This window comes from Anolis carolinensis, chromosome 4 (assembly GCF_035594765.1).
Source record: "Anolis carolinensis isolate JA03-04 chromosome 4, rAnoCar3.1.pri, whole genome shotgun sequence".
Taxonomy (NCBI): Eukaryota; Metazoa; Chordata; class Lepidosauria; order Squamata; family Dactyloidae; genus Anolis; species Anolis carolinensis.
The window spans coordinates 240,159,543-240,303,721 of NC_085844.1; the positions used below are offsets into that span (position 1 = coordinate 240,159,543).

The 144,179-nt window shown below is 39.9% G+C and overlaps 1 protein-coding gene and 1 non-coding gene across 5 annotated transcripts; both read right to left on the reverse strand.

Moving 5' to 3' along the window:
- Positions 1 to 30,288: 30,288 nt before the first annotated feature.
- On the reverse strand, positions 30,289 to 117,703 carry taf4 (TATA-box binding protein associated factor 4). Of its 4 annotated transcripts, none has more exons than XM_008110153.3 (16): positions 117,470 to 117,703; positions 112,785 to 113,849; positions 64,164 to 64,348; positions 61,073 to 61,192; positions 59,419 to 59,538; positions 57,056 to 57,178; positions 55,875 to 55,964; positions 53,796 to 54,038; positions 52,516 to 52,663; positions 51,288 to 51,402; positions 49,665 to 49,834; positions 46,811 to 46,941; positions 44,357 to 44,482; positions 42,707 to 42,763; positions 42,454 to 42,573; positions 30,289 to 32,067 (listed from the first exon to the last, which is right to left on the reverse strand). In XM_008110153.3, the coding sequence occupies exons 1-16, from the start codon at positions 117,480 to 117,482 to the stop codon at positions 31,900 to 31,902; spliced, it is 2,994 nt and encodes a 997-aa protein (XP_008108360.2). In that variant the 5' UTR covers positions 117,483 to 117,703; the 3' UTR covers positions 30,289 to 31,899. The 4 variants fall into 4 exon arrangements, with proteins under 4 accessions (XP_008108360.2, XP_062835084.1, XP_008108359.1 ...); XM_062979014.1 differs by having other exon boundaries at positions 117,485 to 117,505; XM_008110152.3 differs by lacking the exon at positions 117,470 to 117,703 and adding an exon at positions 116,967 to 117,402 and having other exon boundaries at positions 64,182 to 64,348.
- On the reverse strand, positions 70,456 to 70,543 carry mir5437 (microRNA mir-5437). Its single transcript, NR_130037.1, has one exon. It is a non-coding gene; the product is annotated as a microRNA mir-5437 (primary transcript).
- Positions 117,704 to 144,179: the final 26,476 nt, after the last annotated feature.

A 144,179-nucleotide genomic window follows, 5' to 3' on the forward strand; every position in this document is an offset into this window, starting at 1 on the left:
TGTTTTGTTCATAATTTGTTGAATCGCTCTTTGTGCTTGATTGTAGAATTACTTCTTTTATTGCAATGTCTTGCAGACAAATGCAGGGCGTAACGCCTTTTGTTTTCAGGATATGGCAGAAGAATGAAGGGCTACGGTTAAGGGAGAAAGATGCAGGCCAAAGGAGAAGGAGGTGGTGCAAGTTCTGGGGTGGCCTTACTGGTTGAGAGGATTCTGGGAATTGTAATCCTAAGCAGGAACCTTTCAAAGCCCTGCTAAATATCCACACAGGCAGCTGAACTCACAAAAGTGTCCTGCATGCTTTTCAAGACTGTGAAAATGTTGTGTTCACAGACCGGGAGAAGATTGCACAATGAGGCGAAGAGTATCTATCACTCTTACAAGAACGCAGCTGCACTTTCCTGAGGAAGCCCTAAGGCTCTTGTCCCTTAGGGGTCTGGCAGCTTGTTGTGCATGAAGGAACATGGACACCACCGTGCTGAGGAGCAGGGGGAATTCCCTTTTCTTCCCATTTGTTTAATTAAACATGTTTAGGAAATACTCGGGGGAGAAGCTGAATGAATGTTCCTCTCCCCACTGCCCTCTCTCATAATAGACACACACACAGCCCTGTTGCTCATGGACTCCATCTCATTAATACATAAAGCACAAGCATTTGGATGGAAATGTGAATCCCAACCAAGTACTTCTTTATATAATAAAACCTGCTTTGGTTTCTCTTCCTTATTTTACTTCTTCTGCAAATTAATACAAGTTATTACTTTTACCCTTGGAGAGAGTATATTGAGGACAGGGCACAGAGACATACGAGGGTCACTCCAAACGTAATGCACAGAAAGTTTTTATTCTACATCTTTGCTATTTATGCAGTACATTGATACATGCTTTGGGAAAATAAATGTCACTTTTCCACATAAACTCCATCCCCTTCAACAGCCTTACACCAACTTAGAACTAGGGCCTGTCTGCTTGCATGGTAAAATTCTGGATCTGGGGCCAGGCTGTGGTGAAGGCTGGTTAGCAGCCAGCTGCAATAAATCACTCTGACCAAGAGGTCATGAGTTCGAGGCCAGCCCGTGTCGGAGTGAACACCTGACAATTAAAAATAAAATATAGCCCCTGCTCATTGCTGACCTAAGCGACCCGAAACGTAATTGCATCTATCAAGTAGGAAATTTAGGTACCACTTATATATGGGGAGGCTAATTTACGACACCATAAACATCACCCAGCCACCGTTGGAATGAGGAAGTGCCGTTGCAGTGGATGATGAAGCAGCTGCTCCCCCTGTGGCCGGAATCAAGCATACCCTCAGGAAGCTGGAAGCTGGAGAAGGTTTAAATTGCCTCTGCGTCTGTCTCTGTCTCTGTTTTATGTTATATAGCATTGAATGTTTGCCTTATATGTTTACAATGTGATCCACCCTGAGTCCCCTTCGGGGTGAGAAGGGCGGAATATAAATACTGAAAATAAATAAATAAATAAATAAATAAATAAATAAATAAATAAATCTGAGCCACTGTTTTGCAGCTGCCACGAGGGAATCATAATCTTCAAATCTTGTTCCACACAAGAAGTCCTTCCATTTGCCAAATAGGTGGTAGTCTGAGGGCGCGAGATCGGGGCTATAAGGTAAGTGTGGCAACTGTGTCCATCCAAGTTTTTCAACCTCATACCGGGTTTGCCAATTGACATGTAGCCAGGTGTTGTCGTTATGTAACAGCAAAACATCTTGTTTCTGCCTGTGTTGACAAACACAAAGCAGGCAAGCTTGAAGTTTCTCAAGAAGTTTCACATATGCTTCCAAATTCATGGTGGTCCCTTTATCAAGACTCCTTCTGAATCCCAGAAGACAGTTGCTGTGGCTTTTCCTGCTGAAGGTGCAGCTTTGAATTCACATGTGGGAGAATTCACATGATGCCACTCCATTTGATTAACTGTTCGCCTCTGGTTCAAAATGTAACCATGTTTCATCTCCCATCATGATTCTTGGAAGAAATTCATTTCCATCGTTCTCATATGCTCCAAAGATTTGCTGCATACAGATTTGTGGGTTTCTTTGTGTGCATTTGTCAACTTACTTGGGACCTACCTTGCACAGACCTTCAAACCCCAGAACTTCATAAAATGCAACTATGACAGTTAAAATGGTATCAAAGTGCTGCAACTGTGGTATAAAAGAGTCCAGTGTTTGGAGCTGCATCTGAAAATAACATATTAGCTGCCGGAGAGAGGGTCCTGAATGATATTAGATGGCTCATATAGCTGTATCTCTTTCATGCCCCTACTAGCTTGCCATCTAATCTGAGTCCCTTACCTACATTTAATTGTAAAATGGCATTGCTACCAACTTATTATTACAGTAGAGTCCCACTTATCCAACACTCACTTATCCAACGTTCTGGATTATCCAACGCATTTTTGTAGTCAATGATTTCGAAACATCAAGATATTTTGGTGCTAAATTAGTAAATACAGTAATTACTACATAGCATTACTGCGTATTGAACTACTTTTTCTGTCAAATTTGTTGTATAACATGATGTTTGGGTGCTTAATTTGTCAAATCATAACCTAATTTGATGTTTAATAGGCTTTTCCTTAATCCCTCCTTATTATCCAACATATTCACTTATCCAACGTTCTGCCGGCCCGTTTATGTTGGATAAGTGAGACTCTACTGTATTATTGTATATGTTTATGTTTATTTATACCCTGCTTTTTCTCTCCGCAAGGAGACTCAAAGCAGCTTACATTCAAAGCATCTCAATACAGTTTAAAAGATACAAATATACAAACATTAAAACAGAATTAAATATCACTGATTTTTTTAATTTGTTAAAATCCATACAAACATGTTCCAAACTAAAGACCACAGCACCCCTGACTTGATCTTAAAAACTTTCTTGTTTAAAAACCTGCCTGAATAAAAAGATTTTTGTAATCTGTCTAAGTAATTTACACAACTCTTCTGGACACAGTGAGAACACTAAATTCCATGTGCTCCATTGTAGTATTCAAAATGCAGAGTTGCATTAAACCAGAGGTAGAAATCCCATAGCCGTTGGACTACAGCTCTTAGCATCCCTCACCATTGGCTATGCCAGATAACATTGCTCGAAGTTATTGTTTTGACACAATCTGAAGAGCTACACAATCTCATTCCTGCCCTAAACAAGGTCCCTTCCTGCATTCTGTTGCATAGATGACTGTGGAATGGGACAGGTTAGTATTTCACTGCATAAAGGAGCTTTGGGATATGTAACTATTTTACAAGCGATATAGAGCCTGTGCTTCAAGATAGAAGCCAGCCACTAACGGCTGGGGTCAAGAGGAAACGTTCCCCTTGGGTATGTTAGTGCATAATTGTCCATTACAGTCGCTTTAAACCTCCCTCCCAAAATAGCAAACACACAAGCTACGAGGTCCTGCAGCAGACATTAGGCAATCCCTCGCTGCAATAGCCATTACACCACCTCTTTTGGAATGAAGGATTTTCTGTGTATAACCTACCTTAACAATTACTGCCCCAGGTGTGTGTTCGTGCTGTACATCATCAGTAAAGAAGGTGAATAATATTGTAACCTACTTTAATGCAACCATACTTTCCAAGTCGAGGAAAGTAATCCTCTCACTTTGTTCTGCACTGGTCAGAACCTTTGTGAAGGACTACATTCAGTTCTAGGTGCCTTATTGCATTTGCCCACTGTATTCTGCAAAAGCCGCGGTGCCAGCTGAACTGCTGACTTGAAGGTTGGGTTGCTAACCTGAAGGTTGCCAGTGTGAATTTGCGAGATGGGATGAGCTCCTGTCTGTCAGCTCTAGCTTGCGGGGACATGAGAGAAGCCTCACTGCCCATTGAGATTAGGCAAGCCCCCACATTAGTAGCCTTCAAGAAAGACTTGAAAACATGGCTCTTCTGTTGTGCTTTTGGAGAATAACTATGTTATATTTCTTTTCCGTTGCTCCCTCTAATATCTATCCTCTAGACTACACCACTTCCTTATGACCCTGTTCGCTATGGTTTTTATTCTTATGTCTTTCTCACCCCGAGTTTTAACTTAATGTTCATTGTTTCCTTCATTTGTATTGTGGAGCCCCCAGATGGCGTAGTGGACTAAGTGACTTGAAGGTTGGGTTGCTGATCTGAAAGCTGCCAGGTTCGAATCCCACTTGGGGAGAGTGTGGATGAGCTCCCTCTATCAGCTCCAGCTCCATGCGGGGACATGAGAGAAGCCTCCCACAAGGATGGTAAAAACATCAAAACATCCGGCGTCCCCTGGGCAACGTCCTTGCAGACGGCCAATTCTCTCACTCCAGAAGCAACTCAAGTTGCTCCTGACACGGAAAAAAAAATTGTATTGTAATGGATATTATGATTTATTGTATTGTTCACTGTATTGTGATGTGTTGTTCTTTGATATGCTGTTTATATTGTATTGTTCTGGGCATGGCCCCATGTAAGCCGCCCCAAGTCCCCGTTGGGGAGATGGTGGAGGGGTATAAATAAAGTTTTATTATTATTATTATTAGAAGCCTCCCAGCAAGGTGGTAACACATCCAGGCATCCACTGGGCAACGTCTCTGTAGATGGCCAATTCTTTCACCAGAAGTGACTTGCAATATGGTCTCAAGTCGCTTCTGTCACAATTTAAAAAAACTGTATTCTGCAAGCAAGAATACAAAATATATCTTGATATGCTCCAGCCTCTGGATTAGTCCAGCTAGGAATCTCCTAAAACATTTTTTTCTGCTGCTGACTATTGACTAGACCAGGCTTATCCTGCTAGGGAAATAGGAGGAAGAATTTAATTCCAATAAAATGGAATTGTTCAATACAAGATGATCTTGTATCCAAAGAACTGGTATCTGTGGTTCCATTTGCACATGTCTGATAAAATATGTCCTCTCTGTGCATATTCATATGCTTATTCTATACAATATTCTTGGGCCTCTTCTCAGTAACGTTCACTATTATCTGTAATTTCAAATATTCATGTGATGTATCCTGCGTAGATATGAGGTTCATACTGTATACTGCACTTACTCTTCCATTAGGAATTCATGTCACCCATTCACTTTACAGCAGTGATTTCCAAACTTTTTTTGACCAGGGACCACTTGACCGAGGATCACTTTGACCAAGGACCACTTTGACCAGGGACCACTCTCCAACATTAGTACCAAAAGGGTTACGGTCAGTTTTTAGTCTACTTTAGATTTGGCATGGTAATTTGTGGTGCTGATTCAAAAAATTGCATTGGACAGACCACATCAGCTCTAGTTTCTGATACAGAACATATGCCATCCAGTAGTCACCATCTGCTTGCCCACAGAAAACCATATTTAATAATCTAGAGCAGTTATGGTCTATCCAATGCAATTTTCTCAATCAGCACCCCAAATAACCCCAGGTACAAGCATTAAAACGAAGACATCAAGAAAAAAAATTGGTTGGGCTTAAGATTTTATAGTCAGGACCATCACCAAGGCTCACCTCCTGTGTCACCCCCAGTGCAAATTTTCCCCGCATGTCTCACAGACTTTATTTTAAGTCTTGTAGCCCACCGGTTGGGAACCACTGCTTTATAGGATACTAGCTGTGCCCGGCCACGCATTGCTGTGGTAAAGTGGTGGTGGTATTGGTTAAAAATTGTTGTGTAATTTTTATTTGACTTTATTTGCATTTTTTAATTAATTTTATTGTAAGTTATATTTTTATTTATTATATTTTATTATTTTCTTGTATTATTTTTAGTTATTTTCTGTTATTATAGTATTTTATTGTATTAAATTTTTTTAGTGTTTTTTATTATTTTTTATTGGGTTGCTAGGAGACCAAGTTGGAGGAGCTTAGCCTTCTAACTGGCAGCAATTGGATAAAAGCAATTATTCCTCTCTCTCTAATTAGGACTTTATTTTTCTTTTCTTTTTGTTGTATCAACCTAGAGGCGTGGATGATGGGTTGTGTTGTCAAATTTCGAGGTTGGGGGGCCTGTAGTTTTGTTGTTTTGTGGGTCGTCGTGATGCCATCACTCTTTTATATATAGAGATAAATTGAGGGCATCAAGCAAAATATATCTCAAGACAGCAAAATCTGTTCCATTCATCCACATTTCTCCAGCACAGACCTTAGACAATCTCTCCAGCAGAGTTTGGAAAAGTTATTTGTTTGGACTCCTCCTCCCAAAACTCTCCAGCCAACAGGCCATTCTGCTAGAGATTTGGTGAAATATAGTCCAAACACTTTTAAAGCTCTGTTGTACCCAAGCCAGGGAGGAGGTCATGAAATCATATTATGCCTGAATAAAGAAAAGGGAAGAAAGATGTGGTAAGGTTTCTTTCAGTAAGAGACAAACAGTCACCTTCAAACTTTTCACAACTCACTTCCCTGATATGTTAGAGCCAGCAAAAAAGAAAACCAGCAGTGTTTCTGAAAGTGCATACCGTTGGGCTTTTCAGAGATAAGGCAGCAGGGGAGGTGGTAGCTGCTGTCTCTATCGCCTTCCTGTCACTTTCTGCCTTGTAGGAAGGAATCCGTAGCTCCAACACCATCATATCTGGACTGACATTATGACAAAGCTGTCACTCTTCATCATACTGGAGTCCGTTTGTCAAACCTTCCAGGATTCACCGGTCTTCTTGAGACTTAATGCTGACCAGGCAAAGGATCCCAACAGAAAGAAACAGGCATGTTTTCTTTCAGGCTTGCAGCAATTCTTCCTGTGTTGGCGGAGTATCCTCAGGTTAAACTGGATTAGATTGTCTTCATGTTTAATACATTTCATCCACACTTTCATAACCACTCCAACTGTGCCAATTTGGCAGGAGCATTAAACCTGATTAATCCTCACCCTTTGAGCTGTATTTAAAAAGTCCAAATTTCACTCTCTTCCTCCCACTTTTTCTCTTTGTCTTCAGCTTTGTTGCAAATTGAGTTAAAAATGAATTAAAATTATAAATGTTGCAAATGAACACTGGCTTCCAGAGTTCATCATTCAAAGCTCAAACCACTACATCATATAATTGTTTTGTTTTTCCAAAAAAATCAGGAGGTAAAATATTATTGAGTATTTTTATTAATTTTATAATAATTCTAATGTTCAGTCACAAGAGCACTACAATTTATGGATTGGTATAAATAGGTGATATCAAGGTACCATACTGTGTTTGCTCATATATTAAATAGAGAAGTATCTGCACATCTGTGAGTATACACACAGATGCAAGCACACACTTCTAGTCCTGGCTGTTGATGGTTTTCAGCTACACAACATGCTAAATCCTATTCCCCAAAAATAGGTGTAGCCGTAGTGGAGGACTGCGGCTAGCACAGAGGGTTAACCACCAGCTACAGAAGATGTTGCTGATTGGAAGATTGACAGTTCAAGGCACGGGCAGGGTCAGCTCCCACTGTCAGCCTGCCTAGCAGTTCAAAAACAGCAATGTGAGTAGATAAATAGGTACCACTTTAGCGGGGCAGTAAAAGATGCCCCTGAAAAACATGCCAGCAGTTCAATCGACAGGCTCCTTGGCGTGATGAAAGGAACAACATCACCTTCCCATGGCCAAGTTGAGGACATCCCCCCCCCCCCAGATGCCAGAAATGAAAGAGGGAAGCCTGCCTGTGTTTATACATTGTCTGTTTCTGTCAATTGTCTAATGACATTGAATGTGTGCCATATATATGTAGCTGTAATCTGCTCTGAGTCCCCTTGGAGTGATGGAGGGGAATATAATAAAGTATGTTGTTGTTGTTGTTGTTGTTGTTGTTGTTGTTGTTCCTTTAGAGTTTGGATAAAAACCCAGAACAGATTACCTGCCCCGTTGGCAAGGAAAACCACCACTCACTATTGATTCCTAATAAGTTTCTACAAAAATTTGCATCAGATTAGTGGAAAAAACAGGGAGCCTTTGTTCTGGTTAATCATTATTACGCATTTAAATGATGTGTCATAAATTGTGCTTTGTGTCCTTGCAGATGGCATGCTTTTTGTGTTCCAGCTGATTTGTCAATTTTTTCCTTCAATGCAATCGACCATCATTTGGTTTCCTTTGTTGTAAAAAACGTCAGGTACTCATTCTTCCAGTTCATAGCAATTTCTAGTGTCACTGTTACCTCTCGATTATTATTCACAACAAAGAGCTTCCCTCCACCTAGAGTAAAAACCTCTAGTCTTCACCGCTGGATGAATTTTCCCCTTTATCTTTACATGCTTTTCTCCCTCCTTCCAGAAGGTAATCTAATTGATAACTTCTCAAGAACCAGGAAACTTTCCATTTTTTGCAACGTTAAGCATTCAGCAGAGATTTCCTCTAAATGCACCCCAAACTGACAATTTTCCCATCTCTAGAAAATTTTCATCTGCACATTCTCTTCTCGGTGCCCTTAAACATTGCTCTGAAAACTCCACACCACGAAATGTGAAAGTGTGCTTCGGGGACTTTTCATGCAAAGCTATCTGTTCTCTGAAGGGCCAATTCTCCTTCAAAAGACAGGCTTCTCTTGCAAGCAACTCCTGTCATCTTGGTGGTCTGCTCTGCCCTCCTCATGCCAACCAATGTTAGTCTTTAGCTTCTACAAGGATGATGTCCATCATCCAAGAGGTTCAGTCATTGTTTACCTCTATCTCTAATTCAGTTTGGCTTTACTCTAGAAAACTTCTCTTTATCTGCATGCAGAACACTTTTGGATAATGAATACCATTTTGGATTTTCTTAAATTTGTAATCTTCTGCAGTTAAGTGAGTCCAGTCATCAGAGGACTGTCCCTTCCAAATCAGGACAGTCGGAAGAGATGGGTTTGTAAACTGGAGCAAGGGACTGGAATGGCCCTGGAAGGCTGCAACTTCCAATATTTGGAGACCAGATGATATCAGAGTGCCAGGACTTTGCCTTTAGCAATAGCCTCTCCTCTGATATCGTTTGGCTCCTACCCAATTGCTATTCCATCATTTCTGTGCTCTTTTCCCCAAGAGAATTCCCCTTATCTTCAGTCATTGATAACTATCACTGAAATTTGGATAGGTCTCTATAGCTTTCAATATGATAAGCCCTAGTCATGTAGGATTTTAAATATTTGTGTCACTGATTAAATTAAGATCAGAAATGCAGTTAAACTGGACTAGTATCTGGTGACTCAGTGTGTTAAAGCACTGAGCTGCTGAACTTGCAAACCGAAAGGTCCCAGGTTCAAACCCGGGGAGCGGAGTGACCGCCCACTGTTAGCTCCAGCTTCTGCCAACCTAGCAGTTCGAAAACATGAAAATGTGAGTAGATCAATAGGTACCGCTCTGGTGGGAAAGTAATGGTGTTCCATGCAGTCATGCCGGCCACATGACTTGGAGGTATCTACTGACAATGCCAGCTCTTCAGCTTAGAAATGGAGATGAGCACCAACCCCCAGAGTCGGACACGACTGGACTTAACATCAGGGGAAATCTTTACCTTACCTTACTAGTATTTGTGGAGCATGTTATTGTTGCCTAGGTATATCAGGAATATGGGAGTTTACACATTCCTGAACTCTTTTTAATGGCAGCCCAATACAGAGAGCATTGCAGTATCTTAGTCTAAATCAGGCATGGGCAAACTTCAGCCCTCCAGGTGTTTTGGACTTCAACAGCCAGTAGACTGTTAGGAATTGTGGGAGTTGAAGTCCAAAACACCTGGAGAGCGCACGTTTGCCCATGCCTGGTCTAGATATTACAAGCAACTAGATCCCGGTGTCTATGAGCTTACTGGAAGAATAGATGTTTGCAGAGCTTAGAATAATTACCTTTTGTTTTAACTTCAAATCCCAGAATCCAGTGACCCTGCTGGCAGGAGGTTTCTCATGCAAAATATTTTTCCCAAAGTCAGTTATTATTATTACAGACGAAAGATGGAAAGGCTGCCCTCTGCTGCATTCCTTAGGATTCAAGCCCTGGGATCTGGCTTCATCTTTCAAGTAAAAATATTCAGAATTTAGGCATTAAGGACATGGACATTTGTCTTGCCTAACTTTGTATGATATTAGAGAATCTGGGAAACTTTTATTCATTTGGACCATCTTATTACTCCTCTGAAATTTAAGAGATAAATCCCCATTAAGGGCGAACCCATAAATAAATAAATTCTACCCAGTCTCTAAATAATTATACATATGACTTTTACCTTTAAGGTGAAAAATGATGATTTAAAATTTTATAGCTTTCTTCAGCCTGGATTCCTTTGAATCTTATATCAAGATACTATCTCAGGACGGCATAAAACTTTTGCTAAGCCTGATAACATTTTTCATTGTTGGCAGAGGTGGGATAGTTTGTTCTTATTCTGCATACTAATTTGGAATTTCTTTTATCCAACACACGGACTTGTTTTCCAAGTCATTAAAAAAGATTTCCTTAGCCAACAGTGTATTATATCTAAACAATTAATGGTTGCTCTGAAATCAGAGCTTGGGGGAGAAGCTACACCAGTAAAGCATACCAGTTGGGGAATGCTAGGAGTCGTCATCACCAAAAGGAACTTCTTATTTGAAAGGATGCTATATTGAATGTGGAGCAGCCTTGTTTTCTCCTGCTCCAGAGACAAAGACCTGGACCAACTGATTCGAACTAAAGGAAAAGAGATTCCTCCTGAACATCGGGAAGGTCTTCCTAATGGTAAGAGACGGTGGGATACACTGCCCCAGAGTGTGGTGGAGTCTCTTTTTTGGGTGTTTAGGAATGCTTCAATAGTGTGTTCCTGTGTGGCAGAATGGGGTTGAACTGGATGGTCCTTATGGTCTCTTTCAATTGTATGATTAGCCTGCAGAAGAGAAGGTTGAGAGGAGACATGCTAGCCATGCATAAATATGTGAAAGGGTGTCCCAAGTATGAGATGGGCATGCTTGTTTTCTGCTGCCCTGAAATCTAGGACTTGAAGCATAGAATCATAGAATCATAGAATAGTAGAGTTGGAAGAGACCTCATGGGCCATCCAGTCCAACCCCCTGCCAAGAAGCAGGAAATCGCATTCAAAACACCCTCGACAGATGGCCATCCAGACTCTGCTTAAAAGCCTCCAAAGAAGGAGCTTCCACCACAGTCTGGGGCAAAGAGTTCCACTGCCAAACAGCTCTCACAGTGAGGAAGTTCTTCCTGATATTCAGGTGGAATCTCTTTTCCTATAGGTTGAAGTAGTTGTTGCGCATCCTAGTCTGCAGGGCAGCAGAAAACAAGCTTGCTCCCTCCTCCCTATGACTTCCCCTCGCATATTTGTACATGGCTATCATGTCTCCTCTCAGCCTTCTCTTCTGCAGGCTAAACATGCCCAGTTCTTTAAGCCTCTCCCCATAGGGCTTGTTCTCCAGACCTTTGATCATTTTAGTTGCCCTCCTCTGGACACTTTCCAGTTTGTCAACATCTCCCTTCAACTGTGGTGCCCAGAATTGGACGCAGTATTCCAGATGTGGTCTGACCAAGGCAGAATAGAGGGGGAGCATGACTTTCCTGGATCTAGACGCTATACCCCTATTGATGCAGGCCAGAATCCCATTGGCTTTCTTAGCAGCCGCATCACATTGCTGGCTCATGTTTAACTTGTTGTCCACAAGGACTCCAAGATCTTTTCCACATGTACTGCTGTCTAGCCAGGCGTCCCCCATTCTGTATCTTTGCATTTCATTTTTTCTGCCGAAGTGAAGTATCTTGCATTTATCCCTGTTGAACTTCATTTTGTTAGTTTCGGCCCATCTCTCTAGTCTGTCAAGATCGTTTTGAATTCTGCTCCTGTCTTCTGGAGTGTTAGCTATCCCTCCCAGTTTTGTGTCGTCTGCAAACTTGATGATCGTGCCTTCTAACCCTTCGTCTAAGTCGTTAATAAAGATGTTGAACAGAACCGGGCCCAGGACGGAGCCCTGCGGCACTCCACTCGTGACTTCTTTCCAAGATGAAGACGATGCATTGGTGAGCACCCTTTGGGTTCGTTCGCTCAGCCAATTACAGATCCACCTAACCGTAGTTTTGTCTAGCCCACATTTTACTAGTTTGTTTGCCAGAAGGTCGTGAGGGACTTTGTCGAAGGCCTTACTGAAATCTAGGGTTCAAATTACAGGAATTGAGATTCCACTTGAATGTTAGGAAGAACTTCCTAACTGTAAGATCTGTTCAGCAGTGGAATTCTCTGCCCCAGAGTCTTGTGGACGCTCCTTTTTTTGGAAGCTTTTAAACCAGCCTTTCTCAACCTGGGGGTCAGGATCTGGGGAGGTCATGAGGGGTCACCAAAAAACCATCAGAAAACACATATTTCTGATGGTCTTAGGAACCCCTTTGGCAGAGAAGGCTGGATGTAGGTGAACTACAACTCCCAAACTCAAGGTCAATGCCCACCAAACCCTTCCAGTATTTTCTGTTGGTCATGGGAGTTCTGTGTGCCAAGTTTGGTTCAATTCCATCGTTGGTGGAGTTCAGAATGCTCTTTGATTGTTGGTGAATTATAAATCCCAGTAACTACAACTTCCAAATGACAAAATCAATATTCCCCCCTCAACCCCACCAGTATTCAAATTTCAGCATATCAGATATTTGTGCCAAATTTGGTCCAGTGAATGAAAATATATTCAGATATCAGATATTTACATTGCAATTCATAACAGTAGCAAAATTACAGTTATGAAGTAGCAACAAAAATAATTTTATGGTTGGGGGGTCAGAGACTGGATGGCCATCTGTTGGGGGTACTTTGATTGTGTTTTTCTTGCATGTCAGCAAGTTGGACTGGATGGCCCATGAGGTCTCTTCCATCTCTAGGATTCTATTCTGCCTGAAATGTCTGTGTGGCAACTCCACCAGAACTCACTTTTCAATCTTTATTATTCAGCCAAATGTAGAACAATAACAAAAAGCACTGTCAAGTTAAGAAGAGAATTAGGAACTGGCTTACTTGTTGTTGACCTTCCATTGGCAGATGAAGGCCTTTTATTCCAGCAAGATTTTTTCTTAGTGCCGCTTTCATCCTTTGCTTTTAAACGGAAATGTTTTAAACGGTTTCAACTCTGTAAACAGTCTGTATGTCTTGTCTCCGTGTGTTTTGAACTTGGTTGTTTTTTTATCATGTAAGCTACCTTGAATCTCAGCTTTGGGGGGAAATGCGGGACATGAATAAGTCAGTACACTACAACGTAATCTTTATTATGTCTTTTTAGGTGGCACTTGAGACGAACTCTTGTCAACCCTGCTTGGAAGTAGCCTAACAACATTTTGAGCTACTATTACTAACTATCAAATTTTCCACTGCTTTAAAATTCAGTGCAGAACAGGAGGAAGACATGAGATGCCGACAACCCCCTGAATCCATGACATTCTGACTGGCAGTTTTAAGTTACCCCCTAACTTCCGTGCCCACTTGCCCCCTGGCACGAGCTCCACTGCACTTCCTCCTCTCGCTCCCAAGAGAAGGAAATGTCATGTTCCATGTTTGCTGGGAGTGATTTATGTATGCAGATGGCAATGCACCTCCACTTACTGCTAATGATGTTCCTTCTCCCTCTAATACCCTTCCTCTCCGAAACACTGGATGTGATCAGCCAGCTTAATAAACCTCTCTTCCACTGTCAGACTTGATAAAACCGTAGCTGGGGTTTTTTTTTTTCTATTAGCAAATCCAGTCAGCTAATACCTTTACATTCCGAAGCGTGGCTTCTATTTTGGAGTATGTCACATCTCCTAAGTGTCTTAAAGTAATGCTTGATGATATTTCCCCAACCAGTAAACAGACTGATTATATTACAAATAAGATTAGCTTTCAACAGAACTCTTCAAATGAGAGTATGACAAGAGGAAGGTGAATCTCTGTGTGTGGGTTCTGGTCACTTTCTTCCAAAACGAGAAAGAGAGAGAGGCTCGAGTCAATCAGTTAAGTACAATGTTGAGATTTCCAATTTAAGATGATTCGGTGTTTCCAAGTAAGTGAGGGTCACTTTGTAAAATAGTGGGCTGTATGAATTAATTCAGAGGGGAAAACTGCAAGGATCTAATAACTGGAAAATTAAATGAACCTTTTGTTTTGAATCAAAAATATTGTTCTACTGGTAATATAGGTCTAAATTAGTACAGTAGAGTCTTACTTATCCAACATAAACGGGCCGGCAGAACGTTTGATAAGTGAATATGAATTAGGCCCGGGCTGTGGCGCAGGCTGGAGAGAAAGCCAGCTGCAACCAGCAGCAATGAATCACTCTGATCAGGAGGTCATGAGTTCGAGGCCCGCTCGGAGCCTGTGTTTGTCTTGTCTTTGTTCTATGTTAAAAGGCTTGAATGTTTGCCTATATGTGTAATGTGATCCGCCCTGAGTCCCCTTTGGGGTGAGAAGGGCGGAATATAAATGCTGTAAATAAATAAATAATTAATATGTTGGATAATAAGGAGAGATTAAGGAGAAGCCTATTAAACATCAAATTAGGTTATGATTTTACAAATTAAGCACCAAAACATCATGTTAGACAACAAATTTGACAGAAAAAGTAGTTCAATATGCAATAATGCTATGTACTAATTACTGTATTTATGAATTTAGCACCAAAAAATCACAATATATTGAAAACATTGACTACAAAAATGCATTGGATAATCCAGAATGTTGGATAAGCGAATGTTGGATAAGTGAGACTCTACTGTACTACTAAAAGAGGTGGTCTGCAAACCATTCGTTTCAAATCCCTCAAGATATTCTAGGAAAGAAAGAAAGAAAGAATTATAACCAGGGGGCATAAATATGATACAGGTCTCTGGCAAATAAAGAGGTGCAATGCTGGTCCCCACATCAGATAGTATAGAAGCATCACCCAACACTCGGGGCAACTGCTGGTTTCTATGTTATTGGGAGGAAAATTCACTGTGTGCTTTAGTCTTTAAGAGAACTATACAAGTTGCTGAATGCTATCCTCAAAATATCTTCAACCCTTTTGATAGCTCTTTTAAATGGGAGTGCTGCAGTGTGTGCACATCCATTGATTAATCATAGAAGCTTGAATGGCCATTGCAACCTTCCCTCAAATGGGTGTTACAAGGCACATTTTGGCATTGGGTAAAGGTTTCCCCTGACGTTAAGTCCAGTCATGTCTGACTCTGGGGGTTGGTGCTCATCTCCATTTCTAAGCCGAAGAGACGGTGTTGTCCGTAGACATCTCCAGGTCATGTGGCCGGCATGACTACATGGACCATCGTTACCTTCCTGCCGGAGCGGTACTTATTAATCAACTCACATTCGCATGTTATCGAACTGCTAGGTTGGCAGGAGCTGGGCATTTGTAGAATTGATTATCCAAACTCAAGAGTGACAAGTAGAAATGCACCACATACACCCAATGATGGAGCCCCAGTGGCAAAGTGTGTTAAAGCACTGAGCTGCTGAACCTGCAGACCAAAAGGTCCCAGGTTCAAATTCCGGGAGCGGCGTGAGCGCCCGCTGTTAGCTCCAGCTTCTGCCAACCTAGCAGTTTGAAAACATGCCAATGTGAGTAGATCAATAGGTACCACTCCAGCAGGAAGGTAACGGGGCTCCATTCAGTCATGCCGGCCACATGACCTTATAGGTGTCTATGGACAATGCTGGCTCTTTGGCTTAGAAATGGAGATGAGCACCAACCCCCAGAGTCAGACATGACTGGACTTAACATCAGGGGAAACCTTTACCTTTACTACACCCAATGATGTAGTTTTTTTATAATGTCACAAGCGAATTGAGAACACACTACAAATCGCTTTTAGTGTGAGAGAATTGGCCGTCAACAAAGACATTGCCCAGGATGTGCCTGGAGGTGTTACTATCCTGCTGGGAGACTTCTCTAATGTACCTGCATGGGAAGCTAGGGCTGACCGATGGAAGCTCACCCCGTCTCACAGATTTGAACCTTCAGTCTTCAGGTCAGCAGTTCAACTGGCACAAGGGTTTAAGCCATAGCGCCACTGTAGCACAATGGGTTAAATGATGTAGTGGTCTCCCAAGTATCAATGTATAAATATATATAGAAGAAAAACTTGCACACATGCAATTGTATACCTATTGGTGTTTGTACACATCAGAAGTCTGTGTCATAACTCACCCTCTACAACTGGGGTGAACAAGTCAAATGGAGAGGAGGCAAATTGCTATGAATCTGAGTGTGATTTTTCTGAGACCAAGGAGCTGGGAGTAGGCAGAGGGAGCCATGTTCCTCAGCAGGAGGCTACAGATAGGACCCAATCCATGGATTTAAGCATGTCTCATTTCAGTGTTGTCATGTCCTCTTGAAAGGTCGTCATCCAAGAACCAAGTAGACTAACCCAACCAGATATCAGGTAGGTGGCCCAGTCCTCCCAGTTCAGCCAACTTCCTCTCCAGAGCAACAGTATTCACAGAAACAGCAGGAGGAATTGAAAGTGCAAGCAGAAGGCTGGCATAAACCCTCCCGCATAGACATAGCAAGAGAGCTTTGCACTCACAGCTTTAAGACACATGTTTTAAACACAATTTCATATTACGTAAACTTACTATCCTTAAAAGCAGCAGTCATGTGTTAGTCACTGGAAGCAACTTTCAGTCCACATCATGATGGCTTTACGAACTGACCCTGCTACATATTGTATTCCTAGGATTTATGTCCTTGGTTTGCTTACTGACTTCTCTCCTTGGACTTTGTTCTGATTTATAACTTCTTGACCTCAGACTGCTTGTTATCCAATACCTTTCCTGCTTCGGCTTCTGAGCAGGACAACTGTAGTCTGCATAAGTGTATGGTACCCAACTCTTTTCTCTTCAAATTAGGAGTGCAGCTCAAATATAAATAACTGAAATCCTCCTTCATTTCAATGAAAGACATGGGCAGAGTAGTGATGGTAGCTGAGTCTTGACATGCTGCCCATGTGAGGCTACCAACAGAGATTCACTAACCAACATAACTCACCAAGATCTCTGTTATTTGACATCCTCTGGTTTTTAAAAACTCAGCTTGAGTGAAAGGGATACACTCTATTTCCCTCTTGGAAACTGAAACTTAGTATTGTTTAATATTTTTACTACCCTGCATTGTGCCTGTAGTTGATGGTGGTTGGCGTCATGCCTAGTAGTTGGTGATGGGTAAAACAGGATGATGACTAGCAGGGTGGTGATGCTGCAAAAGGTATGGAAGGGGTGAATTTCAGTCCTGGGTTCTAAAGGTCAGAGTAATCTATCTGTAAGAACCCATAGGAAGCTGCAATTCAGGGAGGATGCTTTGAAGATAGGATGCAGCTGTGATTAACTGCATAAAAAGAGCTAGCCTAGAGATTGCTCTTTGGGAGAAAAGTATCTGTCATAACAGACCGTGGAAGCTGGTGGTCCCTTCCTTCTTGGTGGATTGTTAGTATTCACATCTGAACAGTGAATTCTTGTGCCTTGTAGAACCTTGAAGACTTTTGTGTTGATGAACTATGACTATGCTTTAGACTGGTGATTCCCAAAGTGGGCGCTACCGCCCCCTGGTGGGTGCTGCAGTGATCCAGGGGGGTGGTGATGACACCTATTAGGAGATGGGGCGGGGTCAGGGGAGGGGCAGGGCCTCTTCCCAAGAGCCCGAGACAGGGCTGAGAATCTATCTATATCTCTCCTGAGGAGCCTGTTAGGACACAGAGGGTGTTAGGACTAAAGGGTGGAGCTAGGGGTGGGGGGCGGGACCTCTTCCCAAGAGCACGAGACAGGGCTGAGCCTCTGTGTACCTCCCCTGAGGCGCTTGTTAGAACACGGGGCGGGGTATAGAGGTTCAGCCCCATCAGGCATGTGGGAAGATGCCCTGCCCCCTCCTCTAGCCCTGCCCCCTGTGTCCTGGCAGGCGCTGCAGGACAGGGCTCAGCCCTGCCTCAGAGCTTGTAACTCCACCCATCCCAGTCCTGGCCGCCCATTTGTGGCCCCGCCCACCTTCCCCTCCCCCTCCAAGCCCTGCATCTTGGACTAGGGGAAAGGCTCAGGCCCGCCCTCTTGAGCAGGAGCCACACCCACCCCTTTAAGCCACGCCCCCCTTTCCAGGGGGCACTGAGTAATACTTTTTCTGGAAAGGGGGCGGTAGGCCAAATAAGTTTGGGAACCACTGCTTTAGACTCTTGCTCCTTGGAACATTCATTTGTAAAATATTGGCATTTGACTCTTGGACTGAATTGTTTGACTACTATATACTCCTGAATACTGTAGTACGCTCAAAGTTCATGAGACTTTACTTTATATCTTGCAGCAGTGAGTTATCTTTATGTTTGAACTCAGATCTTGAAAACAGTCAAGTAATGTATGTATGTGTTTAAAATAAAATAGTTTGGGACACAAACTGGGTGTTGTTCTTGGTTCACCTCTGTTCACCAGCAGAGACCAGGATCCTGACAACACCTTTGTATCAGAGTAATGCCACTTTTGCAATCATGGTCCTGGAATGTATACCCTAAGAAAAGGGACTGAGGATTCCACCAGGGTACCTTGGCATCTGCAGCATAACCGAACACTGAAGCAAACATTCTCAGTTTTAGCTAGCTAAACTAAAAATCCTAAAGTTATTTAGCCTAGAGCCATGACAGTTAAAGTGTTATCAAACTGATAAAGAATCATATACTTTCTGTAGAGTTTGAAGGTTTTTGTTTGATTCTGCATTTCCTTGGATCTTTTGCAATGTGACAAAAGTGTTTATTATCTCAGTTGTTACATTGATTTCCTTTGGATATCTTCTCTTCTTTCAACACCAAGGCTCTGTATGTTTTATTCACTGGCTTTACTTCCCCAAACATGTAACCTCATTATTTTCTTTAAAGTCTCTTATTGCTTTCACAAGTCAACGAAACCTGCTAAATCATCATTTATCAGACCTTTATTTGCGGCTTCCCGTTTTATTTTGGATGTTATAATATTATCACATTACAGTGATAATTAGCCTATAGTTCCTTTTGCTGCCACTTCATTATTCTCTGAGTTTATTCTATACTGCTATTTTAATGGTTCATTGTAAGCCATTTCGATTTCTTTTAAAAAACATATTGAAAAACTTTTCACAGATGAAGAAAATAAGTGGCGGGGGGCACTTAGGGCAGGGTCAGCATGGCTAGGGAAAAATACATAACCCAATGACCAATGAATGCTGAAACAACTTTTCCAAGCTATGAAAATGAGAGGGAAATAACATATTGCAGAACTCATAATATGCCACTGATTTTCCCTAGCAATGGCTTTACTAGATTGTTTTCCCATGTGTTTGTAAGCCTTCAAATCACCTGTTGACATCATGACCTCTAAGAAAACCCTATGAATTTCATAATGTTTTCTTAGGTAAGCAGTGCTCAGATGTTCCTTCCCTTGAAATAGAGCCCACAACACTAGAGATTAATTGGCTGTCATAGACTTGCTAGAGACTCCAATGACCATCCACAGTCCAACTCCCTTCTACCAGGAACACACAATCAAAGCACTTCCAACAAATGGCCATCAAGCCTCTGCTTAAAAACTTCGAGAAAAGAAGACTTCACCACACTCTGAAGCAGCAAATTCCACTGTTGAACAGTTCTTTTGTGCGAAAAAGACCTTGGAGTCCTCGTGGACAAGAAGTTAAACATGAGCCCACAATGTGATGCGGCAGCTAAAAAAGCCAACGGGATTCTGGCCTGCATCAATAGGGGTATAGTGTCTAGATCCAGGGAAGTCATGCTCCCCCTCTATTCTGCCTTGGTCAGACCACACCTGGAATACTGTGTCCAATCCTGGGCACCGCAGTTGAAGGGAGATGTTGACAAGCTGGAAAGCCCAGAGGAGGGCAACTAAAATGATCAAAGGTCTGGAGAACAAGCCCTATGAGGAGCAGCTTAAAGAGCTGGGCATGTTTAGCCTGCAGAAGAGAAGGCTGAGAGGAGACATGATAGCCATGTACAAATATGTGAGGGGAAGTCATAGGGAGGAGGAAGCAAGCTTGTTTTCTGTTGTCCTGGAGACTAGGACGCAGAACAATGGCTTCAAACTACAGGAAAGGAGATTCCACCTGAACATCAGGAAGAACTTCCTCACTGTGAGGGCTGTTCAACAGTGGAACTCTCTGCCCCGCACTGTGGTGGAGGCTCCTTCTTTGGAGGCTTTTAAGCAGAGGCTGGATGGCCATCTGTTGGGGGTGCTTTGAATGCGATTTCCTGCTTCTTGGCAGGGGGTTGGACTGGATGGCCCATGAGGTCTCTTCCAACTCTACTATTCTATTATTCTTATAGTCAGGAAGTTCTTCCTAATATAATCTCTTTTCCTGCAATTTGAATCCACTGTTCGGTGTGCTAATCTCTGGTCTCCGAGCAGCAGCAAACAAGCTTGCCTCCTCCTCAACATGACATCCTTTGAAATACTTATAACTATCATGTTCCTTCTCAGCCTTCTCTTCTCCAAACTAAACACATCCAGCTCCCAAAGCCCCTCCTTCCACAACTTTGACCACTTTGGTTGCCCTTGTCTGGACATTTTTGAATTTGTTGATATATCCTTCTTGAGTTACTTTGCCCAAAACTGGACACAGTATTATTCTGGGTGAGGTCTGACCGAAGCACAAAAGAGTGAGACCATGACGTCCCTCAGTCTAAACCAGGCATGGGCAAACTTTGGCCCTCCAAGTGTTTCGGACTTCAACTCCCACAATTCCCAACAGCCTACCGCTGTTACGAATTGTGGGAGTTTGAGTCCAAAACACCTGAAGAGCCGAAGTTTGCCCATGCCTGGTCTAAACACTATACTCCTTTTGAAGTAGCCAAGAATCACATTGGCTCTTTAGCTGCCACATCACTGTTGATGCGGCAGCACATCCAAGTACTAACCAGGATTGACCTTGCTTAGCTTCCAAGGTCAGGCAGGATCTGGTTTTGCCATGATGCCTATCCTGCATCGCCAAAAAGAGCCTGATACTCTCAGGGGTGATGGAAAACATTATCACCTTGCCAATGCAAGATTGAAAGGCCCATCTAGTTAGTATCTCTATATCCAGTTGGGAAGCACCATCTTGTCCTTTCACTCAAATTGTTCTGAAGTGGACCCATGGAGAAATCAATTTTTCCCCTTTTCAAAAGTTTATGAACAGTGTAGTAACTTTAGCTATTTTCCCCCCTGCAAGAAGTTTTTATATACAGGATAGCACAAAAAATGCATGCACCCTTCAATGGCTAATAATAGCTTTGCTGTATTTGAAGACTAAATAAATACATTTATTGTGAAGAATGACTTAATCAGAGCTACAAATCCCATCCTGATTTGCAATTGTACATAAAGAGTTCAAATTGTCATCCCTGTGCAGCAATGTGCTCTCGCATTGTCAAAGCATGGAGTTGTAAACCTCATGGAAATTTTCTCATGCATTTTCAGGACACTTCTGTACCACTGGAATGTTTAACCTTGTTAAAGGTATTTATACTTTTGTCAGCTCACCACAGCCGCTCCTGAATGAACACACAAGACTCTCTGTGATATCACCAGAAACTTTTACTGTAGGAAACATGAACATCAGAAAAGCCAAGAATGGGAGGCTCCGGCCAACCCTCCTTTATATACCCTCCCCCTCATTTGAACAGTCTCTTCCCGCTCAGTAAAACCCCGCGCAAATTCCCCGCCAAGTCCATCAGCCGTTTCTCCTCCGAGTCCTGGGACGCAGGTGTCTTATCAATGTCAGTGACCCTGAAACTCAGAGCCACATCCAGGCTCTAGTAGCAGGGTTCTGACATGGCGTCCTCCTCCCCTTCGTCCTGGAAGGAAAAGATTAAACACAACTATTGTTCTCCGCTGTCCAGAGTTCCTTTATACTTTTTTAACAGGCTGCAATGGAACACCGGGTGTACCTTTCCTAGGTCCTTTGGTAGCCTCAGCTCATAGGTCACTTCGTTTATTCTTTTTGCTACCCTGAATGGCCCTATATAGCGTGGAGCCAATTTCTTGGATGGGAACCCCAATTTCAGGTTTTTTGTGCTCAGCCAAACCAGATCTCCTTCGCCCAATTTGTCCCCCTCTCGGCGCCTACGATCCGCAAAGAGCTTGTACTTCTTTTGTGTTTCCCGCAATGCCTCTACCACGGTTCGCCACCCTTGCTTGATTTTGGCCGGCCATTCCTCGTCGGTCTGGCCCTCCCCTTCCTTCCACTCGGGTAGCCTGGGGAAAGGTGCCACCTCCTGTCCGTATACTATTTCGAATGGGGCACGACCTGTGGCCGAATGTACGGCCCCGTTAAAAGCCATCTCAGCAAACGGAAGAAGGTCCGCCCAATCATCCTGTCTATAATTGGTGTACATCCTTAAGAATTGGCACAGTGTCTGTTGGGTACGTTCGACCCCCCCGTTGGTCGCGGGATGAAAGGCCGAGCTCAGGTTCCTTTCTGCTCCTAACAGCTGTAAGAATTTTCCCCAAAATTTTGCAGTAAATTGGACTCCCCGGTCACTAATTATCTTGTCGGGACACCCATGTAGGCGATATACGTGCTTCACATACAAATCAGCAAGTTTTTCAGCTGAAGGAAGTTTTGGCAGAGCCACAAAGTGTGCCTGTTTTGAGAATAAGTCCAATATTGTCCAAATGTATCTGTGGCCTCTGCTGGGGGGTAGTTCGCCTACAAAATCCATGGCTACGCATTCCCATGGCCTCATGGGCTCTACCACCTTCTGCAATAGCCCCTGGGGCTTCCCCGGTGGTGTTTTCCCCTCTGCGCATAATTCACACTGCGTGACGTACCCCCTGGCGTCTTTCCTCATTCCGGGCCACCAGCATTGTTTGGCCAACAGTTTAATAGTCCTGGTGGGGCCTAGATGACCCGCACCCTTGTTATCATGGTACTTCCTTAACATTTCTCGTCTTAAACATTCAGGAATATACAATTTCTTATTTACAAACACCAAATCCCCACACAATTCTCCTTTTTCTTTGTTTGTTTGTAACCATTTGTCCATTCCATACGCTCGCTTCAACTCTTCCTCCCATATTTCTCCTCCCCCCGTGGAAATGGCAGTACGTTTGTTTTCTTTGGCCGCTTGTGCTCGAGTTAGTACTGCCAGGCCCCATTGCTTATCAAGAAAAATACTCCCTTCAGATTCCTGAATTCCTCCCCCGTGCTGAGGCATCCGAGAGAGAGCGTCAGCGAGTATATTATGTTTCCCCTGGAAGAATCTGAGTCTGAAATCAAAACGGCTGAAATATTGGGCCCATCTAATTTGCTTCGCTGATAGTTTACGAGGGGATCTTAGATACTGTAAATTTCTATGGTCAGTCCACACCTCAAACGGTGTTCCACTTCCTTCCAGGAAGTGTCTCCAGCACTCTAGTGCTTTTAGAATCGCTAAGGCTTCTCTCTCCCAAATCGGCCAGTTTTTTTCTGTATCACTAAACTTTTTTGACAGATAGCCACATGGCTTCAGGTTCCCCCCCTCGTCTTTCTGTAGCAGAACTGCCCCATATGCCCGGTCTGACGCATCGCAATGTAATACAAAGGCTTTAGACATATCAGGGTGCTGTAGGACAGGCTCCTCCGTAAAACGCTTTTTAAGGGCTTCGAAAGCTTCCTGGCATTCTATTGTCCATGTCAGTTTGGCCCCTGGGGCCTTCACTTTGGCTGTTTCTCCCCTGCCTTTAGTCTTTAACAAATCCGTTAATGGCAAAGTGAGGCGCGCAAAGTCCTTGATAAATGTTCTATAGAAGTTTGCGAACCCTAGGAAGGATTGCAGCTGCTTCCGTGTTTTGGGGGCTTCCCACCCCCTCACGTCTTCTACCTTCGCAGGGTCCATCGCCACTCCCTGGGAGGAAATCCTATACCCCAGAAAGTCTATCTGGTCTTTATTGAACTCGCACTTGGCAAGCTTCGCATACAGTTTTGCTTCTCTCAACTTTTGCAGGACTTCCCTGACTAGTTCTACGTGTTGCTCCTTAGTCCGAGATACTAACAATATGTCATCTAAAAAAACAAAGACTCCCTTGTACAACAATGGATGCAACACTTCGTTGATTAATTGCATGAACGCGGCGCCTCCGCCGCACAAACCGAAAGGGAGCACACGATAATTGAATAATCCGAATGCACAGGAGAAGGCCGTCTTCCACCTGTCCTCTGGTTTAATCTGCAATTTATGGTATGCTTCAATTAAGTCCAATTTAGTGAATATCTGTCCCTCCGATAACTGGGCGATCAAGTCCTTCACTAAAGGTAGGGGGTATTTATTTCCAGAACTGATTGCATTCAGGCCCCTGTAGTCAATGCAGAGCCTCAGCGTTTGGTCCTTTTTGCGCCTGAACAACACAGGCGCCCCTAGAGGGGAATTGGAAGGCTCTATGAAACCCCTCGCTAGGTTTTTATCAATGTATTTTCTCAGTTCCTCCTTTTCCCTAGCCGACATTGGGTATATTTTTGCCTTAGGAAGCTCTGCTCCTGGGACTAGCTCTATCTTCACTTCAACTCTCCGCTTCGGTGGGAAACTGTCTGCTTCCTTCTCATCAAATACGTCCACAAAATCCCGATACTCTGGGGGTAATTTATCTGCCAGTTCTGCTATCCTGATAGAGTCTTCCTCCCCCCTTTTCCCCTGCTCTCTCTCCACTTCCTGGCTCCCTTCTTCCAACTTCATCCTGAAGATCATGCTCTTATCCTCCCAGTTGATTTGCGGGTTGGCCTGCCCCAGCCATGGCATGCCTAGTATAACATTATAGCTGGCTATTTGTGATATCACAAATGACACCTTTCCTTCCCAACTCCCTATCTTACACTTTACATCTTCGGCACTGTACTTAGCTAATGATCCCGATGCTGTGGATCCGTCCAACTGCGAAAAAGCTATTGGGGATTCTAGGTTCGTTCTTTCGCATCCCAATCCCTCGGCTAATTCAGGGGAGATGATGTTCCTGGAACATCCACAATCCACAAATGCTTTGCAGGTTGCTTGTTTGCTGCCACTTTCCAGCTGAATGGGGACCACTATCATGGCTTTGTCCTGACTTACCAACCCCCCCGAGTGGTGCCTCATCGGTGGTTCTTCCTCGGCGCGTTTCCCTGCCACGGCTCTTGGTTTGGGCGGGCCTCCGCCTTCCCCTTTTCTCTGCCAGCACTCGGCAGCCCTGTGGCCCAAACGGCCGCACACGAAGCAGCCCCTCCTGCTGGTGCTCACGTTCCCTGGCGGCTCCGTTCTCCTCCCGGCTGGGGTTGATCCCTCCTTCCGGCTCCCCTCTTTCATCTGCGGCCGCTGCTGTAGCCCTCCTCGGTGCCTCCTCGCCTGGGCCAGCGATGTCTCGACGCGCCCCGCCAGCTGAATCCATCCGCGCAGTGTGTCAGGCTCATCACGATGCACCGCCCAGGAGAGGATCTCCCGCCTGAGCCCCTCTTTGAAGAGTTCTATCTTTGTCACTGCAGACCATTCCGGCACCTTTTCAGCGAGGCATTGGAACTCCTCCGCATACTCAGATACCGACCTCTGCCCTTGGGAGACGGTCTTCAACTCCTCCCTCGCCCGGATCTGCTCCAGTGGATCTCGGAAACGGGTCTCCAGGGCCCCCATAAAGCGTCGGAGTGACCCCAGACATGGGTCGCGCCGCGCGTGTAGTTGAACGTACCAGCTGGCCGCTCCCCTCTTCAACACTGCACCAATGGCCCGTACCCGGCTGGATTCCGTTCTGAAAGTGTGGGCATTGTCCTCCATATAGCCCCTCACCGTGGTCAGGAAAAAATCCAGTTCAGAGGACTCTCCCCCAAACTCGATCCTTAGTTCCTCTCGTCTCGGTAGGGGTCCCTGTGGTGGCAATCCCCAATCCTCCGCCCGTCGCAAGCCCCCTTGCGGGCCAGTGGGCCCCGCTGCTGCTTCCCTTTGTCCTGTGCCACGCCCGGCATTCGCCAGGGGCACCAGGGTCTCAGTTGGGAGTGTAGCCGGGATTCTCGGAGGCTTTTCCCCTTCGTCGTCACTCTCCTCCACCCGCGTCAGGCTCGTTTGGATCTTGGGCCGGGCACCGGGCTCCTTTCGCATTTCCCTTCCCTTCGGTGCTGGGAGGTCTGCAAAGCCCTGGCTGCTTCCCATGCTCACGTCCCACATTGAGCTAGCCCGGAGTTCCCTTCCTCGCTCCGGCTCCGCCAAAACCGCCAGGCGCTCCATCGCCCTCGACATCACTGCCAGGGTGGTCTCCATCGCCGACATCCTCTCCTCCAGAAACACCATCTTTTGCGGGCCTGGGGAAGGTGAACCTTCCTCTCCTCCGGTGCTGTCTCCCCGCACCACTCCACGCCTCTGGGTTACCCCATTTGGCTGGGCATAAGCGGTGGAGGACGCCAGGGCCGCCAGCTGGTGGAACTCAGCGTCCGTCTCGGGAGTGGCCCTTTCCGACCTTCCCCCTCCGGCGCCCAAGAGCTCTTCATCCTCCACTTGCATGTTACACCTCACCGCTACAGCGGGATGGTGTCCGTATTCTTGGCTTAGTGTCAGCTCACCACAGCCGCTCCTGAATGAACACACAAGACTCTCTGTGATATCACCAGAAACTTTTACTGTAGGAAACATGAACATCAGAAAAGCCAAGAATGGGAGGCTCCGGCCAACCCTCCTTTATATACCCTCCCCCTCATTTGAACAGTCTCTTCCCGCTCAGTAAAACCCCGCGCAAATTCCCCGCCAAGTCCATCAGCCGTTTCTCCTCCGAGTCCTGGGACGCAGGTGTCTTATCAATGTCAGTGACCCTGAAACTCAGAGCCACATCCAGGCTCTAGTAGCAGGGTTCTGACACTTTTTGGAGAAAGAAATGCAAAAAAATTAACAATCCAGAATTGTAAACTATTATGGGTGATTGTAAACTGGGAATTGTAAACTGCTGTGGGGAACATCCTCCATAATTCCTTGCTAGATATACTTTTCTCTCTTTAACAACCTGTGTTCCTTAACAAATGGGGAACTGAAAAAGAAAATTCATTCCACAGTTTGGACGATGCTCATTTCTGTTATATGGGCTCAGAGCACCATCTGCTGTTCCAAAAAAGAAATACTAGTGGCAAATCAAATCTCTTCTTGTGCGATAAAGAGGATGTGTTACACTCTGGGACCTTATTACTCTAATGTAATATAGAACCTTATATACACTCTAGAAGTAATGCAGTTTGACACCACTTTAATTGGTATGGCTCAATAGCATGGAATCCCAGGAGCTGTAGTTTGGTGAGGCACACTCAGTCTCAGAGGAAGGCCATGACATATCCTCTCTGAACAAAGAATAACCACAGTTAAAATCATCTTGAAGGAGCATAATGACAATGACAATAACAAGAAGCCTCTCTGGCTGAGCATTCTGAATAACTGCGGTGTTGTGTGGTTTCCGTGCTGTATGGCCGTATTCTAGCAGCATTTTCTCATAACATTTTGCCTGTATCTGTGGCTGGCATCTTCAGAGGATCTGATGGTAATAAAGCAAGTGGATTTATACATACCTGTGGAATGTCCAGGGTGAGAGGAAAGAACTATAGTCTGTTGAACAAGTATAAAGGGTGCATTTAACAAGCTAGGTTTGTATGTGTTGAGTGGGATACATCAATGTTTCTTTTCTTCCACCCTAGACATTCCACATATATATTTTATTTTATTTATTTATTACAATATTTATATCCCGCCCTTCTCACCCAACAGGGGACTCAGGGCGGCTTACAATAAAACACATATATAAAAATTGTACAATGCACTATAAAACAGTTAAAAATTATTACCTTACATCGAACATTCATAAAACACATTCTAAAATACATATGTATACACACACACACACACACACACACACACACACACACACATACTCCACTTGCTTTACTACCATCAGATCCTCTGAAGGTGCCAGTAACAGATGCAGGCAAAGCATCAGGAGAAAATGCTGCTAGGACACTGCCATACAGTCCGGAAACCGCACATCACAATCATTCCGGTTGTGAAAAACCTTAACAACACATTCTGAATATCCCTTCCTAAATCTCAAATCCTAAGATTCCATAGAATGTCTTCATGGCAGTTATAGTATAGTCATAGTGCTATCATTGATTCAGTTTGAATAACCCTTCTGTGAAATATTTGGGGGGAAAGTGTTTGGGATATCAGATGTTTTAGGATTCTGGAATATTTGCTTAAACATGAGATAGTTTGGACGTGGGACGTAAGTCTAAACACAAAATTGAAGTCTGCGTTACATATACTTAACACACATAACATGAAGATAATTGTATTGTATTGCCAATAATGTTGTGTATGAAACAAAGTTTTGGTACACTGAACAATCTAGAAAGCAAAAGTGTCACTATCTCAACCACTGATGTGGACAATTTTGGAGTAATAGTCAAATTCTGGAAGCCCAGATAGGGGGTATTCAACCTCTAGTGTGAAAGAGAACTTGCTATAGCATTACATTATGCAGATGTTAGGTGATAGCTGATTTCATGTCAGTTAGGAGGAAAACATTTTTAATATTTAACATGATAAACAGAAATAAAAGTGATGTTTGCTTTCACTTACCTTCCCATCGCCTGCAAGTTCAGAAATGACTGGAAGGTCCTTACTTTTATTAGACAATCTTGGCAAGTAAGTGAAGATGAAATTCTTCTTTAAACTAAACATTTTATAATACTGTGATACAATCTTAACTGTCATGGCTGCATCTTATGCTGGCATTGTAGTGTGATGAGGCCCTGGACTTCTCCGGCAGGGGATTCTAAATATCCCTCCCAGGGTTACATAGGATGTTGTTATGGCAATTAACATGGGGTAACTATAATTGTGTAGTTATAATTGTTTAATGATGGTGCTATAATACTATGCAACAAAATTTGAAAAAAAATGTTACTGGTTTGAAAGTGCTATTTCCTGCTTAATTGTGCAATACTGACATTGACAGTTATACTCCAGAAATTTTGTTCTTGTGGCTGCCACAAACTATGTTGAATTGGTTGAGACTCTATGAGATACTCATTGAAAAACAATAGCAAAATGTGCTACAGGGTGTCTCGCAAAAACAAAAGTTTTTGCAGCTTAATAAACTTTTTCCATGTTTTTATGATGGAACCAATTAAGAAATGACATTTCTAATCCAGGAACAAAAATCGTGTTACACAGTGTAATTGTTGGATCTCATCAGATGAAGTCATCAGTTTGCATTGGGTTACAGAAACATAGCCGGATACTTCTCCAGTTGCCATTTCACTCTCAACCAACCACTGAATGGCTGCGGAGAAGGGTACCGAAGCAGCTAAATTGGAGGGATTGAGACATGGTATAGTTCATCTGTGAAATATTTATGCCATACTGTGGACGGTATTGCATCATGCAAAAGTTAAAACTACAGTATAACTAAACTATCAATAAATCTTTTTAAAGAATAGCACATATAAATGACAGAACACATCAAAGGTCCTGTCCTTGAGCAGTTAGTCCTCAAAGGATTCCTGAAATAGAAAGGTCTGCACATGCCTATTGAAGGATAGCAAGGAGAGCGACAGTCTAATTTATCTAGGAAGGGAGCTCCATAGCTTGGGGGGAGCAAATAAAAAAGGCCCTCTCCAATGTACCCACTAAACTTACCTATGAGAGGGTTCTCAAGGTAGATCTCAAGACACCAGTAGGATCATTAGAGAGATAATCTTTCAGATACGCAGACCTTAGGGCGTTGTAGTTTGTCACCAGCACTTTGAACTGTGCCTGGGAACAGACTGGGAGCCAGTTGAATTGTTGCAACAAGGGAGCTGTATGCATTACAGGATCTTGGCTCACATTTTAGCCTAAAGGCATTATTGACAATTGCTGTTAAACATGTTTGAGATTAGCTTGGAGGGAGGACTATCAAAAGTTGGGCATCCACTAATATTGTCATGGGGAGGGTAACATGGTAAATATTCTCAGCCCTCTTCTTGTCAAGAAGTGGGTGGAAGCCTGAGATATACAGCTAATCAGAAAATTATTGAAAACTGGATTGTATCGATGTCTCAAAATTGTAATTGCCAAATTCTCATCACCAGTCCCTCCACACACACACTTTTGTGCAATACAGATGGCTGTTTTCCAACCATTTTCCCCTTCCTCACATTTCCTTACCCTTTTAAACAATATTTCTGAAATTAAGTAAAAAAAAAGTTGCCCCTTAGGATCACATCTACCTCTCTTCCCGCTTGCAAAAGATAGAAGTGACATATCCTGACAATTTAACCTCCTCATGTAGTGTCTACAAAATGAAGAGAGCCTTCCATAGATGTTTGTTTTGGTTGCAGTGCAAGAGGAATTAGGAGGATTAAATCAATCTAGAGGTGGATAGATTATTTTTATAGACCAAAAATACATACGCAGGTACAGATAAATTTGTTTTTAATAAAGGAGTTAATTTTCTTTCAATCCTATATAAAACAATAGCAATTAAAAACTTCATTTTTGAAAGTAAAATATTTACATATGAACAAGGAACTGTGCAAAATTTACATGAAAAAAAATGGAAAGACAGGATTTCTTTTTTTCTTCCCTAAAAGACAAAATAAAAAGGTGTAACAGTTTGTTGGGTGTTGATAAAAATACTGATCAGCATTCAGTTTACACACAAAAAGAGTTAAGGTGCAATCCACCAGAAACGCTTCTTGCCCAAGGCTCCCTTGAAATCAATGCCAAGTCCAAGTACAGCTCCCTTCATCGCAATAGGATTTGCACAGGAAACGTTCAGGGTGGTTCATGCCCTTAAAGTCTAACATGAGAGAGTTCACACAAAGAAAGCCGACATATTTACAGTCATAAAAGTACTATCAATAGACAATTTAATACAATAACCTCTGAAAATATAAAGAACCAATTAGTATATTTGTAATAAAAAAATAGGTACAAAGAGGGGAATTTTGCTCTGGACGTCTTTAAAGTAAAGCCCATAGCTTGCATACAGTCTTTTAGCAAAATAATTATAGTTTACATAGCCATTTTTTAATGTTATGTGCCAAAAGATTATGTACAATTACTGACAAAATACACCAACCATTTTTTTCAACACTTGATTTCACACTGAGAAACTGTCTTTTTGATGATTCCTCTTAACTTTGATTTTTAATTAATCTAAGCTTTCACTTTCGCTAAAAACACAGTGCAAGTAAAATATAATTATGCTGAAAAGATTTCTTTTTTTCTTTTTTCATTTTTTCTGTTTTAAACTTTACAGCTTTACAAACTATAGCAAATAAAATGTATTTCTTTTTTTTCTTTTTCATATTTTTTTACAGATGCTGATAAAACATTCAGAAGTAACCCTCCTTTGTGGGGCCCTTCAGAGTTGGGCGGGGTGCCTCTAATAAGCGATAATAACAAGATTAAAAGAATTGAGGTTACGCTTAAAATTAAGTGTAATCTAGAATTTGAACAATTTTGGGCAGGAAAAGATAAATATTTCTTTAAAAAATCAGTTTGCTTTGCTAACCGACTCCTTTTAAAAGCTAAAATAAAATGAGGTCATCTGCTGTAGACATATACTTAATATTGATTTCGTTAAGTGAAACTGAACTAAAATGCACAATTGAAATTGCTACAGGATCTGACACAGAGTAGCTGGTTATTTGCTAAACGGTTCCATCCAGTCTCTATAATATGGCTTGTTTGGCAAGAAGGCCACTCAATCAAAGAGATGAGTTAAACTTTAAATTGTCCTCTTATTGTCTTCTCTGGCCTTTGCAAGTCTCCTTACTGTCAAAGAAAGGGATCGCTCTTACACCAAAGAGTTTATAACAAATGGGAATAGAAAACATTTCCATTTCAAGAGGTGGTCGTCTCAGAGTGGTGTGGTGGTGGTGGTTGCTCTTGATGGGGTGCGTGTTTCTGAAAACAATATTCCCATATGCTCGTTACAAAAAGGCGCAATCTGCAAATATATATTAAAAAAAAGTGTCCCGGGTGTCTTCTTTTGCCAAAAATACCTTGATCTTCTCCGCTTTTATTTAAGGAATGCTTTGTATAGCAATAATGAATGGCTTGTCTCTCGCTCATTTTCTAAACAAAATATGAGGTCCCTGAGGTTCACCCGCGTTATCCTTTGCCGTGTAAACTGCCTCGTTGTTCCGACTCCAGAGCTGCCTGGGACTGCTATGCTTGTACTGGACCCCTGCGGACAGAAACAGAAGAAGTTACGGCTTCAGACCTCCAGAGAGTCTCCATTACAATGATAACATAAGCTCTGTGTAATATGGAATCAGATAACTGGGAATACAGTGTCTTCCTGCTGGTTGAATAAGGAACACAGTACTTCTTAAATGTCTCTCTGTGAATATATGAAGTTGCCTTATCCTGAATAAATTCATCTAAGACTAGTTTCTAGAACAATAGAATGTCTTAACACAGGGGTCCTCAAACTTTTTTAGCAGAGGGTCGGTTCATGGTCCTCCAGACTGTTTTTTTTTTGTTTTTTTTGGGGGGGGGGAGCTATAACTGGAAAAAATGAACAAATTTCTATGCACACTGCACATATCGTATTTGTAGTGCAAAACAATAAAAGAACAATACAATATTTAAAATGGAGAACAATTTTAACCAACATAGACTTACCAGTATTTCAATGGGAAGTGTGGCCTGGTTTTGGTTAATGAGACAGTCAGATTAATTAAGATTGTTGTTGCTGTTGTGTGCCTTCAAGTTGTTTCACATATAGGGCAACCCTAAGTTTAAGTTTAGGGCAAGAGCTGGGTAAATGACCTTGGCGGGCCACATCTGAGCCACGGGCCATAGTTTGGAGACCCTTGGCTTAAGAACTAGACTAGGACACTGAGAAACTAGGGTTCAAATCCCTGCTCGGCCATGGAAATCCACTTGATGACTTCGGGGAAGTTACAGCCTCAGAAGATGACAGGCAACCATTCTCTGAACAAATATTGGCCAAGAAATCCCTATGATATCTTGACATTAGAGACACCATAAATCTGAAATGACTTGAAGGAACACAACAACAAGACTATTTTATGTGCTCTAACGATATTTAACCTGGTATCCCCCAAGTCAATTTTTCCAGTACTCAAGGTTGGTGGGAACTGGAGTCCAAAACGCCTTGGAGGATGCCAGATTGGGAAAATATGATATACACGAACTAGCTTTCCAGGATCTCCAGTGAACATTTTTCTAAGCTCTGCTAACTGAGCTCTTTTTAAAGTAGTTTTTTTTTTACTGATGACATATATGACCTTCCTTTCAGCTTCTTCTTTAAAAAAAATGCTTTCATTAAGAAATTATTCCAAAATTTAAGAGATTTTTGGGACTTTCAGTTTAACAAATGCATTGATCCTTATTTTAGAAGATGCTTACACCAAAATGTCACATGCATCTGTGGTGAGCCCAAATATAAAATATAAATGAGTATCATGTTTCCATTGCTACTCCTCTCTTTGCCATTCAATGATCAGCTGCTTCCTGGACCTGGTTCAAAAAACACCCTCTACCATGGCATAGAAGATATAGCTCCAATGTTTATGGGCCCTAAAAGCATAGTCCTGGAAAAGCTTCAGCTTCTCCCACTTAAAATAATTGAGAAGACAGTAATATCACACCTCAGGAATATTCCTAATATACCAACTAAGTATCTGTTGTTAGACATTCTAACCCAAATCCCAAGATTTTACTATTACATACCCTACTCCTAGGCTTCACAAACATTCTTAACTATCTTACAAATAGAGTAACAGGGTGTTTACTGTATTAGCTCTTGGCCCACGGCAGCTTAAAATGAAAATCTTATCAAGACCTTTGTCTTATTCCAGGTCATTTTATTCATTTACAAGTACAGTAGAGTCTCACTTATCCAACGTTCTGGATTATCCAACGCATTTTTGCAGTCAATGTTTTCCAAACATCTTGATATTTTGGTGCTAAATTCATAAATACAGTAATTACTACATAGCATTACTGCGTATTGAACTACTTTTTCTGTCAAATTTGTTGTATAACATGATGTTTTGGTGCTTAATTTGTAAAATCATAACCTAATTTGATGTTTAATAGGCTTTTCCTTAATACCTCCTTATTATCCAACATATTCACTTATCCAACGTTCTGCCGGCCCGGATAAGTGAGACTCTACTGTACTTATAAACTGCTTAGATTCAAAAACATCAAAGGAATGCACAACAAATCTATATATATATATGTGTGTGTGTGTGTGTGTGTGTGTGTGTGTGTGTGTGTGTGCTATACCAATTAAGACATGTTTATGTGATCCATGCATTAGATATTTGGTTAAACTATATAGGGGAGATTGGATATAATAGGTATATATTTAATTTTAAATGTTGTAGCATGCTGAATTTCAAAGAGAATGGCATTCTATTGTTCTGAATGACTGCAGAATAGACCTCAGCACACCATTAACAAGAGAGTGCTTATAGAACAATGGATTTATAAGGCCCAAAGTGGACCCCCATGTAACCAAGTCTCAAGATGTTTAGGGCTTCATAAACATGGTCTCCTGTCAAGTAGGAAACCAATGCAGTCTTTTTATTTGAGATTTTTTGTGCTGCCAGGAGTCTACCTCACCCAACTGCTTATTTGAGGGTGTTCTTCATAAGCTGCTGTTTCTGGAGCTGCCATTAGAGATAGTCCTACATTGAGCACTTTGGAAGCCTTGAAGTTGCCAGTATCTGAACCACCACAGTGAACCAGCCCAAAAAGGGATGTAACTTGATAAATGAAGATTGTGGGACTTCCAGAGACAAAAATGGAACCAGACGCACCCTAGGCTGGCTTGATTATTTATTAATATAAATTTGCAATCCTGCACCTTCCATTTCAAAGGGAACATTGAAAGCAGCTTAAAAATAATGAGTAACTTAAAGTAAGAAAACATATAGTACAACCATATGTTTATCTCCTCAACATTAAACTTCACTGAGTTCAAAGGGACTTACTCCCAGGGGAGAGTGTACAGAACTGCAACCCAGATTCAATAAAACATATTTAAATGAAGACTGCAAGTAATACAATTTTACAAAACGCTGAGAAGGTATTTTAAAACTTAGAAGAAGAAAAAGCCTACTGAAGGACTCCATGGGGTGCTGATTGATGCTGACTGCTTCATAAAGGTGTAAAGAGATCTCATAGCACCTTTGAGACTAACGGAATGAAAGAAGTTCTTAACATAAGCTTTCATAGATTTAAGTCAGATGCACCTGATGAAGCAAGCTTGAGTCTATACAAACTAATCCTACACAACTTCTTTCTCTCAGTTGGTCTGAAAGGTATTACGAGATCCCTTTGCATATTGTTCCAGACTAAGATGGACATGTCTTTGAATTCTGGTTCAGAAGAAGTTATAATGGTACACCTTTGGGATCAGTACTATTTCAACAAGCTCCTTTCATCCCAGGTACAAAAAATCATCAGTGGAACAGTATTCACACAGGTGCTGAAAGAGGTTTTAAATTTCAGTGTCTGGGATACATTCTGGGATATCAGATCTTCCATGGTGGACTGACCCATCTTGTTGCCCTTCACATGATGCCCAGTTTGGAGAATTTGGCACTTATTTAATCTGGAGTGTGTATTTAACATGCATGGAGGATTTAGGTTTGCAGCACTTCAAGATAAATGGTAATACATAGCAAACCCCATGTCTATAGGAGAATGTGGCATTTTTGTATGGTTTCTGCAACTACTGAATAATTTTGTTATCCTTGGTAGTGAGAATGATTTATAATGTTCTCACAACAGTAGTTTGCCTATGAGTGCAACCAAAGGGTTTCTAAAAAGATCGAACCTATTTTAACCCATTGCAAAACTCTTAGCTTTTACCAAAAATGATTTTTAATTTAAGATTTAACAATGGAATATCACAATAATTACCTCACATGGATCCCGAGATGTTGTTGAACTTGAATTCCCAGAAGCCCCACCTAGAATGGCCAGTAGACAGGGATTCTGGGTATTCTAATCCATTAACATCTGAAAACCCAACTCGGTGACCCTTATTTGGGAACCACTAGGCTAAGAAAATGTAGTAACAATATAAACCTAAGACTGGAAAATCTAAAAATAGTAGGAGAGAGCTAACTGGCTGCTGAGGACATGGATTTTAAGGGCGGTGCGGTTGGTTACTACACTTTTTTATTCCTCCCGATGTTTTAGATTGTTTTCAATTTAGTTGTTTTAATACAATAATCCATTTAATTGTTTTTTTCCCCTAAATATTACAACTTAATTTGTTTTTAATCCCTCTATCAGGTCCCTTTGCATTCCAATAATGGAACAGCAGCAAGATTAAAATAAAAATAAGTGTCTTAATGAGGTAAGTCTGGGGAACTAAGAAACAAAAATTAAGAGACAACATTCGATTATCACTGGGTATTGCTAAACTGAATGCACCCAGTCCTCCATTCCCACCGAGTCAACATTCACAGACTTGAAAATATTCCAAAAAACCAATTCCAAAAAGCAAACCTTGATTTTGCCATTTTATGTAAGTGTCACAATTTTACTAAACCGCTATATATAATGTGACTGGAGCATTACATATAGTATATACAGGGGCTCCTGAAACCAATCCCAGGAGATACCAAGAGTCCAGTGTATATTAAAGTAACAACCACATTAAATTTGCTCTATAAGATTCCAGCTCGTCTGCGGCTGGTATCAGTTTAAGGTTGCCTTTAAATCACAAACTTTCTTTCCAAAAGAGTGAACTCTGCCACTTTTGCTTCATCTAGATAGGTCTCCCCTCTTTCAGTCTCTTGTACTGACAGTCGAGTGTTAAGTGATACTCTGTTGGCTCACAACTGTCATTTTGTCTCTACCCCCTATTGCTTTTAAGTATACAGTGAGCGAATTTAATCTTCATTTCTCTTTGAGATGCAGCAGGGTCTGAAGAATAGCCTTTTTACTCTGTGAGACTTCAGATTCAATCTACTCCATTGTGTGCATTCAGTGAACTGGGACTGTTTCATGTTATACTATTATAGTGTGATGATTCCACTTTAACTGCTACAGGTATATCAAAGAGAAATTCTGGGATTTGTGCAGTAGTTGGGTGAAGCACTAGTTTCCTTGGTTGAAAAATTCTAAATACTCTTCTTAAAACCGCAACTCCCAGAATTCCTCAAGATGTTGCCATGACAGTTAAAGCAGAATATAACACTATAGTTGTGTCCTATGAAAAGACCCTGACAAAAAGGATTCAGAAGTATTATATGGTATAGGGCTCCTTATTTATTTAAATGTGTATCCTTACCTTTTCCTCAAATGGAGTCAAGGTGGCTCACAATATAAAAATGGTATGTGAGCAAAAATGTCACTATCCCCCATCATGTTTAAAAATTAATGAACTACCATATTAAATTTACCATATTAAATTACAAAAATGTAAGTGCATACATACATACATACACCATCAAAGACCATTATAGACAACTGCATAGTTGCCAAATGCTCATTCAAATAAAAAGGTCTTCAACTTCTGTCAGAAAAAAGAACAGAGAGAGGCCTAAAACTGCAAGAGCAGGTTCCACGCTATCTCAAAACCCCTAAATTGGAATGCTTGTTCAAGCTAGGTTTGAATCAAGACAACTACTCAAACATGTGCAAAGCATGCACCCTTTGAAGGAATATATAATACAAACTTTCCTAGTTTGAGAATTCAGCATTTTTGGAAAATTAAATGCTCTATGGGCGAGAGATACTGCCACATGGGCTGTCCAAGTAAAAATAGAGAATGTCTAGTGGGATTACGGTATATCTGGCCAATGTCAACCTTTAAGAGATGAATACCACAATGGCACCGCCACTGGAAACAGATCCTACATTCAGGTAAAGCCGAGGCAAAGGGCTTTTAAAAATTGTATTACACAACTGAAGTAACAAAAGAACTTTGCTATATTAATGATGAGTAAACTTAAAATCACTTTTACGTTAAGAAATAACAAAAATATGACAATAAAGGGAAATTATTGTGTCAATGCTGATAATGGCCTTTATTCTCCTGGAGAAGCAATAATAAATTGCAACCAGCAGGTGGCACAAACAGACTGGATAATACATTTTGATTTCAAAGAGCCAAGAGAAAGCTCTTGACGAATCACTTTCTCTTGAAAGATTATTAATTGGTGTGCAAACTAAAGCTACTTATTTAGACAAGTGAATATCACTACTTTGGTAGTATTTGTTCTAGCAGGGTCATCCCTTCAAAATGACAAAAAAGAAGATTCAGGAAATTACAGGGCAATCAACCTGACCTCAACACCAGCAAAATATTAGAACAGAATTTTTAATAGCCTCTCTGCAAGTATCTTGAAGACAGTGCATGGATTGGTAAAAGCCAGCAGGGAGGAAATCCAATCGAACTAATATTATATATTTTTGTTTATTTGCTTTGAGGTGGGGGTGTCACTGGTTTGGTAGATGGTAGGAATACAGTGAATGACATTTATCTGAATTTCAGCAAAACATGTAATAAGGTCCCCCATAATATTATTAGCAAACTGATGAGACATGGATTCAGGCCTGCACAACTTGTGACCCTCCCCCCAGGTGTTAGGGACTCCAATTCCCAGAAGCCCGAGCAATGGTCAGGAATCCTGGGAGCTGACACCCAAAACACCTGGAAGGCCACAAATTGTGCAGACCTGAATTAGATGAAAACACCATCACATTGATCCATAATTGATTGGAAAACTACACTATAAGTGATATTCAATGGCTATGCTTCAAACTACTTCAAATTGTGCAGAAATTATTAAGATTAAATTTAACAAAAAGAAATGTACAATTTGACATTTAGGACACAAAGGCTAGAACAAGGGATGTTAGTCTTTACATGTAGTACTACTAGTACTACATGTGAAAAAAGACCTTGCAATTATTGTTGATCCAAGCTGGACATAACCCAGCAATGTGATGCTGCAGAAAAGGCGGCAACTTCTACTTTAGCTTACATTAATAGATCCATAGTTTCCAAGTCAAGGGAAATAATAGTCCTAGGATACTACTTTAGGGTACTACCTAGGATACTAATAATAGTCCTAGGATACTAGTTTAGGTGAAGCCTAAACTGCATTCTGTTCTGGACATCTTGTTTTAAGAAGGATATGGACAAGTTGGAGCAGGTTCAAAAACACTGAAGGAACTAGGCACATTCAGCTTGGAAAAGAGAAGACTGAGGGGTGACATGATGCACCCCTTTACATGCCACAAGAGCTCTCACAGAGAGGAGGGTACATGCTTGTTCTTTATTGCCACAGAGGGTTAAACTAGGTCTAATGATTTGAAAGTACAGGAAAGTAGATTTCAACTAAACTTTTGAAAAACCCTAGACAGTAAGAGCGTTTCGGCAATGGAACTAACTGCCTAGAGAAATGGCGAGGTCTCCTTATCTGGATATCTTCAAAGAGACTGAACAGCTACCTGCTAGGGATGCTTTAACTGGAGATCCTGTATAGAGCAGTTTAATTTAATATCTCATTAGTACCTTTGTGTCGGTTTTCCCCACTGCCTGGGAAGTTGAATTAAGCAGAACCTGAGAAGCTACAGAAGGACTGTCAGGTATGAAAAGCTATGAAAGCATCCCAAACCATACCTTTTCCTTTTTTATAATTAGCTATATAGTGGATTGTCTTCATCTTTGGTTCTGGCTCTTTTTGTGAATTTTCCACCTCAGAGAATCTAGTTTAAAATCTATTGCTCATCCACCCCCACCCAACTTGGACATCAAAGTATCTGCCACTGTAAACTAGTCAAAATAGTTCTACTGACATGTGTTCCTCCTGTATACCTAGAACATTACATATACCTCTTGATTCTACATCAAAAGTTTTCAGACTATGAAATAGGCCAAGAAATGAGAATGGAGCTTCAGAAAGGGACACAATGTTGAATGCAGCATTTTCTGAAAGTCGTCTCCTTTGAATCTGTGCATGCCTTAAGAAGAAAGTCAGATGTCCTGCTCTGTCCCCCAACATCAGGACAATACTTCACCCACACTGTGTCTACTACATATACATATGCAACTGCATACAAGGATGTGTGCAAGGCACATGTTGAGCCAAATGGGTGGTGCTACGCTGATAGATTGTTCAGATATTAAGGAATTCGAAGCATTTTGAAAAACTCTGCAATATACACAAAGAAAATAGAAGACTAGATAAAAAGAGCATACTCTTATTATAAACCTAATCCCTCTCTAAGAACTACCTACTCCATGTGAGCTGAAAAACGAGGAAAAGCATTCTGTTTTGTTGCCATTTATAATGTGCAAAGTGGGAAGAATATTGAGAGAGAAACTGCAGTAGTATGAAGACTTCTTAATCATTCATGGGGTCAACCATAGCCTAGAATGCAATCATTTCCTAAGAAAACGCTACGAAGTACATGGTGTTGCCATACATCAGCAGGTGACTTGAAAGTGCATGCACACACTGTCTAGTCAGGAAGTCTTCTCATAATATAGGAAGACCTTTCCTGGAAATGTTTTAGCAATCAAATTTGCCCAAGAATAACTACAAATTTATTTTCCAAGATTAAACGCCTGGTGTTTACAGCTTCCTCTGATATATAACATTATGAAGTTGCACAAAGAGAGTAAGTTCATTAGCTTTCTTCCCCCTTGTTGCATTTACTGTCAACATTCGCTTAGTAGCTAAGCACATACTAAACCGTTTAACTCAAAGGTGACTTTTACATATTCTTAGGACCTCAGATTCCTCAAACATTAACACACCAATTTAAACAAATCTTTTTGGTAATAGGCTTTAACTGCAAAAATAAAATAGGCATGTACACACATACACAAACACAGACAAGGAAAGCTCAGTTTAGAAATGTCAACTGGAACAGCAGTCGCACAGCTGTCGAGTCAATTAGATCCAAAGCAGCTGGCTCTTAATTAAGCAAACAAAAGCTTCAATTCAGGAAGCCTGCAGTTGATTTGGCTATCCAGTAACTGATTAATCTAAGGTAACTAAATTAATCAGAGTTTGCTGGAGTACAAACAAGACTTTCTGAAGAAAATGAAACAGATTCCATATATTAAACGTAATTTTAAGCTGAAATGTAAACAGAAAGGTACATACGCATCATAGAAACACACAACACATACACAGAGCTTCAATCCTAAGAGTTCACAAAGTATTTTAAGTCAGGCTTGATTAAATATGTGGCAACATTTATTTTAAATGAAAGCTCCTTCAGTCATTGTGCAAGGAAAAAGAGCTATGTGGGCTCACTTAATGGTCCATGAACCACAGCTGGAAAATAATACTGATGGTGTAGCCTTGTAAGATGTAAGAAGAGGGAAAATGACTATTAAGGAAAGAAAGCTTTTCTAACACAGACACTACTCAGTGGCAACATGGAGGAGTACAAATTTCCAAGATCACCCAGAGGTCCCTGTTTTTAGGCCACATACATTGAATCACTGCAGATTTCCTGGAAAAGAAAGTTGCTATTTCCCCTCCAACATGGAAAAGTATGTGTTGCATTAAAAATCCAAAAAGAAAAGAAAAAACATATTCTACACCGCTTTTCTCTTTCTTAGAGAAAAGGCCAAAAAGTTCAAAACCACATTATTTCATGCAGCAATCTCAAACACACTTAGGGAGGATGCCTCAGTGAAAACAATAAGACTTATTCCTGAATAGCTATGCTTTACACATCACAGTGTTATAAGCATGAACTCTTTTTTTTAATCCCTGATCCAGTTTATGGTCAAAATTATGTTACTGGATTTGACTCTATTTGTTACTTTTAAAACAAACACATTGGGTGCCAGCGTTTCTAGGAATGCAACCATTACCTTTTAGAAGTAAATAATAATAAAGTCTGAAGCCCTATCTTAATCCAATTTCATTGTCTTCATGAAAGCAATGGCCACAGATTTCATATGGACCATCTTTATAACTACATTTGACCCTAGCCCAAAGGATGAGAAGCAAATAATGTGCAAGTAATTATTTTTTACCTTGAATAGCATTAAACCTCCCTTGCTACTACATAGATTCAAACAATCTATATTGAATTTACCAATAACAATACATTTACCTAGTTTTTTCATAATTCTGTTATACATATTTGCATCTGCTACTGAAGAGTATTTGCTGAGGCATTTTTATATAAGACTGCCGCCTTAGAAGTTTTACACCTACAACTAAGCAGCATTCAGCATATCTTACTAATAACCACTGATTCCTAGACAAAAACATTTGTTTGCTGAATTTCTATCTTTCACTAAGACCTCCACCTAATCATAATTTCATTTTAAAGTGCTGCTGAAATGTTATTCTTGTGGAGAAAAAACAGACAAAGAGCAATTTCTTCAGAATCTGAATATGTAGAAGCAGATGAACTCTGAGGACCAAATATGGCAGCGGGTTCCAATGAATTTTCAAGTTCTTAACAAATGAAACCTATTTGGAGCAAATGTGAAGTGTACTTCCAATTTTAATTCAGGGTGGGAAGTGTAAGTCAGAGCAATGAGAAGTCTGGATTACAATGGTGCATATTCTCACACACACACAAAGACATGTACCTCTGTCCCTGATCCAGCACCTGGGGATTCCACTTTCCTCTTCTTTCTGGGCCCTATTGCAGCCAGTGCAGTTAAGTTGGCATCCCTCTGTCTCATTTGTGCTAATTCTTGCTGCTGCATCTGTGTTTTGCAAAAACAGAAAATGACAGTTACCCTTTGAGTTTTACGATTTTCAGAATTCAGTTCAAATTATAACATTGTTCTGTAATGATAAATATAAGTTGAAAACAAGTATTTTTATTTTAAAAAGTACCTCCTTGGCCTTCTGCTTCAACCTTAGCTGCTCTGGATCTTCTTGTCTAGATCGAGACTGTATTGGTAAAAAAAAATACATGGGAAAGTGGGAGAGAGAATGAAGAAGATATGAGAGAACAATAAAGTAGAACTTCTTTAAGAATGTTTTGTAATTTTATATTTTAATAGTATTCAAAACAATACATTCTCGTATTATTGCCAAATACCATGAACAACCATGAGCTTCAAGAACAGACTGAGCAATTATATCAGCTGTATGCAAGGCAATCTGAAGGTGAAATACCCTTGTATCTCTGATTACTAAATCAGAGGAAAGAGAAAGGGCAGCTTTTTGGACAATCCACGTGGAGAAGATAAACGTGAGGATAAACTTCCTGACAGTAAGAATTTTTTGACAATGGAATATGCTGCCTTGGTGAGGTCTCCTTCTCTGGAGGTTTTTAAACAGAGGTTGGATGGCCATTTGTTGGGAGTGCTCTGATTGGGTTTTCCTCCATGGCAGCCCTTAAGGTCTCTTCCAACTCTCTGGTTCCATGATTCTACCCAAGTCAGTTCTCACTTATGGCAATTCCAGCACAGAATTTTCTTGGCAAAATTTATTTGGAGGCAATCACTTTCCTCTTAACCTGAAAGAGTGTGACTTGCCCATGGTCATGCTGTGGGCTGAGCAACCATGGTCTTTTAGAGTCTATGTATTTTGTGGGTGATGTGTTTTAACAAAGTTGTGTCCTGCCTCAAGCCGTGAGAAGAGGAGGGTAACAAATACATTATTATTATTATTATTATTATTATTATTATTATTATTATTATTATTATTTCTTCAACTACTGTATATGTGCTTCATTCTATATCACATACTATCTCCAAACCTACTAGCTACATAATTACTTGCACACAGAAAAGTGAGAACACCATGACAATTCCAAAGAGAGTGCTATTGGAAGCATTTACAGTTCCATAATGTATGATTAAAGGTCTCAAATCTGACTATAAACAGACATTAGATGGACAGGCGGTTAAACAAAGAAAACTAAAAGATTGATAAAGGACTAATTGGATATCCAGTTTTAACAGGCTCCACTTTCATCTGGATATTATGTTAAATAAAAACTAGTAAAAGAATCCAAGTAGGAAAAAATTTTCAATAGAGATTGAGAGATTGAACTATGAAAATAGAATAAAAAGCATCTTAAACTTAACTCTGCCTGAGAACAAAAGGATTCAGGAAGCATGAAGGTAATTATACAAAGTTACATTTATGGAGTAGCATTCCAAAGACCTCCCTTAGACATGGAAAAATCTTTCCATATAAGCCAGGGTTTTCCAGCCCAACTTCCCACGCTGCTGAAAGGCATCCCCAAAGGTTTTAGGAGTGGCTGCCAAGTTACAAAGAACTTTCACAAGTTTCACAATTGGGAGTGGGGATGCTGAAGCTCTGTGTTTTTGCAACACCTTCTCTAACCATTTAATGGCGTTGAATTGTGGCTAGCATCAAAAAGAAGCAAGATCACACTGCGTCCATGTCTAAGGTTAGGGACAGAGCCTCCTGCCTCATTCCATGGCCTCCAGAACAAAAGAACCATTATTCTTTCAACGTCAAATAGGGCATTTTGTTAATATATTAGGGCCAAAACCCCAAAGCACTTGCCTTTGCTGCACGCATTAAAATTTCCCTTTCTTGTTCATCTTTCCGCTGTTTTTCTATTTGATCAAGTTGTTCAAAGAACTTCAGCTGCGCTCGAACATCACTTGCTTGGTCGTATCTTTCATCATCCTTAAAAAATGTAATAAATAACTTTCATTAGAAATCAGAAAGGGGAGGAATGAAAAACTTGCTAATTTGTACGATACAGTCCAAAAAGGAGAACTATACACTCACTTAAGCCATCTTCAAATAGCAAATTAATCTTTTAACCCACATAGCCAACTAGATATTTTTTTCTATATCCCACATCCTCTTCTATGATCCCATCAGAGTACATTTAAGAAATATTTTCTACCAGCCCCTTTTTTTTTACCCCAAAACATTTTTGAAGCGCAGATCTTTCACACATAGGATTCTGGCAAGTCATCTTAAGTCTATCCAACATTTATCTTTTCCCCTTATCATATATCCAAACCTGGTGTTAGGAAACAAATAGACAGGCATTCTGGATTAGGCTTTGTTCATCAAGTCCTCTCTTTTGTGTCTGACAAAGGCCAGAGATATGTACTTAAGAATGTGTACGACAGAAGATATTAAAAGAACAGTCTCTCAATTCCCTGTGACTTCCAGGCTGGAACAGTTTCAAGTTTAGGGATTCTCTAATCCCGCCTAGATCACTTCAGTTTAATATTCCAATCTAATTTCAGACAGTCTTTCCCATACACACTCTGCTGAGGAGGATGCTGGCCAACAGTAACTCCAATGAGAATAAATTAGAATCATAGAGCTGAACAGGCAACAGAGGCATCCTAGTGCAATCCCTCCGCCATGCAGGAGTCCACAGCTAAGGCACTCTTGGGAGTTCGGCAGTCCAGTCTGAATGTATTTGGGGAGGGATTATTCTACTGTAGTCTGAGATGTTCCTTGAAATGTGAAGGGACCCTATTGAGATACATTCACTCTGATAAGTATTACTTTTGTCCACTAAACATCATCTCATATCTGAGCAAATGAGTATATTATACGGTGGGATATTAAGGGAAGCTGTAGGAATCTTCCATAGACATCAAATAACCCATGGATGAAAAACTGTTTGAAAGTGATTGCATGCTTGGATGAATGTAGTGGGTTTTAATATCCACTAGAGTTAAGCTCCAGGAACCCAAATCTGTGAATGCTCAGGTTCCATTATATACAATGGTGTAGTGAAATGCTGTCCCTTATATAAAACAGCAAAATCAAGGTTTGCATTTTGGATTTTTTTTTTAATTCAAGTCGTGCATTGCTGAGTCTATGGATGGGAAATCTATTGATATAAAGAGTTGACTCTATAATGTTATGTTTGCAGTAATGACTACAAAGCACCTATTGTACTGACTCTATGAGTCATATTTCATGAGGTAATGACATTTCAAAAACAGTGCCGTATGATCCCCTGCAACTACAGTACTCTGTGGGGATGTAAAATTAGCTCAATGAACTCACCTGTCAAATTCATCAATCAATGGAAATTTTAACATGAACCCATCATATTTGGCTTCTGGTTGGTCAGTTAAGCAGGGATCTACATAGCAGATCATTGGTTTGACCCAGACATAACAGCAAACCATGGTTTCAGCATTATGGATCTCCACTGTGTTATTCCGCTCTCTTTTTCTTCCCTTTCTCACATACAAAGGGAGAATATCAGAAACAAGCGGTTTTGGCTGATGCATGAGAATACAGTTTGCTCTCATACGATGGTGTGAAATTATATTCTCCCTTAAAATATGTAGTAGATGAAAATTCACACTGTAATCACCTTACCCATTTTTTTTCTTCAATTCACATTTTCTTGATGTTCTGAATAAATATATCTGGCTTATTAGCATACCTGCCTGCAGGTGGTTTTATTCTGAAATGTAAGAAGCTGCCAAAAAATGGGCCCCACGGAGACTAAACCTAGTCAGTATCTATTTAAATCTATTCTTATTATTTGCAAATGCATGACATTTTTTTAGATGTAATAAAGACATACAGCTTTCAAAAGATGCTGAGAATTTAATTTGGTAGATTTCAAAAACCAATACAGGCAGTCCTGGGTTTTGCCTGCTGAACTGCTCTGCACATTTCACATTTGAGAAGAAGTTCTGGTGTAATTACTAAATAAAAATGCTCTTGTTCCTCAAGCTATTTTTAAAAATAATTACTGTTTAATTTTTTTTTGGTTTCTATTGGGAATTATTTATTTGTCATCCTGCTGCCACCTTCATAGCAAGGATTGTGCCTGCAAAGCACATATAATTATTTTAGACCAAGATGCCTTTGTTCATCACTACAAGGTTCCCTTACTAGGAAGATTACAAATATGGTTAACCACTGCCCAAGAGAAAAATATCTGGGACTGCATTACACCTTTGACTGAAGAGCAAATGAACACACACTACTGAACAATCTCACAACAGAGAAGACAGTTACCTTGTAAGAAAGATTCTTTTGCTGAGCAGTTTCTGATACTTTCTCAACTAGCGTTTGTAACCTTTGCTGCGTTGCATGCGATACATAGCTAACTACATCAGGATGGATTTCCGTTATTCCGTGTTTTTTACCTATGTATTCCAAGAAAAACAAAGGGGTTTTTAAAACAAATACAAGTAACCATTGCTAATTTAGCGCAGGGGCAATGTATGTAATTACAAATAAAAGCTATATCTGTTTTACTAAAGGGTGATCAGTCATTGAAGCAATGAGCTCACTTGCAGAAACTGGCCCTAGAAATATATTACAGCATTGCAATTTTGAGGTCACAGCTTAGGTAATGTATGTTTTACTTAGATACAGATGAGCAGTTTCCATATACCAACACATCAGATATTCAAGGGCCTGTACACATACTGATGGATGTGAGATACTTGGCAGTCACGTTATTTTAGATTTTTTATATTGCTCTTTTTCTGTGTGAAATGTTTTATTGTCTAATCTTTATAGCTTAGCCAAAGATAATAATCAGTCATTCAAGACAGCAATAAAAGGGTATGATGTACCATTCAGAATTTAAAAGAATATAACTTAATAAATTTACCAATTGCTATATCCAAGTGTTTACAATAAAAAAACCTATAGGGTATGACTAAAATAGGATCTTATTTATAATTGACAGTCTCTTGTCACATGATATCATTTGTCCTCAACAGTCAATCATACAAAACACTATAGTAGCAAGATAAAAATGCTTTTTGATCCCCATTGCATTCTTCTCCCCTACCCCAAAATAACCAAATAGGTTATTTATTTATTTATTTATTTGTAGTATTTATATTCCACCCTTCTCACCCCGAAGGGGACTCAGGGTGGATCACATTGCACATATAAGGAAAACGTTCAATGCCATAACATAGAACAGTGACAGAGACAGAGACAGACGCAGGCACAGGAATCCCATAAATTTGGCTATACTGGAGGATCAGGGGCTATGCCAACAAGTAAAAATCCATTCCAATCATTGCATGACCACTTGGCCAAGTTTTGAAAGATGCAGTATTTGCCATTTGCTTATTAAAATCAATTGCTTTTGTCAGAGACAGACACCAAAGTAGACCAAAATAGTTATTTGTCACTGTAGCCTGATCAGCACTGGCATAACTGAAGTAGCCTACAGTGTAGAGGCTGGTATATGTTTGTGTATTGACAAATAAATCCATCCCTTTTTACAATGTGTACTGTACAGTATTCTAACTGCCCTGCCTAATATCTATGTTGTAACTGTGTAAGTTGTGAAATCGTTTATGTGTTATGTTATTGTTTAATTTTTGATAATGCGTTACTATTTCTGATGCAGATATGGTTGCGTTTTGGGTCTGGGTGGCTTGGGTTACTTTGTCCTGGTCTAGTTTTTATGGCATTAAATGTTTGCCGATATTTGTTGTTAACTGCCGTGAATCCCCTCGAGGAGATAGGGAAGGATATGAATAAAGTTTATTATTATTATTATTATTATTATTATTATTATTATTATTTTACATTATTATAATTTTTCTGTGTGAGATATGTATGGTAAGACTGAATCCAAATATTACAGTCCTATGCAGATATTGCACATAGAAAGCTGTTAAGTACAGAAGGCTTGCATCAATGCTGCCCAAGCTTTGTAAAACGTGTTTTAAAAAAGTTACAGTTTTGGCATGCACAATACTGATATGCAGACATCCGACTTGCAAACAACTCATAGTTAAGAATGAGGTGAGACAACAGGAAGTTAGAGAAATCTACCCCTCGAAAGGGAAATTCACTTCCAAAAGAATTATCATCGGGAAAAGGTGTCTCCACTGAAGTTTACACTAATCCCTGTTTCCACAACAAGCCATTTTTTTCAAAATCCAATTACAGGGACAGAAAGTGAGGTGAAATCTACTGAACAGGGGCACAGACAGCAAAACAATCACCACAAGGGTGTTAATCCTTCCCAATGCTATCCAAAGCTTGCAGTATCTAGCTATCTCTTGAGTTACATTTTTAAAAATGTGCTTGTTCCGACTTTATATACAAATTGAACTTAAGAACAAACCTAAATAATCTATTTTGTTTGTAACTTGGGGACTGCCTGCATGCTAAAAATGTAATACATCAAAAGGGTAACTGCAATAAAAAAGTATGGGTGATTATCGCAGGGGCTAAATGGCTTTTAGGGTGCCATGTAGATTTATCTTGCTTCTTCTCACAACATGTTTCATTCTCAGACCATTTCTACTTCAGATAATGGCTTCACATGCCACCTCTAACCTGCATCTGATAATGGTTACAGTACCTGATGGAGGAGTATTGTCATGTGCAACAACAACAACAAGACAAAGCCCTGGATCACCTTATACCACCAATCAGACCAATGCATTAGCAGAGATATTCCTCTAGTGAAAATTGTCAGGTTATATGCTGACATGACAACTCAACGCTATAGATTTTAACACAGGAACAAAACACACAAAGGGTGCAAGGTTGTTTCAGCAGGGCTACTACTGAACTGTTTAACAGCTGTTTCACCTACTATATTTTTAGGTGTTCTAGAATTTTTCAGCTGTATATTTAAAAGTCAATTGTGTTAATGATATAAAAGCACATCTGGAAATACTACTGTGTTGTTCAAATACATATATCACAGACAGCAAAGACTGGCTGCAATTACACATAAGGCAGAGATTTGTTGGCAAGCCTAGATTTGCTAGAACATAACGTGTAGACGACCCACAAAAGTAAACAATTTATATTGAACTTAAATAACCTTCTGCAAGTATAGTGACTGCACTTATGTCTAAGGAAGATTATAGCAATAACTCACCTATTTCTAATATCCTTCTTTGCAAAGGTGCTGGGAGAAGGAACGTTTCGTCTTTACACGACCGTGTTAATGTACCAACCAATTCAGAATTGGTGGCCAATATACGTGCACTCTCTTCTGATAGGTTAACTCCTGCCATCGATGCAACGTCATTAATATCATCGTCATCCCTTGAAAAGAAAAGAAAAACAAATTAAATAATTTTTTGTCATTTGGGCTAAAGAGAGGCCAAAATTCACAAAACAATTTTACAAAACCAAACTAAAACAGTTGCCTCTTTCTATTCAAACCACATTCAATGCAGGATGATAAGCAAAAAGGTTAACAGTAAAAGAAAGAATACTGTAGTGAAAACCTGTTCAAATTCAAGGTAATTAAACTTGATAGCAAAATATTAAGCCAAGCAGAAAGATAGAGTCAAGCCACCTAAGTAACCAAGTGCTGTTGTTTCCAAATATGGAACTACACAAATAAGGGATCAAGAGATCTGCAGATCTTTCAGTGAAAACTTACTGGATTTGAAATGAACAATTAGAGACAAATTAATGAGAAGTTCAACCCAAAAGAGCATATGGAGAGCAGCGTTTGGTCCAGTAAACAATCCTTCCAGTCAGCTATTCCAAGAATTGCATCTCAGTAAGAAAACATGAGGAAGAGAAATACTCTCCATCATGTTGGAGTATGCAGGGGTATGATCCTCTATCCAGCTTAGATAAGTGGACTAGAGCTTGGAACAATTACTATTTTAGACTACAACTCCTTGTGGTTAGGCTAGCAGCAGGATTTTGGGAGATGTAGTCCAAAATAGTACCTATTTCCATTTCTGATTAAGATATGACTGTAAATGGATGAGAAAATAAACGTTTAGTGATTTTCAACTGAAGTAAACTGAGTATATTATTTAAGGTTTTTTATTTTAAAAATCATATTGTTAATTATTCATACTTTTAGAATATTAAAAAAATAATTGAATGAAAAGTTTATCTGGCTTACTGCCCTGGTCCATAATTCCTACTATTTCTCTATTCAGAAAATGATTCAGAAATGTTCAGGAAAGAACCCTATGGAGACCATGCCACCAATACACAACTAAGTTCAGCAGTCACTTTTGAGAAAAGTCAGGTTCAGTTGAGGGTTTTCAAAAGATGAGAACCAGTAGGGGGAGCTCTGACCCAATAAAACAAAAATACAATGACAAACAGGCTTACTCCGACACCTGTAATATATACCTAGTGGCATTGCACCTCCCAGACCACATAGAGGGAGAATGAGCATGGTGTACTCGCTAGTTCCTGGGATGAATCCTGTGAGTAAATTATGCAAATCTATTTTGATGTGAGAGCTGGGGGAATGCTCTGCTGTTCTGAACTAATGGGGAGGGGGGTTCAACGTGACTACGGGGGCGACAGGAATTGAAACTCATTCTCACCACTTCAGGAGCCTTAGCAGGCTAAGTGGTGGTAACAAAAGGCCATAAATAAGTGAATAATTGGCATTCCCATGTTGTTGAAAGATAAAACGGGGGGGGGGGGGGATCAACTATATCATATTGCAGTGACAGGTGTCATCTCTAGTATATCCTGCCAATATTAGACAGACACACATACACATAGGATTACTTACCTAAAAGAACCTCCCCCAGGTTCTTTGAGTTTATTTTTTTGAGCAGCAGCTGCTTGACTTGAAAGAGTAGAAAGAGCTTTGGTTCCAGGTAATACTGTTTGTTTCACCACAGGGACTGTACAAAAGAAAGAAAGAAAGAAAGAAAGAAAGAAAGAAAGAAAGAAAGAAAGAAAGAAAGAAAGAAAGAAGGAAAGAAAGAAGAAAAAGAAAGAAAGGAAATCAAGACGGATGCTCCACAAACAACATTAGCCCACCACAAACTATAGAATAAACAAGGCAAAACAAGGGCAGTTAAATCAATCTTCTCCCTAGGCATAATTGATATGAAGCATAACTTGGAACAGACTTTAAAGGACGGGAATAGAGTTCCCACTGTTCTGCTTAGGGAACAATTACTAGTTATCTGCTCCCTTGAAAAGCTTACTCCAAAAGTTTCTGGTAAATGACCACAAGTGTAGAGAATTATCTTTAATAATTTTCTATAAATAATCCAGCTGAAAACATCGCTTTTCCAACCGTTAGTTAAGTCAGTTAGTTAGAGTGTTAGCCGCCTTGAGTCCCCAAGGGAAGAAGGGCGGGATATAAAGATAACAACAACAACAACAACAACAACCCAGAAATACACCAACATGTTTTTTTTTTTTTCATTTTCAAACATCTTCCAACTGCAATTTTATAGTAAGACAACAGATGGAGCTTTAGTATTTCTAAAAAATCCATCATGCCAACCATAGCTTGGATGTAATGTGATCAAAGTAACAGTACCGGTTATCTTTGTTTTCATCAACAACTGTCTACACAGTTACGTTTAAAAGACTATAAAACCAACAATGTCGTAATGTAATTTTTTAATTGACAAGCTGATCATCATTTGAAGCTGTTATCTGAAGATGTACTTAACTATTTTTTTTTTACTTCTAAAATGGATTTTAAAATATAATTTGAAATTTCAAAGTAATGCCTTAGAGACACATTACATTATTTCTCACCAGACAATAATGGATAAGAAAAGCAAATTACTACCTTTAAAGCAGACCTCTTCAACATGCAGCCCACCAGGTGTTTTGGACTTCAGTTCCCAGAATTCCTGACCATTAGACAAGCTGGCTAGGGCTTCTGGGAGTTAAGAGGCACAAATACCTGAAGGGTTGCAGTTGAAGAGGCCTGCTTTAAAGAAAAGCAACTTAGTGCATTAGCTCTGGTCATAACGTGACTGCTTTCCTCTTACCTGTCTGAAGTGGGTTCAGCTGAATTTGTTGAGGAGCAGTAAGCATAATACGGTTGTGTGGCGGCCTCAAGGCAACCATGGGAGTTTGTGTCAACGTCACCTGTGGAGGCCGAATCAATGTGCCTGGTTTTTGAGACTGCTGGATAACCTGTGAATATTTAGAGAGACAACATTCAGGTTGGTAAACTAGGATAGGACAAACATTTCTTTAAAACTCATTTTGCTTCTGGGAAACATCAAACATGCAATGAGTGAACATCGCTGGAGGCAACAAATTTCAAATTAATGGGCAACAAAGAGTATGAAAACAAGGTGGGCTTACAAACTGCAAACTGAGTGCCCCTGTTCTTATGAGACCAGTAGAAGCTGCTGTTTTTGAATGCCAGTGATGGTCACAAGGATCGTATTGAAAGAGTGACCCTGCTGTTTCAAGGCCTGACCATCCAACCCAGGTTCAATATATGAATTGAAACAGGTTTACTTTTCAAATAACGAAAAACAGTAATGTGACAGTTATTCACAGTAATCAAAACATAATCAGATGTCAATTTTAAGACCATTTACCATCAAATTAAAGAGAGCAGAAGGTGCCCTACAACCACCTTTCAATTAATTGAGTCCAAAATTCTGTCTCCACAATTGGACAGCCAAGTACTCCTGAAAACTCACAATCAAGATATGATGGACATGGCAATTACTTTCTGCCTTATTCTAGCATTTGTCATTAAATAATACTGTTTCCTAACATGGAGTTTCTATTTATTAATTCTCTTAGTGCATACACACTGGTTGGCATAGGCTCCGTTTTTCAAAAACCCATTTAAGCTAGTGGTCATCTCATGACAATTAACCCAAACAGTTAATTTTGTACTATAGGAAATACGTCTTTCTTTAATTTATGGATCTACTTCCAATAAAATTCATCTTCAGGAGCTGTAATGATACACAAAAGAATGGGCATAACAGCATTATTAGCTGAGTAATCTAGAGCAATAAATGGGCAAGGAAAGGTTTAGCATATGCACATTTATCTTACTCTTAGCTTCACATGGAGCCATCCTAGAGATGTTTTTGTATGGATGACTCTAATATATTTGTAAGGTTTAAAACTGATGTGTGACTTGCATACTATTATAACATCTTATTTAGTTCAGAACACCCATGAAACACTAGCAAGATTTTACATGCACTAACAAACACTGCTAGCTAGTTCTGAGAAGTAAAATGATCAATTTCCTGGGAGACCAATGGTAGCACAAATTCATTTTTGGTTTACGTACCACCTGTGTGGGCTGCCCTTGCTTGCCAACCCCAACTTGCGTTGGTTGCGTTAGACTGATGACCGGCTGTTGCAAGGTACTCGTTACGGTGGCGGTGGTCTTCCCGGCTGTCCGCTGAACCGAGCCGCTCAGCATCACAGCCGTGAGAGCAGTTGTGGGCTGCGTCGTGGGCTGCTGATGCTGGCTTTGCTGAATGAACGCTGCTGAGTCTGGAGTCAGCTGTCTCAAGGCAGGCAAGCTCCGCTATAAGAATAGAAAGGAAATTAGTGTTATACTTCACTTTAGCAAATGTTAACATCCAAAACATTTGCTCAAACTACATATGTATCAAGTTTCAGTCACTTCAATAAGACTATGCACATCCAAAAGGCACAGTTATAGACCCAAGTGAATGGGAGCTCTGTGCAATAGGGGACACAAATGGGTCTTATGTCATCTCAAATTTATTAAGCAGAGATTTTTTTTAAAATCCTATCCTATCAACAGAAAATCCCAGGATGTATCTGCCACACTTCCTTCCACTGTTGAATAATTCACAAGTGACAATGTTTTGCTCTGTGGAAAACTCTCTCTAATCAGATGACAAATTTAACAGAAGTGCAGCAATATCCCTGATTGAGCTAGAGATGTTTTTAAACTTGTTCAGTTAGCAATTCACAACAAAAGAACAAGTGTAGTGTCACAGCTTAACAATGTTATATCTAAGCAAGGTGGACACTAAGCCTGTATTTTCTCAGTCTGATACATAGGAATACATATGTTAATTACGTACTCCTACATGATAAATAATTCCTCTAAAATGAGAAGTGGACTGGAGTAACACAATCAGCCTTCCCACCCAAACAAAGTGATTTCTGCACCCATCACCCTATGATGAGAATCAAAAGAAACTCTCCTATACGCATCCCAATAGCATGACCAAAATCAACATCACACAGAGTAGAAAAAAACTATGGTATATAAAATTGCATCAAGAGTTTTTCAAATAAATTAATGTAGTACGGACACTATTTCAAGATCTATTTATTCACCCAAAAGTTTTACAGTGACTGGATAGTCCTTTCCCATATGTACCTATAAAGTTTGATATAGTATCTGATTAGATTATTATATATAATAAGAGGTTAGGATACTGGAACAGTATTCGCAGTAGCTTGACAAAAATGTTATCCCCATTGAGAAATGGTTAGCTTTCACAGCACACATGTTTCAATTATCTCCTTTTAGAAGAATGTACATATAAAGGGGCATAATGGCAATTCCCTACTTTGTTGCATATCTCTTATTTACAGCACTTTACTTCTATTCTTTGTTCCCCTGTCTAAACTATATACATTACATTATACTGCTAAAATTTCAAAGTTACATAACTCTTAACATTTCCAAACTACGGAGAGTACTTGCAAACCTATTTCAAACTAAAGAAAAAAACCTATCCCTGAAGGGAGAAAATCTACATTCTGTAATCCTTGACTGCACAGATCTGACAGGAATGCTCAAGACACTGACTTCTGACAAAAAGTGCCTTATGAGCGTAAGCTTTGGCATTTCATTGTGGATCCCACAGGATAGTCCAGAAAGACTGCAGAGTTTAACACATTAGCAGCTCGAATTAAACAAAATCAGACATGAATATATTTTGCACCATAATCAGATCTAACAGAACCTTGCTATTATAACAAAGTCCTAGGATCGGTTAACAGAAAACCATCTGGAAGTCAATCCTAGCCATCAAGCTTCTATTTGTTTCTGTGTTATGTGATATTCTATGTTATGTGACTTAGCATGACAAATACAGCACTTCTAATTTAAAAAAAGGAGAGTGTGGGGAGTGAGTAGATATATGCATACATCACACATTACCATCACTCATAACACAGATTCTACAATTTTATCTGGTGAAAAACATTTCCAAACAGAAATTGTTAAAACATACAAATCTTCACAAGAGTTAGTATTGTGGTTTAAGGTCACAATCAGACATGTAATATTGTAACTTGCTTGTAATGTCATTATTAAGAAGGACTGGGCCTATTACTCTGAGATATGACACAAGGAAGAAAGAACTGCTTTTATTACCTTTAAGAAAGGCACAAGGTAAGGTTGAGGTGAAGAATTAAGTTCCCGGTATAACCTGCTGGTGAAATCTTCTGCTTCTATTTTTCCATCCTGTAGAACAAATTTCACACTTAGATACAGATAATGAATATTGATATCAAGTTCTCATCTGTTCAAATTAATAGTGGAGTACATGCAGCCCTCCACATGCTGCTGGACTAAAATTCCTATACAATTTAGTCAGTATAGATGAGAGATAGTGAGAACTGTATCCACATAACACGGATCACATCTTCCTTGCTGATAAACACCACAAGAAGATAATTTAACTTGGAATTTTACTAAGTATGTTGGAAGATTAAAATTTAAGATATTCTTTAAAAATTCAATAATTTAAAAATTAAGCACACATTCATATTTATCCTCTCTGCTAGTTTCAGAAACTAGTAATCCATAACTGGTAAAACATTTGTCTGTATCAAGTAGGTTGAAATTCTTCTCTTTTCAAACTGGTTTTTTAAATTTTGATTTCATATTTGTTAACAAATGGTCCTTTTTAATAAAGAAATTAAATATCAAAACACAAGCATTGCCCAATTAGCAGACAGACACTCACCAAAAATAGGTGAATTACTACTACTATTGTTACAATTACCTTACTACCAACACTGAATAAATATGTTAGAAACATTATGAATTCAACTTTTCATAGAATAAGCTACCATTTCATATTATGTGTAGACTTGATGAAGTGTAGTCAATTTGGAAGGAACTTATTACAAACAAATCAGATTTAAAACTGGGGGATTCAATTCCTAACTAACTTGAATGCAAACTAGCTACTGCTTCCTTGAGTTTGGATGTAAGTTGCATCTGTGGTTTGATCTAAAACAAAGTTGAAGTGTTATTCAGCTTTGCAAAGTTGAATAAAACTTCACATGTAAAGGAGGACTCAGGGAAGGGGGATCACCACTGGTCATTCCAAATCACCTAAGCCATGATTTAGGTCACCACATGTACCATGACGCTCCATGCAGTCATGCCAGCCACATGACCTTGGAGGTGTCTACGGACAACGCCAGCTCTTCAGCTTGGAAATGGAGATGAGCACCAACCCCCAGAGTTGGACACGACTGGACGTAACGTCAGGGGAAACCTTTACCTTTACCTTTACTATGTACCAATCCAGTGTGTTATCTTACCAGTAGGTTCTGAACTAGTTCTTTCACATTAGCTGCAGTCTCTGTAGACTGCTTTCCAGAAGAGGCCAGTTTTATTAACGTAGAGAGGAAATTCTTGCATTTCTTCACATTTTCCATGGTTTCCTGTTGGAGGGAAAGATGGAGAATCAAAGTAAAAAAGAAGAGAAGTTTTAAATATGCCTCCTGAGCATTCTAGAGTCCAGGTCAAGTCCATCTTTTATCAACAATGAGAATCCAAAGTATTTTTATTCATTGTGTATAAGCAGTAAACCCCCCCTGCTCCCCCTCCCCCCCACACACACAAAATCTGGCTTTCAAAAACCTCTGCATTCACTCTTTAAAAATGGAAACCATTTTCTTTCTACAAAGAAAAAATTTAAAAAGCAATTTGAATAAGCTTTCTAGTACTTGCAGAAGGAGTAGCATTTCAGTGCCCTCCAAAATTATTTACTCTCTCACACCAAGACTAGGAACAGAATGAACTATGTAATACATGCAACGTGCATTTTTACAAATTTATCATGTATTAGTGTGACCAAAATATGCATATATGATATGTGGTATGAATGAGAGGAATGAATGAGTTAGTACATTTGAAGACATCAGTCTGTAGACTAAGGCCTGGAAAACTACCTGCTCAGGAACTGTAATTAAAACCTGCTAATGAGACCTGAAATAGTTGATCTGCCCAGCAAACTGTGATAAGAACTGCGACTGATAAGAGAAATGTTTACATCTGTTAACATCTGTCAACATTTGCTGACTTGATGAACTTTGGGGCAGAGTACTTGTGTTTGCTAACACCAATCAAGAGGAATCAACATCTAGTCCAGGAAACTGAGGATATTCCAGGATGGAAGACGTCTATCACTCATTTACAACTTTGGGACAACATCATCAGCAAAATATTGCTATATAAGTAACCAGGGCCGGCCCAACACGGAGGCCACGTGAGGCTGCCGCCTCGGGCGCAGGCCCGGGGGGGGGGGGGGGGTGCCGTCAGGCGCCCTGGCCCCGCCTCCCACGCTGCGTGAGAGGCGGGGTCAGGGTGAGCTGCACGGGAGGCTCCCGCGCAGCTCAGCCTCGCCGGCCTGGCCTTTTCCAGGGGGCCAGACTGCAGCAAAGGTCCTTGCAGGCCGCGATCGTGGCCTGCAAGGACCTTTGCTGCAGTCTGGCCCCCTGGAAAAGGCCAGACTGGCAAGCTGAGCTGCGCGGGAGGCGGGGCCAACCCTGGCCCCGCCCCCCACACCCTGGCCCCGCCTCTCATGCAGCGTGAGAGGCGGGGCCAGGGCGACCTGCGTGGGAGGCGGGGCCAACCCTGGCCCCGCCTCCCACGCAGCTCACCCTGGCCCCGCCTCTCACGCTGCGTGAGAGGCGGGGCCAGGGCGCGGGAGGCGGGGCCCGCCGGCGGGGCGCAGGAGGCGGGGGGGCGCAATTTCCCCTCCCCGCTTTATATAAAAAAATATGTCCGGCCGGCCCTGTAAGTAACCTTATGACAGTCCAGAAGGTGTGACAGACAGCGACGCTGTTCACCCGCCATACTCAGTGGAGATGGTGTACTTGGGAGTGGCAGATCTGCTATGGGAAAGCAGGATTCTGTTCACTTTTTGGGGCCTCTTTTTCTCATGGGAAGAGAAAAGAGTGCGTTTTGGAGTCATGGTCTTTTTGAAGTTTTGGCGTTTGGCTTTTTGGAACTATGTCTTGGCAGGCAGCAGTGGAAGCTGGGTCTGGCCTAAGCAGGTGCTTCTCCAAGGAGGGAGAAAGAATATGGTAATATTTGTGTGCATGAAGATGGATGCATGTTGTGTGTGAATGAAGAATGAAAATGTAAACCCCCCCCCTTGTTTGTTTCTTAGCCAATGTAACTGTAGGTTGTTTGTGAATCCAATGTAGTTGCATAGAATCTGTATGTCTGTATGTCTAAATGTTGTTCTTTGTTGTTCTGTAAAAATTCTGCTATACCTCTCAGACTGAAATTGCAATAAAAAGAACCTATGCTTTAAAGTTATTGAAAAGTTATTCATAACATTTTTGGTGTCAGAAGTGGGATATTCTGTTCAGTCTGAGCAGGATATTTAAACTTTTGTTTTAAAAGTCTTTATGACATAATTATGGAAATTAAAATTATTTGGAGGGTTTTTTATTTTTGTATATCACTTGTACATTGTAGTAATCTTCATCTTCATTTTGTGTTTTGTGTCAACTCACTTAGTTTCCTACTCATAAAGTTTATCACGGACCATTCACTGTGTTAATGTAGTCATTAGTATGCCCCAAACTGAACATAGAAAAAAATGCATTTTTGTTAGAAAGCCGATAAGAGCTGGCTTTTGCCTTGCAGCAAACAGTTATTGTGATCTTACTGTGGCCACAGTTGAGGTTGCTGTGGCTCCTTGCACCGTCCTCTGAGGAGTTCCAGTCTGCACCGCAGATGCTGTTCCTAATGTTGTCGTTTGTGCCGGACTACCCAGAACAATCTGAGGCTGCAACGTAAAACAGACATTAGCCAATTATACAGCAAGGTCATAAACAAAAAGAGAATGAATCATGATCACAGTGTCTGCCACAACAGTCATAAAACCTGCTTCCAGATAACAAGACCTGCTTAGATATCTATCTGATTCAGTTTAAGAAGTGGCCGCCAGATGGCACAAAGTTTACAAATCTGAAAACTCTGGAAGTTGATTAAAGGCATGTGTGCAACTTGCTGTAGGGACAGTCACATGCACCTGTTTCATCTATGCTTCTTAAGAATCATTCAAAATTCTTTCAAGGGGTGCTGTGTATGCCAACAGAATAGACAATGGATGTTCATGTTACATCAGTAATATAACAGTTAGCATCCAATCATTACATGTGAAAAGGAAAGTCTCAATGGAAATGTCTTAAAATAAACTACTGTCTAACGCTGTTTTTAAAGGCGAAAACACTAAAGAAAATTCCTGTCCACTAGGGGCCCTTCCAGACAGGCTTTATATCCCAGGATCTGATCCCAGGTTTTCTGCTTTTAACTGGATTATATGAGTCCGCACTGCCAGATAATCTGGGATAAACAGAAAACCTGTGATCAGACCCTGGGATATAGGGCTTGTCTGGCAAAGTCCTAGGTCTACTTACAACTAAAAGGCTAAAGCAGTTGTGAGTAGCCATTCACAAGAATTATTCTGAATCATCAGCAGCATAAGAAGCTTGACACTAATGGAAGGTGTGCCTAAGTGGAAGGTGTGCAAGTATAGTTTGATTGCAGTTCAGGACAAATCACCTTAAGAAAATGTTTGTGGCTTAAATTTAATTTCTTAAAATAGATCCACTGAATCAAGGCGAAGTTGGTATGTCACTACTGATGTCATTCCCTGATTCACAAGTTTATTCTAGATAGAATAATCAAAATTAGACCAGATAAGAGAAAGGCCAAATTAAATATTATTTTGTTTATATTAATTCCTGGCTTATAGGGAGCAATTTTCACACAGACTTATCTGTCATACACAATGTCAATATACTCAAAACACATGTACACCTGTCTGGGATTAGTGGTACTAGAAGTAGTGGTTGGTGGACCAGTTCCATCAGAGAGTTTCCTATGGTAATTTAGTAATAATATGGTACATTCGTAAAAAATATCAGTTAGTCATATCTAATAGAAAGCCAGAGTGACATAGAAGTTTGAGTGCTGGACTAGAACATTAGGAAACTAGGCATCAAATTCATGTTTCGCCATGGAAATCTACTGGGTGATATGGGGAAGTCACACTATCTCAGCCTCACAGGATGGCAAAGGTAAACCTCCTCTCAACAAATTCTGCCAAAACCACCTTGTGATAAGTTTGTCTTTGAATTGGCATGAGACTTGAAGGCACACAAGAACAACATATTTGATAAATCTGTGAAGCAACGTACTAGGATGCAGTCTCAGTTTGAATGAGATGATAGCCAGAACTGGAAGGCATAATCCTGATTCTTGAAGCATATTTAATTGTTCACTTAAGATATAAGGGACTATTTTGACCAATGTACCTGAACTACGGGCGGCCTCTGTAATGTTGTTGTGGGCTGTACAGTTGTCTGTGCCTGAGACACTTGCTTGATTATAGTGGTCGGGGCCACCTGCCGTGCAATTATAGGTGTTCCAGGAGCCTGCAAAAAGAATCCCAAGTACATTCAAAGAGAGGCAGCTACATATATATAAATCGATCCATTTGAACACAGCTGTCTAAGAAAGACATATGTATAAAGTAGGCAAAAACTTTGTCTCAGGAAATTCAGTTTAAATTTAATCTTCTGTGCTGTCTTCAGGTAACTTGCACATTTAAATGGCTTACACTGCTTGACAGGCACATCTCACAGAGTCAAATCTATTGCTTATTCTTCATGTATGTAAACCCATAAAATTATGCAGAACATTAAATATACACAAAAACAGCAGATTAAAAATGTAAAGATTTTAAACAGACATTATAGTAGTCAGGTAATGGGAGCCCCGTTATAGTTTTGAGGGTGGAAGATTAAAAATCATTTCTTCATCAAATTATACTATGATGTTTGAACTGAATAAAATAATTTAAAACAATAATAACTGTTCATAAAATAATGCACACGTTCCTATCCAGATGCCTTTCTCTAAAACCATGAAATAAAAATCTACTTTTTATTGGAAATGTTCTCTCCTAACTAATATTTGAGACAAATCAATTTCAATCCCAATTTTAAAAACATACAATTACAGGGTTGTTGTATGTTTTCCGGGCTATATGGCCATGTTCCAGAAGTATTCTCTCCTGATGTTTCACCCACATCTATGGCAGGCATCCTCAGAAGTTGGGGTGCCATAGTTGTGATCTCAGCCATGAAAGCCTTCGACAACACAGTTACACCTATCAATTTAAGTCTGATTTTTATATGGATGAGCTGCAAGTCATTTAAAGCCATAATCCTAAACAAAACTTCTCTATAGATGTTCTCAAGAGGAACCACCAAAGCAACTCCGGTTGCTCCTGACACGTAAAAAAATCAATATTCCCATATAACATGGGGAATTTGGAGAATGTTGTACCAAACACATTTCGATAGTTACATTGTACTAATAATTCGCTGGGAGGGGGTTCTTTATTATACTGGCTTGTACTATAGGAGATGCTCTTGTATTATAAATCTGACAGGCTCCAAGTATTCTGAGTTTTCAAGACATGTTATAAAAAGACTTATTTTAGAAATCCTTCAACTTGACCTCTATTTCTTCAACCTCATAAACAATACATGACATAATAATTTTATGTTATGTTGATGTCTATCACTTCAAAATTCTTGGATGCAAACATTTTACAAAAATTGTAATTGTAAATAAGTAAATAAAAATCCTGGAAATTTCCTAAGCACAGAATATGGAATTTTAATAATAGAAACAAGAGGAGACATACAGCTCCAAGAAGGAATTACTGTGCAGGGCAGGGATCCTGAAACTGCGTAATTACAATTTGTCTCCAAATATTTGACATGGCACTCAGTGCAAAATTCAATTTTCCATGGAGAAATGAGCTATCAACAGGGAGTTTCCAACTGGTTTTTAAAATTTTATCTGTACTGAAAAACTACCATGGGAGGATATAATCAGAGCGACAATCAGACAGTCTCATTTATTTGTTTGCGGAACTTATGACCTGCTTTTTCATGGCTATTTGACATTCCCAAAAGAACTGACAAACAATACAAACATCAAAACTATAAAACATCTGGACAATCAACTAACAAGAGAACAGTGAAATGCAAGATAAATCTCCAACCAATTTCTAAAAAGAAACAGCTTAAGGGGGAGGTAAACCCTGTAAAAGTGAGCAACATTAAAAGGGTTTGGAAAACAGGAATTATCTGTGTCTGGCTACAAAAACGCCATGACATTTTTGCATTCATCCTAAACTGCTTTTTAAACCTCCTTGCCGAAGGACTATTACTTCCTACACCCAGAAAAAAGCACCCTGAGACACTGCTTTAGAGAAGGTGCTTACCAGCTCCTCCCTCCCTCAATTCTTCATTCACTCCTAAATACAAATAACACTAAATACAAATAACTAAATGACACTGATAGAATTTTGTGTGTGTCACCAACATAATGGTCCAGTCTGAGCCTAAGTCAGCGTTCTGAAATTTCCTGTTGAGCTTATTCCCTTCTAAAACCACAATTGCTCATTAGAAACATGTTAATTTCAGAGGTTTTACTTATAACTATCACATTTCTATCACAAAGACTGGGGCCGAAACAGAGATGTTGTATCACTGAAGTAGGTATCCAAATAGATATTGGCAGTGACCACTCTAATTTAAGAAGAAAAAAAGAGAAGAAAAGCAGTATTTCTATTACATATAGTTTTAGATGTAAATATGTGTTGGGATTATCTGCCATATACATAAATCTGTACAAGTATATATCCAACCCACAGCTATTAATAGGAATTGTAGTGACTAGTGACTGAGATTCCTCCCATCACAACTATCAACCTCTCCACTTAGACCAGATTGGGAAACCTTCTTTGGCCCAAAAGTGCCAATCTGAGACAACAGCTGAAGATGTCCCATGGACTGGTGGTTTCTCATCCCAAGCATAAACTTCAAAAATATGTCCCTTTTTCCAGTCTCCCTCTCTCATATTCTGTGTCCCCTTCTTTTGCAATTCCTTACAGTATGGAAAACTGAATGCTATATCAAATTATGCAGCAAATTAAGAAAATATTTGCAAACTTGCATATTTGAACCACTTATTTCAGCCAGAGATTTGATATTGTGTGTGTTTTTTTTTCTCTAGATATTTTTGGAAATTGAGGTTCTATATGTACATCAATGGGTTCTGATTTAGAGCCAGGCAATGAGATCCTTTGATGAGGAAGAAAAGCTTACCTCAATACTTGAGGAAGCTCTGGTAAAAGTATAGCACCATAATCTTGAAGAAACAGAAGGCAGTATCTTGCGAAGTCTGCCAACATATCATCAGAACAGGAAAATATTTGGTAGACATTCAGAATACACTTCAAGGCACATCATGATAGCTTGAGCCTCTGGAGGAGGCCAACTCAGATACCTTCAAATATAAGAAAATTTAAGGTTGTCTTCTACTTACATTTCTCAGTGAACTGACCTGCACAGTCGAGAGCTGGACTGGAGAAGCACTGGTAGGTGTGGCAGGGCGAGGAGTCATGGTCGCTTGAGACTGGGACTGTGCATGTGCTTGGGCCTGCATCTGTGCCAAAGCATGTTGAGGGATCATCAATAACTGGCCATTCTCGCTACGCACCAGGACCATGCCTAAAATGGAAGGAAGAAAGCACCCATAAGAATAGACTTAGGAAACAGAAAGTTGTTCCAGGTCCTGAAGTAATGTAGAAGCAACTTTATGAGTAAAAAGATGTAACGGAATCCTGTAACACCTTTGAAACTATGGTAACTCAAGCATAAACTTTTGGGGGCTCTACAGTGCTCGTATCTTTGGAAGTGGACTGGAAGCTTGTTAGACTTTTTTTTTTTCACCTAGACTAAATAATTTTGCATAATTACTTTTCTATCTTTTTATGGTGTCTTTGAATGCAACTATACTGATAAAGTAAACAAATGTCTCAACAGGGACTATACTGGGAAAGCACATGGCTTGCAAGCAGAAAGGTACAAATTCAAACCCCAGCACTGCTACCGTAACAGAGCCTGAGGCTTTGAACAGCCACTATGAGCTGAAATAGTAGTAAGTAAGTGAACTGGTTCATCATAAGATAGTTTCATATAAAATAAGAGATTTGTTTAAAGCAAGAGAGAAAGTTATTTTTAGTCCCTATAGTTCTATTGCTGTTGTTGTTGTTGTATTTATTTATGTCCCGCTTTATCTCTTCCAAAGGAGACTCAAAGTGGCTAAATCTAATTGTCCTTTCCCCCTCATTTTGCATTTTGAGAAGTAAGTAGTACTTAGATTATTAAATATAAAGCTGCCACATCTTGAAAACTCTGAATAGGTAACACAGGAATTCAAGCATATAGAACTCATTAACATTGAGTAAGGTGCACTCAACGTCAAGAACACAAAACTATATTAAAATTCACCCCAAAGACCACCTTGAGCAATTCTGTTGGACAAATCTTGCAATAGCAGGAGAGATTTCTTCAGTAAGGCAATTACCAACTTGTCAAGATGTCATTTTGTCAACTTGCTATTCCACACACCATTCTCATAAACCACTGCAAGTCCCTAATAGCCTTTGTCATGAATGTCCCTCTCTCACTCTAAGTTAGATTATGGGAGAAGAATCTTCTCAACAAGCTTCACCTATCTGCTTACACTGGAGGGCTTACATGAATGTCACTTGAAGCAGAGGAAGAGAGCAGAAATGGCAACAGATGACTACTGATCTTGCAAAACAAAGTAAAGGATCAAAGCTGGGAAGTTTGTAAGCTACTCACATCTAAAGTATCCTCCTAGCTTGTCCTTCCCCACACTTTCCAAGGCACAGAAAGAAATCCGAAGGACCATGAATATTCGCTTAATAGCAGTGTCATGCACAAACATATTATGTGTTGCCAAATCCCTTTTTATAGAATGTTAAAATCAGAACCATATGACCAATTAAGACTAATAAATAGCTCAAATATCTCACAGGGAGTTTTGGGGGATTTCAATTCAGATCTCCACTATCCAATTTTAAGTCACCACATTGCCTGCTTTCACAGAATTACTTATCTTGAAAAATCACCCACCTTTCCACATTACTTGCTTCTGAATACAATAGGTTATTTTGGGGGGGGGGGGGGGGGAATCTATTGCGTGTACAAGTCCATTCAAACACATCTAAAAGCCACCAACCAATTAAATGCCTGTTTCATCAGAAATGGGAAAACAAATTATCTAACTTCCAAATTAATTTTCCATAACAGATTTAGTCACAAAAGTGGTTATAAAAATTGTAACTGCCCTCCAATGCATCTGTAATAGACGGCACAGCGTAGAATTACATCCCCAAAGAAAAATAAAATGACGGCAAGTAAGGCAGCTATTCACTGCACAGTCACACATATCTACACTCTTAACCTGGTATAATGGCTATGGTGGGGGTTAGGATTTAAAAAAACCCAAACCTGCAAGTAGTGGCCTCAAGTCTTATGAGCAAAACTAAGATACAGGCAACGTAGCACTTAGTCAAGTATTATTCGCCCACATACATTGTCAGTACTGATTTGATTGTTCTTCCCCTGTTCACACTATCTGCACCAACCCATTCCTCAAACACACTTGCTGTCCTGATCTTAATGTCCTAAAGGCACCAGATCCCATCTGAACTTATGACACGGTTAGTACTTGGATAGTAGACAACAAATACTAGGTGCTATAAGTTGTATTTCAGGGGAAGGTACCATCAAAACTACCTCCGAGTATTCCTTGCATAAGTAACAGGTGACACACAAACACTTCCCTGTCTCAGTTTCAGGCTCTAAATCCTTGAAACAGGGGTTTGCATTTTAGAAACATTACTGCTTCTTTGATTACCTGTGACTTAGGTTTGGTGCTCTACAGAAACAAAGCTCCACGGTATCCTTGTGTGTCAATACCTTCTGTCATTAACCATGAACCCTCTGAGCAGAGGACATAAAATAACCCCCTGATATTTCCGAGCCTCAAGTCATGCTTCCCTAGTCTGCAGCAAACAGTGATACAATACCCTCCCACTCCTTGTAAAAAGATCTTCAGAGAAGCTTCAAAAACAACAAGAAGGCTATATGCAGGGTGTATCAAGTCACAATCTGCACGTTTTTCAAGTTATAGGGACGTTAATATGATGAGAGTAGGGGCTGAGATTTTTAAATTTTAGTGAAACACATCTATCTTCTTATGAAGAAGAAGGTGAAGGAAATGAGGTAAAGGTCACACTAATAAGTTTACAAAATGTATTTCCAAGTTCTACATGACCCCTTCCCAGAACTAATGCATCTTGTTCTAGGAGAAAATGCTCATTAAAAGAGAAATCACACTATTCCTTATCATTCCTTTTTTCATCCCTATATACCTAAGTACATCTATTATTTACAAAACCGAATAATTATTTAATTTTTTCCAGAATCATCTTTTGGCACACAAAATCTGAACTGTTTCCATGAAATCAGCACACTGTTTTTTGTCATGGTTGCTATTGTTGTTTTTGTAACAAATATGTAGTCCTTACTAATGTGTAAAGCCAGGTAAAATCATAGACACTAGAAGGACAAATACTGGAGTTATTTCTCTTTCTAACAATCAAAGGAATTTGTTTCAATAGTCTTTATCATTCACTGTGTTTTCCCATGGTATGCTAATTTCTCCCCATAACAGAGTATGCTTAAAGTAAATAATTTGTATGAGATGCATCATCCAGGTTTTTGTTACACAAGATACTTATTCTGTCCAAAATGAACAGGAAGGAGGAAGACAAAAGCGCAGCACATCTGCTTCTGAATTCTGACAGTTTATGGTATAAGTTATGCACCATTTAAGTCTCAAGTTATCTCCATTTTCAGTTGGATTGGAAAGGCGACTTTACTCTCAAATTCTGAAAGTAATTTAACCAATTGCATGCCATCCGTTATTCAGAATTGGGACCCAAAATGGCTGATAATTTAAAATTGATACATTTAAAAACATATAAAAGCTGAATATTAAAATAGATTTGAAATAATTCAATCATTAAATAATTAAAATAGATTTATACAATAAATAAAAAACTGTTTAAAACAATTCTACTAAAATAATACAGAACCTTCTAGCCCTTTTCTGTTTTAAAAGCCTGTCTGAATGAAAAAGTTTTAGCCTGTTGATGGAAAGACAAGCAGGAAGCCATTCTGGCCTCTCTGAGAAGGGAGGTCCAGAGCCCAAGGGAAGCCACTAAAATGCCCCCATCAACAATGATGGCAGTGGAACTGAGAGAAGGATTCCTCCTAATGATCTAGAGTCCTGACAGGCTCATATAGGGAAGCTTGGTCTGGGCCTGAGCCATATCATAGAATCATAGAATCATAGAATAGTAGAGTTGGAAGAGACCTCATGGGCCATCTAGTCCAACCCCCCGCTAAGAAGCAGGAAATCGCATTCAAAGCACCCCCGACAGATGGCCATCCAGCCTCTGCTTAAAAGCTTCCAAAGAAGGAGCCTCCACCACAGTCTGGGGGAGAGAGTTCCACTGCCGAACAGCCCTCACAGTGAGGAAGTTCTTCCTGATGTTCAGGTGGAATCTCCTTTCCTGTAGTTTGAAGCCATTGTTCCGTGTCCTAGACTGCAGGGCAGCAGAAAACAAGCTTGCTCCCTCCTGCCTATGACTTCCCCTCACGTATTTGTACATGGCTATCATGTCTCCTCTCAGCCTTCTCTTCTGCAGGCTAAACATGCCCAGCTCTTTAAGCCGCTCCTCATAGGGCTTGTTCTCCAGACCCTTAATCATTTTAGTCGCCCTCCTCTGGACGCTTTCCAGCTTGTCAACATCTCCCTTCATCTGCGGTGCCCAAAATTGGACACAGTATTCCAGGTGTGGTCTGACCAAAGCAGAATAGAGGGGGAGCATGACTTCCCTGGATCTAGATGCTATTCCCCTATTGATGCAGGCCAAAATCCCATTGGCTTTTTTAGCTGCCGCATCACATTGTAGGCTCATGTTTAACTTGTTGTCCACGAGGACTCCAAGGTCTTTTTCGCACACACTGCTGTCAAGCCAGGCATCCCCCATTCTGTATCTTTGATTTCCATTTTTTCTGCCGAAGTGAAGTATCTTGCATTTGTCCCTGTTGAACTTCATTTTGTTAGTTTCGGCCCATCTCTCTAGTCTGTCAAGATCGTTTTGAATTCTGCTCCTGTCTTCTGGAGTGTTAGCTATCCCTCCCAGTTTTGTGTCATCTGCAAACTTGATGATCGTGCCTTCTAACCCTTCGTCTAAGTCGTTAATAAAGATGTTGAACAGAACCGGGCCCAGGACGGAGCCCTGCGGCACTCCACTTGTCACTTCTTTCCATGATGAAGACGACGCATTGGTGAGCACCCTTTGGGTTCGTTTGCTTAGCCAATTACAGATCCACCTAACCGTAGTTTTGTCTAGCCCACATTTTACTAGTTTGTTTGCCAGAAGGTCGTGGGGGACTTTGTCGAAGGCCTTACTGAAATCCAGGTAGGCTACATCCACGGCATTCCCTGTATCGACCCAACTCGTAACTCTATCGAAAAAAGAGATCAGATTAGTCTGGCATGACTTGTTATTGGTAAATCCGTGTTGACTATTAGCAATGACCGCATTTGTTTCTAAGTGTTCGCAGACCACTTCCTTAATGATCTTTTCCAGAATCTTGCCTGGTATTGATGTGAGGCTGACCGGACGGTAATTGTTTGGGTCGTTCTTTTTTCCCTTCTTGAAGATAGGGACCACATTCGCCCTCCTCCAATCTGCTGGGAATTCTCCTGTTCTCCAAGAACTCTCGAAAATGATTGCCAGTGGTTCTGAAATAACTTCCGCTAGTTCCTTTAATACTCTTGGATGTAGCTGATCTGGCCCTGGCGACTTGAATTCGTTTAGAGCAGCCAGGTGTTCCTGGACAACTTGTTTCCCTATTTGGGGTTGGATTTCCCCCAATCCTTCGTCCATTCCATGTTGCTGAGGTTGAAGATGGCTTTCTTTTTGTGAGAAGACCGAGGCAAAGAAGGCATTAAGCAGTTCTGCCTTTTCCCTATCCCCTGTCACCATCACCCCATCTTCTCCTTGCAGTGGCCCTATCGCCTCCTTTTTCTTCCTTTTTCTACCAACGTAAGCAAAAAAACCTTTTTTGTTGTTTTTTATGTCCCTGGCAAGCCTGAGCTCATTTTGCGCTTTAGCCTTGCGAACCTTTGACTACTATATCTCTTCTTTGTGCCTGTTTGGTCAGCTGTTGACAGAAAGCTTCATCAAGTCCTTCATCCTGACTCGGAGGTCTGTAGTAGACACCCACGACAAGGTCTTTTTGAGTCCCGGGTCTGTATATATAGGTCTGTATACTTCATAGCCAATACTTTGAATTGTTCCTAGAAACAAACTGGAAGCCAGTAGATCTGTTGCATCAAGGGAATTTTGTGATCCTTGCAGCCAAAAATCTGGTTGCAGTTCTTTGGACAAGCTTAAGTTTCTGGATACTCTTCAAAGACAGCCCCAAAGTAAAGCACACTGTAGTAATCTAAATGGGGTGTAACTAAAGTACGCCTAGAATACAACACCTGTGTTGGTGTATCTGTTTAAATCAGGCTGATCATAAAAGCCAAATAGGAAGCGGAATCAATCATCCCAGTTGAGTCAATATCTGCAGTCATAGAAAAACGTTTATCAAGTTATGCAGCAGAAAAGACATCAGCATGTTCATTGTCACATACTCTAGAAACATGAATTTTATTTGTTACTTGAGGCTATTCATAAACTTTCCCACTTCATCTGAATATTAACTGAGATGAAGTGGAAAAGTCTATTAACAGACTCAAGTGGATTTTATTAAATTAGGATTCACATGGGGAATGTCATGAGCAGGAAAATTCCAACTGGCATTTCCCACCCACCCACCATGGTGACAGGCAATAAATATAATCACACCATTGCCTTCATAATACATAATATTCAAGTTAAGTTATTAACAAAGAATGCTTTAATTTTTATTAAATAAACATAATATTCAAATACTACAATTAGCCTATTTGAAGCTTCTAGTAGTATAATTTTGATTTTAAAAATTATGGACATAGAGGGTCATACTGTTTTCCCTTCTAGCTTGAACATTTAGAACATGACAACACTGCAAACTTAGAATTATCTCTCTCACCATGAAGGACCAACACTTAGAAAACAACCAGGACTCCAGTTTGAAGATGTTTTTAACAAGGTTATATTTCACACAGAAATAACATGAGAACTGCAGTGTGGTTAGTTCATCATTTTTCTCTGACTTAGAAGATTTAAGGACAATGGGTAAGAGTTGCGCTAACTAGTTCACAGCATAGTTTTCAGGGTCCATTTCAACACTATCTGGAGAAAAATCATTTGAAATATGGTACTAGATGAGAGTTCTAAGTATAACATGGTTTGCTAAAAAGATAAGTAAATGGGTATCTTGAGAGCAAACCAGACCTGAACTTTCCCTAGAAGCCAAGGCGAATAAACAGAGGCTACCATACTTTGAACATATGATGGGATGACATGACTCAATGGAAAGGACTATGGTGCTGAGTAAAATAGAAGGCAGTAAAAAAAGAGGAAGGCTACACTTCAAGTGAATTGAGTCAATTAAGGACACTACATGTCTCAGATGATAAAGACCTGAGCAGAGGCCTTCCACTCATAAGGTCATCAAAAGTCAAAATCATTTTGATGGCAAATGGAGAGAAGGCAAGCACATTTACAGACAGTCAAGAAATACGCATAAAATGCATTGTTAAAATAGGTAATGTTTTGGACCTTTAAAAACAGTAAACCCAGCCTTTTCTCTAATTACGATGTGAACATATGTCTATGACTACAGTTTTCTTTTTAAGGGGATATCAATAACTGGTTTGCTTTTGTCATTTCTCTAAACACGATGTGAACATGCACAGAATACAGCTTTAGTCATAGGTATATACTTAAAGCTTCAATGGTAAAGTGAAAACTATGTGTGGAGCAAGATTAGAGAAGGAAATAAGGATAAACAAAACACATGAGAAGAGGTTGGGGGAGCTGGGCGTGTTCAGTTTAATGAAGCTAGGACTATGTGGTGGTATGGTCATACTCTTTTACCCTGTTTCCCTGAAAATAAGAGAGTGTCTTATATTATTTTTTTATTCCCAAAGATGTGCTAGGTCTTATTTTCAGGGGATGTCTTATTTTTTCATGAAAAATGAACAATTATTATATACAGAGCTGTCATCACAAACCAGCATAACCAGACAAACTGTGAATCCTATCAAGAATTTCTTGTTACTACCATTATTTCCATGTACAACAATCTATGGTACATTTACCGATCCCGATATTTATGAACACAAAGCAAGATTTATTCAATGACATTCAATAACCCTTGCTACACAACAAAGGGCAAAATGACTGAGAAAAAGGATTATAGGCAATACCAGCAGAAAGTGTATTCATATTAGCCTGCCCAATTGTCTATATATGAGTGAATAATAGATTTCAAGCTGCCTCACTAAGGCAGCACTGGATGGCCAATTTTAATGTCTTTTTAGAGCTTTCTTGTCTATATTGCTTTCATGGTGTTGAAAATTCTGATTTATCATTACTTAGACGTATTTACCAAAACTTTTTAAAATTATAGTTACAGTCCTGAGACTATACCATGTTTTAATCATGTTTTGACCACAATGCATTATAAGCATGGATCGCTGAGTGTAAACTTGATCAATGGAAGTGTAAAACAGCCTCCCTCTTGTTGTTGCTGCTGCTGTGTACAGCTCCCTCCTCCTTCGCCTTTCCCTCCTTCTCCTTCGTGCCGCACGCACCTTCCTCGGCGGAAGAGGAGGAAGCCGTTGCTGCCGCCGAGGATGGTGCGTGTGGCATGAAGGAAAAGGAGGGAAAGGCGCACATTTTTCCCTCCTTCTCCTTTGTGCTGCATGCGCCTTCCTCGGCGGAAGAGGAGGAAGCCGTTGCTGCCGCCGAGGAAGGTGCATGTGGCATGCAAGAAAAGGAGGGAAAGGCGCACATTTTTCCCTCCTTCTCCTTTGTGCTGCATGCGCCTTCCTCGGCAGAAGAAGAGGAAGCTGTTGCTGCTGCCGAGGAAGGTGCGTGTGGCATGAAGGGAAAGGAGGGAAAGGCGCACATTTTTCCCTCCTTCTCCTTTGCGCTGCATGTGCCTTCCTCTGCTGCAGCAGCTCCCTCCTCCTAGGTCTTACTTTCAGAGGATGTCTTATATTTGGCAATTCACCAAAATCTCTACTAGGTCTTATTTTCAAGGGATGTCTTATTTTTGGGGAAACACAGTAATAACTCAAGGGCAGCCACAAAAATAAAGGTGCAAGCCTGAACTCTACTGCCTCAAAGAGCAGAACTAGGTCTAATGGTTTTAATTTACAGGAGGGCCATTTTCAATGGAACATCAATGGGAACTTCCTGATAGTGAGAGCAGTTTGGCAATGGAACTACTTGCCTAGAGAGATGATGAGGATCTCCTTCTCAAGCTGTTTTCAAAAAGAGGCTAGACAGCCACCTGATGGGAAGACCTTAACTGGAGATGCTGCACTGAACAGGAGATTGGACTCGATGAGCTCATTACACTCTATGGTTCTCAATGAAATAGCCAGGACTTAGAAGAGCTGAACTTCAACTGGATTATGGGCTCGATGAATGCAAGAAATTAAGTGTTTCTATAAAAATCTAAGTGCCTCTCACTCAAGAAGTTGGTATTTTTATGCCAACATGTAAATATGATAGTCAAACAAAAACATTCTGCCCATTTCCCTGTCACATTCCTGTATTCATTAAGCCTAGAAAGAAACAGTGAATAGGCATAGATCTTCAACACACTCTAAGCTGATAACAAACACCTGCTGCTCTTGAAAACATATATCAAGTGCCACTTTCAAAAATTGGCCACCAATGTTGGGGCTTCAAAGAGAAATTAGGCATTTCTCAGAAAGGAAACTGACACAGCTAAGCGAAAATAGGCAGAAAGAACAGTAATACAAAGAAGATAAAAGAGGGTTGAATCTCAACAATTCTGTACCTATGCTAAAAGGAAGTGCTTTTAAAAGTTCTGCATCACCTATTCTATCCAAAATTCCCTTAAGAATGTATGTCTTTCAGAGTTTGGGGTATATCTCTGTATGAATGCTAGATTAATTTATTGTATTGCCTGTGTCAAACAAAGCTCACCATCGCCCTACACAAACTGACATTGTGTCCTAAAACATATCCCTTCAGTATTTCTTGAACAAAGAAACTTGTCCTCCTTTACTAGCCTGTGTCAACCTGTAGCCTAAACTGAATCAGGTCAATTTGGACCAATTTGTGCAAACTAGAGCCAATTGAGCCAAATTCAGTCTTGGAGCCACTGGAACAATCGGAATATCCAAGCATTAAAGAATAGCAGAAAAAAACCAGACAGTGAGTCACTAATCAAAGCACAGAAGAAAAATATTAAGAAAAATGCCAAGGTAGTATAATCCAGAAGGAAAGGAGGGGAGGTCAGCTTGGTCATAAATATGATTACAGTAGATCCTCAGTATCTATTTGTGTTTGGTTCCAGGACCACCCCCATGGATACCTAAATCCACAGATGCTCAAGTTCCATTATATACAAAGCAATAGAAAAGTGGTATTAGATAAAATAGCAATTTGAACAAGTGATGGAGAAAGCCTGAGGATCTGTAAAGTGGCAGGAAACTACATTAGCACATGCCTACAGATCAGCTCAGTAGAACACTAACATATAGGAAACACTGCATGAACACCAAGCACAAAGTAGCTGCACGCAATAGCATCCTGCGGAAACTGACTGGCAGCGCATGGGGAGCAGACCCACAAGTAATAAGAACATCAGCCCTGGCCTTGTCTTTCTCAACTGCAGAGTATGCCTGTCCTGTTTGGCACAAGTCTGCCCATGCAAAGCAGGTGGACATAGCACTGAATGAAACATGCAGAATCATCACGGGATGCCTTAAACCTACACCTGTTGATAAACTCTACAAGTTAGCTGGCATTGCCCCTCCTGACGTGCGACGGGAAGTTGCTGCTAACGGTGAGAAAAAAAAGGTTGAACATTGTGAAAGCCACCCACTGCATGGCTATCACTCTCCTCCCACCAGACTCAAATCAAGGAAGGGCTTCATGAGAACCACCACTCCTCTTGATGTTCCTCCAGCAGCAGCAAGGGTGTCTCTCTGGGCAGCTAAACCTGGCAATTCTAACTGGATGGCCCCCCAAGAGGGTCTTCCTCCAGGGGCAAACCAAGAATGGGCAACTTGGAAGTCCCTGAACAGACTCAGAAGTGGAGTGGGCAGATCAAAAGACAACTTGGCAAGGTGGCACTACCTGGAGGAATCCTCCACCTTGTGTGACTGTGGAGCTGAACAAACAACTCAGCATATGTATGCTTGCCCACAATGCCCTGCCTCATGTACGGAGGAGGAGTTGTTTAAAGCTACAGACAATGCGGTTGCTGTTGCCCGCTTTTGGTCCAAAACTATTTAATTGCTTGTGATTTCTTTTTTTACTTTTTTATTTCCATTATTTGAAATGTATTTGTTGTACAATGCTTTTGACACGAAATAAATAAATAGCTCAGTGTGAGACAAAATCAAAATCTGATTTTATATTTTTTTCAAATATTTTCAAGTTGTGGTTGGTTGAATCTATGAATGTAGAAACTGCGGATACAAAGGGCCAACTATGTTATATTGCATTTAAATACATATTTTTGAAACAAAGCAAACACAATTATTTTATTGCCCATTTGAAGTGGAAGAAAAACACTATATGTAATTAATTAAATCATTGCTCCTCAGGCTGATTGGGGGGAGGGGCAGCCATTTCTGCCCAACAGAACTGTACTGATGTTCATCGGTGTTCATCAGTATATGTGTGTATGTGCGTATATATATACATACACACACACACACACACACACATATATATATATACTCGCACATGCTCAAGAATGCCCCTAAATGCACTCCAGAGGTGGGATGAGTAATCTCCCGCAGCCTCTGTAGCTGCTCCCTCCCACCCCCTCCCCCTTTGATTTTTCTGGGGCTAAAATCTTTTTTTTTCTCTCTTTTTTTTAAAAAAGGGGGTAGTCCTGAAATGCTTCAGAATGTCCACTAGAGGGCATGTGTTGCATTTCCACCACATTTGGTGTGCTTTTGGGGACAATTTAGGTCCAGAAGAGGACTTTCTGAAACCCAACACATGATGTAATGCTCTATAGATATCAGAGGAAATATATTTACAGGAACTGATGAGGCCCATCAAAGTCTTCTAAAGTACTGCTTCTTAAACTGTGGGGCCCATCCTCAAATGGAATCCTCTTAGCTCAATGTTGGGATTCTGAAAAATGTATCAAAAATAGTAAAGGTATTCTGAACATCATCTAATAACTGTTTTAAACATTAACATGAATCAGTTGTGCAGTGTTTACAGTGGACTCTGCAGAAGATGCTTCAGTTGTACTTCATAAGAAGGAAAATTAGTCTGTCTAGCAAGCCTTGCAAATGCTGATTTATTAATAAATGTTTAGTTTTTATATCTGTTTTATACAACAATATACTTGGAGTCACTGGAACATTTCTCAGGCCGAAAGGGGTCACAAATGGAAATGTTTAAGAAGCCCTATTTAGAGGGCTAATGCGGCCTCCTAGGCTTCTAGAATTGCCCACTCCTGTTGTAAAGAGACTAACAACCAGTGGTTTGGGGACCAGCTCCAGTTCAGTATAAATAATAATGGTGATGCTAATAATAATCGACTTGGAAGGCGCTGAACAGACTGCGCTCTGGTACCACAAGATGCAGAGCCAATCTTAAGAAACGGGGCTATAAAGTGGAATCCACAACATGCGAGTGTGGAGAAGAGCAAACCACAGACCACTTACTACAATGCAGTCTGAGACTCAAATCAAGGAAAAGCTTCATAGAATCATAGAATCATAGAATAGTAGAGTTGGAAGAGACCTCATGGGCCATCCAGTCCAACCCCCTGCCAAGAAGCAGGAAATCGCATTCAAAGCACCCCCGACAGATGGCCATCCAGCCTCTGTTTAAAAGCCTCCAAAGAAGGAGCCTCCACCACAGTCCAGGAGAGAGAGTTCCACTGCCGAACAGCTCTCACAGTGAGGAAGTTCTTCCTGATGTTCAGGTGGCATCTCTTTTCCTGTAGTTTGTAGTTTCCACCACTCCTCTTAAGGTTCCCCCAGCAACAGCAAGAGTATCTCTCTACGCAGCTAAACCAGGAAATCCCAACAAGATGGCCCCCCACAAGGGTCTTCCTCCAGGGGCAAACCAAGAATGGGCAACTTGAAAGTCCCTGAACAGATTCATAAGTGGACTGGGCAGATCAAAAGATAACCTGGCAACATGGCACTACTTAAACATGGCCGGGCTGTGGCGCAGGCTGAATAGCAAGCCAGCTGCAACAAATCACTCTGACCAAGAGGTCATGAGTTCGAGGCCAGCCTGTGCCTGCATCTTGTCTCTGTCTCTGTTCTATGTTATGGCATTGAATGTTTGCCTTTATGTGTGCAATGTGATCTGCCCTGAGTAAAAAGGGCGGAATATAAATGCTGTAAATAAATAAATAAATAAATAATAAAAGAATCCTTCACCTTGTGTGACTGCGGAGCAGAACAGACAACTCCACATCTGTATGCCTGCCTGCAATGTTCTGCCTCATGTAAAGAGGAAGAATTGTTTAAGGCTACAGACAATACGGTCACTGTTGCCCATTTTTGGTCAAAAGATATTTAGCCGCTTGTGCTCCTTCTATTTTTATCAGTTTTATACTAATGTATGCAATGCTTTTGATACAAAATAAATAAATAAAGTCTGAGCCCCGCCACATGCACAATGGAGGAGCTTCCTACAGCAACACCGGAGTCACTCGAAGTGGCCCGCTTCTGATGAAGGGAAATTTTGTATAATGCCAAATTTTAACTCTGTGGTTTTTTTTATATGTAATAACTGTATTCTCAATTCACTTCTGACACAATAAATAATAATACAAATAATAATAATAATAAACACTGCATTTGATCATTTGTTTAATTCAATCTGCATGGATAGAAGACAACAGAAGCAACTCCACAACAAGAGTGGCATCCCTAAGATGGAAGGCAGGCACTCTGAACCCCCATAGAAAAGGCATTGACTGGGACTAGATTCCAGGATTACTATTTTGCCTTCACTGCAGTAGGAAATGAGTGGGCATAAATGGTGAAAATATTACACCACTAGCAACCTGCCCTAAGACACAGCATCAAGCACTCTTGTTTGGAATAGAGTACAATAAAAAACCAGCAGCCAGGAAACGGAAGTGAAAACCCTAAGACAGAAACAGTTCTGCATAGACTGGTCCCAGCATTAAAATTGTTTCTTCTCCCCTGAAAAAGGCAACTATTGAACAAATGGGATCAGGAAAGTTTTTAATACCAGCTCAGATCATCAAATGTATCAACAGGGAGTGGACTGTCGATAAAGCATACTCTCATCATCTGCAACTCTTTTAAGATGAATCACTGAAAGTCAGCAGTTGGAGTGTTGGCAAAAAAAAAAACAAAAGTAGCCTCTCAAGCAAGCTGTCATTTCATTCAGTTATATCAAGTCCTTAGTTAAACTTTAATAGATACTGTAGAAGCTACTCCAATACTAAGAAGACAGTGCATGGACAAATTACAATTTATTGTCAAGACTGAGGAGCAGTACATTTTATAGATGTTTAGCCCAAAGAGCCCTGAAGCTACCTGTCTGAAAGTTAGTGTGAGTAATCTAGTCTTTATGGTATAATATGCCTCCAAATTCTATACAAATGTGTAAAAAAGCCTCTAAACATGCTATGTTGCTTTCCTAATGCTACAAGAACTAACTAATACCAAAGAACTAACATTGAGATTTGAGTTCAGACTCTGTTACACTTTGAATGTAAATCTGAAAACTAATGGTAGGAACATTTCACAGTTAAAGAATATATTCCTCTAGTACCAGATATAAGGAAAATAATATAGCTGACTGCAATAGGGAGTTGTGCCACTGTAACAACTAAAAGGAATTAATCCTGACTCTTAACAAGCTTAATATCTCAATAAAAAAGGAGTAAGAGAACTCAGTGGGATTTTTATTTGAGAAAATTTACTTAAAATTAGAGATGAGAGAGTTTGGTTTCACATTTTAATCAGAATATGCCCATTTCATGCTTCTGAATGAGATAGAAATATAGTTATTCTCTGAAATCACACTTCTGTTAAAGATTCAATATGCTATTAAAATATATGCTTAAATGCACATACTAGCAAATATGTTGTATAAAAATAACAAATGAAATTAATTAGATTATAAAGGTATTGGGACAAAAAAGTATATTTTGGTCGGATTGCAAAAAATGCATGTATTGGCAAATGGCAAAATGCATAGAAATGAGACAAACTAGTCTTTAGACTAGAAAAATGAAAAACTGAAATAAATTGTATTGTCAGATTTCTCCATATAAAATTAGTACTGACTTATGGAACTGCAGTGGCGCAATAAATTAAACTCTTGTACTGATCTGAAGGTTGGTAGTTTGAATCCGTGGGATAGGGTGAGCTCCCGCTGTTAGCCCTAGCTCCTGGCAACCTAGCAGTTAAAATACATGCAAATGTGAGTTGATAAATAGGCACTGCTTCAGCAGGAAAGGCATAAATCACCTTTCCCTCTCTAAAATTACATCAAAACCACCACACTGTTCAGCTTCCTGGAAGTACTGCCTGGTAGTCAAATTTGACAATACTATCTTATTGAAAGCCAAAATAAATCTATATTCCTGGAATGTTTCCCAAGGAATATATGTCTGGAACCCCTGATGTAATAAAACAGCATTAATAACAATAATTATTACAGCAGAAGCCGCAGGCTTCAAACAGTACTATAGAAAATAGTATAGATCAATTGGCCTATAATCTTGCTACTGCATTACATGAAATTTAAAGGGTTTGAAACTGCCCATAAACTACAGATTGGTGGCAGCTGCCTTAAAAATAAGTTATGAACACATTCAAAGTTCCACCAAACATAATAAGCCTGTCAAGAAAGAGGTCTAAGCTATAGAAATCTTGCCAGTTTAGAAATACACTGCTAATAACAGTCTAACAAATCTAACAATGATTGTACAGTATTCTATAGTACAAAAAACTGTAGCTATGTGTGGCCTCAGGGGATCAGAAGCAATTTGTTCCACCTTTAATATAAAATAAAGAGGTCATCATAAGGAGACTACTTTCATCCATTTTTGTAAGGCAAAAATGGTCTTGGGGATGCGTTTCCATATGTTGCGACAGAAAGTACGGCAGTATTTTCTACAATTCAAATAGCCTGACAAGTTATTTTAAGTTAGGGGTTCCTAAACCATTTGGGATTTGCTTTCTGATGGTGCCACAAACTTCTTTTGATGCACAGAGTTATTTAAAATATTGTATAAAACTGTGTAGTTTTATGCTATATCAGGCTATACGTATAAGGTGTATGTAAAACAAAAATAAATTTCACATTTAGACTTGGGCCCCATTTCCAATATATCTCATTATGTATGTATATATAAATACAGGTATTCCAAGATCCAAAACACTTCTGCTCCCAAGCATTTCAGAAAAGGGATACTCAGAAAAGGGATACTCAGAAAAGCTTTGATATTATGGTACATGATAAATACATCACGAGTTTTACTTCACACTTATATAGTGCATATTACAGAAATAACTCATATGTGAATTTTAGTATTTCGCTTGAATTTGACATTAAAATTTGATTTTTATTCTGTCTCTTTTTCAGTTCCTTAAAATGCCTCTGGACATATACACTCCAGACAGAAAACCAGCATACTTAGGTCAGCTGGTGTCCAGAAGAAATGAAGAACAGAATTATAGATCTTTCAACAGAGTCCTCTGAATCTAAGAGAAGTACAGGCCCAAAATCAACAGGCTGAGGAAATGAAAAGGTACAACTAAACCAGTTAGAATGACCAATTTGTACATCAATACAAGTAGAATAATAAACAAGCCATCTGCTGCTGAGTATATCCTTTGAAACTTTCACTTTAGTGCTCCAACATGCCTATGCACATATGAGAGAGAGGGGGGATGTAAACTTCCTCTATATGTAGGAAGGACTCTATTAATCACAATGGGTACATCTAAACTGTAGTTTTAGTTTGCTGACGCACTAGAACTCTCAGGCACAGAAGGCTAAAAACCTTGTAAAACTACAACCCCAATGATTCCATAGCATTGAGCCGTAACAGTTAAAATGGTGTCCACACCACATTAATTCCATAGTATAAGCACACTATGGGCATGGTCAGATGCAGATTCCAACATCAATTTACCACTGGATCTTTGTACTCCCAAGCTCTGTCTCTAGGAAAGGCTGGTCTGAGAGCCATCATGATTTGATCTGTGAAATGTATGCATTGTCACATCCTACCTTTCTTTCAAGGAACTGACGTAACTGTGCTTTTTTTTCCATTTTCGATACAATAATATGTTATTTGCTGTTATGTGTCTTCAAGGTATTTCCATCTTAGGGTGATCCTAAAGAAAAGGTTTCTTGACAAGATTTGTTTAGAAGGGGTGGGTCTTTGGAGGCTAAGGATGTGTGACTTGCCCAGGGTCGCCCAGCGGGTTTCCATGGCCAAGCAAAGATTCAAAAAAGATTCATGGCCAAGCAAAGGTCCAACATCCAAACCACTACATCATACTGGCTGCTTGAACAAAACTTCTCTGCCTGCCTATGAAAAGGAAGCTGGGGGGGGGGGGGGGGGGGAGTCTGGCCTCCATGGAAGAAGACTCCAGAGGGCGGAAGAATCCCCTGGAAAGGCTCTGTCTAGTGTCCTAATCCAGTAGATCTTTGATGATGGCAGGAACAAGAGAAAGCCCCCCTCAAGAATTCTAAAGTTCACCTTCTACTCTCTCCACTATGGCAGTTTCTGCCATTGATGCCTTCTCATCTCCAAAGAATGACCCCAACTTATCTATGGATCATATCAAAATCCATAATTTTGGCCCCAAAACATGACCTCAATTTATACATGGGGTTGACTATTGTATGTGTACGTATGTGTGTGTGTGTGTGTGTGTGTGTGTGTGTGTGTGTATATATATATGTGTGTGTGTGTGTGTGTGTGTGTGTGTGTGTGTGGGTGTGTGTATATATATATATACACACACACACACACACACACACACACATACATACACACACACACATATACAGCAGCCCATGTAACACCCTGACTGTCCCAGAAATGAACTAGTGGCCAGTTATGTGGTTTCAACAATGTAGTCAGCATTCTAGCCACAATATTTTGGAACCAGCCGGTTTCTAAACATTTTTCAAAAGCAGCCCCATGTACAAGTTATTGCAGTAATCCAAACAGGATTGAATCAAGAGATCTCTTATCATAAGTACCGGTAGGTCTGTCTGTGCAATGAACAAACACAGTTGAACCTGTACTACTCAATAATTATTTATAATGCAACATACTGAACCAAGCAGCTTCCAGTATCATCCATGCATGCCAGATATATATTTGCTAAATTAAAAATAAAAGTACTAATGTACCCTTTTAGTTCTTTTTGAAAGCCAGATTAAAGGAGAGTGCTTTATAATTAGTTATCAAATTCATTCTTTTCATTACAATAAAAGAGCACGGTCTAGTTCTTTAGGCAGTGCTACACTAATTTGTTATCACCCTTTTTAAAAAAAAAGAGAGAGAGAGAGAGAGAGAGAGAGAGAGAGAGAGAGAGAGAGAGAGAGAGAGAGACGGAGAGAGGGAGAGAGAGAGAGAGATCCAACTGGTCAAGAACAGTCTTAATTTAAGTTACAGATATAACTTTTTATATACCTCAGAATACTTCTCATATAGTCCTTGCTGCAGGCCATTTGTGACATTGTCTCAAACACTTTCATCCATTCCCAAAATGATACATTACAAAGAGCAACGTAAGAAGAAAAGTAAAGGTTTACAAGAATATTTTAAATTTAAACATCTGGCTCTTCCAGCCCCAATGGTTTTACACTTTGGGCATATATTGGTATCTCAGAGGAAAGATTACTGCCTCTTATAATACTATATGTTGTGTGTGTGGGATTTGGGGATTTAGACTTTATGGGCTGGTTCCCACCAGTTTATCAAGACGATGAGAGATGTGAAAGACAGTTATTACATTTCATTTTCAGAATGGGAATAATGGTGAATGTAGTGGTGCTCTAACAAAAGTTACTTCCTGACAGGCTAGCAGAAATATTTTTCTGACATGTTTTGGTAGAAGATGTGTACAAGGCAGACATCTAATTTGCCTTTGTTATTCAACTGGACTTACACTAACTGGAATTCAATACATGGTTAATTAGCAATCAACGTCAAAGACAAATGTAACTATTATAACACACACACACTATATATATATATATATATATATATATATATATATATATATATATATATCATCCATCCCCCAGGCATTGGCAAACTTCGGCCTTCCAGATGTTTAGGACTTCAACTCCCAAAATCATAGCTAGCTCACCGGCGGTTAGGAATTGTGGGAGTTGAAATCCAAAACACAGGGAGGGCTGAAATTTGCCCATGCCTAATATAGCCTATTAAAGATATTTCTACTTTATGGAAGCTACACACTACAAAGACTTGAAAAAATGTAATAATGTGGATTGATCTGAGTGTATAAAATTTCACATTAGCAACATAGTTTACAAATACTAACACCCATATACAACAGTTCCATAAGCAAGAACACAGAGACCTATGCAACTCATCCAACAGCAAGCACAATTACCCAGTGAGAGTACTGAAGGACAACTGATGGAACAACCTTGCTGCTGTACAGAAAGGAAAATGAAAAAGCAGGGCAACCAGGACGAGAAAATACAACATGAAAATGCTAGAGGCACAATGGTTCAGCCCACATGATACATAAAAGCCTCAACAACTTTGAGGAGAATAATAAGCATACTAGAAGATAAATGCTGGAAGAGACCAACACTGACATGAGTATTCTGGTGAAAGAGTAGTATCAATCTCAGTAGTTGACAGCTGTGGTGTGTAGCACACATCGCAACCCAAATCTTTAGTAAAGTGAGTGAACCTGTATCAGATCTGTAAAAGAGCCACGCCACTTGGTTTTCACACTCAAGCACCATAACTAATTCTGAAGAGAGAGAAGGGAGGACTGCTAGCCTTTAAAATACAATTTTGCCATATCTAACCTGAAAAATCCCTTTCTTGGCCCCATAGTTTCCCCAGATGCAGTATCTTCTCTATTAATAAATTGTGTTCTGATTATTTTTGCTTCCACAAAGCAGACGTAGCACATTAATTTCCATAAAAAGAACTAAGAAGAAGAAACCAAGACCCAGAACGTTAATGATTTGATATTGTACATGGTCCTATGCATGTGAACACCATGTCTTAGGACAATGAATAAAACATTTAGAAGAAATATTCCATAACTCAATTTGTTCCCACCCGCACCTCAAAAAAGAATTTTCCCAGATGGGGGAGGGGATTTGTTTCTTGAAGGAAAGAAAAAGGTGTTCCCTTACCCCTGGCCCCAGGCCTTTACATTTTAACATGCTATGGTCAATACTGGAAAACTGGGGGGGGGGGGGGGGGGAGCTGCACAAGGCAGGCAGTGAACTAGAACTTAGTTTCTTTCTATTCTGCCTGACAGAACTACATTTGCTAACAAAAAAACCTCCTCAGATCCTTTCAAACCCAAGCCATAGTAATTACCAATCTTGCCAAAATGCAGAAACTAAATAAATTCAGGCTTCTCTTACCCTTCTTCTAGAATTCAGAAGTTGAGATGGCCAGATAACTCTGGTTCTCACCAGCTTTCCATTATGCCCACCATATTTACATTCTCTTGAAAAATCTCCTGCTTCCCCATCCAGTTTGGAAGTTTAGAGCACCCCACTCTTAATGTCTCTGGGCTGTGGCTTTTCCCCTCTGAGGCTCTTTAGCCCCTCCTGTTGGCTATTCTGTCCTACTCTTAAAAATCAATTTCTACTCTATCCCCACTGAAGACAATCAAAACACTAACCCCTAAAAATGATCACGCTTCTCATTCGACTATTTCTTCTTCTTTAGTTCAGCATCATCCATTCTCACTGACTGCTCTATGCTCCTGAAACTGCCTTCCTCAACACTGGTACACTGCTCCTCAAATGAAAACTTTCTTGTTTCCAAACAAGATTTTTCATTTTATATTGTGGGGTTTTTTTTCTCATTCTTTAACTGAATTGTTTTGATTCTGTCGTCCCAATCAGGCAGAGCTATTCTCTTTGTATTCTTTCTTCATTCATCAAGAAAATTAGTTTTGAATGAACCAAATAATGATTTATTTATTTTTCCTGTCTACTATGAAAACAAAAGGGGGACTCATGCTATACTTGGAACATGAAATAGACTTAACATCCTGACATAACATAACCAATTCTGTTTTTCTCTCAGCAGTTTACTTCTTACTGATATGTACTATATCATTTCACACTGCAGAGGAGTGGTATCTGCTTTTTATTCCATAAACACCCCCACACAGAGGCACCAATAAAATGTCAATGATCAGTGAATGTGGAAGCTTGAGTGTGGGAGGCTATCCCAATGGACAAGACCATTCCATCATGTGAGACCCTGTCCATGGTTTGAGGTGTGTGTGGCAAACACAAATGTATTATCTCAGAGTGAAACTGATCTTAGTATTCATGGGAAATATTGAAATATACAAGGAAATGCAAAAGGAAGTTTGGCCAGAATGATTCTAGTTTACAACAGTTATAAGAAGACCAACTACATATTCAAGACAAATTGTGTTTATTTTTCTGCAATAATCTCTCTCTCTCATCAAACAAATATACAATTGCAAAATTGGCATGAACAACATTTAGGGACTACCTTGGGGATCTGGCAATGCCCGGGTTATTTGAGAAAGGCATTGTTTGTTTTTGGATGTGCGGTCTTATCAGTTTGGTAATTTGCGATGCTATTTATTTGAAAAAGCTAGTCTTTCCTGTTGTTTTTTTATGAATGCTCCCATTAGAAAATGGATGAGGGTGTGGGTGAACTACAATTCACAGAATTGTAGGTCAATCCTTCCCAAATCCTGCCAGTATTCACAGTTGGCCATGTTGGATCTGTGTGCCAAGTTTGGTCAAGTTCCGTCATTGTGAGCTATAACTCTCTGATTCTAAGGTCACTCACTCCAAAGTCCATTAGTATGCAAAGTTGGCAGTGTTTGGTCTGTGTGCCAAGTTTGGTCCAAATCCGTCATTGGTGGGGTTCAGAGGGCTCACGGAACACAGGTGAACTATAACTCCCATAATTAAAGGTCAATCACCCCCAAAGTCCACCAGTATTCCCAAGTGGCCATGTTGAATTTGTGTGGCAAGTTTAGTCCAGATCCCTCATCTGCTGGAGTCACCCTGCCAGTATGCAAAAGTTGGGCCAAGTTGGGTCTGTGTGCCAAGTTAGTTCCAGATGCATCATTGGTGGAGTTCAGAGTGGTCTTAGATTGCAGGAGAGCTGTACAGTGTTCCCTCACTTATCTTCCAGGACATTCCAGGACCATCTGTGATAAGTGAAAATCCGTGAAGTAGGGGCACTATTTTTTAAAATAGTAACTAGGAACTATAGCCTGTTTGTGTAGGCACGAGGCTGTTTGTGTGAGCAGAGACCTGTGCCACATACACACATACAGATTCTCACTTTTATTATGTGGATAGATGCCTTAAAAGAGCTCAAAACTGGTCATGCAATTGTTGGGATCCTGGCCAATATAATTATTTATATTACATTTCAAGCCAGAAAAGAATAATTACTGCTGTTACTTATAAAAAGATAAACTCTTTCCCACTCTTCCCACTTCTGTATGCATGTGCTTTCAATCCCAACAGGTTGTACATTACAATGTTCGTTTCCATGGTGGTGTGTTACATATAGTTATTTCCAGGCTACTCCCAGAGAGGAGTAAGCTTAATGAGTGTGAAATTATTCTGTGTTGTAATACACAGCTGGTTATGATGAACAAGAGGAGAAGAAAAGTTGGGTAACAAGGGATACAAATGTTAGTGCACAAGAATAGCATAATTTCCTGTACTAGTAGAAGCAAATGTGTTAATCTATTTACTATGAATACAGTTATGTCTATACCATAGTCTCTAATATGGTTTGTAGCAGTAACCACAAAATGCAACTGTTTCTATTTCTTCAGTGAAGCCTATTAATTTATATAATTACAAGAAATGGTGCTGGCTTTTAACTTAAATGAGCTTTAGGCAAATTCAATAGTAGGCAACAATTGCTGTTACAAATGTTGTCTATATAGAGGGCATCCCAAAAGCCGTCATACATATAGAAAATGGCAAACCGTAGCTAAATGTACCTTTATTAACAAAAAAAAAATCATTACAAAATTTTACAAAAAATGTATAATATAATATGACCTGGTTTTAAAAATTATGTATGGAGACTTTGGGGTCATCTTGTAGACCATGTCTAAGGACAATATTGTATTGAACATCAACAGTAAAATGATTTCCCTATTGATGGGCTTCTCAGGGGCATCTGGCCACTACAGAGAAAGAGATGTAGGACAGACTGTAGACTTAATCCAAGAGTGCTGTCCTAAAAAAAACAAACTGCTACTGAACTCGCCAAAGATCTCTCAAAGCTTAACAGAACAATTCCATGAACTTCAATAGAACTATACACTACAATCACAGTCTATTGCTCTAAACACTGTGGAAACTGATAAATGTATAACTGCACACAAAAAGTATGTAATAATTCTACAGACCATGATTTAGCTGTCAACTTCCTGGTCACCTGGGAGTTGATAGATACTATTATAACTATCCTACTGGATAGCTATCTGGGTAGTGGTAATACTTAGGTTGTGGAATTTCTTTCCATGTAAGGTCAGGTTGTCCTCTTGTCTCTTTCAGCCAAGAGCCAAAGACCTTTTTGTTTACACAGGCCTTTGAGGGTTAACTGGCCATTTAAGAAGGCCTATTAACTGGGGTGTGTTCTGCTTATTGTTACTATTATGTTTTAACTGTTTTTAAATTGTTTTAAGTTAATGGCCTTAATATAATTGTTTAACTGATTCTTAACTTTGTATTATGACTGTGCTTTAACACATATTTTAAGATACTTTAGGATTTATACTGAGAGAAAGGCAAAAACTTAAAATAAAACAAATTAATACACCAGTGGTATGCACATAAAATTCTATAGCTATCAAAGCACATTCTGTGAGCACATTCCAAGCCATTTCCATGTAAGATTTAAGGCTAAGTGACAACTGTTCCCCCAATTCAAGGCTCCACTTTGTTCTACTGCAGCTTTTAAAAAAGCAGTTAAATATATCGCACACACTGATACATTTTCTGAATAAGACCTATTCAGTGTAAGTACCTCAGCCTCCAAACTTTTCTGTTCCATTCTGTTCTATTAAGGCCCACTCTTTTTTCTCCTGTGCTGTTTTCAACCTGAATGTGAAACTCTCTTTTATGACAGTATTTAGTACAGTAGTTTTTAAAGTGGAAAGATAATGAACTACACATAAGACTTCTCTGCTCAGTCAGCTGTTTTCAGCTTTATTTCATACTGTTTGGTTTAGCTTTGAAATTATATTTCTGTTGTAGGGGTATAACGAGTGGGGTTGGTGGAGAAATCATGTTAATTTTAGGGTGTGTTTATGGAACCAGTTGTTTTTAATTATTCAAGCAATGCCAAGAGAAAAGAAGAAAAGGGATAAGGCCGGTCAAACTAATGGGGGGTGGGGTGAAAAAACTATCACACCCTTGAAAATGTGTTTTAGTTTCTGAAAGAAATGCAATTGAAACAACCTTGTTTTAAACACATATTTAGGCACTAAAAGTAACTAGAGATTTCACCCAGGCGAGTAAATTAGTCACAAGATAATATCAGAGTACTTGGGTCTTCTTCCATCAATCTGAAAATGTATAGTGGGACTGATAGCAAGGACCTTGTCACCATCCCATCCCCGATAAGAAGCAACTGAGTTGCCACCAGCCCACTTCATTTTTATATTGGGTATATAAATAGGAAGAGCACTTCATCCCATGTATCCAGCATAAATGCAGAGCACATTGTGAAAGGGCAAAAGTGTTCCTTCCTTCCACTATCAACAAATTGGGCTTTTATAAAAAAAAACATGAAATGATCTACTGGGGTTTGCATGTAGAAGGTCCCAGGATCAGTTACTAGTTTGGAGAACTCCCCAAAGCAGGGATGGGAAAGATCCCTGACTGAGCCCTTGGAGAGTTGCTGAAAACAAACACCCTGAATCTAGATGGATCAACATTCTGATGTTGCATAAAAGAGCTTTGTATATTCACATGACTCAGCTCCTGTGATCTGCTATGCACATGAATGGTTCTCTTATCATTCTATGCATCACAGATCTTTGTCTTCAGAGATCACAAAAACAGCTCACAGGAATGTCACCTTTGCACAAACTGATCCAACCACACTGCCCACTCACATAAACAGATTCCCTGCTTATAAAATGTGAAAGGGTACCACACTTCTGATCTGAGTCTTAAGATAATTTTGTACGTAAATCTGCTTTGGGGTGAAATAATGATATTACCCACCTCTCCCTGTGGCTTGAGGTGGCGTACGACTATTTTAAAACATGAGATAAAACACTATTAAAACACATACAACATAACACACAAAGTTAAAATACAAGGTAAAATCCACTGATGAAATGCAGATTAAAATTCACAAGTAAAAATTGACTGAGTAGGCCTGCCAGAAAGGATGGGTTTTCGGTTGCATCTGCAATTCTGGCAGTTGATTTAGCTGTCAGAAATCTTCTAGCAGGTCATTCCACAGCCTTGGGGCAAGTGAGAAAAAGGTCTGGGTGATGGTTGCAAGTTGGATTCTGGCCGGCGGAAGCAGCCACCCCCACCTCCACCCCAAAGACCTGTCCAGGGCAGATTGTACGGGAGAAGGTGATCCTGTAGGTAACTTGCCCCCAAACCATGTAGAGTTTTAAAGGTTAAAACCAACACTTTGTACTTTACCCAGAAACTAATTGGCAAGTAGTGGAGTGACTTTAGTATGGATCCAATATGTCACTCCTGAATATTCCTGCAACCAATCTGGCTGCCGTGGTTCAAACTAACTGAAGTTTCCAAACTTTGTACAAAAGAAGCCCAATGTAAAGAGCATTGCAGAAGACCAACCTTGAGGTTACCAGCACATGCATTATCATCTTTAGATTCTCCACCTCTAGAAAGGGGCACAGCTGGCGTATCATCCGAAGTTGGTAGTAAGTACTCCTGATGATCGCATCTACCTGGGCTGACATTTACAGAGACGGATCCACGAGCACTCCCAGGCTGCGAACACAGTCATTCGGGGGAGTGTAAGTCTGTCCGGAACAGGTTGACATACCTCCATCCCCAGATAAGAACCCTTAATGGCAAGCACCTCTGTTTTGTCTGGATTTGATTTCAATTTGTTTTTCCTCATCCAGCCTATTACCTCCTCCAGGTATTCATTCAGAGGAGACATGCTATCATTAGCTAAGACTATTTTTAAAGGCATGGAGAAATATATTTGGGTGTCATCAACATACTGATAACACCCCACCTCATGCGGATGATTCTTTCCCAGTAGTTTTATGTAAATGTTAAAAAGAATGGGGATAGAACAGTACCTTGTGGAATGCCATGTAACCACTCCTTTTTTGAGGAGCAGCTAGCTCCAAGCACCACCATCTGGAACCTGCATGAGAGGAGTGGACAGAACCACTGCAACACAGTGTCTCCAGTTCCCAGTTGAAAGCTGCCGAGAGGTTTAGAAGCACCAACAGGGACACACTCCCCTGTCAGTGTTAAGATGAAGATCATCCACTAAGGTGACCATAGCGGGTCCAACTCCAAATCCTGCTTTGATACTGATATAAAATGGGTCAAAGAAGTGTGTGTCATCCAAGACTTCCTGAAATTGGAGGACAAATGCTTTTTCAATCGTTTGTAGTTATTAAGATCCAGGTATGTAGTTATTACGGTCCAGGGAATCAGGGAAGGCTTTTCAGCAGTGATCTAACTACTGCTTCTTTTAAACAAGATGGGAAATTCATTTTCCTGAGAGATGCATTGATAATTTGAGATCAAATTGCATCTCCTCCCTGGACGACCAGTCAAGAGGGGCAGTGACTAAGAATGCAGGGTGTCCTCCTTACTTGCTCCAGCCCTTATCTGACCAGTAATGAAATACTTACTAGGTTTTTTCTCCAATGAAAGCCACAAAAGGATGACATGTTCTATACAGAATTGTTGTCATCAGTTCAGATTACCAAAAGGAGCTTCGTTAACTACATATTAATATTGCGTCCTTTATTTTCTTTATGATCTATACTTGGATTATAGCACAGGCAAGTGATTTTGAATGTCTCATTTTAATCGTGGGTTCTTCTTCCCCTCAACCTTTTTTAAAATAAAATTGCATCAATGGCCTCAAAATAACCACTTTTAAAAAATTGCTTTTGCTCAACTACAACTCCAGATAAGTGGACAAATGTTTTATGTTGTTAGAAAAGGCTCGATGGAGAGAGGTCAGAGACACCTTTTCACCAAATAATGGAGCTGCAGTAAGTATAAAATTAGTGTGCTAACTAATTTGACTGGTTACAGTGAAGTAAGATAAATCCCTCTATGTTAAGGTTGAGTTCCATCTAGTTCAGCATCTTGATTCTAATGGTAATCAGCTGTGCTTTTAGGATACAGTGTTCCCTCGCTAATTTGCGGTTCAGGTTCCGCAGATTTGCTGGTTTGCGGATTTTCCCATCCGGCCCACCCTCCCCTCGCAGGCACAAAAGGACCCAGATTGAGGCATGTGACCCGGCCCGCACTTCCTCCTCAGCCGCCTGCAGGCAGCGCCAGTAGACCCTGCCTGTGCCTCATCACCTCAGGAACAATAAGAAATACAGTACAGTATGTTAAAAGAGGAAAAGAGGGAGGGAAGGAGGGAGGGAGGGAAGGAGGGAGGCAGGCTATATTTATTGAAAAAACGTCGTGTTTTTTCACTTTTTGCGGGCAGGCCTGGAACCTAACCCGCGCGAAAATTGAGGAACACTGTACTTGCAGCCAAGCAAGGCATGAAGTGAAGAGAATTCCTTCTGCATGTCTCTGTCAACTGATGTTCACTGTCAGACAACCCCAAAAAGCTTCCATTTAGCTATCATTAGCTACCAGTAGTTCTGTCTTCCATAAACTACTCTAACCCAAATTTCTGCAACCAAGTATTTTCCAGATTACAACTCCTATCAGCCAGCCAACATGGCTGTGCTGATTTGGGATTATGGAATCAAACACACAGAGGGCACCAGGCTCTGGAAAGCTGGTCTCACACCTGTTAACATCATCTAAACTGGTGGCCATCACAATATCCTGCAGAAGTGAAATTCACATGCATTGATTATGTACTCAATTAAGTGCTTAATTTGTTCTATCCTAAACACTCTGGGGATTGCTTTCATTTCATAATGTCATGTATTACAAGAGAAAAGCTTCTCAGTACATATATTTCATAGTGATATAAATGACTATCTTGTTACAACTTGGTTATATTCTTTCAAAACTAAGAAATCCCTAATACAGTAGGACACCCCACCTTACCCATAGAAGATATGTTCCTGGCTGGACCACAGTTACCTGAAATGGCCAAACACTATTAAAGTAGCTAACTTTGGGTCTCAACCTACCATAGAGTTGTGTTGGAGGTCCTAGAGATTTTTTAAGAGTTCTAAAAATATCTTGGAGATAGCAGACATTATGAAGAGTTATTAGATGTTGTCAAATCTTCAGATTACAACACATCATGTGCTGGGAAAATGAAGAATTACTAATGGGATTCTCAAGTGCCATTATTTGAACTAAAACAGATCAGACATAACAACCAAGATAAGATTTTGACCCTTTGTACTAATAGTCCAGACCAGGTAATACTTGCTCTTCTTTATTTAAAGTTTTCAGACCAGGCTTGCTCATTAGCATGAATTAGGAAACTTCTCTTGACAAGCCTATATCGGGACCACCAAACGCAACGCCCAAACACGAATCATGGAACATGAAAGGCACTGCGGACTTATTCAACCAGAGAAGTCAGCCATAGCAGAGCACTTGATGAACCAACCTGGACATAGTATATTATTTGAGAACACAGAAATGCTGGACCGCTCTAACAACTATCATGTCAGACTACACAGAGAAGCCATTGAAATCCACAAACATGTGGACAATTTCAACAGAAAGGAGGAAACCCTTAAAAAGACCAAAATCTGGCTACCAGTATTAAAAAGCTCTAAAATCAGAACAGCAAATAAAGAACAACACTCTGAAAACAGAGGAATTACAGACATGAATCAATCAGGGGCAGCTAACACCTCAGAACAAAGGATTCCCCCAGGCAGGTATGAAGCTTACAAGGCTATTAATGCTAATCAAGGTGATTAATCACAACATTCACACTGGCCTCCAATAGACAAGAGTTCTTTCTCCCACCCTGGACCTTCCATAGATATATAAACCTCCCTTGCTTAATTTTCCAATACTGTATATACCTCACAACCTCTGAGGATGGCTGTCATAAATGTGGACGAAACATCAGGAGAGAATGCTTCTGTAACATGGCTATATAGCCCAGAAAATGCACAACAACCCAGTGATTGCGGCCATGAAAGCCTTCGACAACACAGCCATACATCTCTTGCTTCTTTCTTCCCTCAAATGCACAGGAGTGTGTTCTGAAAATGTATGTGGTTTCAATGTTGTAAACGAGTTTCATTTACCAAACAAGCATTTGATATATTGCATGGCCCCCTCTCTATTCACTTCTGACCTACATGTCACAGTTCAGCATACCACTATGTATATCTGGTAATGGATCTGCTGATTCTATAGCAACACAAGATCTTGAATCAGCTCACAAAAACTGTGTTACTTTAGCCAATACGCTTTCACTGAGCAACAGCTGATCGTATCAGACAACAATTGAACTTACATACAACCCAATCCAAAGATGTACAGGGACACTTGTATCCTCTGCCCCTTCCTCTTAATACAGTATAGTGCAAGGTCCAAAATCCTTCCCTACAAAGAAAACACTCAAGGTGCTGATTACAGTGAACCTCCCTTGTCCTCACAACATCCTCCTATATGTGTTAAGGGGTCCATAAAAGAAAAAACCTTTTTGGAATTAGGGCTCCCGTTTCCATGGAGTCCGTGCAAAAAGAAGTTGGATCCAATGCCAAAAGAAAAAGCTGGAGGCAAGTTGAACAAGTTTTCTGCTTTGTTAAATATAGTAATCTTTCTTAACAAAGCATATGGGTGGGCTGCTGTTGTATCCAGATGATTTTTTAAATATGAAATTTAAATTATGAATGTTAAATTATGTGCTGCTTGTTTTAATATGGGCTGAGCGTATATGTTCTTTTAAAATGACGTTTTAACTGGGTTATATGTTTTAACTGACTATACATGTAGTATTTTAATATACTGTTGTTCTCACCTCAATCCATGAGGAAAGGGGAATAAGAAATTATGATTATTTTACAGACAACAAATTACAAGGCCTTGCTACATATATTCATTTCTTCCCAAATGCAACAAAACGCTGGATGGACCAAGAGCACTAATTTAACCTTAATTCTAAAAGATTCCCATATTCACTAATTTAACCTTAATTCTAAAATATTCCCATATTCACAATGTCAATATGATAGACAGTCACTTTACCACATTCAGTAAACTTAGGAGCACAGGACCTCCATGAAAGTGAGAAACTATAAATAATGAAATTCCTAATTTTTACCTGTGAGAACACCACTCTAGGAATTTCTAGCTCTTCCAGTACCATTCTATGGCCAACTTCAACTGGAAGCGAATCACAGAATCGCATGCTCCCTAGAAATCCTGGCAACATGACTGAAAGGAGTTGACTACAGAGTTGCACTGGAGCAGATGCTAGAGAGAATTTTTAATCAAATCCATGAATAATCAAATCTGAAAACATCAAATCTGCAAATTTGGCAAAATGACTGTATAACTCAGCTATAACAGCACCACAAATAAATTTCTTCCATTTGATCCTACCCCAACAACAATGAGGTAAGTTAAAAGAAAGTATTAGCTCAAGTTCTCACAGCAAACTTTATGGCTGAGCTCACTTTGGTTGTAGCTCCCCCTAATTGCTGTACATGCTGTATACTCAGCCAACAACACCATGTGTCTACAATTCCTTCCTTAGGATTCTTCTGTCACTATATTATATTTTTTTACAAGTCACGCAGAGTACCTTTTTATCAGCTTTCCCTAAGACTATGGAATAAGCTGCCAGAAAAGATCTGACAGCTAAACAGTATGTCAAGATCACACAGTGAACATAATAGCTGAGTTCACCTTGGTTGTGCCAAGCCCTGGTTGTTGCATGTGGTGTATCTTTATGTGTCTACAATTCCTTCTTTGGCTTTCTTTTGTTACTATTGTAGTTGTTTTACCATTATTTTAATTATCTCTTATCTCTTTCTATAGTTGCTTAAATCAAATTATTTTAAATAGCAAGGGACACAAGCAGGAGTACACAATTCAGTACCCATTAATAAACTTTTGAACTCACAAAATGCTGAATATTACAAGGGCAAAAGCATTTCAATAGGAAATGTTCTCTTAATATTATGCAACCATTTGCATCTCAAAAGATAAATGCTTTGCATCACATTTACAGATTTGTCAATGACTAAAACAGAATCACAGAGTTAGAAGAGATGACATGGGCCATCCAGTTCAACCCCCTGCCATGCAAGGAAAGCACAATCAAAGCAGCCCTGACAGATGGCTATCTAGCCTCTGTTTAAAAGCCTTCAAAGAAGGAGCTTCCACCATACTCTGAGACATAGAGTCTCGTGGCTGAACAGCTCTTACGGTTAGGAAGTTCGTCCTAAAGTTCAAGTGGCATCTCCTTTCCTGTATTTTCAACCCATTGCTCCAAGTCCTAGTCTCCAGGGCAGAACATTCTACCTAAACATTAGGAAAAACTTTGTGACGGGAACATGTCACTTAGCAAAATTATCCAGAATGATAAGGAACTTACTGAGACCAGGATCAGAGAGGCAAGGAGGTGAATCTTTGGTTGCCTACCATGATAAATTTACTAAGCATTTTGAGAAAAAGGTATTTTGCATTCAAAATTTAGTGCCACACTTATCCAGGGCTCAAATGGATCAGTCTTTTTAGCATCAGTTCCAGCTGCTAAAAAGGAAGATGTCCATAAAGTACTTGAATCAGTTCAGCCCATCACATTCAAGCTTCGCCCTTGACTATACTGGCTGCTGAAATCTAGCATAATGAGTCCATTATAAATGAGATAAATGAGGTAAATGCCTCGCCACACCATGAAAGGGTGCATGCTAACTTAATAGTTAGAATAGAGGTGGGAGTGGTTCACTTACTTATGAAGAAGACTTCCCTAGACCGAAAAGTATGGGAAAGCTGCTTTATTGCTAATATCCGTTTAAAGGTCAAATTACTGAATCATGTGGTACAGTAGTCTCACTTATCCAACACTCGCTTATCCAACGTTCTGGATTATCCAACACATTTTTGTAGTCAATGTTTTCAATACATTGTGATATTTTGGTGCTAAATTTGTAAATACAGTAATTACTACACAGCATTACTACTTTTTCTGTCAAATTTGTTGTATAACATGATGTTTTGGTGCTTAATTTGTAAAATCATAACCTAATTTGATGTTTAATAGGCTTTTCCTTAATGCCTCCTTATTATCCAACATATTCGCTTATCCAACATTCTGCTGGCCCGTTTATGTTGGATAAGTGAGACTCTACTGTAGTTGGACAACTTATTTATCATTATTATAATTTACTTATATAGCATCATCAGGGTATATGGCATTTCACAAAAGACTCACACCTCCCAAAGGTGTGTAATCTAAGACATACAGTATATACTCATATATAAGTCAACCTCATGTATAAATCGAGGTCAGGTTTTGGGGCCAAAATTAAGAATTTTAATATGATCCATGAATAAGTCTAGTGTCATTTCTCGAAGAAGGGAAAACATCAGTGCCTGTTCAGGGAGACAGCAATTCCTAACCTACTCTACCATTTCTCCACACAGGCATTCAAAAAGGCCAGAAGCAACAGCATGGCAGAGAAATAGCAAATTTCAGTACCCCTTTTAGGTTTTCATGAGATGGTCTTTCCTTTTTACCACTCTATGCAGAGAGGGGAAGTGTACTTTAATTTATAAGAGTTACAGTATAGCACTCAAATTGATCAATTGTCAAAGTTTTTTTTGGGTTGATTTTTTTTGACTAAAATGTCTAGAGTTATACATGGGCATATAGAGTACTCATATTGGGAGAAAAAATACAAATGCCCAAACTTCAACTGTTCTTAGAAAAAATTGATCATTTGGATCCATGTCAGTTTGTCTTTAGGCCAGGAAGTGGCACTGAAATGGTCTAAGTCACTGTAACTGATGACCTAGTCCAGGTGAAAGACAGGAAGAGGGCTACACCATTGATCTCCCCGAATGTCTCAGCAGCTTTCAATACTACTGATCACACTGAACTGACTCTGTCGAATAGGAGTAGGAGACACTTTTTAAAGAGATATGTATCTATCTGTGTGGCCATTACCGGAAAACCATACTGTGTGTTCAACCCCATAGACATTACTCTGTGGAATATATCTGGGTTCCCTTTTATATCCCACAGTCTTCAGTAAGCTATGAGATATAAAATGACATGATGCACTTAATATACAAATCCACTAGGCATATTTTGAGTGTGTTCAGGCAGATGCTCAAATGTTCTTTTACAATAAAGTATCAATGATCTTGGAAGGGAATTTTTACTTTCTCTTTTTTTGCAATGTGCAACAGAGATAAGAGGCATCAATCTGTTTAGATGTTAAAGCTTTTACTTAGTAAGAGAATGGAAAATTTCACTGTTGTGTGCAAATCCTGCCAGACCTGAAACTGATATAGAGAGATGTTTCTTAACCTAGAGCTATGGAACTCAAGCACTCGAGTAGTTTTACCAAAGATAAATAAAGTAGAGTCTCACTTATCCAACATAAACGGGCCAGCAGAACATTGGATAAGCAAATATGTTGGATAATAAGGAGGGATTAAGGAAAAGCCTATTAAACATCAAATTAGGTTATGATTTTACAAATTAAGCACCAAAACATCATGTTATACAACAAATTTGACAGAAAAAGTAGTAATGCTGTGTAGTAATTACTGTATTTACAAATTTAGCACCAAAATATCACAATGTATTGAAAACATTGACTACAAAAACATTGACTACTAAAAGGCAGACTGCGTTGGATAATCCAGAACATTGGATAAGTGAATGTTGGATAAGTGAGACTCTACTGTAAAGCAAAAAGCCAGAAAATGGTAATCATGCCAGAAACAAAAACACACATCAATCTGCTTACAGTAACTAAGACAATATACCAGTAAGCAATAATCAAGATATATAGCCCTATTTTGATGTTCAAGATACTAATTTACCCAAATATGAGCATGGGACCACATTGCAATGCCCCACCTCGACATGGCATGCACATTGTGCAATCTCTTCTTCGGCATACGTTTGCTAAGCACAACTATCTGCAAAGATGCTTCCCCATCAGCTGGATCCTACAGTTCGACGAGCTAAAGTTTCCTAAGTTAATCAATCTTTTGCAGGTGGCAGATATGTAAAAGGATCATTTCTACCCCTATATTTATTGTGTTTACAAAAAGATATACAATGTTAACCTGGTTTTAAAAGGTGGGCCACCTCCTTTCTTCATAGCAATCCTGGTCTATAAAGATCCAAATTAAGGTCAACCAACTTCAGGAGCACCTGTAGGCACAGAGAAGTTACAGTTCATTCTTGTATAATTCCCTGTCATGAAACCAGGCTGAAATGGGTCCAAACAATCTGATTCTTCTTACTTCAATTAGAACTCACATTTCTTGTGCAGACTGAAAAATAAACATTTTTATTCATCACTACATCATTCACCAGTTATGTTTTCACATGGTACAAAATTATAATTTAGGATTATGAATGCAAGCCTAACCTCACCCCATTCCATGTGCTCATTAGCAATTGAAAGTTTTCCCTTTGATTTTAAACTGAATAGAGTTCCATATGTCCTCCAAACACTAAATTATGCCTTGTATTAGCTGGGGATGGGGAAACAAGTCAGATCAACAAACTATGGTTTTGTTTCCACTAATCATAGTATGGGAAGCAGCAGTTGATTTTTTAAAAGTTTCTAGACACCTCCTTCTGGTGATCAGAAGAGGGAGCATGCAGGTTCTTGGGAAATGACAGATTTGTTTTACCATCACATATAAAACAGCACATATTATCACAACCAGTATCCATCTTGGAAGCTCAGCAGGGTCAGTTGTGTTTAGTACTTGGATGAATACCAGGTGATATGAGCTATATTTCAGCCAAATCATCTCGGAGTACCCCTTGCCTTAAAAAAAAACCATGGAATCACCTGACAGGTAACTTGAAGGCACACATGCATACTCACACATGTATTGGAGGGCAATTACTTGCAAATGATCCAGATGGTAGGTGCAGGGCAGTTCAGATAGAAAACATGCCTAGTGTTACGTCAGTCTCCATGTTGAAATAAAACTACTGAATTTCATTGCCTGCCTCAAACAGCTGTCCTTCCTTAATAATGTCACACAGTGTGGGGTTTTTGGTCATGCAACTAAGGCCACATTTCACTTTCTGAGGCTAGCTCACAAATTCTGCAAAATCAATACACTAAATAACAATTACTATTGTAATACACCACAATGGTTGGGTTAAACTTTGTTATTGGTTGCCTTCAAGTTGTTTCCGACTTATGTCGACCTTAAGGTGAACCTATCACAGGGTTTTTTCTTAGTAAGATTTCTTCAGAATGGACTTGCCATTGCCTTCTCTGAAATTGAGAGACTGTGATAGGTTTGTGTGAAGTTGTGAGGATTCGAATCCAAGTAACCAGAGTTCTAGTCCAATACACAAACCAGGACACCACCAGAATGTAAATATTCTTATTTTAATGTCCTGTTAACATTTAGCAAAAAACTTGTTTCAGCTTTATGGGCTTTTATATATCACATTATCTTTCAAGAATGCTGGTGGTCTTCTTCCCTATCTAGATGTAACCTGGGTAAAGTCTGCAGCATCTATCAGAAACATCTCCTGATTATTTAAGAAATGTCTGTGATACAGATAACTTGTACACAAAGATTGTGGAGGTATTGCAGATGCCTCTATCCCATCAGGCAAAATCAAGAGTTTCTGCAGACAAAGAAAGCCTGCAAATCCTTTTACTATTAACTACCTTGAGTTGAGCACAAAGCATCAAATAGGCAAGGCAAATAGGCCTCATTTCTCTTAATTACCACAACTATGTTTACTGCGAGAACCAGCATGGTGTAGCAGTTTGACCACTGGACTATGACTCTGGAGCCCTGGGTCTGAATTCCTGCTCAGCCATAGAAACTCACTGGGTGGCTTTGGGCAAGTGAAACACTTACAGCCTCAGAGGAAAGCAAAGGCAAACTGCTTCTGAACAAAACTTGCCAACAAAACCCCATAAGGGTTCACTGTTATAACTCAGAAGCAACTTGAAGCTGCATTACCAACACCACAACACTTTTTACAGCACTCTAGAACTCAAATATTATACCGGCCATAACAAAGCCACTCTAAATATGTCCATATGTATTCATAATTCAGTTCGGGCTGGAGGAAGGTGAAAGGTCATTCTAATAAGATATGTAGGGCCTTTGCTGTAGTTGGAAGATCCTCCCCTATGATGCTCTCTATCCCATGAAGGACCTTATTGAAATAAAGATTTTATAGGTAAAATGTCTAGAAACTGCAATTCAATATCCAACTTGAAAGGTATATGCAAGCTAAATTGTAATTTGCATTATAATTTCATCTGGCAAATACTCAAATTGCAGCCCTTTAATTTTAAGACAGAATTCAGAATACTTGCTTGAAAAAGTTGACCACTACTGGTATAAAATTGTGTCTAAAAGTCAGACAGTTTACATATTACAGCCCAAAGATGGGAATCTTGCTACAGGATGAATCACTAAGTATAATTCACATTTCAGATTCCTCCCCCCCTTGCTTCTCTTAGTATATTGCTATCGGTACAGATCACAGGTGCGGAAAGAAATGTAATGAGTTTCGCTTTTGGGCATAGACAGCAGATAAGAAACTTGCCAAAAAAATACCAATCCCCATAGTGAAAGTGCTATTCAAGACTAGTCCTCTTGACACAATATACTCTTATAAATAAACTTTGGGAAAGATTCTTGTGCGTCACAGATGTTTAGTAGAATCACTAGCAAAATAAAACAATGACATGCATCAGATTTCAGGGATAATATGCAAATTGATAAAACTGAAACCACATATCTTAGAACTTAATTTTATATAACAAAATAATTTAGTGCATTTTAGATTGCAGGGTGTGTTAACCAGGGCAGATTGTAAGAGCTATAATAACCCATCCCACTCGTGTTTCAATAGTTCCAATGGCTGCCAGTCTGTTTCTATATGGTTCAAACTCAGGTAATCTATTAAATCATTTCTATTTATGAGCGCTTTTCCAGGCCCTGAGATCCTAAGGAGATGACCTTCTCTCAATCCTACCAGCATCATAAGCACAATTGGTGGATATGTAATATAGGGCATTTTCAGTGGCTGCCTGTAGTCTTTAAATCTTTCTTCCCAGAGTGGTCAGAATGCCCCCACTTCTTGCTATTCTTCCATTGGCAGGCAAAACCTTTTTATTCTGACAGCCTTTAAAACAGGACATGTTTAAAGAATGGCGAAGAGATGCTGGATTGTTTTAAACAGAACTGTTTTTAATAGTTTACCTTTTAATTTGCATTTATTCTTTTAATTATAGTTTTGATAATGTTGTGATAATGTTGTGAATACCTTAATTCTGCAGTAGGCTCTCAGTTAACCAGCACCCAAAGAAATTAGTAGGTGCTGGACAAATTTAGTTTCTGCTTGCTTGAGAGTTATTGAAAACAGCCCTACTATAGCCCATACTATGCCTACCATAAACTCTGTATTAACATGATATGAATATTGAAATACAATAACTACAAGCAAATTAAGAAAAACAAACTTAACTTAATGTAAAGCATTTGCTGTATTATAAAACTGTACAGGCAGTCTCCAAGTTGCAAACAAGATAGGTTCTGTAGGTTTGTTCTTAAATTGAATTTCTTTGTAAATTGGAACAGGTACATTATTAAGTGTAACTCCAGCCAAATATGTGGGTATGTATCTGTGTGTTTCTCTGTATATAAAAGGTAAAGGTTTCCCCTGATGTTAAGTCCAGTCGTAACCGACTCTGGGGGCGGTGCTCATCTCCATTTCTAAGCCAAAGAGCCAGCGTTGTCCATAGACATCTCCAAGGTCATGTGGAAGGCATGACTGCATGGAGCACCGTTACCTTCCCGCCGGAGCGGTACCTATTGATCTACTCACATTTGCATGCTAGGTTGGCAGAAGCTGGGCCTAACAGCGGGCACTCAATCCGCTCCCCGGATTTGAACCTGGGACCTTTTGGTCCGCAAGTTCAGCAGCTCAGCGCTTTAACACACTGTGCCACCAGGGGCCCTTTCTGTGTATACTCATACATATATATATTTAATATGTATATAATATCTGTATAGCTAGCTTCAGTGGAGATACTTTTTCTCATGATAACTCTTTCAGGCATGAATTTCCCTTCCGAGTAGTAGATTTCATTCAATTCCTGTTATCTCAGCTTCGTTCTTAACTAAGTCGTTTGTAACTTGGGGACTGTCTGTATTATAAAAATTTGATTTTAATTTCTATTTCAACTATTGTTTCTTTGATTTTTTTTGTTGCTGGTTGCTTAAGTTTGGATTGCTTGAGTTCCGGTTAACTGGGAGACTACTATATTTTAATATTCTTACGTGTTTTTAATTGTAGGGTTATTTTTCAAATTGTATCCTGCCTTGACTCCCAATTTTGGAAGAAAAACAGGATACAGATAAAAGTGGTTGTAGCAGTAGCAACAACAGCAACAACAATAGATATTTTATACACAGGCAGGAGTTAAACTGATCATCATGCATTTCCTCTCTATGTTTACATTTTTATGATGCATAATAATTTTGAAATTTGGATTTTTTTTAAAGTAAGTACTTTTAACTTCTCTAAGGATCTCAAGGTAGTATATATGCTTATATTTTGACTGCTCAATTGAATCCAAACAACTCCTGTGAATGGAACTGGGTCAAGAACTAAAGTCACATACGGGAGTATGCTTTTTGGTACAATGAAAATATGCACCTCTATCTCTCCAACCCGGCCTAACTATCCTTAACAGGACTGAGGAATATCCCAATGCCTTGAATGTCATTTAATTAAGACATAGACTTTTCAAAACTGAGCAATAGGGGCTCCTACCAATCAAAATGAAGGACTTCTGTGCAACTAGAAAGCTCATTTTCCTTACCATCCAAGACAATAGATTCAATAATATATGTCATAAGAATCATTTTGAAACGCAGTATCATACACTTTACAAATTGCATCACCTCAACTAGGAAGAAGCTTCCAGCTGCACACTCCTGTTTGAATCTAACTTTTCACAAACCAATTACACCAATATGATAGAATTTAAGGAAATCTATCAGAGACTCACCTACAAAAATGGCTTATGGTTAAATTATTTTACATAGTAAGATGCATTTGTGTTGTTGAAGGCTTTCATGGCTGGGATCACAGGGTTGTTGTATATTTTCCGGGCTGTATGGCCATGTTCCAGAAGTATTCTCTCCTGACGTTTACCTCACAACCTCTGAGGATGCCTGCCATAGATGTGGGCGAAACGTCAGGAGAGAATACTTCTGGAACATGGCCATACAGCCCAGAAAACATACAACAACCCTAGGATGCATTTGTTTGGCTTCAAGGTATCTTAGCTTGTCCCTTAGTGAACTAGAGCTATGGTCCCCTAGGTTCTCATTTACCTCAGACATTGAAATACGGTAGTCTTATTGTAATCAAGAAAAAAATGGTCGAGGAACATTTTTAAAGGTTATTTTCAGCATTCTTGTAAAGGTTGAGTTCCCCTTACCTGGAATTCTGAAATCTACAATTGTCCACTTGGTTGGCTGATAGTGAAAATTTTGCTTCTGTTGGTTCAATGAGTACAACCTTTGTCCCTTGCACATTTTTTTTTAAATGCATAAAATCAGCTTCAAAGTGTGCTTATAAAGTACATATAAATCACAAACCAATATTATGTTTAGATCTGGGTCCCACTTCCAAGACAATTCATTATATAGCTCTTGTAACTGTACATACAGTATATGTATTTATCATACAAGCAGAAATCTCAATACAATAAATGCTTTTGCTTCCAGTAACTATGATAATACAGACTGAGTATCCCTTATCCGGAATTACAGAATATGAATTATTCCAAAATTGTCTACATTTGGCTGTGGGGTGAGTGAGACTGTGATACCTTTGCTTTCCAATAGTTTAGTATATACAAGATCTGTCTGATGTACAAAATTATTAAGAAATACTGCATAAAATTTCCCTGGATTTAGCTACATAAAGTACAGAATTACTTTGGAGCCACTGTTGGTACTCTGTAGAACTTCTTGGCACTTTCATAATATATGCTCTCCTTGCTTAAGAGAAGTGTTAAAAAAAACTACTGACAGCTAAGAAGGTATTTTATCTAAGTTCTCAGAGAAAAGCTGTGATATATGGGATGGAGGGAGATGATAAAACAACAGGTGCTAGAGAATCCACTGAAAAGCAGTTGATACACCTCTTTTTAAATCCTGTCAATTTTAGGTGCCATATGATACAAACACTAAGAATTCCCAAATGAGATCTAGCTTTAGTTATTCTTGTTAGAACAAAGATATAAAATCCAGTTATTTAGTCTTTTGTATATATGTGATATATACAAAATTGTTTTTTTATCTACAGATTTTATTTTACAAATGATTTGGTGATTCAGGTAGGAAAGAGCTACTGGAATAGGAATGGTGAGAGAAGAAGGGAAGCAGATGAAACAGAAAATATCGAATTCAAACTGTATATAGGTCACAGAATGTCTGAACTTTTGTCTTACACTTACAAGTGTGTCTATATGTGTGTGTATCAGGTACGCCCCTTCTGCCACCTGATTTATGGTGACCACATGTATTTCATACAGTTTTCTTAGGAAATAAATATTCAAGAGGAGGGCTGCCAATGCAATCATTATTTTATGAGATATTTCTGTGCAACTGTAAACATCTAGGCAAAAAGATGTGTTTGTACCGTGTATAACTGACAAAATGTGTAATGTTGTTTTCTTCCCCAGATACATTAGATTTACAACCAAAAGAAATCAGGCACCTGTCTTTCACAGTAAAAAAAACTTTTTATAAACAAGTTTTTTTACATTAAAAAGCAGTACACTTTTCTTTGAGAGAAACAGCCAACATGCATTGAAAAATAAGATTCTACTTGTTATCCTCATTCTTACATTGTCATGTCTATACAAGCTTTTTTACAGGAAAGGTATCATAACTATATACAGGCAGTCCTCAAGTTATGAACAAGATAGGTTCTGTAGGTTTGTTCTTAAGTTGAATTTGTATGTAACTCAGAACAGGTATATATTTAAGTGCAACTCCAGCCAAATATGTGTATGTGTGTATGTAGAGAGAGAGAGAGAGAGAGAGAGAGAGAGAGAGAGAGAGAGAGCGCTTAGGATCACACAGGGTAAGGTTACACCCCTTTGGAGTTTATTTTGCTGTATGTGTTTTGCTGTCTGTTCAGAAGATTTCATCTCACTTTCTGTCCCTATTATCACTGAATTTTGAGAGAACAGAGGAAACAAGGATTGGTGAGAAAGCTTCAGTGGTGGCCCCTTTTCCCCATGATAATAACTCTTTCAGGAGATAATTTCCTTTCCTAAGGGTAGATTTCTTAATTCCTGTTGTCTCACCCCCATTCTTAACTATAAGTCATTTGTAAGTCAGATGTTTGTAACTTGTAACTTGTCCTTTGTAAGTGATGTATTGACATTGAGGAAGACAAGAGGGGAGGGAGGTCCAAGATCATGCAAATTTAAGTTCTATTTCAGCTGGGAATATCTATGAACTAAAGGTTGTCAGATCTGACACACTGATGTCAAGTGTTGACAAAAATGAAATAGATAGGGGAATAGTTGCACATTGAAAAATTCAAGGAGAAATTTTTGCACATAAATTAAGGAGAAAAGGTGATTCTTCTTTAAAAATATAAGAGATTTTGGAGCAACTAAGGCCAGATTTAATAGCAATACTAAGATTATTTTTTTATAAAATGTAGGATTCTGACAGCTATTGCATCATTTGAAATGGGCCTTCTAACCTAGATGAAGTGTTAGCACTTTTAGAGGAATTCATGACCTAGACAAGAATCCCAACTATCTATGAACACCAAGTACATAGTTACAGAAGGTCCAGCTTAAACATGAGTGCAATTGCATGGTTAAGGCTTTCTTACCTCTATAATAATATTGTTGAATTACGTCTATGGGTGGCAGAGTTGAGGAGGCAAGGATGTGATGACAAATAACAGAAGACAAAACATTTAAGGGCCTACTTTTATACACAGCATTTATGTAAGGTACTCTAAGAGAACAAAGCTTTGATAAGGATGAACCAATAAACAAACCAAGTCCAATTCAATGCTAACAACATTCTAGTAACTTCATTATCCCACATTAATTTTTACAAACTTCTTTACTTGTTGGATGTAAAGTGGTGGAATTAATAATGAGCTAGGTCCTTAAATCTGACTTCTACAGAGGACGGAGATATGAAAAGACACAGAATCACAATGCTAGGAAAGTAGGATAGCTTGGTAACAGAACATTAGTTGAGTTTTGTAATCTGGAAAAATTCCTGAAATTTTTAGTCTCATTTATCTCTCTCTCTCAATTGTCATCCTGATTTTTTTACTCATAAAATCTCAATCCTCTACAAGACGTAAAATTACATTATACACAATCTGCACAAAGCAATACCTTTCCAACACATTGGACACATTAAGACATCGCGATTACCTTGTTTTATCATGCTTTAGCACAGACAACAAGCATGCTTAGCAGAAGGGGCTATATTAGATTTTCAGTTCAGGGCTTGTTATCATGATATTTAAACCAAGCAGCAGATAGATTCCTAGCATGTTTTTCCATCAAGAAGAAGGAACCATAGAAAATATGAAGAAACAAACTTTAGGGGGTGGGGGAAACAGAGTTGATCTCACTGGGTTCAGACTTCAAACTAAGGAAATCACAGACCAAAAGTTCTGCGAGTTAATGCAGTCAGGTAATAATGATGGTTCAGTCCCACAGCGTTCCAGATTGTTGTGACATGAATATATGACCATTAATTTAAATCATTCAGATTATAGAGTGTCTCGCTAAGAAAGGAAGACAACTGTATGCTAGACCCCAATGCACACAGTACAATAAATTCAACAAAGCATTCAAACACAGAAAAAGATTCAAAACACACACATGCATATACATGACCATTAATGTGCCACAACAAGCAAAATTTACTCCCAGGCCTCCCCAAAAGGGTATCATCTGCCACAATCACAAACCCACAGGATCTTCCTAAACCAAAAATGGGTACTCTGTTAATTTTAAAAAAAAATCTAATTCTTATTCTTAATTGTACCAAACTATTTAAACATAATGAATAACTGTAAATTTAAAATGTAAAATAATTACACTTTAGAATTATTGATAATATCAACAACCATATATATTTGAGTATAAGTAGAGGGCAGATTTTGATGCCGAAATTGTAGATTTTTATATGACCTGTGAATAAGTCAAGGATTCTACAGATAAGGGAAAGCATCAGTGTCGCCTTAGGAGGTCACTTGCCCCTTGCTGCTACCACCATTTCCCACACAGGCACTCAAAAAGGCCAGAAGTGGTACCACAGTAGTTTGAAAAAGAGGTCAGTGCATCTACTAAATTCTCCCAACATGTGTTAAGTCTTCACTTCTTGCAAATCTATTCAGAGAATGTGGATAAGTTGACCTAGGTTTTTCTATCAATTTTTAACTAAAATGTCTAGACGTATACATGACTATAAAGTAAATGGCACTTTCTGTACCTACATAACCAACATCAGTCCTTCTACTTCCCTAAATTTCTATTTATTTTTAGGCCACACAATCACGAACAAGTGTGACTCTGCAATTCTAACTTTAACAAAATTCATATTTTTCCTATGCACTCTTAAACACTTACACCATTGTGGATGCTGCACTACCTTGCAATTCACACAATCTATTCAATTTGAATCACTAAAACCTGTTACCACCTACATTCATTCATGTAACTATCAACCAACACTGTCTGCTGCTCCACTAAAGCAAAACAGCCACATGCTTTCCCAATCTGAACTGCACTCTTGTCTTTACCTTCAGCTAGACTTTCAGTGTCTTTCAAGTGAGCAGGTGCATCATGTTAAGGAACCTGGTAATAATCTATGCTTTCATTAAACTAGGTCTCTTTGCATAGCGATATCCATAGGATTTTAGGAATAGTAAAATCCTATGAATATCTATATCATGTTGGAGAAGAAATAGTTTCCAACATAGGGAGTTGAAGAGAGGCGCAGTGGTAAACTTGCAACAGTCTCTTGATACTACAATGTCCATTAAACACACTCTCTGTTAATCATAATAACCATTTCTTTTACAGAATGCCTCTTAGTATCCCACTGAAGAAAGTCCAATTTTCCAATTCTGATATCACTATCTTGATTTTCAGACCTTCTACCTCACAACTTTTGCTACTAAGGTTGGAACATGGTATCATCTTGTTTGAGAGGAGAGACCCAGGGAGAGGGGGTGTTAATCAGTATCCTGGAAAGCATGAAAAAGTATGAATTAGATCTACTTTCTGACAATTGTCATATTTATTGCAAATTTTACTTGTTGAGTTTACTGAGTTTACTTGTAAGGTAAAGGTAAAGGTTTTCCCCGACGTTAAGTCCAGTCGTGACCGACTCTGGGGGTTGATGCTCATCTCCATTTCTAAGCCGAAGAGCCAGCGTTGTCCATAGACACCTCCAAGATCATGTGGCTGGCATAACTGCATGGAGCGCCGTTACCTTCCCGCCGGAGTGGTACCTATTGATCTATTCACATTTGCATGTTTTCGAACTGCTAGGTTGGCAGGAGCTGGGGCTAACAGCGGGTGCTCATTCCGCTCCCGGGATTTGATCCTGGGACCTTTTGGTCTACAAGTTCAGCAGCTCAGTGCTTTAACACACTGTGCTACCAGGGGCCCAGTGTTTACTTGTACTATTGTAAATATGTATGCAGTTTTTAAAATCTTAAAATGATACTACAGTAAGAGTCTCACTTATCCAACATTCTGGATTATCCAACACATTTTTGTAGTCAATGTTTTCAAATGCATTGTGATATTTTGGTGCTAAATTCGTAAATACAGTAATTACTACATAGCATTAATGTGTAATGAACTACTTTTTCTGTCAAATTTGTTGTATAACATGATGTTTTGGTGCTTAATTTGTAAAATCATAACCTATTTTGATGTTCAATAGGCTTTTTCTTAATCTCTCCTTATTATCCAACATATTCGCTTATCCAACGTTCTGCTGGCCCGTTTATGTTGGATAAGTGAGACTCTACTGTATAAGCTATGGTTATATGTCACCTTTAGTATTTTTGTATTAGAGTTATTAAGTATTATAAATAACAAAGCAATAAAATGGTTTGCCTGCTTGTACAACCTAAATAGGCAAAAAGGCAATTCGCCACACAATTGAAAAATCATACCTCTTAGAACCCAAAACAAAACACTGGTATTACACAGGCATATCATGTAAAATGATCCTGTTCACACTTACACAGGAATAAATCAAACTAAGTATAATTGGACTTCCTTTCAAGTAAGCGTTAATAGGATCATAGCTTTAATTTTCTTGATATAAAATCGACAGGGGGAATATACTTTTAGATTTTCCTGTAAACATAAGTCCAAGTTCTGGAGCAGACTGACACAAAAGTGACAGTTAGTGAACCAATGTTAGTGAATAAGCCAACTACCATCAGTCTCTAGAAAGGTATAAACATGGTGCTAGTCCCTGGCAAACTGGGAGGAAATGCCACGTCCCATTCCCCCCCCACCCCACCCCAAACATATAGCTTTTAGGAGCACTATTCTAAAGAGCAAATCACATGTAAGGCCATGTTTTTGAGTATATATCTGCCAAGCGACTGCTTTTTAATACCTCAAAACTTATGTAAAGAAAATACATATATGGTAATAATAAGCAACACTATGTTTTTCTTTCCCTTTTCATGAAAGGCTTTTCTTCTGTAGGACCAATACATCAGGAGCCTTACTTCAGGAAAACAGGAACTTTAACACTCATTTTTTAAAAAATGTTTAAAAAGTTCTCAGTCACACTTTCATCATCCCCTAATTTTCAGATTTAAACTGGGCAAGAAAAAATAGTTCAAATATATGCCACAATATATGTAATCCCAATAACTTTATAGAAACTATGACAATACAGTTCACTCTCTTTTTAGGTAAAAGGGTTTTTGCTTTGACATGCATGAGATTGCTGGATCCCACAAAGTTATTTCAGCCTTCTCCTTTCAACAGTGGACAGCCTGATGTTCAAAAGAGCCTAGAAAAGGGGTCATGAAGTCATCCCTTGCCTGCCCCTAGAACTAGGTATTCAGAGCATTTCTCTTTTGAAAACAGAGGTGCCACCTAGCTATCACTGCTAACTCCTGCATTACTATATTTTGCATTAATTTGACTTTTATTCTGAAAAAGACATCTTGTGGTAGTAAAATCAATACATTAACTACCCTTCTCTAATACACATGTCTGATATTATTAGTCTTAAATGGACTTAGGGAAGAAACAAGGTAGCTCATAAGGAATAAATATGCATGGTCCAAAATAATAGGGTATTTTAAATGGTTCTTCCTTCTTATTATACCCCACTTCACTCCAATTTATGTATTCTTTTTTAGTAACTACTATATTCCAAAAAAAAAATTGTATTGCAAAAGAAGATTGTGGGGGAGAGGTGCTTTTGGAGAAACAGGGTGTATGCTATCTTTCTCTCTATTTTTAATATAAAAATACAATTAACAATAGCAGTTACATTGTGTGTAAAACTTTCTGGCGCAGTTCAAGACTGCCATGATCCACAAGCATAATTAAACTTGGATATTTTCAATTCAATGAAAATAACCAAAGTTTGCTGAATATCCAGCTAGCCTTCACAGAGTAACTGAAAGACCGCCTTCAATTAACTGGACAAGATCATCAGCTAAATCCTAGAGTATTCGAAAAATACAGTATTGCAATATAATAAGGCTTGCTGACTTATTATTAAAATAAACACATCAATCTAAGCATTCTGTCATGTTTTAAGTGAAATATTGGTTTTGACACTCAAAAGATTCACTAAAATCGTACACAAAGTAGATGCACCCCATTGGTTTCATTAGGTAGTAATAAAACATTTAATTAGTTTTGTTCTGTATAGTCATAACGCCACCTTGCTATAAGGTTTGGGAGAAAAATGATATCTACTATATGTGTCAATTGATACTATAGATTTTCATAGATATGTAGAATCCAGGTAAAATTATCCAGAATGAAGTTTCATAAAATTTCCAAACTAAACACGCACAAAAAGTCAATAGTGTTTAACCCATGAAGGAATGGCAACTCTAAATGCAACAGGGCTGCCCGTGCAATGCTTACTTAGTAAGACCAGGAAGCTAGACACACTATAGTTACTACTAATTAAACAATGTCAATTAAAGACTGCAAAATTGAGGATACTGAAAGCTAGGATAACTTGCATGGCAAAAGCACAGGAAAAGCACAATAAAATTAACCCAGTCTTATTAGGTCTTGAACTATAGAAGCTCCTACTTACATCACATTCCAGTACCAAAACATTGTATTAGCTCATACATGTGCAGCAGCACTACACATAAAAGAATGAGGTGAGGTGAGGACAGTGAGACTGAAACGTAATTCAACACATGCTGGTTGTCAAACGTCAAGGATATAACACAGTATTTCTGTATCGTTTTAATCAAGTAGTGCTTTCTTTTAAAAAAAAACAGACTTTTCCCTAAATGGTACTTACTTTATGCTGCTTCTACAGTTTTAGAATGAAATACAGCATCACTAGGAAAATGCCACACTAAACCTTAGGACAATCTTCACCTATGACACTTATTGTTCTAAATCTTTGTTCAATTAACATTCAGATTTAAACCTATTTATGAGTGCATCCTCTTTACATCAGTATGCTTTGTTTCTGTGGAACTCTAAACACTCCAGGGCCATTGCATCCAACTCTGGAAAAAACATAAATACAATTTACAGCTGTGTGGTTCATAAGCCCTCTACTGGAATCTTAAGAATCCCAACTTGCAAGGCTAACTGAATTGTGTTTCTAGCCCTCATGTTTGCAAGATAAATCTAAAAATGGTTTAAGGTGGAAAAGTAGCAATCTATTATAGCCCAGCTTTCTTTAAAAGTTTTGATTTCCGTATAATCACCTTCTCTTTTTCACCTCTGAGTTGAAAAATAGTATTAAAATAAATTTCAAATGTACACCAAGAAATTTTACCTGCCTAATATCATTTACAAACAACTGAAATATGGAAAGAACACATTTAACCCAATTTTCAAAGATGCTATCATAGTGCAAGCTTTCCGGCTTCAGATTACAGCAGATCTGCCTCTTTTTAAGCACCAGATATCATAACTACCAAAACAAGAAATTCATTTTAGTCTTTCCCTTACCTGGTGGTAACTGAAAGTTCTGAATATTTGTTGGATTTTGAGGAGGCTGACGAGGTGCTAAAACAGTAGGAGTCAAAGTTGCTCTGATTCCACTTGTAGTTGCTGCTGGAGTCCTTGGCAGACTCTGTGTTACTGTATTGGCAGCTCCCTTTACCAGACCAGTGGGAGTGCCTGGCGCAGGAGGTACTCCACCAGGATTAGGGGCCACATTGGGCAGGCCAGCTTGCATAGTTTGCCCAATAATCATATTACCCCCTGTAGTACTGGGCTGGCCACCAGCAGCCAGGGTCTGCTGTTGAGTTACTGTCTGCACAATAGTTTTAGGAGACTCCGACTTTATGACTTGTGTGGTGGGTGCAGTCGGTACGCCAGAACCAGGCTGGCTGTTCACAAGAGAGGTCTGGAGAGAAACACCAGAACCCACAGTGGCTGCAGCAACAGCTGCAGCAGGAAAACTTCCCACACTGATGGTTGAATTGATCACAGTATTGCTCCCATTCTGGGTGGCTGCAGCTACCGAGGGTCCTGCCGCATGAATGGGCGGCCTCACCAATGCTACCGTTGGCCCTCCAGTCCCAAGGCCCGGGGGCTGTTGTGAGGATATCACCGTGGGAGAGGGTGAAGAAGCTGAGGACACCCCAGTCCCAAGAAAAGAAGTCTGAATGACAGTATTTGAAGCAGATGGCAACAAGGCATTAACAGTACTGACTTTCCCCACATTTCCAGGTCCATTGTTAACAAGAGGGGTGACCGCTGGGACAATGGCAGGGTTCGCCGTTGCAGGAGTAGCCGTGAAAGAAGTATGAGAATTCATCACCACATTACTCCCGTTCAAAGTTTGTACTGTTGTGGACCCAATTTTACCATTTCTGGTAGATAAAGCTGTTGCCATGGTGCTGATGACTACTGACTTGCCCTGGTTGAGGGTCCCTGGGGTGACAGCAGCTTCAGATCCACCTTGAACATTTGTAGTGGTGCTGACGCTGGTGGTGGTGGCTCCATCCAAAGTGGAACCCTGGGACCTGGCATTATGATTGATAACACTCCCTTGCACTCCACCAGCTCCTGCAAATAAAACAGATGGGATTAACCAATAAAAATTGTCAAATGATAGTTAGGACAAAGGAGTCATGTGGCTAAACAAGACAAGGGGAAACTGTCTCTCTTTTATATCAAATTATCGCAATTTCTGTGTTGAAATAACACATTGAAAAAGTAAAACCATTCAGCTCCACAGAGAAGTTAGAGTTCATCCTAATATTTCCCACTGACAATGGGCAACAATAAATGACATTTACTTCTGAGCCCAAAAATCTTCCCTGATTTTAAGAAGCACAGGTATACAGTAAGAAATAAACTCTTGCAAAGATCTCTATCTATCTATCTATCTATCTCTCAGTATGCTATAGCACTATGTTTGATAACATCCTATTACAAACCTAGACTTACAGCTGTGGGAAGGGGGGATAAAGCAGACAGGTTGAGCAAAGTCAGTATCACAATGCCCTGGGGCCTCCAACCTCTCCACTTGATCCTCTTATCTGTTGTTCCAAAATCTAGTAGCTATGTGTTTCCTAACTAAATGGACATGAAGAAGGGAGGATGAACAGCACACTGTCAGACTGAGGAGACCAGGAAGGAGGTTGCAAGGCAATGTTAGAGGAGTTCATCCTCCCTCCTAAACACACACACACACTAAACCCTGCTGCTCTTATTGCTGCTCTTACAAAGGAAAACAAATACTAACAAAGGTGCTTATTTCTCCCCCTGAAAACCTACGGTTTCTAGCAAAGACTTACACCTCCTCTGGATCTCCAGGCCCTGCATTTAGTAAACACAAATAGGAAGATTGTAATCAGAAAGACAATGTCACATAAATCAGGAACAGCAGTGAGTTTTTCCTCCAAGATCCCACTTCATTAACCTTGTGTCATGACAGGCAGTGGCATCCTAGTAACATTTCAGCAACATGAAACTGAAAAGGAGGGAAATGAAGGAGGAGGAGACAATCCACAGACTATACTGGGGATAAACACTGTCCCCCCACAAACACTTTTAAATGCTCTTTTAAAATCAGGGCTGTTTGTTCTAAGGAAAAACTGTTCAAAGATGGGCTGTCATCTCTCTCAACCTTATACACAAGAGGGGCTATGCTCCAATTTTCTACATGCCAGAGTCTGGCTACTGGAGAAAGTAGAAAAGCCAAACACTGGGGTGTATGACCTCCGAAAGACCGGTATTCCCATAGAGATTGTTTAAAGCAGGTTCCTGGCCCTCAATACTCTCCATCACTTCCTCTTCTGGGAGAAACTGGTGTTATAAGAAGCTGAAAACCTTGCTGTTCAAACAAACTTCTAATAATGGCTAAAACCATCATATTGTACAGGATTTTAACAGATTTATGACTATAATTTTAGTCTGGACAGTCTAATAATAGGAATGGATGGTTAATCAGCACTATATATTGTTTTTATAAGGCTTCTTAATCTTTTAAAATTGTGTTTACTTAGACTCATATTATTTTGTTATTAATTGATTTGTGATGATTTTTATACATCATTTATTGTATTTGCTTGCTGTGTTGTAAGACAGCCCGTCCCCGTCCCCCGGGGAGAGCGGGTGGGGTATAAATAAAGCTGCTTATTATTATTATTATTATTATTATTATTATTATTATTAACAACCCCTCTTCTGACACTTCAGCAACAGAGAATGGGGAGGAGGAAGAATAATTCCCTCCCCCGTTAAATTAAATCAGTCCCCTCCCTCCTGGCCTTCAAAAAAAATTAAAACATGGTTTTGGGATTAGGCTTTTGATCAATAATGGGAGCAGTGCAATAATAGACTATATATTACTTTAATGACGACCCAGACTGGCCCTGAAATATGACTTGGATTATGTGATTTCAAATTCTTGTTTTAATGTTATCTTTAAATTGGTTGGTTTTAATGTTTTTGTTTATTCACTGATAGAATCATAGAGTTGGAAGAGACCTCATGGGCCAGCCAATCAAACCCCTGCTAAGAAGCAGGAAAATCGCATTCAAAGCACCCCCGACAGATGGCCATTCAGCCTCTATTTAAAAGCTTCCAAAGAAGGAGCCTCCACCACACTTCAGGACAGAGGGTTTCACTGCTCAACAGCTCTCATAGTTAGGAAGTTCTTCTTAATGTTCAGGTGGAATCTCCTTTCCTGTAGTTTGAATGTATGTATATATACATGTGGCACATGCACTATGAAGGACACCAGGGGCACTCCAAGTGGCCAGCTACTGGTCAAAGGACATTTAGTATAATGCCAAGTTGTAGTTGTTGTTGTTGTTTTTTTAAAAAAAAACTTTGTGTTTTCAAATACATTACAACTTGTACCCTCAGTTCACTTCTGACATGATAAATAAGTAAAATACATGTGGCATTGAATAGTTGCCTTTGTAAGGACGCCTTGGGTTCCCTTCAGGGTTGAGAAAGGCAGCACACAAGTATGGGTTGCTGTGAGATTTCTGGGCTGTATGGCCATGTTGCAGAAGAATTCTGCCCACATGGATGGCAGGCATCCTCAGAGGTTGTGAGGTCTTATTATTACTACTACTACTACTACTACTACTATAATGAATAAACAACCCCCCTCCTGACACTTCATCTTGGGAGCAGGAAGAATAATTCAGACAGCCACAGGAAGGGCAAAGAGGGATCTCATCGGAGACTCTGAAATGACATAATTATAAGAAGGCAATACTGAAGTGGGGAGGACCCAAACTAAGAGGCTGACCATAACAAAACAAAACTCAATTCCTCCTTCACTTTCTATGAAGGAGAAAAGGATTGTCCCAGTCCAAAATAGTATACTGGGGGATGGCAGGTAGAACAAGGAAACTCTGAAATGGGATAATTGAGGAGTTCTTGGTGGGCTGTTGTTCATATGGGGGTATGGGCCAACTTGGGCCCTCCATGTGTTTTGAACTGCAACTCCCACCATTCCTCACAGCCTCAGGCGGCTGAGGGGGAAAAGGAAAGGGCCTGAGGCTGGGAGGAATGGTGGGAGTTGCAGTCCAAAACACCTGGAGGGCAGGCCGAAGTTGGACCATGCCTGTGCTATTGGGAGACTATTGGGGGCCCACTGCGACCAAGGCGGATGAAAGGAAGGCATGAAGGCCCCTATGACCCTCTCCCTCTCCAGGTTACCTGGCTTGGTGGTCTCTGGGCCACTGAGTCCCATCTTGGCGGCGGCGTTATTGGCAGTGGTTGTGGCGGCGGCGGAGGAGGAAGAGGAAGAAGAGGAGGTGGTGGTGGTAGTGGTGGTGCCGGGGCTCCCGGTTTGGGCACTGGCATTGCCTCCTCCGCCTCCTCCGCCTCCTCCTCCGGGGCTGGGGCTGCTGCTGCCTCCTCCGCCGCTCACGACATGGTTCCCCAGCAGCTGCCCGGCGGCGGCAGTGGCGGCGGCCCGGAGGCCCTCAGGAGGCCGGTGGTGCCCGCGGTGGTGCCCGGAGGCCGCCAGCTGGGACTCCAGCGAGCCCACCAGGTCGCTCACCACCTTCTCATCCACCTCCGCGTTCAGGAAAACCTCATCCAGCAGATCCGAGCCCGCCGCCATCTTTTTTTTTTCCCTCCCTCGCTCCCTCCTCCCTCCCTCTCGCGCGCGCTCACTCCTCCCTCTCCTCCCTCCCCCTCCCCCCTCCCTCACTCACTCATTTTACACATACACGATCCCGGCTCTCTCTCTCGCTCGCTCGCTCGCTGTCTCTTTCTGCCTTGAACTGAGCATGCGCGCGGCGCGAGCGGAGAGGGATTCCACTTGCTTCTGATTGGCCCCCGGCTGGGTATAAAAGCGGCCGCAAATGGCTGCGAGGGCTTAGTCAGGCAACGGCTGCCCGGCTGCGGCCTAGTCTTGGATCCTGAGCGATTGCGAAGAATTCGGGAAGGAAAGGGAGGCGAAATGAGGACTTAAGACAGCGCTGAGAAAGCGGCCGCCGCCTCAGACGCCGCCACCACCATTGCCGCAGTTGTTCTTTGTCTCTGACGAAACCCAAAATGGCTGCAGCCTCCGCCGCCGCTGCTGTTGTTGTTGTTGCTGTCTCACCGCGCTGGAGGAAGTTGGCGGCGGGGACTTGGAGGGACCCGACGCCGGCGCTTCCCTGAGGGAACTAGGCCTCGCCGACCGCCTTGGCTCTTCCTTGCCCTTGAAGAAGGATAGACTCCTTCTCACACATTATCTGCTTTGAACTAGATTGTATGGCACTGTGGACTCAAGGCCCTTCCACACAGCCCTATATCCCATAATATATTGTGGGATCTTCTGCCCTGATATTCTGGGATATAGGGTTGTGTGGAAGGGCCCTCAGGCCCCTTCCACGCAGCTGAATAAAATCCTACATTTTCTGCTTTGAACTGACATATATGGCAGTGTGGACTCAGATAACCCAGTTAAAAGCTGATACAGTGGGATTTTCTGCTTTGATATTCTGGAATATAAGGCTATGTGGAAGGGCCCTCAGATAACCCAGTTCAGAGCAGATATGGTGGAATCTCTGCCTTGATCTTGTGGGTTATATGGCTGTGTGGAAGGAGAGACTCTTCCTTGCCCTTGAAGAAGGAGAGACCCTGGCCTTTCCCACATGATCTCCTTTGAAATGGATTATATGGCAGTGTGGACTCTGATAACTCAGTTCAAAGCAGAAATTGTGGGATTTTCTACCTTGATCTTCAGTGTTATATGGCTGTGTGGAAGAGCCCTTTGATCTGTTTGAGTTATCTGAGTCTACGCTGCCATATATTCCAGTTCAACGCAGAAAATGTGGGATTTTATTCAGTTGTGCAGAAGGGGCCTGAGTTGGAAATGACTTCAAGGTACTCAACACCATCAGTCAAGAGGTGACTCGAAATCACATATATAGAGACTTAGAGGGCCCTTCCTAATGCATGTGATTTCAAGTCACCTCTTGACTGATGGTATTGAGTATTTCCAAGTCATTTCCAACTAAGGCCCTTTCTATTTATTTATTTATTAGCGACATTTATATCCCGCCGTTCTCACCCCGAAGTGGACTCAGGGCCCTTTCACACAGCCCTATATCCCAGAATATCAAGGCAAAAAATAATAAAAAGTACATTATATATTATTAGTATTGTATTACATTATAATATCAATATTATATGTACAATATATTATTGGCAAAGCACAATATTAGTATTACAGTATATGTTACTATGTTGTACTATACCACTATGCTGCAATATTACATGTAATATATAATATAAAATTATATATTATATTGTATGAACTATATTGTATTGATATAACCCAGTTCAAAGCAGATATTGTAGATTTTCTGGATTGTATGGCTGTGTGGAAGCAGAGACACCCTCTGGTCTTTCGCACCCTTAGGATGTTCCCCTTGTTGCTTCTAAAGCAACCTGCTATAGCAGTCACAGCAGCTGCTGCTTGTAGGACAAAATGACAATTTATATTTTCATAATTTACAGTAGAATAGCATCATAGGCAGTGTGTGTTTATATCAGGTATGGACACACGTCAGCCCTCCAGGTGTTATGGACTTCAACTCTCACAATTCTGTTGGGAATTATCAGAGTTGAAGTCCAAAAAACTTGGAGGGCTGAAGTTTATCTATGCCTGGTGTGTATTATTATTGTTATGTTTTTTTACATCCCACATTTTTCTCTCCATACAGGACTCAAAAGTGGCTCATAACTAAGTCATTTATTTAAGATTTTTTACCCCGCCTTTCTCCGCAATTGGACTCAATAATAATAACTTTATTTATAACTTACCCCATCTCCCTGAGGGGACGCAGAGCGGAGTTCTTCCAACAAAGAATGGCAAACACTCAGTGCCATAAAACAACACAAAATGTACAAATAGCCCCGTGAATAAAACTTCTGTTACAAATCACAACTACTTACAAAGTTTAAATAATGAAATAAAACTTATAAATCTATTAAACCTACAAAGTAACAAACCCAATCAAATTAAATAGTTTTAAAACCATTATTATATAATGTATCCACCACCAACAATCCAGAATAAGATGCTGTGTTCTAGTCAAGGTTTTAAAATAATAAGCTAATCTTCCCCAAGGCAGCTTACAACATGTAAACATACAAGTAAAAAACAGTTAAAATCCAGTGTTTGAAGTCAGTCGCCCCCACCCCTATATAAACTCCCTAAGGAGGAGTCTTCCCTTGTCCTTTTTGAGCACATGTTCAAGGGAGCCCATGTTGAGATAAAAGTCTCCCTGCAGGATCTCAGCACTCAGCCTGGTATGTATAGGGGACACGTTCCAGGTAGCTTGGACTGAAGCCGTATAGGGCTTTATAGGTGAGAACCTTGAATTGGGCTCGGAAACATATAAGCAGCCAGTGGAGCTGTCTCATTAATGGAGTGGTATGCTCCCTGAGATCAACCCGTTAGAACCCTAATTGCTGATGGTTGAACGAACTGCAGTTTCCAAGAAGTCTTCAAGGGCAGATCCACGTAGAGTGCATTGCAGTAATCCAGTCTGGGTCTAACCATTGCGTGTACCACTGTAGCCTGGTCCAATCTCTCCAGGAATGGACACAGTTGGCGCACAAGCTTTAATTGTTCAAATGCTGAATTAGTCACTGCTGCCTCCTGGGCTTCCAGGTTTAAGGCAGAGTCCAGAATCACCCCAAACTGTGAACCTGAGACTTCAAGGGGAGTGTGACCCCGTCCAGCTCAGATTGCAAACCTATTCCTGGATCCATCTTACTCGAAACCAGCAGTTCTTCCGTCTTGTCTGGATTAAGCTTCAACTTGTTTACCCTCATCCAGTCCATTACAGATCTCAGGCAATGGTTCAGGTGCAGAACTGCTTACTTGACAATGCAACTTAAAATATACAAGTATTAAAACAGTATTGAATTTTATTAAAATCATATAAAACCACAGCAGCCCCTGACAATCTTAAAAACCTTTCAAAGCATATGTATATTTTTGAAATAAATTATGTGTGAAATCTTTTCAAAAAGTTAATTTTTAAGATACATCAGATTTGTGCCTTTGCAACTGTTGTCCCACACTATATGTGTACAATATATGTATTTTGTATGTATACATATGGTGTATAGAGATACATGTAAAACTATGTTAATGCCTAAACATATGTTTTATTTACCTTCTAGTGTTTGTTTTAATGCTGATCATTGACCGAAATACAATATTCATCAATTCATGCATATACTAGATAGGGCCCCAAAAGTCTCCATACATAGGATAAATTAACTCTTATATATTTTTTTTATTTTAATATTGGTGTGTACAGACATAATATTTTGTAGATAAAGGTATGCTCAACTTCAATTTTCCATTTTTCCCTATGTTGACATTAGGGACACACAATATGAGTCACACTTTAGGCACATGCCCCAAGTATTTAAAATATGATTTTGTGCATGAAGCAAAATGTATGTACGTTCCACCAGCAGAAAGTAAAAATGTTTTCTCAGCCCCCAATTTGGACTGTTTTGGAGTATTTCGAAATTCCAGATAATAAGAGATGCTCGACCTGTAAATCAGTGGTTCCCAACCTCTTTCTTGAACCTCTTGAACAGGGGCCACTCTCCAACATTAGTACCAAAAGGTACAGATCAGTTTTTGGTCAACTTTAGATTTGGTTTGGTGATTTGGGTTGCTGATTCAGAAAATTGCATTGGCTAGACCACACCAGCTTTAGTTTCTGATACAGAACATATCCCATCCAGCAGCCGTCTGCTCACCCACAGAAAACCATATTTAACAATCTAGAGCTGATGTGGTCTATCCAATGCAATTTTCTGAATCAGCACCCCAAATAACCCCAGGAACAGCTGCTTTATTAGGGGCATGGTGTGCTCCCTATAACCAGCTCCCGTTAATAATCTGGCTGCGACCTTAGCACTAACTGCAGTTTCTGAGCTGTCTTCAAAGGCAGTCCCACGTAGAGTGCATTGCAGTAGTCCATTCTAGATGTAACTAAGGCATGGACCATCGTGGCCAAGTCAGGCTTTTCAAGGTACGGTTGCAGCTAGCGCACAAGTTTTAATTGTGTAAAAGCCCTCCCAGCCACCGCCGACATCTGAGCATCAAGCGTCAGCACTGAGTCCAGTAGGATCCCCAGTCTGCGGACCTGTGCTTTCAGGGGGAGTGTGACCCCATTGAGCACAGATTGGCACCCTATACCCAATTGGCCCCACGACTGAACAGAGGACCTCTGTGTTGTCTGGATTAAGATTCAGCTTGTTGGCCCTCATCCAGTCCATCACAGCTGTCAGACACTGGTCTAGGATCCGGGGAGCTTCCTTGGAATGTGGTGGAAAAGAGTAGTAGAGTTGAGTATCATCTGTGTAGAGATGGCACCCAACTCCAAAACTCCGGATGACCTCACCCAGCGGTTTCATGTAGATGTTGAAAAGCATGGCATAAAGAATAGAACCTTGTGGGACCCCACAAGCCAATAGCCATGGGTCTGAGCAAGTGTCCCCCAGCATCACCAACTGGATAAGGTCTTCCAGGAAGGAGCAGAGCCACTACAGAGCAGTGCCCCCAAGACCTATTCTGGAGGGCCAACCCAGAAGGATTCCATGGCTGAGGGTATCAAAAGCTGCTGAGAGATCCAAGAGAACTAGCAGGGACACACTCACCCTGTCTAGTCCTCTGTGGAGGTCATCCACCAAGGTGATCAAAGCTGTCTGTTCCGTACCCAAGCTTGAAACCAGATGGAGAAGAATCAAGATAATCAGTGTCTTCCAAGAAGCCCTGGAATTGGGAAGCCACCACACGCTCCAGAACCTTGCCCAGAAAAGGGAGATTCGAAATAGGCCGGTAGTTATCTAATATCGAGGAATCTAGGGACAATTTCTTAAGAATTGATCTTAAATTGCTCTTTTCAAGCTAGTTGGTAACTGTCCCTGTTCCAATGAGGCATTAATAATCCTTGTAAACCACTCGGCCAATCCCCTGCTGGCAAGTTTGATAAGGCAGGAGGGGCAAGGATATGTGGTCGCTCTCACAGCTCCCATGTCACCAGGCTGAACTAGCTGAAACAAATCCAACAAAATAGGGCAGATGTCTCAGGTATATCTATTGGAATTACCATAAAACTGGTGTCAAGTTCAGAACGTGTCCATGCGACTTTGTCTGCTAAATGACGGGTGAACTCACCTCATCGAGCCACCGAGTGATCAGGAGCCTCCCCCTGGGAACCTGGGTGGAGGAGTCCCCTGACCACTAGGAACAACTCAGCTGGACTATTCATTGCCGATGCAATACGGGCAGCCGAAAAAGCCTTCCTGGCTGTCCTTATTGCCGCAGAGTAAGTCTTAAGTGAGACTCTAGCCCGTGTTTGGTCAGATTCGCTCCAAGACTTCCACCAGAGGCACTCTAGGCTCCACCTCGCTCGCTTCATCACTGCTAGCTCCACGGTAAACCAAGAAGCCAAATTGACTCTTGCTAAGCAAGAGAAGATGTTTGGGGGCAATCGTATCCATCGCCCTGGCCACCTCCATGTTCCAGAGGTCGACCAGAGCTTCGATAGGATTGTCTGCATAATACCAGAATACATTAACAAAGAGAAACAGCCAAGCACTCTGATGTCTACATAAGATCATTTCTTCCTTAAACCTTTAATTTTAGATATTCTCACTTATCTATTTTTACATCTTTCTTATGTCAATCTGCCCTGAAATCACTAGTGTACAGATTTCTTTTCAAATAGCTCCTGAAAACCTTTTATACTGGTTCCACAAAAAGTTGCCCATCCTTTTTTAGTAGTTACTAGTGGTGCATTTGCATTCCACGGCAATTTAAGGAGCTCCTCTGTATCAGAGATCATAGAGCAATATAGATTGTAGATACTGTATTTCAAAATCCCATTTATATTTCTCCCCTCCTCCTTTTCTAATGAATCTGAAATGTGGCCACTTTCAGGCTGTAGTAGTCACTATCTCCCTTGCAGAGATGCCTGATGTTGCTGTTGCCCTTTATTAATTATTTCTGTGTTTAGCCCACCTCATCCTGAGGATTCAGGATGGGTGGCACTACTTTCTTCTATAATTTATACTTCTGATGAGACTTTGAAACTGGTTAAAAGAAGGAAAGACATAAGGGGGAAAATCCACTTAAAATCAGCTTCATTTTAACTTATGAAGTATCAGGGTCTTGAACTACTGAGATTAGTCCCAGTTCTATTAGAGAGGGAAGTAGAGATTATACTGTGTTCTGATTTTAAGAAGTAGTTATAAGACTAAGATTTCCTGTTGCCATCGGTGTCAATGCACAGCAGGGATTTCAAGTGCTCTCTGAGCAGCTAGAGGGGGTCTGCTTCTTGCAGCAGGTAACTTGGTTTAGTCCCCAATTAAGGATTGCCTGAGGAAAGTGGAAAGCATATAAGGAAGCTGCTAACTGATTTATTGTCTCTTTTCTAGCAGGTATTTTTAATATTTGGATATAGGAAAGACATTTCTAGGCTGATATTTCCACTCCATAAAAGCCACGTGAATGTATTATATTCTAAAGCCTTTGGAGAGAGAGGGGGTTTCGGAGAAATGACTATTCAGCAGCAAAAGGTAAAAAGAGGATGCCATAAACTGTCATAACAAAGCAATATTAACCCGTCGTGTCCCAACAAAGGCTCCAGCCCTTGTTGTGAAAAGCAGACATCTTTAAAAAACGTGTTTTATATGTAGCCCTCTACAGAATCTTTGGTTTTGAGCACCACTTCAAGAAGTGCTGTCCATGTAATATTTATCCTTAGATGCCAAAGCAAAAATAAAACATTTTGAACATCCAGGTTTTTTTTTCATACTTGGATATCAAATTCATTATATGAATACTTTCTCTATTTCTACGCTATTGTTCCTTTTAATCTGGCCGCTTCGCACTTTGTCCTACTTGCCCTATCCTCGTTACAATTTGCACAACTAGACAGTTTGATTAGTAATTGCTGCCCTCATAACATGCAGTAGAGCTCTCACTCCAGTACTATTGAATAAAATAAAAGGAACAAAGTTTACCTGTGGCAGAAGCATAATAACTGTGATAAGAGATTGTGTGCTACTTACCAAAGTCCAAGTTGACAATACACAACTGCTACAAATTGTTAGTTTTTTGTGCCTCTTATGTTGTCGTTCTTCAGCTTCCTTATTTATTCTGCCTTTTACCTTTGTCCTTTCTTCCTCTTGCAGCAAAATTACTAGTGAGTGTCATTACCTCCAAGCAAAAGCCATGCTATCTCTATAATCGGGAGAACAAGTAGTTAGCACTGAAATCTCAAACACTTCCTCAAGGCAAGAGAAATGTAGTATTTACATGACGTAAACTACTTCACAAACAGATGAAGTAGTTTACGTCCAAAGAAGGTCCACTGATTGCAAAAGCAAGTAATTGCTGCTATGTATGTTTATAATTGTTGCACAAGAGTACAATCAGCTTTCAATGCACCTTAATTCAGCAGTGGGTACAAGGTACAGTATGGTCTGTAAGTAGGCCACTAATCCATTGGGTAAAGCACTTAGTGTTTGATAGTTGTTCAGGTGTTTGCAAAGAATGCTCGACTAGGTGGACCATGGCCTGATCAAGCGAGGCGCTGCCTGGGTGTGAACACTTCCTTTGTAAATTTAAAACACGTGAGTAAACCATGTGTATTCTAGTTCCTTAAAGAGAGATGACACCAATGCATTTGCTTTAATGTGCAAATAATGTCCTGCCTCAAGCTGTAAGGAGAGGTGGGAAAGAAATTTAAAGACATCATCATCATCATCATCTGCAGTTCTGTTTTAAGGACTGCTTCACTTACATAAGATATTTTACCTAAAATTAATACAGCAAACATGCTGGTAAGCATATATCATTTAGATATGATTTAAATACCTTTAAGGCACCAGGTCCTGTCTAAACTGAGACACTAAGCAGCATTAGCCCTGGTTAGCAGTTTGATGGAAGGACACCAACAAATACCAGATGCTACAGGCTATATTTCAGAGGAAGGAACTGACAAAACCATACCTGAGTATTCCTTGGCTAAAAAACATTATGACATTTATGGGGTCGCCATAAATTAATAGGCAATTTGAAGGCACATAGACACATAATTTATTGAGATATCTATAGATTTGCTGCAGCATAGTTAATTATTATTTTAAATAATCAAAAGTAAAGTCCTTGTCTAGCTAGCTCCCTCTAAATTGCAATAAATGTTTGTTGGCCACAAATTCAGTGCCTAGGTTTATTGCTTCTTTTTCCATATTGGCGATTTAGAGCTATAAAAATAAAAATGTTGCAGTTTCCGTATCTTATGTTACAGTCTTAAAGTGCCCAAAACAGTACTTTTTCCAAACTGACTTTTTGGGCCTTATTGGGCAACATAGCTCTTAAAATGTCATTCAATCTTACCATGTTCTCATGCCCCCAAAGTAACACTTGTTCATTCTGGAATATAGGAATGAATCCAGCTGTTGCTCACTGTCACTCCACATTCTTGGAGCAACAATGTTAGAAGAGAATAGCTCAGGGATTAGCTCAGCTTCACAGGAAAGGCCTAGCACCAGGCTCAATATCCACAGCATACTGTGGCCTCATAGCTTTTCACATCTTATTCAATTGTGGACATCACAAACACAGGAGAAAACATCGATTAAATAGGCAACTCATGGTTAAAGAAGGCTAGATGAGAATTGGATATATACCCATCCCATCACACCAGCTTTTCTATTTCCATATCAAATATAATGCATATTTGACTATCACATGGCTGACGGATTACTCCTTCCAATCCATCCAATATTCCCCTATGTCACTGTCATTCCCTCCTTGGGGTGGTAGGCAGATCTCACACAGCTACGTGGCTCCACTTGTTTGTGCCAGCGGAAAAACCCAAACATATCTTTTCTATCCTCCAGAGGTGCACAGATCCAAAAATTTAAAGAAATAAAGGGAAACAATTAAGAGCAAGCAGAAAACATGAACTGGTTTAATTACAGTCATTCTTCAAGTGGCCATTTCAGCATAGGAGAATCAAGCAGCATGAAAAGACTGCCCCCAAAACAAGCCACAGAAGACATCTCTCAGGTACCAAGAACAACCTGCAGATGAATGTACCATTACACAAAAAAATGTACCTCTGATATGTGCAGAAATTTTGAAGATGAAGTTGCTTTGTACCCGTTTTACAAAAGGTACTCATGGCAGATCCTTTGCCTACAGTTGCCTATGGGTGACATACGAAACAGACCTTGCGTCATGTGATAGGACCCATAGAAACCAGTAGGCAAAGGGTATCAGAGGTGAGATATAAGACTGTGATAAGGTCTTGTCATGATTTGTCAGGAGTAGTCTAAATTAATCCTCTAACTTCCCACTTTTCAGGTGCTTTTAAAATATCCGCTTCTTCCCACATTGTCTTAATCTTACTTCAGTACAGAATTCGAAGTACAAAATTAGTTTGCACTCAGTTAACCCAATCCTGCTCTTCCCAGTAGGCTCAGTCAAAGCAATTAGCTATACATAACTCTACTTAGCTATTGTGTTCTTCATTAAGAACTCTTGCAGTTTTGACTCCATTCTAAAGTTTCTTGGCTACGCATCCTGGTTTTTCATCTGTGAAATACTGGGGATATTTATGAAATCTGAGTCTGTAGAATTCTATACTGTACCATTTCTGTCTACATGTGGCAGATAGTTTATTAATGCTTTCTTACATAGCAAGCTCCTAAATTATAGACTGAATGAGCTTATCTTCCCAGATATACCCTCAAAAGACGTTGTATAGAGAAGAATTGTTTAGAAAAGGAATTTCCTCACTTGCGATGGTAATACGAGTTCAAAGTTCTGAATATGTTTTTATCAATTTCAACTGACATTTTAAAATACTAATGATATTTAATTCTGTTTTAATGTTTGTATATTTGTAGATTTTAAATTGTATTAAAATGCTTTTAATGTAAGCCTCTTTGAGTCTCCTTGTGCAGAAAAAAGGTGAGGTATAAACAAAAATTAATAATAATAATAATAATAATAATAATAATAATAATAATAATAATAACAGTTTATACCTTGCTTTTTCTCTCCACAAGGAGATCAAAGTGGCTTACATTATTGTTGTTGTTATTCTACAATCTTTTTCTGAAAATTAGCTTTAAAAAGTAAGACATTTAAAAAACAAAACAAAATTCACAAATTGAGAGTTGTCCAGACTCTTGAAATGGATTATATAGCAAGATTCCTCAATGAGAAAAAAATAATAGAACATTCCATTATAGTAGAACTTTCCAGGAGAAAAAAGGTTTCCCTCATATTGTTGATTGTATACTGTATTTTAAAAAGTGGGAACCATTAGCAAAGGATTCTTTATTCCACCAATCTGCTTTTCTAGTCTTCAAAAATTGAGAACTTCAAAAGCCCCGTTTATATGCTGGCTACAGTCCAACACAGAGTTAAGCTTGCTTAATCCTATCAAAATGAATGGAGTCAAGCTTGTCTTGAATTGTGGCCATTAGGTCCTGTTTGGGGGGCGGGGGGTTGGTGGGAAAGTTTTATTCTGTTGTAAGAGCAAATTCTGTAAGCAACACAATACATATTAAGCAACTGTTACCTGGAATTTTGAAATCGGAAATACTCAAAATTCAACACTGACTTCATGGGTGACTGAGATAGTGATACTGTACCTTTGTTTCTGTTGGTTCAATGTACATGATCTTTGTTTAATGCTCAATTAAAAATACATATACAATTAATACATATAAATACATATACAAAAAATACATATACAATTACCTTCAGGCTATGTGTAGAGCAGTGGTTCCCAAACTTATTTGGCCTACCGCCTCCTTTCCAGAAAAAATATTATTTATTTATTTATTTATTTCCAACATTTATATCCCGCCCTTCTCACCCGAAGGGACTCAGGGCGGCGTACAAAATTGGCAACAATTCGATGCCTATACATAATTAAAACAGCTATAAAAATCCAATAAAACAATTAAAACAGTATAAAAAATATAAAAACATATGATTAAAATATTACTCAGTGCCCCCTGGAAAGAGGGGCGTGGCTTAGAGGGATGGGCATGGCTCCAGCTCAAGAGGGTGGAGCTGAGCCTCTCTACTAGTCCAAGATGCAGGTCTGTGAGGGGAGGTGGGCGGGGCCACCAATGGGCGGCCAGGACTGGGATGGGCAGAGTTACAAGCTCTGAGGCAGGACTGAGCTTCTATCCCTGTCCTGCAGCGCCTGCCAGGACACAGGGGGCGGGGCTAGAGGAGGGGGCGGGGCCTCTTCCCAAGTGCCTGACGGAGCTGAACCTCTATACCTCGGCCCCGTGTTCTAACAAGCGCCTCAGGGGAGGTATACAGAGGCTCAACCCTATCTTGTGCTCTTGGTAAGAGGCCCCGCCCCCACCCCTAGCCCTGCCCTTTAGTCCTAAAAGGCCTCTCAGGAGAGGTATAGAGGCTCAGCCCTGTCTCGAGCTCTTGGAAGGAGGCCCCGCCCCATTCCCTAGCTTCCCCTTCTGTGTCCCAACAAGAGCCTCAGGAGAGTATAGATTCTCAGCCCTGTCTCAGGCTCTTGGTAAGAAGCCACGCCCACTCCTCTAGCTCCACCCCTTGTGTGTCCTAACAGGCGCCTCAGGTGCTCAGCCCTGTCTCCGGCACTTGGGAAGAAGTCCCACCTCTCCTCTGGCCCCGCCCCCGTGCCATCACCGCCCCCCTGGATTGTTCCAGTGCCCACCGTGGGGCGGTAGTGCCTACTTTGGGAGTCACTGGTATAGAGGATGAATATGAAAAAAGACATGAATGTAGTGTTTAGATTTGGATTCCAACTCAGAGATACCTCATTATGTACATATATTTCATAATCCAAAAAGACTTGTTGCAAAAAGACAGTGCATTTTGGATAAGGGAGACACAACCTGCATGTGGTTTTGGAACCCACAGATTGCAGTGAAAGAACTTTTGCTGCTTGTTAGGCACATCTTCCCGATTCAGATATGCTAGAAACAGCTGAAGCCATACATGAAGAAAATGCCTTAAAAAACCCTTTTTAAAAACAAACAAACATTCAATCAAGAATTTTAGAGCCACTTAATTGGGAAAATCTTTTCTCTGTTTTAACTTCAACATTTCCATGACACCTCTGTCTTGCATTTTGATTTTTTTTGTTTAGATTACAATTGTGTTTATTGGACAAGGTTTATATTTTAAAGCTAAATGTTTTTATTTGTGGTTTTTCAGCCAGTACTAGCTTTTATGTGTTACCTAAAGTTTTGTAAATGTTGGGTGAAGAAATATAAACTTATTCAACATTTCCCATGAATGCAATAATTGCTAAATAATCTTTACAGGAACTATAGTTCACAAGTAAGAAATTGGGATTTATGTATGACAGCTGAAAATGTACATCCAGGGTGGCATCCAACTTAATCTTGGTGTGAGCATAAGCTGAAAAGTCCAATTTGCTTTGATAGGTGGACATAAAGAGGAACATTGCTTGGATAATTTTTCCAGCTATTGACACACATTGCCTTCATTATCCAACTTATAATAATTGAGGGGTTTGAACATAAAAACCCACCCCTTTTGAGGAGGAGAAAAAGGAATGAAACAGATTGCCTATGGCTGGTTGAAGTGACCCTCTAGCCTTACTTTACTTAGGCCAGTGGTTCCCAACCTTTTTTTGACCAGGGACCACTTTAACCAGGGACCACTTGAACAAGGACCACTCTCCAATATTAGTACCGAAAGAGTTATGAATCAGTTTTTGGTCAACTTAGACTCGGTTTGGTTATTTAGGGTGCTGTTTCAGAAAATTGCATTGGATAGACCACATCAGCTCTAGTTTCTGAAACAGAACATATGCCATCCATCAGTCACCATCTGCTCACCCATAGAAAACCATATTTATGTTGGGAATGGAAGAGCCGTTAAGCTCTAATCACCCTCTTTTATAAGGTAAATTCCTATTAAAATAGCAAAGTAAAGAATTGCATCAGCGTGAGACTTACGGGTGTGAGTTTGGAAGGCCTCTACATCATCAGGAAGGCAAAAGGGATGCAAAGTTAGCTTTAAAGTTTAAAAGTATCTATTGAGGTAAAAAGAAATCCATTGAGGGATAGAAAAGGTTAGGACCTATCTAGCTAGTCTGTCCTGTTCTAATACACATAGAGGCATTAAAATAACAAAGCTCTAGATAAGCTACATCTTGATTAATAGAGGACAGAGGTGCGTCCTCTCTGGAACAAAGCAGGAAACTGGAATGGCGGTCAGCCTCATGGGTCGCTTCTTCTCTAGGGCCATAAACATTCCAAAGGACCAAATTGGGGAAGTTACGTCAAAGCCCTAGGAGAGATTACATTTCTAGGAACATCAAAGGGTGGGCTGACCTAACAGGATGGGAAGCAGGAAACAATGGTGAATCCGATCTAGGCATGCTTTGGAAACGGGGAAAGGATTCCCTCAATCTAACTCTATCATCTATCTGACTACATTTAGACTTGAGTAGTCCAGGATGAATCCCAACAATTTAATCATCTAGAGCTGATGTGGTCTAACCAATGCAATGGTCTGCTTTGCAGAAAGGAGTGGAAATGAAATTAATGAAATAAAGTAAACAAAGAAGGTGGTTTGCTAACTGGATTTTGAGAACCACTGACTTAGACAATCCCTCGTTGTCCGAGTATGATGGCCTTCCAAGTGTAGTATTTTTCTTAGAATATACCTGTGTGAGAGTTTTTTTAATGTGTGGAGGTCGGTGCACAGCCGATCACGCAGTCTTCACAGAGTGAGGGTCCCAACCAGTGGCATAGTTAACACGATGATGGTGGCTTCTCAGTCTGTTGCAGCCTTCTTCCCCCTTCACACCATGTTATCTTCTGCCTGATCCGCTGTTGAGGTCTTTAGGTCTTCGGATTGTTCTTGGTCTGGAACCTCCCTTGCGGCCCCTCCTGAGAGTACATGACTCCAATGGTTACATCCGCAGGTTCAAGGTGACAATCCACCAAGGGGCCCTCAATCCTACGACTGGGAATGAAAGGGAGCGACACGGACTGGATTTTGCTATCTGATGTGTATGAGAGAAAGGAAGGAGGGAAGGAAAGAAGAGAATGGAAAGAAAGAAAAGCAGGAAAGGTGTATGATAGAAAACAAGGGAAGAAAAGAAGAAAAGAGAGGGACAAGCTGTATGAGGGAAAGGGAAGAAGAAAAGAAAACTACAAGCAAAATAAAAACCAGGGTAAGCCAGGTATATATGCTAGCTGAAATATAAAACTATCGCTAATGCCAGACAACTGTGCAAAGCACGGAAACGTCATGGTAATCATCAGTATTCCCTTGGTTTGTGAAACTGGGCATATTTTCAAACATTTATCTGGCATTATTAAATGCCCTTTGACATATTACATGTAGTAAACTCCTGATTTGCCACCTTTTGACAGGGAGCCACAGGCAATCCTAGCTCTCTCTTGAAAGTTCTGCTAGAGAAGCTAATTCTTGACATATGTTGTGGACCTGTAGCAAATTACAATCCTTTTGGAATGAACTCACAGATAAAATTAATCTACAGTGCCAAATGTCAATTTAAGCTCAGAACACTTGTGATGGTCTACATAACAATAAACTAGATAATGAGATAATGTTTCATTGGTAACAAAAAGCTTTTGTCTTGCAAAAGGGAAAGAATTCACCACTCCAAATAGGGAGAGGGACCTGGAAAAAATAATATACAGAGAAGGAAGAATTGTTAAAATCAAGAATATTTGAAACAACAATAAACTTTCATTTATTGCTCACATACTAGATAGAAAAAAACATGGTGGGATATTTCTAGAGAAATAATCATACAGGATAAAACAATTAAGACAGTGGCATTGCAACGAGAAAAGGAAAAATAAAATATATATCAAAAGTAACAGGGCTGGGAATTTTTTTTCCTAAGGATGGCAGTTTCCATAGTTTTGTTTCTTCAGTTTCAGTTACCCACAGTCAAAAACTGTAAAAAAAATTTAGATGGAAAATTTGATAAGTAGACAATAAATTGTCGAAGTCTTTCATGGCCGGAATCAGTGGGTTGCTGTGAGTTTTCTGGGCTGTATGGCCATGTTTCAGAAGCATTCTTTCCTGACATTTCAACTGCATATATGGCAGGCATCCTTTGAGGAAAAGAAATACTAGGGTTAAAAGATAGTGCTTACAGTAGAAATGGATGAAGACTAGGAATATCTACAAAATGCAATGACTTCTGTTTCTAATATAGAACATGCTATTTTGTACACAAAACAACCATGTGTGAATTTTGTGCACAATAAATCCTGAACTGCAAATACTCTTTATCAGTCAGGATCCTTCCTGTCAGGGTTCATCAGAGCTTGAGACACATGTTTTTTAAAAATATTTTTGGAAATTATTTCTATCCCTATGTGCAGAATTTACAAATGGCATCTTCCCATTTGTGGTGCTCCAGAATGCAGAACTTATAGTAGCTGTTGGAGAAATGTGTGCTATTAAAATTTGTTGAAATATTTCCAAATGAGTATCCAAACCTTGGGTCCAGTAATAACCACTATTCATATTTGTCCTTTCTCTTCCCTTGCAACTGTTTGCATGCCTTCTGATCGGTGGGTTTCATCTTTCAGCACTTCTATTGTTTCATTTTGAATTTTCATAACAGGCTTTTAAAAAAGACTTTCAGAAATGACTAATGCTTTCTGTGCAATACTAGCAAGAGTTAGCTAAATTGTCACTGTCTATAGGAGATGCTCCATTACCGTCAACTTCCAGTACTGCTGCTATCTAATAGCTTCAAGAGTTTCTCCATTCCAACTGTTCTTTTCTATTGATGTTTCCATAACTCCCTGAAGAAGATAGATGCTTTTCTGTCTGAAGGCTCTGACTTGACCATTGAATGACCTACTAGAAGATTATTCTCTGAGTTGAGCCTCCTGAGAGAATTGCACTTATTCTTCCTGACACTCCCAAACCCAGTCATTGCATTAAGATGCATATCCAAGAGAAGGATGATTCTTGGTATTGTGAAATAAACCACTTATGTACTTAATTCTTGTCCTTCTTGACTAATTAAGACTGAAGGGAGGCTTTGGTCACATGGGTAAGAAGAGCAGCATATACTTTCTTATAGGAAACTATCCTGTTTTAAGATAACTGTCATAAACTCTTCATTGTGAAACCCGGAGTATTTTGATAATTTCCAACAAGTCTCATCTTGATTCCATGGGGGACTCAATCCCAGAGAATCCTGAATGAAATCGATCAATCTACTTTCATACCCAACTTCAGAACTGAAACATCCTTGGTCGTTTCAGTGAACAATAGATGCTGTGAATGCGGCTGGGAGGATACATTTTTATTAGTTCTGATGGAACTAATATGGCTTCATTACCATTAACTATATCTTGCTAAACTCCTTGGCAGGTTTGGCCATAGGAGTCACTATTATTTCAGTTCCCTCGTTGGGAATTGAACCCTGATCTTCAGAGTTGTAGTCCAATGTCCAAGCCGCTACGTCATACTGGTTTCCTGTTTCTATATTGTATCCATGTTATTATCATTATTGATTGTATATTTTACATTGCATATCCTTCTGAGGTGGAACTATTGCCTTATTTACATGTATTTTCACATAATTAGAAGAGACCACAGGGCTTGTAGTTTAATACACAACTAAAGCATCTGACCTCTGTTCAAACACCCCCAAAAGTGAAGAGGCCGTCACCCTTTTGTTGGCATTTTCAGCCTTTGGAAGAGGAAGACTGCTATGAGATCATGCTGTCATATCCCACTCATACTGTACCTGATTACCGAATTAGTGTGCTGGACTGATGTGAACTGTGCTTTCAATTGTGTCTTTATATTGTTTTATTGATATGTCTGTGCCTGTGCCTGCCTTGGGACTGCAGGATGAAAAAGAGACTATAAATTCAAACAATTCATCAGTGAGCAAATAAAATAAATTATTGTGTGCTGCTCTGATGGTGCACAGGCACTGGAAGGTGCATATATAATAAACACAAAATGCATTTGTACTATTCTTGAGCTATGACTCAGTTATTCCCAAAACAATTTGGTTAGCAGGCCAACTGTAACTTCCTGCCAAGTGATAAGGAACGTTTTAAGAAGCCTTTGTACTGGATCAGAAATCTTCATAAGCAGAGGTAATAAAAATATACTATATTACACCCCTCTAGCATAATAAGAGCCTGGGGAAAATAATAATTTTCGGGCTACAGCTGCTAGTATCCCCTATCCAGATGTCCAGTTTGGCTGTGGGATTCTGCCATTTGCAGTCTAAAAGTAAAAATTCCAAGCTATATACTAGGCTGACTTGGGGGGAAAGATATCCATATTGCCATGTGGCACATAAAACAGGGATTACAACATGTACAAGTCAATTTTAACCTATGCATTTAAGCTTACATTTTATTAGTACAAAGGATTTAAATGGGTTAAATCTTATGTCTGTCTTCTAATATATGTACTTGAATGGTCCATGTTTTTCTCTATGCATTTTAGCTGTGTTATGCCCTGTGTCGATTTTTGAGGAGGGGCGGGTAACAAATACATTGTAACTGTTGTTGCTGTTGTTGTTACAAGGAGCAACACCTTAATTCATGCTATAAATGCATATGCTATGGACTGATAAGAGTGTGCATACTAACTACTGTATTATGATGATGTAGCAATGATACTAGAAGAAACAAATTAAAGTTTTATTATAGGAACTCCATTAGAGGCAGGAAAGCTCTCTAAGAATTCTACGCTAGGTGAAGCCGGGACAGGTTAGAGCATGGCTAAGCTGTTTTCACTTTTATGGGGGTGAGATAATGAAGAGCAGGCAGACAGAAGAGGCAAAATGATCTCTAAGAATGTCAGCCCACATCAGAGGTTAGGATATGTGGATAAGGTTAAGCATAATAAATGAAACAGATTTTTGTTCTGTACCTTCGGGATATTTGGGAATTTCAAACCTTCCCCATTTATAGTAAAATGTACTGCTTTTCTGCAAAATCTGGACAGCTTGCCCAGAATATTGCACCATTTTTAAAAAACTGCAGTTTTTGGCGCAAAAAGGAAATTGCACAATATTCAAATTAGCATGCATCTTCAGTCAGCCTGCATTCCTTTTCTTCTCACATAATATGGTTTGTGCAACAGCTAAATCACCAAAGCAGATGGATTAAAATTATGTGAGTATAGATTTTTACACCAATGCTGTGAATTCTATTAAATCCTGCACAATTTTTAAAAAACTGCTGAGTTTCTGTTGTGCTAGGAACAATAACAACAAAAAACAAACAAATTGTGGGAACTTTTGACATGGCAATATTCTTCCTAGGCACATTTCTAGACAGACCAAGAACTCCAATGTGACCTCATTTGGAATATTACTGAATGTCTACTCCATTCCTAGATAAGACCTGAGGAGACTTTAGGTCACTGAAGCACTATTGGTTCTTACCACTGTTGTTCTTTCAATGCACACTGTTGCATTGAAAATATAGATAATATACCTTAAATACATATACACATAGCTTTTTAAATAGTCATACATATGAAGCTGGAAAACTAGATTGAATCAGTCATACCCACTAAACATAAACAAGACGCTTTCACCGAGACATTACTTCTTAGCACTTTAATCCCTTCCTACCTTACCTTATCCCATATTATCCCAGTTGACTCTCTGACACTTGTTCATGCACTTTATTAAAGCTTTAGATATTGTGTTTTATATGCCCGACCCTTTTTATCTCCAGTGGCTGATGCTGTATTATTACTAATTTGTTCTGATTTTATGTGTTTTATTGTATTTTAAAAATGTTTAAATTGTTTATTTTATTTTATTTGTTATTACTGTTTTTGTTTTGATATTCATTGTAATTGCTTTATTCTGTTTTGTTTTGGGCATTGCTCCATGTTAGCCGTCCCGAGTCCCTTCGGGGAGATTATTATTACTACAAGTGGATATTATGTCAACCAGAAGTAGTAAAACCCATCTCTAACAACACCACCTTATCCTCAACAGCCCTGCTGAGGTCTTGCAGACTTAGGATTCTTTGATTGATTCCATCAATCTGGAATGTAGTTTTCTTCTTTTTCTTCTGCCTTCTACCTTGCCAAGCAGTATTACCTTTGGGAGTGTATTGTATTATAATGAGTGTTGTCTTCTCATGATACACCCAAAGTATGGCATATCCATGTTATAGGGATTGTATACTTAATTCCCAGATAGAAGAACCAATCACAGCATGTTTGATATATCAGGATTGAGCTAGCCTGCCTTTCATCCAACTTGTTACCAATTCTAGATACACATCCTGCACCTGCAAAACTTCACTTGATTCCAGATAGAACATAATATGTGTATACAGTAGAGTCTCACTTATCCAACATAAACGGGCGGGCAGAATGTTGGATAAGCGAATATGTTGGATAATAAGGAGGGTTTAAGGAAAAGCCTATTAAACATCAAATTAGGTTATGATTTTACAAATTAAGCACCAAAACATCATGTTAGATAACAAATTTGACCAAAAAAGTAGTTCAATACACATTAATGCTATGTAGTAATTACTGTAGTAATTACTGTATTTATGAATTTAGCACCAAAATATCACGATATATTGAAAACATTGACTACAAAAATGCGTTGGATAATCCAGAATGTTGGATAAGCGAGTGTTGGATAAGTGAGACTCTACTGTATTTGTGTGAGCCTTCAAATTATCAATCTACTTAAGGTGACCTTCATTAATTTCATAGGATTTTCTTAGGCAAGGAATGCTCAGAGATAATTTTGACTGCCTGTTTAGATTATAGCATCTGATATTCATTGGGGGTTTCCCATCCAAATACTATCCAGCCTTCCAAGTTCAGACAGGATATTTAGTCCATATCAGGATTTGGAGGGCACTACAGCTCCTCTGATGATGTTATCTTAGAAAAATCTAATGTAGATTAGGATGGAACCTTCCAGGATGCCACAATATAAATGCCATCAATTTAAACAAAATTGACCGCCCACCCTATGATTCTTTCTGAAACTAATCCTGCAGATAAGAAAAAAATTGTGATAGGACTTTGCCTCCAACTACCACCTCAGTCAGTTGACATCACAGACTATGGCAATGATTCTCAAACTGTGGGTCCCCAGGTGATTTGGCCTACAACTCCCAAATATCCCAGCCAATTTACTAGTTGTTAGGATTTCTGGGAGTTGAAGGCCAAAACATCTGAGGACCCACAGGTTGAGAACCACTGGTATCACCCAGCAAAACAAGAAGACATTGCATTTCCCCTTTCTTCTTCCAAACAAAGGCCTTCCATCTAAATTACTAGGACAATCTCCATGCCAAATCTATACAAGGTCTAAATATGTTCCTTCATCCAAAAGTGCCTGGAGCTGAACTGCTTCCACCCTGCAATTAAAAGCCCCCAAAGGGATTATTAATGATACAATGACTATCTCATGCTTTCCAACATTTAACAGGTGAAAACCAGGGCATGTGTAGCCAAGCAATATCATAGTGTGGTCAAGATGGCAATCATGAGGATGAACACACCAACTAGGGGAAGCTAAAGTAGGTTAATTTTGCCTGGACCTAGCAGAAAAGGCAATTTTCTGGCTTTTCCTGTTCCCTGCTAAGTTGAGTGCAAACTACTTCTGCATTTTAAATTCAGTTTACATTTACAGCAACTGAAGTTATGTTATTGCAGAGAAGGGAAATGGGAGGAGAAAGAAACTGGGGCATTATAAAGGCAGATGAAAAAGTGGAATGGTAGGCTTAATTGGACTGTTCCTGCACAATCATGTATTTGGAAGGCATGCAAATGTGATTTCATTGATTTTTGTAGAAAATGTTGTTTTATACATTAAAGTAAGTTGATTCTGTATAAGCAAATTGAATGTTGAGAGCGAGAAGCAATAAATGGAATTTTTGAAAGGATTTGAATAAAGATGTAGATGACAGTCAGGGCCGGTTGGACATATGAGTCTGCTGAAGCGGCGGCCTCGGGCGCTGGCCACTAGGGGCGCTGTCGAGGCGTCGACAGCAGCCCATAGCGCCACAGCAGAGATCGCCCAATTCGCCCTTAGTTCCTGGACGCGGCCGCAGATCGCCCTGGCGACCTGCGGCCGCGTCCAGGAAGGGAGAATTGGGCGATCTCTGCTGTGTGCATGCCAGGGCGATCTGCGGCCGCGTCCAGGAACTAAGGGCGAATTGGGCAAGGAGGAGGCAAGTGGACAATATCAACAGAAAGGAGGAAACCATGAAAATGAACAAAATCTGGCAAACAGCATTTTAAAACTCTAAAATCAGGACAGTAAATAAAGAAACACACTCTGAAAACGGGAATTCCAGACATGAAACAACCAGGTAACACCTCCCAACAAAGGAATCAGCCAGACCTTGAAGCTGCAAGGCTTTTCACTGCTAATCAAGGTGATTAATTGCAACATTCACACTTGCCTCCAACAGACAAGAATTCTTTCTCCCACCCTGGACCTTCCACAGATATATAAACCTCTCTTGCTTAGTTTCCAACAGACCTCACAACCTCAGAGGATGCCTGCCATAGATGTGGGCGAAACGTCAGGAGAGAATACTTCTGGAACATGGCCACACAGCCCGAAAGACATACAACAACCCTAAAGGGTAAATGTTTTCCTTCTGACATTAAGTCCAGTCATGTCTGATTCTGGGGTTTGGTGCTCATCTCCATTTCTAAGCCAAAGAGCCAGCGTTGTCCGTAGACTCCTCCAAGGTCATGTGGGATGACTGCATGGAGCAGCGTTACCTTCCCGCTGGAGCAGTAGCTATTGATGCACTCACATTTGCATGTTTTTGAACTTCTGGGTTGGCAGAAGCTGGGGCTAACAGTGAGGGCTCACTCTGGTCCCCCAATTCAAACCTGCTGCGGCCTTTCAGTCCAGAATTTCAGCAGCTCAGCGCTTTCACACGCTGTGCCATCAGGGGATATTATTTCCTGAAGGTTGTGAATATACAATATTTCTGATTGGGTTTTTTTGTCTGTTAGAGGCAAGTATGAATGCTGCAATTAGGAAAAATTATAAGGATGTAATGGCTTTGCAGCTTTAAAGCCTGGCTGTTTCCTCCCTGAGTGAATTTTTTGTTGGGAGGTGTTAGCTGGCCCTGATTGTTTCCTGTTTGGAATTCCCCTGTTTTCAGAGTGGTGTTCTTTGCGATATGGTATGTGCTTCTGCCGTCTGTGGCCGTGAGAAAACAGAGGATTTACCAGACTTTGATGATGGGAATACTTTGTTGGGAGGTGTTAGCTGGCCCTGATTGATTCATGACTGGATTTCCCCTGCTTTGCTACACCCATTACAATGGTCCACGCTGGCGTGGCACTTCTGAAGGACAAGAGTTCACTTCCTGAGAAAGGAAGTGTCTATTCTCCTGGGGCTGCGTTCTCCCAAACAAAACTGATCTGAAGCTAGTCCGAAGTCTGAAAAATCTTCTGAAGAGATATCATGACCAGGAAACCTTTGTGTAGTACTTGTAGACTAGAAATAACAAAAAAATTAAAATTGTTGCAAAGTTTATTAAAATATATATTTATTAAAATGCAAGATTGGTGTTAATTCTATGTAATGTTACTATATGAACATAATGTTGTTAATAAACTTCTGGTTGTAAGGTAAACTCTTTTATCCATTCTATTCACCTCTACCTTCTACCTTTTATTTCTTGGTGATTGGGTTTTTTTTGGGGGGGGGGGGGACACCAAAATCCTGTTTCGCTTACACTTGAAAATTTCCTTGGGCCGGCCCTGATGACAGTTAATCTGGTGGTTGAGAGTCTGATGTGGAACGTGGTGTGAATGAGTAAGGATGAGGTTTAAGAGAGCTTTAAGAATGAATGAGTGGTGTTAAAAGTCTAGATTTTCTAGAAGAAATGGAAGAGAATGAAATGTTTGTGTTCCATGTATTAAATCATTAATCTGTTTTGTGATGTTAAACTTCCTTTACTAAAGTACTGTATAGGTTTTGTACAATATGTTTTTGGCCTCCTGATACATCACACACCTATCTGTGGGGAGAGGAGGGTTATGTGCGTGTGTGTATTTATATGTAGACTGAGCTTATATCTGGTGTCTGTGCTAGGCGCACAGGCAAAAGAGACTTGTAGTCCAGAGGAGACAGAAGCTGCATAATATCTCACACTTAGACTTTGAGTGCATCTCATACGTCCCTTTAATTGATAACCACAGCTAAAAGAACAAACTTTCTACCTTGTGTCAGAGGTTGGGCTCAGGGAAATTGAGTCCCTACACTGGTGTCAGAGGTTGCAATAAGGGAAAGACCTCACACCTGGTGATATTAGTGAAATTTGTGGAAGGCATTGCATATGGTAGCAGTGAAGATTTAGACAGAAACCTTAAATCTGGTGGGGAAAATGGTGAAATAAGGGGCAGGAATTCCATAAAAATCTTCCATGTCCAAAGAGAGCTTTTAAATAAGAAGCCACACCATGGTCTACTTCTGGGCTGGTGGCATAATCACTTCTTTCCAAGAAGCGTTATGCCCTCTTGCACCTATCCAGTCACTCCAGCCAAGAGGAGGACAAGCAGAGGTGTTGGTTGAAGCCTTTCAAGAATTATGATCATATTCGCTGAAACTGATTCCAGTAATTTCTCCTCTGAACAGCTCAAACCAAACAGTTATCAATTACAATATCAAGTTCAGCATATGAGCAATTTTACTCTTAAGGTGCCAACCAAATAGGAATCACAGAATGTCCCTCCTAGGGTCTGATGGACTCAGTGGTGGTCGTGGTGGAATATATCAGAGTGGTAATAAAAACACTATCTTGTGTTTTAAAAAAAACAATGGTCATCCAACAGGGCTTTCTTTGATAGTGTCTTCCCAGATTGTTTTGCATCTGTTTTGGTTTGAGGTCTTTTTAAATGCAGTATTGGTGTCTTGAGAATGCACCATGCAGAAGGTTAAAACAGCTGCTTTGCATCTTTTGTCAGAAAGCAAGGAACTCTGTTCCCTAACACACACAACCTAGAACAGAATTTGAAAGCGGTTTATATGTCTTTCTTACACAGTGATTCGGGACCTCCTCCTTTGCTGGTAAATTTGTGAGAGTTTATTATCCCATTGATCTGATATGGTGATCACAGGGAGGTATTTGGAACTAACAGAAAGCTACCATTTGAGATCTCTGGTCTTATACCCCCAAAATGTACAACATACACAACCTTTACACTAGTGAAAAAGTGGGTATAGTTGGGGCCAGGCTGTGGCGCAGGCTGTTGAGCAGCTGCAATAAATCACTCTGACCATGAGGCCATGAGTTCGAGGCCAGCCCGTGGCGGGGTGAGCACCTGTCAATTAAAAATAAAAAATAGCCCCTGCTCATTGCTGACCTGGCAACCTGAAAGATAGTTGCATCTATCAAGTAGGAAATAAGGTACCACTTATAAAAAAGTGGGGAGGCAAGTTTAACTAACTTACGACCTGGAATGAGGAAGTGTCGTCAGAGTGGATGATGAAGCAGCTGCTCCCCCCTGTGGCCAGAATCGAACATCCCCTCAGGAGAAGGTTAAATTGCCTCTGCGTCTGTCTGTCTCGGTCTCTGTTTGATGTGTTTATGGGCATTGAATGTTTGTCCTATGTGTGTATAATGTGATCCGCCCTGAGTCCCATTCGGGGTGAGAAGGGCGGAATAGAAATACTGTAAATAAATAAATAAATAAATAAATATGTGAGAACTCACAGTTCTGGAGTATGAGCACACAATATATACTTTCAACGCATGTAGATTAAACCATGAAATAGGTTGGCTTGCCATGGAAGCTGTTCTACAAATACACTGTCTCGCTGGGAAGCCTTATATAATAATTATCATGCCTAAAATCCCTGTCATTATCCACTGCCCTTTTAAAACTGTAATTATAATTACACCTCACTGCCACTCATCTTTTTTTTAAAAAAAAAAACAGTTAATGCCCCACATATACACGTGCACTTCAGCCCATTTACGCCCACACATTATGCACACTCCTTTCTTTTCAATCTCAACTGCCAAGTTAATATTTCTTTTAAAAAATACAGTCTACGACTCCCTACTTTTATAGCAGCAAAAGGAAACATCCACTTATTGTAGTACTATGGAAATAGCTTTTCCTTGGTGTCTATTTCTCCCTTTTGCCTTTGTTTTCCTGGAACAAATCTTTGTCCAGTTCCCATTCCCACTTACTTTCCTCTTGAGGAAGGTCTGGTTTAGTTGTTTATTGCCTTCCATCTAAAACATGCATGGCAAACTTGGGCCCTCCAGGTGTTTTGGACTTCAACTCCCACAATTCCTAACAGCCAGTAGGCTGTTAGGAATTGTGGGAGTTGAAGTCCAAAACACCTGGAGGTCCCAAGTTTGCCCATGCATGTTGTAAAATATCACTGAACATATATCTCTTGCCCCTCTTCCCTCTTAACTTCTCACTCACCACATTTAACATGATGTGTCTATGCTCCAGGGGTGATATATGTGGGGCCGAACCCTAAACAATTAAGTACTTGTGTCATGAAACTGTAAAAGAAACAGATGAAATCGATTTTTTTTTGCTAAAAGCAATTGGCAGGAGAGATAGGATGAATAGGAAAGACTGGCCAAGTGAAAATTTGCTGTTATACTTAACGCTACTGTAAAAAGCTTACTGTAAAAAAAGCAGTCAGACATGACTAGACTTAATATCAGGGGAAAACCTTTACCTTACCCCTAAAAAGCTTCAGTGAAAATCAAAAAGAGAAACAAAACAAAAGGAAACATATAACTTCAATACATATCAGTCACAGGGCTATTCTGGTGGTAGCCCCAATCTTTGAACACTTTGCTCACATAGCCAATCAAGTACCAACCAACCTAAATACAATGTATGTTTGTGTCATTGGATGGTTTTCTCTCAAATCTAATACAGTAGAGTCTCACTTATCCAAGCTAAATGGGCCGGCAGAAGCTTGGATAAGTGAATATCTTGGATAATAAGAAGGAATTAAGGAAAAGCCTATTAAACATCAAATTAGGTTATGATTTTACAAATTAAGCACCAAAACATCATGTTATACAACAAATTTGACAGAAAAAGTAATTCAATACACAGTAATGTTATGTTGTAATTACTGTATTTATGAAATTAGCACCAAAATATCATGATATATTGAAAACATTGACTACAAAAATGGCTTGGATAATCCAGAGGCTTGGATAAGCAAGGCTTGGATAAGTGAGACTCTACTGTATTACCATCAGAGAAAAGATTTTTCTTCAGGATCACATTAGGAAATGAAAGAATTACATCCCCTCTTTATACAACCTGTGACCCCAACAAATTGGTTCAGAAAGAGACCAAGCTAGTTC

What these genes read in the sequence shown, in the direction of transcription:
- taf4 (XM_008110151.3), bottom strand. Translation starts at nt 117,375, where the DNA reads ATGGCGGCGGGCTCGGATCTGCTGGATGAGGTTTTCCTGAACGCGGAG. An exon ending in AACTAGTTCAGAACCTACTG is followed by an intron (nt 55,965 to 57,055) that starts GTAAGATAACAC and finishes TTTGTTCTACAG; the next exon opens with GATGGAAAAATAGAAGCAGA. An exon ending in AAGAAGGATATTAGAAATAG is followed by an intron (nt 46,942 to 49,664) that starts GTGAGTTATTGC and finishes TGGAATACATAG; the next exon opens with GTAAAAAACACGGAATAACG.